The sequence below is a fragment of the Oncorhynchus gorbuscha genome, linkage group LG14, assembly GCF_021184085.1.
Source record: "Oncorhynchus gorbuscha isolate QuinsamMale2020 ecotype Even-year linkage group LG14, OgorEven_v1.0, whole genome shotgun sequence".
NCBI classification, from domain to species: Eukaryota; Metazoa; Chordata; class Actinopteri; order Salmoniformes; family Salmonidae; genus Oncorhynchus; species Oncorhynchus gorbuscha.
Window position 1 is genome coordinate 28977945 of NC_060186.1, and position 144179 is coordinate 29122123.

At 43.7% G+C, this 144179-nt stretch overlaps 2 protein-coding genes and 1 long non-coding RNA gene across 4 annotated transcripts; 2 read left to right on the top strand and 1 right to left on the bottom strand.

Annotated features, from left to right (window-relative positions):
* The first annotated feature begins 6886 nt into the window (after window positions 1–6886).
* On the top strand, window positions 6887–47738 carry acadvl (acyl-CoA dehydrogenase very long chain). Its single transcript, XM_046297713.1, has 20 exons — window positions 6887–7185; window positions 7278–7347; window positions 10325–10399; window positions 10625–10697; window positions 10799–10863; window positions 15992–16126; window positions 18605–18749; window positions 19071–19200; window positions 20395–20520; window positions 21543–21741; window positions 21895–21999; window positions 23406–23492; window positions 26386–26448; window positions 28096–28197; window positions 28451–28548; window positions 30081–30153; window positions 30267–30339; window positions 31913–31985; window positions 40604–40679; window positions 45721–47738. The coding sequence occupies exons 1-20, from the start codon at window positions 7115–7117 to the stop codon at window positions 45856–45858; spliced, it is 1977 nt and encodes a 658-aa protein (XP_046153669.1). The 5' UTR covers window positions 6887–7114; the 3' UTR covers window positions 45859–47738.
* A 3437-nt stretch (window positions 47739–51175) lies between these two features.
* Window positions 51176–115953, bottom strand: LOC123994755 (integrin alpha-X-like). Of its 2 annotated transcripts, none has more exons than XM_046297716.1 (30): window positions 115831–115953; window positions 115518–115650; window positions 110047–110141; window positions 109619–109674; window positions 109110–109224; window positions 108774–108904; window positions 108331–108476; window positions 107709–107862; window positions 107316–107448; window positions 106989–107062; window positions 106602–106731; window positions 99247–99395; window positions 98930–99079; window positions 95370–95570; window positions 78638–78774; window positions 68801–68961; window positions 68073–68230; window positions 64974–65102; window positions 64321–64388; window positions 64100–64232; window positions 61196–61309; window positions 61038–61117; window positions 60795–60881; window positions 60643–60703; window positions 60432–60533; window positions 60049–60120; window positions 59822–59929; window positions 53647–53745; window positions 53228–53338; window positions 51176–52979 (listed from the first exon to the last, which is right to left on the bottom strand). In XM_046297716.1, exons 1-30 carry the CDS (start codon window positions 115883–115885, stop codon window positions 52848–52850), a joined length of 3474 nt encoding a protein of 1157 aa, XP_046153672.1. In that variant the 5' UTR covers window positions 115886–115953; the 3' UTR covers window positions 51176–52847. The 2 variants fall into 2 exon arrangements, with proteins under 2 accessions (XP_046153672.1, XP_046153671.1); XM_046297715.1 differs by having other exon boundaries at window positions 51176–52982.
* Window positions 115954–123082: 7129 nt separating this feature from the next.
* On the top strand, window positions 123083–136945 carry LOC123995910. Its single transcript, XR_006831905.1, has 3 exons — window positions 123083–123215; window positions 134273–134541; window positions 134718–136945. It is a non-coding gene; the product is annotated as an uncharacterized LOC123995910 (long non-coding RNA).
* Window positions 136946–144179: the final 7234 nt, after the last annotated feature.

A 144179-nucleotide genomic window follows, 5' to 3' on the forward strand; every position in this document is an offset into this window, starting at 1 on the left:
AGTTTTACTTGTATTTAAGAGCAATTGGATGCCACGGTAGGAGAGTGGTATGGCATTGAAGCTCGCCTGGAGGGTTGTTAACACAGTGTCCAAAGAAGGGCCAGAAGAATACAGAATGGTGTTGTCTGCGTAAAGGTGGATCAGAGACTCACCAGCAGCAAGAGCAACATCGTTGATGTATACAGAGAAGAGAGTCGGTTGTTGTGGCAGAATCAGAATTCTTTAGGTAACATTGATAAATAAGATGTTTTATCTATTTTCATAACTATGCTTATGTGGGAAAAAGTTATTTGGGCCCCAGAGAGGGGAGAGGTCAGGCTTGTCTTCTTATGGGAATGTGTCTGTAACTATTACATGTCCCCTCTGAGGTTGCCCTTATCTTGATTTAGTATATGGCCTAGGTGGCTCACTGTCTTTTCTGATCTTGTAGAGGAGGGGGTGTATTTGAGATGGGAGTATCTAGAATTGACAATTGATATATGCCATTTGATGAGGTAATGTTTTGGTCCTAAGTGGTACCAAGAATGAGATAGGAACTTCGTTTAGGAGACCAAACTGAACGATAATTTATAGCTAATGCTGTCTGGCTATGGGATACTCCTCTCTCAAGTAAAGACTTCCTTTGTAATGTTCCTAAGATCTGTTATTTGTCATGAGTTGAGAGGGGTGTGTCTTGGCTATGAATGATACTAAGAATTGTTTTGTAAGCACTCTCAGATAATTAATTTATAGACACTGAATTGATCTGAGAGTCACAGGGCTATGGTGAAGCTCATATAATTAAATATGAACTTTATGATATAGCTCTGACTTGTGTGTGGTTTGCTCTCTCATGATTTGGTAATACAGGAAATTTCTACGACACGGTCCAAGCATTGAACCCTGTGGCACCCCCATAGAGACTGCCAGAGGCCCGGACAACAGACCCTCCGATTTGACACACTGAACTCTATCAGAGAAGTAGTTGGTGGAATAGGCGAGGCAATCATTTGAGAAACCAAGGCTGTCGAGTCTGCCAATGAGGATGTGGTGATTGACAGAGTCGAAAGCCTTGGCCAGGTCAATGAATACGGCTGCACAGTATTGTTTCTTATCGATGGCGGTTAAGATATCGTTTAGGACCTTGAGCATGGCTGAGGTGCACCCATGACCAGCTCTGAAACCAGATTGCATAGCGGAGAAGGTATGGTGGGATTCGAAATAGTCGGTAATCTGTTTGTTGACTTGGCTTTCGAAGACCTTAGAAAGACAGGGTAGGATAGATATAGGTCTGTAGCAATTTGGGTCAAGAGTGTCCCCCTCCTTTGAAGAGGGGGATGACCGTAGCTGCTTTCCAATCTTTGGGAATCTCAGACGACACGAGAGAGTTTGAACAGGCTAGTAATAGGGGTGGCAACAATTTCGGCAGATAATTTTAGAAAGAAAGGGTCCAGATTGAATTATTTACGGTCCATTGAGGTATTTAAAACAGTATTATAATCTCCCACCATAACAATAGAGTCTTGTATTGCTTGTAGGGTCGATAAATTATTATATGTATTTTCAGAGAAGCGTGGACCATCATTATTTGGACCGTATAGATTAATGAGCCAAATCTGTTATAGTCCAACAACATACTTAAAATAATCCATCTACTTGGATCTGTTAGGACAATTTGCACATTAGAAGCAAAATGATTGTTTATGAATATCATCACCCCTTTTGAGTTTCGTTGCCATTGGGATAAGTATATTTCACCCCCCCCCCCAGTCCTTTTTCCACACAACTTCAGATGTATTTTTTTGTGAACTTGTTCTAATAGCCTTTTTGGTAAAGTTCTCCATGTTTGTTGTCAAGGAAGCTAATTTGTTTTTATACAGGATGTACCGCCCCCACCTACTATCACCAAATCATGTCAATACAGAGCTATGTGGAGCCCTCCACATTGTTACAAAATCTGGGAGGCTCATGGCATCACCATACTGAGCTCGATTTGGCCTTCGCAAGCCTCGGAGGCTCTGCAATTGTCACACCCTCCACACAGAGCCTCTGGACCACATGTTCGGAACAAGCATCAATACACTTTAATCCTGCTGTAGAATTCATTCCAGCCAGCAAGAAGGTCAAAAGATTTAGTGACTAAAATGAACCAGTCACTCAGAAAAAAAAGAATAATGACTCTTGAGTCAGTAAAATGAGTGGTTCAAAAAGAACGAATCGTTCGCAATATGCACATCACTATTGTTCACACGCGTATCTTTGGGCAGATACGTGTTGGACTTTAGCTATACGTGCTAAAGTCCAACTTCAAAACATAAATGAGAAAAAAAAACTGTAACAATATGCAGATCAAAAACATGAAAACAACCCATTTATCATGTTCTGTGTTGTCAGGAAGCCACGACTATTAATTGGTCAAAACGTAGAGTATGGCTTGAACCAGAACCGATAATTAAAAACACAATATTTTAATAATCAAATGATTGATTATTCAAATGATTGGTTATTCAATTTCTCATTATGTAATGTTTCCTTAGACAAAAATAAAATAGTTTGATTTCAGATTCAAATAAAATAAAAGAGACAGGACTCTTTACTCGAGTTGTATCTTGTCATGTAATAGGAAATATGAATTCGATAAAAACTACAACTATTTTTCATCCACATTGCCACGCTTCATAAATACTGCACCCTCATCTTCAAAACTCCTAGTTATACAATCATGTAACTTAGAAATTCGCTGGAAAGAAACTTGACAATTATTTATTGTTTTGGTGAATAGTCATGACTGGTTCAGTTTATCTGTCCTGTGGTAAAAACAATGATTATATTGCTGCTTACACCTTGATTACACCAACAGAATATTGGTAAATCAGAAGTATGGAATGCGGTATTAGCCTTGCAGAAATTGTTGTTGCACACAATTGTGCAACAACAACAACTTCCGGCGCCGACTGAGATGGCCGCCTCGCTTCGCGTTCCTAGGAAACTATGCAGTTTTTTGTTTTTTAGGTGTTATTTCTTACATTAGTACCCCAGGTCATCTTAGGTTTCATTACATACAGTCGAGAAGAACTACTGAATATAAGATCAGCGTCAACTCACCATCAGTACGACCAAGAATATGTTTTCCGCGACGCGGATCCTGTGTTCTGCCTTACAAACAGGACAACGGAATGGATCGCATGCAGCGACCCAAAAAAACGACTCCGAAAAAGAGGGAAACGAGGCGGTGTTCTGGTCAGACTCCGAAAAAGGGCACATCGCGCACCACTTCCCAGCATTCTTCTTGCCAATGTCCAGTCTCTTGACAACAAGGTTGACGAAATCCGAGCATGGGTGGCATTCCAGAGGGACATCAGAGACTGCAACGTTCTCTGCTTCACGGAAACATGGCTTACTGGGAAGACGCTATCCGATGCGGTGCAGCCAACGGGTTTCTCCACGCATCGCGCCGACAGAAACAAACATCTCTCTGGTAAGAAGAGTGGCGGGGGCGTATGCCTCATGACTAACGGGACATGGTGTGATGAAGGAAACATACATGAACTCAAATCCTTCTGTTCACCTGATTTAGAATTCCTCACAATCAAATGTAGACCGCATTATCTTCCAAGATAATTCTCTTCGATTATAATCACAGCCGTATATATCCCCCCCCAAGCAGACACATCGATGGCTCTGAACGAACTTTATTTAACTCTTTGCAAACTGGAAACCATTTATCCGGAGGCTGCATTCATTGTAGCTGGGGATTTTAACAAAGCTAATCTGAAAACAAGACTCCCTAAATTTTATCAGCATATCGATTGTGCAACCAGGGGTGGTAAAACCTTGGATCATTGTTACTCTAACTTCCGCGACGCATATAAGGCCCTGCCCCGCCCCCCTTTCGGGAAAGCTGACCACGACTCCATTTTGCTGATCCCTGCCTACAGGCAGAAGCTAAAACAAGAGGCTCCCACGCTGAGGTCTGTCCAACGCTGGTCAGACCAAGCTGACTCTACACTCCAAGACTGCTTCCATCACGTGGACTGGGACATGTTTCATATTGCGTCAGATGAAAGTATTGACGAATACGCTGATTCGGTGTGCGAGTTCATTAGAACGTGAGTCGAAGATGTCGTTCCCATAGCAACGATAAAAACATTCCCAAACCAGAAACCGTGGATTGATGGCAGCATTCGCGTGAAACTGAAAGCGCGAACCACTGCTTTTAATCAGGGCAAGGTGTCTGGTAACATGTCCGAATATAAACAATGCAGCTATTCCCCCCGCAAGGCTATTAAACAAGCTAAGCGTCAGTACAGAGACAAAGTGGAATCTCAATTCAATGGCTCAGACACAAGAGGCATGTGGCAGGGTCTACAGTCAATCACGGACTACAAGAAGAAACCCAGCCCAGTCACGGACCAGGATGTCTTGCTCCCAGGCAGACTAAATAACTTTTTTGCCCGCTTTGAGGACAATACAGTGCCACTGACACGGCCTGCAACGAAAACATGCGGTCTCTCCTTCACTGCAGCCGAGATGAGTAAGACATTTAAACGTGTTAACCCTCGCAAGGCTGCAGGCCCAGACGGCATCACCAGCCGCGCCCTCAGAGCATGCGCAGACCAGCTGGCCGGTGTGTTTACGGACATATTCAATCAATCCCTATACCAGTCTGCTGTTCCCACATGCTTCAAGAGGGCCACCATTGTTCCTGTTCCCAAGAAAGCTAAGGTAACTGAGCTAAACGACTACCGCCCGTAGCACTCACTTCCGTCATCATGAAGTGCTTTGAGAGACTAGTCAAGGACCATATCACCTCCACCCTACCTGACACCCTAGACCCACTCCAATTTGCTTACCGCCCAAATAGGTCCACAGACGATGCAATCTCAACCACACTGCACACTTCCCTAACCCACCTGGACAAGAGGAATACCTATGTGAGAATGCTGTTCATCGACTACAGCTTGGCATTCAACACCATAGTACCCTCCAAGCTCGTCATCAAGCTCGAGACCCTGGGTCTCGACCCCGCCCTGTGCAACTGGGTACTGGAATTCCTGACGGGCCGCCCCCAGGTGGTGAGGGTAGGCAACAACATCTCCTCCCCGCTGATCCTCAACACGGGGGCCCCACAAGGGTGCGTTCTGAGCCCTCTCCTGTACTCCCTGTTCACCCACGACTGCATGGCCACGCACGCCTCCAACTCAATCATCAAGTTTGCGGACGACACAACAGTGGTAGGCTTGATTACCAACAACGACGAGATGGCCTACAGGGAGGAGGTGAGGGCCCTCGGAGTGTGGTGTCAGGAAAATAACCTCACACTCAACGTCAACAAAACTAAGGAGATGATTGTGGACTTCAGGAAACAGCAGAGGGAACACCCCCCTATCCACATAGATGGAACAGTAGTGGAGAGGGTAGCAAGTTTTAAGTTCCTCGGCATACACATCACAGACAAACTGAATTGGTCCACTCACACTGACAGCGTCGTGAAGAAGGCGCAGCAGCGCCTCTTCAACCTCAGGAGGCTGAAGAAATTTGGCTTGTCACCAAAAGCACTCACAAACATCTACAGATGCACAATCGAGAGCATCCTGGCGGGCTGTATCACCGCCTGGTATGGCAACTGCTCCGCCCTCAACCGTAAGGCTCTCCAGAGGGTAGTGAGGACTGCACAACGCATCACCGGGGGAAAACTACCTGCCCTCCAGGACACCTACACCACCCGATGTTACAGGAAGGCCATAAAGATCATCAAGGACATCAACCACCCGAACCACTGCCTGTTCACCCCGCTATCATCCAGAAGGCGAGGTCAGTACAGGTGCATCAAAGCTGGGACCGAGAGACTGAAAAACAGCTTCTATCTCAAGGCCATCAGACTGTTAAACAGCCACCACTAACATTGAGTGGCTGCTGCCAACACACTGTCATTGACACTGACCCAACTCCAGCCACTTTAATAATGGGAATTGATGGGAAATGATGTAAATATATCACTAGCCACTTTAAACAATGCTACCTTATATAATGTTACTTACCCTACATTATTCATCTCATATGCATATGTATATACTGTACTCTACATCATCGACTGCATCCTTATGTAATACATGTATCACTAGCCACTTTAACTATGCCACTTTGTTTACTTTGTCTACACACTCATCTCATATGTATATACTGTACTCGATACCATCTACTGTATGCTGCTCTGTACCATCACTCATTCATATATCCTTATGTACATATTCCTTATCCCCTTACACTGTGTATAAGACAGTAGTTTTGGAATTGTTAGTTAGATTACTTGTTGGTTATCACTGCATTGTCGGAACTAGAAGCACAAGCATTTCGCTACACTCGCATTAACATCTGCTAACCATGTGTATGTGACAAATTAAATTTGATTTGATTTGTTGTTGCACACTTTTGTTGCACACATATTCAGATGATGCTGTGTACCATTTTGCGCAAAACACTGTCGGCGTGATCAAGGCGTTAATCTGGATGCAAATTCAGTTTTGAGTTCCACAGGAGTCATTTGCGTACCTGGACGTTTCTGACTGGTCTTGGAACTAATGACAACTGGATGGGATATGTAGTGATTTTGCCAACACAGCCTATGCCCCTTAACCTTTTTTAAACTATCGCATTTGTCGATTTAAATCGGAATGTATTAGTATAATGAGTAATCCAGGAATGGAACAAGCTAATTGGCTCGAGAAAAGTAGATAAAATAGACTCTACAGAGCTACAATGAATTGCTAAATTACCTCTGGACAGGAAGAGTCTACGGAGCTCCTCCTCCACCTCGTCACTCTATGCAGCCTACACTTCCGTATTTCCGCTGTGTCCTGTGCATAGATTCCAAGAATCTAGACAAGTCTTCCGTATGCGCTGTCTAGACCCTGTCAGACAGGCAGCTGGTGTGTCTAGAATACTCTTTCTATGCTCTGGCCATTTTCTTCAGTGTATTTTTTTCTAGGTTACACAACGGCAGCAGCCTACTTGAATAAGTCACAGATTTTGACTCAGAAGGACAAATTCGTCCATTTGGAGCGCTGATTCGGGACACAAGATCAAACAGATCTCTTTAACCTAATTCTATAGATAGTTAAGGCGGTCGTTCAATATGCTTTTGGGCAAAGTGAGTTTGACTCCTGCTTTGTGCACAGCACTTCGTATCTCCCCTGCCTTTTCCGGGTAAGTAAATACATTCTCACTGACAAAACAGCTTTAAAACGATGTATTTATATACATTCAATCTTTTTCAATTCGTATTTGTATTCGTGTAGGATTCAGAAGCAGATCGGAGCAGCAGCCACGCAGAATGCCCGCCTCTATGCTTCTTCTCAGGCCGCGGAGGTAGGCAGTGCGCTGTCATAAAACACAACACTCACAGCCACGCACTCGTTTTCCTGCTAAAATTGAACACATTGTATCAATGATCAAACATTGTAACAGTGATTATTCTAAACAGGGGCGTTTATGTTGCCATCTTGACAGCTCATGGGTTATGTGTTCAGGTGTTGAAACAAACCATGCTGCGTCATAATGTTGTATTAATAAAATGTTATCCAAATGAGATAAGCGTAACTGATAAAAGGATGACATTGCTTCCAGCGGAGGTAACCTATATGGACCTACCATATCCATTAGGATATGTAATAGCATCGAGAAGTGGGGGAAAGTTCACCGTGGACTCACGTGACTAAAATCTAGGTTATAGGTGGCGCTGAGTTCTATTTCAATTCAATGATAGACAGGGGACAGCAGGACATGTGTCTGACCAATGACCATGTCAATAGAGTACCACAGTATGAGTCATAATAACCATAAAACCTAGTGGTCAAACAGGGAAATGGTTCCAATTGTTTTTCCACCATACATTTTTTCCCATAGGGGATTGTAGAAACACTTAAAATAAGGGCTGTTGATTGTAGGCTTACCCTGGCGTGACGTTATGATAACCATGTAAATCTCTCTCAGACAACGTGATTTTTAAAAAATCAATATATGTGCCTGTATTCACCTCCCAAAAATGAAACGCTAATTAGCTGCTAATGTGGCTATCGTAAAGGATATTTTCTCCAAACTATTTGAGGGAGTGCGCACATGTGACTATTCTGTGTTGAGTGTTAACAAAGAATCAGGTACTCCAATATGCTTCATTTAGAGTTATGTAACTTTAGTTGTCATACATATGCTGGGCTATATGCTTTTGATTTTTAATGCATTGTAAGGCTGCATGATGAGAGTAATGAGGATTTGAAAAAATTCACATCAAAGGCATGAGCTCTACTTTTTTTGTTGTGCAGGCTGTACACACTTCATCAGTCCCTCATTCACAATTTGACAAGCACTTGATAATGCCTCAAATTTCCCAGCTGCATCATCTATATGTGTGGCTGTAATGACCCCTAAAAAAATCCATACCTTTTACGGTTAGTGGCCATTGTGCCCTTGGGCTGAAAAAAAAAAATTATAATTCCCTTCTCCTGGCTGCGTGCCAAAGCACCTGTCATTCACATGGTTCTCTGTCACACGATTGGGTCTTTCGCACATGCTAAGCGTGTGAATACTGACATATCGGGGGACGGCAACTGCACATGTCCTAATCCCATTCCGAGGTGCATATTGAAAGAACTGTCCACATTTACTTTTCGTCAGCCAACAAGATGAGTAGGCCTAACGAACAGCAAAAGCCCTAGCCTATGTCAATCTACTATCCCCATAGTACAAAGGTCAACTATTCTATTCTGTGTGAGAAATAAATATTCCAAACATAGTCTGGGACAGTTGTTGGGATGTGATAGATCCCAAATGAATACCAATTCTAACATCAGAAAACATATTTTACGCAATGTGGCTGACACAACATCAGAACGCTTAGCTTAAAAAGTTGACCAGCTATTAAGCTATTTCTACACATTATAAGCACAGCATTGCGCACACGGCGATAGGCTCGAAGTGTGAATGTCCCATTAGCTTGAAAACAGCATTATCAAAAGTGACCCAATTGCGATTATGCATGTAATGCTTTTATTATAAAGGTGCATTCTTATGGTGAAAATAATCTTCCCCTAACTTGAAACTCACGCTCTGGGTAGGTATGCCAGTTAGACTCGACACCCATTGTAAAGCGGATTAATGTGCTTAATTTTAAGAAGTTATTCGGCCACTTGAGTTGTGATACAAACCTTATCAAAACATATAGGACTATGGGCTGGGCTATGTGAGGTGTGCGACTATGATTTGTAAAAGTTGCAAAAATAAGTCATTGGACTGTTTTTGCCTTAAGCTGGGCGTCATTCACAAGTGATGGGCTATTGTTGCCATAGATATCCGGCATTTACAAAATATCACTGGTAGACCAGATGGTGGCGCTATAACAAGTGATTGAAAATGCATACATGAAAAGGTCACGCCCCTCACCCCGTTTGATCTAAAGTCATGAAATTCGGTACATATGGTGCTTTCACTTCAACTGGGGGGGGGAAGAGGTCAAATCATGATGTCAGTGATCTCCAGGTCGGAAAGTCAGAGCTCTAGAAAGAGGCCCAAGTTTCCCACTTGGAATTTTGAGTTGGATGACCGTTCAAAAAAAATCCCAGTTGGAGTTAATTATTTTTCTTCTCCAGAGTTCCCAGTTGTCTTGAATGCGACAATAGGTCCCTCTCCTCACAAGGAACACATTTTCCTCATGGACCCATGATGGATTTTCTGCCATTAACAATTCTGTGATAAACACTTAAAGCTATGAGTTGTGCTAACCCACTCGACATCCCAGACACAACTGGCTGATTTTGACAACTTGGGTGAATGATGTGTCTTACCATAGATATCTGTAATTTACAAAATTACACTGATGGGCCCAAGGGTGGTACTATAGTTATCAACTGAAAGTCTGAACTTGTATCAAGCATATGTCCCATTTTGAGCTTAAATTGTTGTCACTAATTGGACCCAAGACACCCCGGGGCGCGGCATCATTCGTGGGGGACATGTTTAATGTTGCCTTGGTTTTTAAATGAACACTCAGATTCTTAAGAGTAATATATTGTTTCTTTCATATTCAATCCTTGTGTATAGGAGCAGGGTCTCCTACTGTAGCTTTCACAAACCCCTTTGCGATTGTTACCCATTTCCCCTGTCTAAAGTACTGTACCACTCCATTCAATTATCCTGATCCTACCTATCAATAATCCATCGGAAATTCACTTCTTTCAGTCCCTATCTCTCTAACATATTGTAACCATAGAACTAGAATGATATTATATTTCTATGGTTGTAATCTCTTCTCTCTGTATGACATTGCTTGTTTGTGTTTGTCTCTCTACAGGCAGTACTGGACAAGCAGGCTGTTGGCACCACCACGGCAACCAAGGCAGCCACTGCCAAGAAGGCACAGAGCGTGGTATGTGTTCTTAGATCAGCCAACCTCCCTATAGAGTACTGCTTCACTGAGGTTGTCCATACTGGATGTGGCTACTGTTTGGGTCTCCATGTTTTAAAGTTCAAGATCAACAATTATGACTGAGCTGCGCTTAGATCCCTCTGAAAGGAAGTACAGTATGCATTTCCTGCTTTGTTTGTGTGACAGTTGATGATATATCAACATGACCCCATGTATCTCTTGTAGGAGTCCCAGTCTTTCGCCGTCAACATGTTCAAGGGCCAGATCAACCCCTCGCAGGTCTTTCCCTTCCCCTCAGGTGAATGGACTAGTCATGTATTGTTATGCAGCCACTTAGCGATGATGTATAGGAGACATGTTGGAACATCTAACGGTTGTGGGCTTTTTGCTGTTTTCCAGTGATGAACGAGGAGCAGACCCAGTTCCTCCAGGAGTTAGTCCCACCCGTTTCCAAATTCTTTGAAGTGAGTTTCAATTCACCTTTTTCTTGTTTTTGTGACCAAATATTTATTTTATTTTACAAATAGTAAACCACAACACATATTTCCTCTTAAGTTATTCAAGCTAAATTTCTTTACTGCCACTAGATTTGTCATCAGGGTCACATTCATTAGGGAGCACCGTAGCAAAATGTTTCTTATTTGACAAGTTCAGATAGTTTTGATTATCTGTTATATTATTGTCTGTATTGGACCGTAATTCCTCCATTTCAATACTACTGAACATGGCCCAGGTTGTAACTGACCTCTGTCTCTCGGGCTGGCTCGTGGGTGCTATAGAATATATATATATATATATACAAAAGAAATAAGGGAACACTTAAACAACACAATGTAACCCCAAGTCAATCACACTTCTGTGACATCAAACTGTCCACTTAGGAAGCAACACTGATTGACAATACATTTCACATGCTGTTGTGCAAATAGAATAGACAACAGATGGAAATTATAGGCACTTAGCAAGACACCCCCAATAAAGGAGTGATTCTGCAGGTGGGGACCACAGACCACTTCTCAGTTCCTATGCTTCCTGGCTGATGTTTTGGTCACTTTTGAATGCTGGCGGTGCTTTCACTCTAGTGGTAGCATGAGACGGAGTCTACAACCCACACAAGTGGCTCAGGTAGTGCAGCTCATGCAGGATGGCACATCAATGCGAGCTGTGGCAAGAAGGTTTGCTGTGTCTGTCATCGTAGTGTCCAGAGCATGGAGGCGCTACCAGGAGACAGGCCAGTACATCAGGAGACATTTACATTTAAGTCATTTAGCAGACGCTCTTATCCAGAGCGACTTACAAATTGGTGCATTCACCTTATGACATCCAGTGGAACAGTCACTTTACAATAGTGCATCTAAATCTTAAAGGGGGGGGGTGAGAGGGATTACTTATCCTATCCTAGGTATTCCTTAAAGAGGTGGGGTTTCAGGTGTCTCCGGAAGGTGGTGATTGACTCCGCTGTCCTGGCGTCGTGAGGGAGTTTGTTCCACCATTGGGGGGCCAGAGCAGCGAACAGTTTTGACTGGGCTGAGCGGGAGCTGTACTTCCTCAGTGGTAGGGAGGCGAGCAGGCCAGAGGTGGATGAACGCAGTGCCCTTGTTTGGGTGTAGGGCCTGATCAGAGCCTGGAGGTACTGAGGTGCCGTTCCCCTCACAGCTCCGTAGGCAAGCATCATGGTCTTGTAGCGGATGCGAGCTTCAACTGGAAGCCAGTGGAGAGAACGGAGGAGCAGGGTGACGTGAGAGAACTTGGGAAGGTTGAACACCAGACGGGCTGCGGCGTTCTGGATGAGTTGAAGGGGTTTAATGGCACAGGCAGGGAGCCCAGCCAACAGCGAGTTGCAGTAATCCAGACGGGAGATGACAAGTGCCTGGATTAGGACCGGCGCCGCTTCCTGTGTGAGGCAGGGTCGTACTCTGCGGATGTTGTAGAGCATGAACCTACAGGAACGGGCCACCGCCTTGATGTTGGTTGAGAACGACAGGGCGTTGTCCAAGATCACGCCAAGGTTCTTAGCGCTCTGGGAGGAGGACACAATTGAGTTGTCAGCCGTGATAGCGAGATCATGGAACGGGCAGTCCTTCCCCGGGAGGAAGAGCAGCTCCGTCTTGCCGAGGTTCAGCTTGAGGTGGTGATCCGTCATCCACACTGATATGTCTGCCAGACATGCAGAGATGCGATTCGCCACCTGGTCATCAGAAGGGGGAAAGGAGAAGATTAGTTGTGTGTCGTCTGCATAGCAATGATAGGAGAGACCATGTGAGGTTATGACAGAGCCAAGTGACTTGGTGTATAGCAAGAATAGGAGAGGGCCTAGAACAGAGCCCTGGGAGACACCAGTGGTGAGAGCGCGTGGTGAGGAGACAGATTCTCGCCACGCCACCTGGTAGGAGCGACCTGTCAGGTAGGACGCAATCCAAGCGTGGGCCGCGCCGGAGATGCCCAACTCGGAGAGGAGGATCTGATGGTTCACAGTATCGAAGGCAGCCGATAGATCTAGAAGGATGAGAGCAGAGGAGAGAGAGTTAGCTTTAGCAGTGCGGAGCGCCTCCGTGATACAGAGGAGAGCAGTCTCAGTTGAATGACTAGTCTTGAAACCTGACTGATTTGGATCAAGAAGGTCATTCAGAGAGAGATAGCGGGAGAGCTGGCCAAGGACGGCACGTTCAAGAGTTTGAGAGAAAAGAAAGAAGGGATACTGGTCTGTAATTGTTGACATCGGAGGGATCGAGTGTAGGTTTTTTCAGAAGGGGTGCAACTCTCGCTCTCTTGAAGACGGAAGGGACGTAGCCAGCGGTCAGGGATGAGTTGATGAGCGGGGTGAGGTAAGGGAGAAGGTCTCCGGAAATGGTCTGGAGAAGAGAGGAGGGGATAGGGTCAAGCGGGCAGGTTGTTGGGCGGCCGGCCGTCACAAGACGCAAGATTTCATCTGGAGAGAGAGGGGAGAAAGAGGTCAGAGCACAGGGTTGGGCAGTGTGAGCAGAACCAGCGGTGTCGTTTGACTTAGCAAACGAGGATCGGATGTCGTCAACCTTTTCAAAATGGTTGACGAAGTCATCTGCAGAGAGGGAGGAGGGGGGGGGAGGGGGAGGAGGATTCAGGAGGGACGAGAAGGTGGCAAAGAGCTTCCTAGGGTTAGAGGCAGATGCTTGGAATTTAGCGTGGTAGAAAGTGGCTTTAGCAGCAGAGACAGAGGAGGAAAATGTAGAAAAGAGGGAGTGAAAGGATGCCAGGTCCGCAGGGAGGCGAGTTGTCCTCCATTTCCGCTCGGCTGCCCGGAGCCCTGTTCTGTGAGCTCGCAATGAGTCATCGAGCCACGGAGCGGGAGGGGAGGACCGAGCCGGCCTGGAGGATAGGGGACAAAGAGAGTCAAAGGATGCAGAGAGGGAGGAGAGGAGGGTTGAGGAGGCAGAATCAGGAGATAGGTTGGAGAAGGTTTGAGCGGAGGGAAGAGATGATAGGATGGAAGAGGAGAGAGTAGCGGGGGAGAGAGAGCGAAGGTTGGGACGGCGCGATACCATCCGAGTAGGGGCAGTGTGGGAGGTGTTGGATGAGAGCGAGAGGGAAAAGGATACAAGGTAGTGGTCGGAGACTTGGAGGGGAGTTGCAATGAGGTTAGTGGAAGAACAGCATCTAGTAAAGATGAGGTCGAGCGTATTGCCTGCCTTGTGAGTAGGGGGGGAAGGTGAGAGGGTGAGGTCAAAAGAGGAGAGGAGTGGAAAGAAGGAGGCAGAGAGGAATGAGTCAAAGGTAGACTTGGGGAGGTTAAAGTCGCCCAGAACTGTGAGAGGTGAGCCGTCCTCAGGAAAGGAGCTTATCAAGGCATCAAGCTCATTGATGAACTCTCCGAGGGAATCTGGAGGGCGATAAATGATAAGGATGTTAAGCTTGAAAGGGCTGGTAACTGTGACAGCATGGAATTCAAAGGAGGCGATAGACAGATGGGTAAGGGGAGAAAGAGAGAATGACCACTTGGGAGAGATGAGGATCCCGGTGCCACCACCCCGCTGACCAGAAGCTCTCGGGGTGTGCGAGAACACGTGGGCGGACGAAGAGAGAGCAGTAGGAGTAGCAGTGTTGTCTGGTGATCCATGTTTCCGTCAGTGCCAAGAAGTCGAGGGACTGGAGGGAGGCATAGGCTGAGATGAACTCTGCCTTGTTGACCGCAGATTGGCAGTTCCAGAGGCTACCGGAGACCTGGAACTCCACGTGGGTCGTGCGCGCTGGGACCACCAGATTAGGGTGGCCGCGGCCACGCGGTGTGGAGCGTTTGTATGGTCTGTGCAGAGAGGAGAGAACAGGGATAAACAGACACATAGTTGACAGGCTACAGAAGAGGCTACGCTAATGCAAAGGAGATTGGAATGACAAGTGGACTACACATCTCGAATGTTCAGAAAGTTAAGCTAAGTAGCAAGAATCTTATTGACTAAAATGATTAAAACGATACAGTACTGCTGAAGTAGGCTAGCTAGCAGTGGGTGCGTTGTTGACACTACACTAATCAAGTCGTTCCGTTGAGTGTAATAGTTTCTGCAGTGCTGCTATTCGGGGGCTAGCTGGCTAGCTAGTAGTGTTGTTTACGTTACGTTGCGTTAAAAGAACGACAATATCTGGCTAGCTAACCTAGAAAATCGCTCTAGACTACACAGTTATCTTTGATACAAAGACGGCTATGTAGCTAGCTATGTAGCTAGCTACGATCAAACAAATCAAACCGTTGTACTGTAATGAAATGAAATGAAAATGTGATACTACCTGTGAATGCGACTGGGTTGTTGAGTTCTATTCAGAAGACGTTGGCTAGCTGTTGGCTAGCTAGCAGAGTCTCCTACGTTAAGGACGACAAATAGCTGGCTAGCTAACCTCGGTAAATTAAGATAATCACTCTAAGACTACACACTCTAAACCTAAACAACACAATTATCTTGGATACGAAGATACGAAGACCGCAAAGACAGCTATGTAGCTAGCTAACACTACACTAATCAAGTCGTTCAGTTGAGTGTAATAGTTTCTCCAGTAATAGTTTCTCCAGTGCAGCTAATCAGTGGACGTTAGCTAGCTGGCTAGTGAAGACTACGTTAGGACGGCGAAATACGATAATTACGCAATTATCTTTGATACAAAGACGGCTATGTAGCTAGTTGAGAAGAAATTGCTAAGATTAGACAAGTCAAACCGTTGTGCTATAATGAAATATAATGAAATGTAATGAAAAAGTTATACTACCTGCGGGAGCGAAGTGCCGATGCGACCACTCGCTCCAACCCGGAAGTATAGTGTAGACGTGGAGGAAGCCGTAGGAGGGCAAAGAGGAGCAAAGAGGAGCACTGCCAGAGCCCTGCAAAATGACCTCAAGCAGGCCACAAATGTGCACGTGTGTGCTCAAACGGTCAGACTCCATGAGGGTGGTATGAGGGCCCGACGTCCACAGGTGGAGGTTGTGCTTACAGCCCAACACCGTGCAGGACGTTTGGCATTTGCCAGAGAACACCAAGATTGGCAAATTCGCCACTGGCGCCCGGTGCTCTTCACAGATGAAAGTGTAGGTAAACTTCTGACTTCAACTGTATATATGGTATGCTGTAGGAGGTGAATGACCCAGCAAAGAATGACTCCCTGGAGAAGGTGGAGGACAGCACCATGGAAAGCCTGAAAGAGATGGGGGCCTTTGGTCTGCAGGTCCCCCAGGACCTTGGGGGCGTGGGCCTTACCAACACACAGGTGAGAACATACACCTTTTATCTCTATACACACACAGTCTTGTACAACTAACCTTGTGGGGACACACAATTCTCCAAAATTATATTTTCCCTAACACATACCCTAGTTTCTAACACTAAACCCCATTGAAATAGCATTTGACCTTGTGGGGATAACAAAATGTCCCTATTTGGTCAAATTTTTGTTTGTTTACTATTGTTGTGGGGAATTCTGATTCCCAACAAGCATAGTTAAAAACACACACTTACCTGGGGGGGGGGGGGGTAACCCATAGGGACGCAGACAGACACACACACACACACATACCTTAAGAGCAATACCCCAACCAGGACGCAGGTAAGCAGGGATACCCTTTTACCTCTATACAGCAACAACACAGTCTATTCGGAGTACTGTACCAACACATAATACACAGGTCAGCAGAAATACCAGCACACGTGTGCAATCATGCATATACAGTGCCTTTGGAAAGTATTCAGACCCCTTGATTTCCCCCCCCCCCCACCTTTTGTTATGTTACAGCCTTATTCTAAAATGGATTAGATAAATATTTTAATCCTCAGCAATCTACACACAATACCCCTTTAATGACAAATCGAAAACAGGGTTTTAGAAAATTTTTGCTGAATTTTTAAATATAAAAAACAAACACCTTATTTCCGTAAGTATTCAGACCTTTTGCTTTGAGTCTCGAAATGAAGCTTAGGGTCATCCTGTGTCCATGGATCATCCTTGAGATCTTTCTACAACCTGATAAATTCAATTGATTGGACATGATTTGGAAAGGCACACGTATGTCTATATAGGGTCCCATAGTTGCACGTCAGAGCAAAATCCAATTGTGTCGATGCACCGATCTGGGAAAGGGTACCAAAACATGTCTTCAGCATTGAAGGTCCCCAAAAACACAGTGGCCTCCATAATTCTTAAGTGGAAGAGGTTTGGAACCACCAAGATTCTCCATAGAGCTGGCCGTCAGGCCAAACTGAGGAAGCGAAAGACCTTGGTCAGGGAGGTGACCACGAACTCGATGGTCACTCTGACAGAGCTCTGGAGTTCCTCTGAGAACCTTCCAGAAGGACAACCATCTCTGCACCACTCTCAGGTGCCTTTGTGGTACAGTGGCCAGATGGAAGCCCCTCCTCAGTAAAAGGCACGACAGCCCGATTGGAGTTTGTCAAAAGGCACCTGAAGGCTCTCAGACCATGAGAAACAAGATTCTCTGGTCTGATGAAACCAAGATTGAACTCTTTCTGACCTGAATGCCAAGCGTCACGTCTGGAGGAAACCTCGCACCATCCTTACGGTGAGGCATGGTGGTGGCAGCATCTTGCTGTGGGCATGTTTTTCAGTGGCAGGGACTGGGAGACGAGTCAAGATTGAGGTAAAGATGAAAGGAACAAAGTACAGAGAGATCCTTTATGAAAACCTGCTCCAGAGCGCTCAGGACAGACTGGGGCAAAGTTTCACCTTTCAACAGGACAACAACCCTATTTATTTATTTAACTTCATTTAACTAGGCATTTTTGAAAAACTAACCTTTTTATTTAACTAGGCAAGTCAGTTAAGAACAAATTGTTATTTCCAATGACTGCCTAGGAACAGTGGGTTAACTGCCTGTTCAGGGGCAGAACGACAGATTTGTACCTTGTCAGCTCGGGGGTTTGAACTTGTTACTAGTCCAACGCTCTAACCACTAGGCTACCCTACCGCCCCAACCCTAAGCACACAGGCAAGACGACGCAAGAGTGGCTCCAGGACAAGTCTCTGGATGTCCTTGAGTGACCTAGCCTGAACTTGAACCCGATCGAACATCTCTTGACCTGAAAATAGCTGTACAGCAATGCTCCCCGTCCAACATGACCGAGCTTGAGAGGATTGGCAGAGACGAATGGGAGAAACTCCCCAAATACAGGTGTGCCAAGCTTGTAGCGTCATACCCAAGAAGACTCGAGGCTGTAATTGCTGCTAAAGGTTCTTCAACAAAGTACTGAGTAAATGGTCTGAATACTTATGTCAATGTGATATTTACTTTAAAAAATATATACATTTGTACACATTTCTAAAAACCTGTATTTGCTTTTTCATTATTGGGTATTGTGTGTAGATTGCTGAGGGGGGGGGGATACAAAATAAATATATATATTTGAATAAAATGTGTAACATCTTTCTGGAGGCACTGCAAGGTGTTGGTGGCGTAGCTGCTGTTTGTGAAGGATGATACCATAAAGTTCAAGCCATGTCTTAGACCACTGGATAAAGAATGATGTGCCTGTGGTAGAATATCCATGTCGAAACAAGTCAGCATGAAACTGAGCTATGTATGTTGCTCTTGATAAGGATGGCAGCAAAATAACCTTCAAGACTCAGCTGTTTTTTTTGTAACCTTTGTGTCCTCTGACAATAGTACACCAGACCGTTAGAGTACTGTGTAAATTAAGTACACTAATGTTTTAACCTCCTTTTTTTATTGAACAGTATGCCAGGCTGGTGGAGATCGTTGGCCAGCACGACCTGGGGGTTGGCATCACTCTGGGTGCCCACCAGTCCATCGGTTTCAAGGGCATCCTGCTGGTTGGTAGTCCCGCCCAGAAGGAGAAATACCTGCCCAAGCTGGCCACAGGTGAGAGAGCGAGGCGGCAGGTAGCCTAGTGGTCAAATCCCCGAGCTGACGAGGTACAAATCTGTCCTCCTGCCCCTGACAAGGCAGTTAACCCACTGTTCCCCAGTAGGCCGTCATTGAAAATAACATTTTGTTCTTAACAGACTTTCCTAGTTAAATAAAGGTAAAATAAAGAGGCTTTGTTGTTGCTCTCTCTTACAGTCATTTTATTTGGTTCTGCCTATGTATTGTTATGCCTAGACTGTAATTCTACATATAAGGCATTTCAAATCTGTTGGCCTGAATTCTCTTTTTCTTCCTCTTCTTTCCTCTTTTATCTAGGTGAGACCCTGGCGGCTTTCTGTCTGACTGAACCCGCCAGTGGCTCTGACGCTGCGTCCATAAAGACCCTCGCTACCCTCTCTCCCTGTGGAAAACACTACATCCTCAATGGAGGCAAGATCTGGATCAGGTACTGCAGGACCACCAACATTGTGCTATCATTTAGTATGGCGCAAACACTGTGTGGTTTATGTCCTGTACACAGTCATAGCGTTATTGGAAGTTTACATACACAGCCAAATACATTTAAACTCAGTTTTCACAATTCATAACATTTAATTCTAGTAAAAATCCCCTGTCTTAGGTCCGTTAGATCACCACTTTATTTTACAAATGTGAAATGTCAGAATAACAGTAGAAAATGTATTTCAGCTTTTATTTCTTTCATCACATTCCCAGTGGCTCAGAAGTTTACATACACTCAATTAGTATTTGGTAGCATTGCCTTTTAACTTTGGTCAAATATTTCGGGTAGCCTTCCACAAGCTTCCCGCAATAAGTTGGGTGAATTTTGGCCCATTCCTCCTGACAGAGCTGGTGTAACTGAATCAGGTTTGTAGGCCTCCTTGCTCGCACACGCCTTTTCAGTTCATCCCACAAATGCTCTATGGGATTGAGGTCAGGGCTTTGATGGCCACTCCAATACCTTGACTTTGTTGTCCTTAAGCCATTTTGCCACAACTTTGGAAGTATGTTTGGGGTCATTGAACTGTACATGCTGAATTGCAGTCTACAGACAAAAAAAAAGGAAACGTGATAGTAGTTAGATGGGATAAAATGGAGTCATGTAGTCTCTTGTCAGCTTTGGGTGATAGGAGGATAGGAGGTTTTGTAAGGCATTCTCGCTTTATAACAGTTGCTCTTTGCATGACATCGACTGAAAGCTATGGTCCCTTGTTGATTTCACCTGTTAAATCAGTTTAGATGAAGGCGAGAAAAGATCAAGACCTGAGACGATTGAGACATGGATTGTGTATGTGTGCCATTCAGAGGGTGAATGGGCAAGATAACATATTTAAGTGCGTTAGAACGGGTATGGTAGTAGGTGCCAGGCGCACCAGTTTGAGTGTGTAAAGAACGGCAACACTGCTGGGGGTTTTTATGCTCCACAGTTTTCCAAAAGACATCCAGCCAACGACTGTAGAAGCATTAGAACATCGGGCCGTCATCTCTGTGGAATGCTTTCGAAACCTTGTGGAGCCCATGCCCTGACGAATTAAGGCTGTTCTGAGGGAGGGGGGGGGTCCTAATATAGAGTTGTGGTTGTATACAGTATTGCTGTTGTTTTCTTTGATTTATCCTGACTCTGTGTCTGTGTTGTCAGTAATGGTGGTCTGGCTGAGATCTTCACAGTGTTTGCCAAGATGCCCATGATGGATGAGAAGACAGGACAAATGAAAGACAAAATCACAGCCTTTATTGTGGAGAGGAGCTTCGGAGGAGTGACACAGTGAGTGGTGGATGGGTGAAAGGATGGAGAGCGGATGGGTGATGGAGAAAGGGTGGGATTGGAAGAGGGAGGTCTGAAATGGGGGATTTTATGTAAGAGTATGTACTGTATGTTTCTTGTTAGAAGCTTCACATGATTGTCTCTGTTTTCCCAGTCTCTATATTTGCTGTCTGTCCATAGTCTTGTTTTTAGTGAATATTTTAAGACGTTTTTGTCCTGAAGATGCACATCCACATTTTAAAGAAGTTGCAGACTAAAAGACAAAACAAAAACGTTTTAATTTCTGGCTTTAAGCAACCACTTTTCGTATACACCCCCATTTTTCAATTACGATCTTGTCTCATCACTGCAACTCCCCAACGGGCTCGGGAGAGGCCAAGGTCGAGTCATGTGTCCTCCGAAACATGACCTGCCAAACCGAGCTCCTTAACTCCCATCCGCTTAACCCGGAAGCCAGGTGCACCAATGTGTCAGAGGAAACACCCGCCTCGAGGAGTCGCAAGAGCACGATGAGCCAAGTAAAGCCACCCGGGCCAAACCTTCCCCTAACCCGGACAATGCTGGGTCAATTGTGCGCTGCCCTATGAGACTCCAGGTCATGGCCGATTTGTGACACAGCCCGGGATCGATCCCGGGTCTGTAGTGACGCCACTGCGATGCAGTGCCTTAGACCGCTGCTCCACTCTGGAGGCCCTAAACAAACACTCTTATCCAGGTGACATATTGTCAATGCATTAATCTAAGGTAGATAAGACACAACAACGTGACGACGTGTATCGTTAACATTTCCTTACCTTCTACCTCCTCCAGCGGTCCCCCTGGATGTGTATCGTTGACATTTCCTTACCTTCTACCTCCTCCAGCGGTCCCCCTGGACGTGTGTCGTTGACATTTCCTTACCTTCTACCTCCTCCAGCGGTCCCCCTGGACGTGTGTCGTTGACATTTCCTTACCTTCTACCTCCTCCAGCGGTCCCCCTGGACGTGTATCGTTGACATTTCCTTACCTTCTACCTCCTCCAGCGGTCCCCCTGAGAAGAAGATGGGCATTAAGGCGTCCAACACGGCGGAGGTGTACTTTGAGAACGTCCCGGTACCCATTGAGAATGTCCTGGGAGAGGTAGGTGGCGGCTTCAAGGTGGCCATGGCCATCCTCAACAACGGGCGCTTCGGCATGGCCGCCGCCCTCTCCGGCACCATGAAGGGAGTCATCACCCAGGCTGTGAGTAACGCTGTGTGGGACTATCCAAATAAAGTGTTACCTCCTATTTGCCCTTCAGTTGAGTCTGTCTAGTCTCATTGAAGCTCTGTTACTGTGTTGGTTTTAGCACTTCTTGACCTCTCATACTGACACCTGACCTGTCTCTTTGCCCAGGTGGACCATGCAGCCAACAGGGTCCAGTTTGGCAGTAAGATCCACACCTATGGAGCTATCCAGGAGAAGTTGGCACGCATGACAATGCTGCAATATGTCACTGAGGTACACAGGCTATCTATTGATTGATTGATCAATTTATATCTTGCTCTTCCACACACTCAATGCTCTTTTACATAGTATGAGGAGAAACTCCCCTCAGCCACCACCATGTGTAGCACCCTATGGCAGCCATTTTACTTCAGAACGCTCACCACACTTCAGATGACATGGTATCAGTGGAGGCTGCTGAGGGGGTGATGGCTCATAATATTGGCTGGAACGGACCAAGTTGAATGGCATCAAATACCTGGAGACCATGTGTTTGATGTATTTGAAACCATTCCACCTATTCCGCTCCAGCCTTTACCACGAGCCCATCCTCCCCAATTAAGGCGCCACCTGTGCATTGTCTGCTTACAGCCACTGGCAGAAAGATGGAAGCAATCGCATAATGCACATCATAATCCATTACTCAATCAACCAAATGTGTTTATAGAACATCATCAGATGTCACAAAGTGCTGTACAGAAATCCAGCCTAAAACCCCAAACGGCAAGCAATGCAGATGTAAAAGCACGGTGGCTTGGAAAAACTCCCTAGGAAGGCAGGAATCTAGAGGGTAACCAGACTCTGAGATGTGGCCAGTTCTCTTCTGACTGTGCCCGGTAGAGATTATAACAGAACATGGCCATTAAGGCCAGATTGTTCTTCAAGATTCAAGAGTGAGCATACTTAAGATCACACAGGACACCAGATAGGACAGGCTGAGCCTAGCACAGCCCCCACACCACCAGCGGAAGATCAACAGACCACCAACTTACACAGGGCTGAGGATAGCCCACGAAGACCCCCCCCCTCGGCACGAGCCCGAGGGGGTGCAAAACAGGACAAGGTCACGTCACTGACTCAACCCACTCAAGTCGAGTATAGCGAAAAAAGCCTGGCAAGACGTGATTGCACCCCTCCTAGGGTCAGCATGGAAGAGCACTAGCAAGCCAGTGACTCAGCCCACATAATAGGGTCAGAGGTCACACTACATTCAATCACAGGACCTACTACAGAGATGAGTTCAGTAAAGATCGGCAAACCATTCCATAAAAAATGTTGTTCTATAGGAGAAAGCCCTGCCTCCAGCTGTTTACTTAGAAATTCTAGGAACAATGAGGCCTGATTCTTGTGACCGTACATGTAGGTACAGTACCAGTCAAAAGTTTGGACACCTACTCATTCAAGGGTTTTTCTTTCTTTTTACAATTTTCTACATTGTAAAATAATAGTGAAGACATCACAACCATGAAATAACAAATATGGAATCATGTAGTAACCAAGAAAGTGTTAAACAAATCAAAAATCTATTTTATATATTTGAGATTCTTTAGAGTAGCCTCCCTTTGCCTTGATGACGGGGAGCTTATTTTGGTATCCTGTTGGGATTGTCATGTCCTCTTATCCCCTCCCCTTTCTTTCAGTCCATGGCCTACATGATCAGTGGGAACATGGACAGTGGATCCAAGGACTACCACATTGAAGCGGCCATCAGCAAAATCTTTGCCTCTGTGAGTACAGCACTGTCTGGGTTTAATCCTATCCTCTTTTAAGCATTTCACAACTATTACTTTAATTGTGTAAATATTCCATAAGATACATTGCAAAATTAATGCACTTTGTTAAACTTCAGGACACACGATGTATATTTGAATCCATCAGAAAATGTATTGATTGATCCAGCATAGACTGTAAATACTAAAATACGATTAGTGTGTTTTCTGACTGTAAGACAAGTTGCCTGCTCAGAATGCAACCCACTTTGAAAGGCTTGACTTCACAAAAGCCCATTGAGATGTGCACGATTCAAGACTGGTGCGCTTCACACTAGAGGTGTCCAAAAAGTTAGATCCGTTCTGGATCCTTGGCTTTCCCACCCGGCCAGATATACATAAATACATTTTTTTTAAACAGAACTGTTCTGAATGGACCTGAGGGCAGTCGCACCTAAAAAGGCCCGTGGATAAACGGATCCAAACAGACCCGTGCCGGTTCGGATCTGAGAGACCCATTCAGATTCGAGAGTAGAAAGAGGGTGAGGGAAAGAAACCTCCTCAATAAACAAGCGATATTGGCCAAATGATCCACAGTTGCGTGTCCTTAACTATCTTTAACAAATCAAAATCGTTATGTAGCACACTCAAATTTATAGCATATTGTTTTATTGGTTTTTACTTTCCTAAAACAATGGTTCAGCTGTCTGAGATTAGAGTGCTGAATGCAACAGGGCATTTTATGCCTATAGGTCTAGTTGTCCACTGTATGATATGAATATTTACAATCTAAATCTAAAGGAAGAGAAGTTTAGGCCTAGATATACCAGCGCCATGTTCCCAACACTGACATTCATTTCTTTCTAGGGAAAGGGGGATACCTAGTCAGCTGTACAACTGAATGGGGAACAGTGGGTTAATTGCCTTGCTCAGGGGAAGAACGACAAATGTTTACCTTGTCAGCTCGGGGATTTGATCCAGTAACCTGTCTGCTACTTGTCAGGTGTTCAGAAGGAGGCTAATCTGCATATTTTCAATCGGCTTTTAAAAAAATAAAGATGTGCATTATATTGTTAGATTAATGGAGTTACTCTGTTGGGCCTAAAACATTCCTCCTCGCCTCACTGTCGGAGAGTTAGTTGGAACGCTGTTGGGCCTAAAACATTCTTCCTCCCCTCACTGTCGGAGAGTTAGTTGGAACGCTGTTGGGCCTAAAACATTCTTCCTCGCCTCACTGTCGGAGAGTTAGTTGGAACGCTGTTGGGCCTAAAACATTTTTCCTCGCCTCACTGTCGGAGAGTTAGTTGGAACGCTGTTGGGCCTAAAACATTCTTCCTCGCCTCACTGTCGGAGAGTTAGTTGGAACGCTGTTGGGCCTAAAACATTTTTCCTCGCCTCACTGTCGGAGAGTTAGTTGGAACTCTGTTGGGCCTAAAACATTCTTCCTCGCCTCACTGTCGGAGAGCTAGTGAGGAAGAAACCTTCAAAGGTTTCTTCACTTTATTAGGTTGATATCAAGTCTACAAGTCAGTTAAATGTTTATAAGGAAAATAGGAACAGGTTATTACATTGCGTAATTAAGTTTTGCAATCTCACCTTAGGTTTTTCCCTTTCCATGGTTTGAGTGAGAGTAACCCAATAGGCCTACCGGTAATTCTATTAGATTGTGGCAAACACAACATTAACTTAATTTGGCCAATGAAAATGGCTCAAAAGAACTCAACAAATGTCAGCAATTGCTAAGGCCATTTATTTTCCAACAGCCCTATTTTAACCCATCTCTAACTAAATATAGCACACAATTAAAATGACAGTCCAAACTTAATTTAGCCAATTATAAATGTATCAACAAAATTCTACAAAACACTTTGCATATATAAAGAACTGGTTTTGATTCTTAAATACATCTATAATAGTCATGATTATAGCCTAATGATAAAACAAATGATAATAAATACGAAAAGAAATAAGTTCGAAAATTTGCATCAAGCCTGATTAGCGAGTAGCACACATTCTATTTGGCCGGGCCTACATTCTTCTTACCTTTGTCCTTTAAAACTTGTCCCCAAGGACATTCCCCTTATAGGCTACTTTTCACTATAATCTTCCTCCTCTAACTTGTATTTTACTTAAACTAAAAAGGCCTCCATCTTTGCTATCAACAGTAGCCAAGGCTACTTGCGCGCGCTCTCGCTCTCAGCAGGAACATGTGATGTGAGCAGCCGAAACCAGTTTCAGCTGGACATAAGCTATACGTTTTATTGTGTTGCTATTGGCTGACACCGATAACAGTTCTCATCCACTCGCATACATTCAATTAACTGAGCATGGTTCAGTCAGGCAGGTCCAGTCGTCAAATCCATTTTATTTGCACATACCTGATACTCATGGCAATTATATCAAACTGACCCAGATCCGAGACAAAAAGTCAGAATTTAGGACTCGTACCCGCTCGGGTCCAGGGTCGGATATCGGATCTGTCAGACCCGTGCCTCTACTTCACGCTGCTACAACTCGCACGCTGCAGGACCGCAACAGCAGAGAAGTTTAGCTTCACGGTTGTTGCGGAAATTGACCTGCTACTACTGTTTACTTTGTGCATCTATTCTAGGTCATCTCACTCAGTCGACCTTTAAACCCAACCTAACTTGTGGCTTGCCCCATCACCTTATGCACTACTGCCCCACAGTGGCAGGAAGTGACATCCCCAAAAACACACAAACTATACCACACATAAATAACTCCTAGCCTCTCACGCATTTGGCTATTTTCTGTCCTTAACACTCAAACTGAAACTAAATAATATATAAAAATGAAATAGAAATGTTTTTTTTTAAAGCGAAATAATCTTAACTAATAGAAATGAAAATCAAATGTAAAACTATAATAACCTTGTCTCTCTCTCGTGTAGGAGGCTGCCTGGGAAGTGACTGATGAGTGTATCCAGGTCATGGGAGGAATGGGCTTCATGAAGGTGAGTCTGCATCACTGGATTGTTGGGAGGGGTTATGTGTGTGTCGTACATAGAAATATAGTGCTTTATACAGGCGTGAAAATTGATAGAATTTCTTACCGGTATGCAAATGCACAAAACCTTTTTTTATGGGCCTAATAGAATGACATATAGAATTCCTATTAATTCAATAGGATCTCTTTGGACCTGGAAGAAAAGATTTGTTACTTTTTTTTATACAGTATTTTTTTTTTTTAAATGGTCATTTCACAATTTCCACCCAGATTAAGAGATGATTAAAAAACAGTGCACACTTACACACACCTGCATACGTGTGTGTGTGTATATATATCTCCTCCTCCCCACCACTCTCCCCACCACTCTCACCCTGTTTCCGTCATTGTATCTCTCAATACATACATTTTAAACGAACATACAGTCAGAAATTAAACACAAAAGCTCAGTTTAAAGAAAGACGTTAGGTCCAACACATGGAACATACAGTGTAATTCTGAAACAAATAGACCACCACCACCACCATTGTAAGAAAATCCTTGCAGTGTAATAGCTGATAAATCAGGTTCTAGATCATACGGTGAATGCACCAATTTGTAAGTCGCTCCTAATAAGAGCGTCTGCTAAATGACTTAAATGTAAATTTAAATATGGCCCCCATACTTTGTAGAACTGATCTGTTTTACAATGTGTTTGGGTGCCTGTATCAGTTTTACATATAAGACACTGAGGAGAAGAGGAAGTGGGGCTAAAAGCATGTCTGTGATCTGGGGATATATGCAATTTGTGTATTATTCTGAACCGGATTGCTCTAGTACGATTGCATAGAGATGCTAAAACAATATCTCCAAATGTTCTCCCACACTTGTTTCACCCTCTGTGTTGACAGTAGAAAAGGACCTTAAAGCATCATAAAACAAACCTAAGACATTTTCCTTTGTGGGGAAAAAAAGCATTCATTCAATGACGGACACATCAGGGTTGTCAATTAAGGTGGTGCTCTTCAAAATATGTCTTACTTGTAGAAAGAGGAAGAAGTCCTGCTTTGGGGGTTTGTATTTCTCAACCAAATGACAATAAAATCAGCAAATAAAGAATTTAGTCTGCCTGTGCCCTTATTAAGTCAAAAGTTAAAACCAGCATCCAGCAATCCCAGACCAAAATCTGGGCTGTTAAGAATTGGGAAAAGAGCAGAGGTTAGTTTGGACCTTCCCAAAAAACATTGAACTGATCTCCTCCATGCTTTGAATGTTAAGAGGAATGGGGTTATTGCAGTGATCCTTTACAGACTTTGAAGCTTCTGAAAAAGAAAAGCTCCTGTAAGGAGTATTTAGAAAAAGAAGTCTCAATGTCTAACCAAATAGAGCAGTCATTGTTTGCGACCCAGATAAAGCCTGCAATGACCTTTTTTTAATGTGTCATAAAGTTGATGGATCTCTCGCATAAGAGGACGAAACAGAAAAAAAATATTTAAAACTGCAGTTCCTCACAATAAAATGACGGCTCTTAATAAGGATTGTTTAAGAAGACCAATTGAACCCAGAGTCTCTGGTGGCACAGCTGGCGCTGCAGTACAGCGCCCTTAACCACTGTGCCACCCGGGAGGCCCTGAAGACTGACATCTTATGGCTGTTTCCTGTGGTCTGTATCCAGGGCTCTGGTGTGGAGAGGGTGATGAGGGATCTTAGAATCTTCAGGATCTTTGAGGGAACCAACGACATTCTCAGACTGTTTGTGGCTCTCAACGGATTCCAGGTATGTCACCTATTGTCTGAACAGGTATGTCACCTATTTTGTCTGAACGATCATACTGTCTTTGTTTTATAAGTAGAAATAGAATTACAAGAATGGCAATCCCCATTCAAGTCACTGTCACATGATGGGTGGGCCGGAGGCCATATTCAATCTACCCAATATATGTCCCTGTTGTAGTAATTCTATTCCTATGGCGTTTTCAATGTCGGTGTGCGATATGGAGAGTGAATGGTATTGATTTTCCTGTTTCCAGGATGCAGGGAAGCACCTGAAGTCTCTACAGAAGGCTCTGAAGAACCCTCTGGGCAACGCTGGGCTGCTGGCTGGAGAGATCACCAAGAGGGCCAAGAGGTCAGTGTGTAACACGCTGTTTACAAGAAGCCCACTTGTCAACACACTAGGGCTGACCCCATTTAGTCGACTAGTCGATAGTTTGGTCGACCGAGATCTCTTTAGTCGAGCAGTAACAAAAAAACAAATACCAAAAAATCTCATGTTGTACAAGACACCCGTCTGATTTGAGCTGAGTGGACTGATCCATTGTGGAGGCCGTGGGGATGGCTCAGTCCATTACGTGCTGCTGAAATTGTATATGGATATATTACATAAGAACGATGGTGTAACACTAATAAAAAGGATATTTGAAAACATGCACTTTCTTCCACGTTGGATAGTCGTCGCTGTCTGCGGTTCTGAAACACATCAGTGCGCTGTTGAATCGGTGCCTTTTCCTAGACCATGTTGCTATGTGAATACTAGCAACGGTAACCAGCATATGGGTGTTAAGAACAATATGCGGGGGCAGCAGAATGAGATGACAAGACAGCCCTTGACTTATTGTCTAAGAAAAGTGAGGAGAGAGGAGACCCCAACATAATTAGGTCTATAATCAACAGTCTAACTGTTAATGTGCCTGGATTTATAAATCATATACATGTTTATATACAGTGGGGCAAAAAAGTATTTCCACCATAATTTGCAAATAAATTCATAAAAAATCCTACAATGTGGTTTTCTGGATTTTTTTTCTCATTTTGTCTGTCATAGTTGAAGTGTACCTATGATGAAAATTACAGGCCTCTCTCATCTTTTTAAGTGGGAGAACTTGCACAATTGGTGGCTGACTAAATACTTTTTTGCCCCACTGTATATATATATATATATCTATCTACAGCAATAAGACAGATCCTGCTTCTGTTGCCTGTTTGAGTGTTTGAGGAAGGGGAACTACTACTTCAAGGTCTCAGAGCGAGTGACGTCAACGATCGAAACGCTATTAGCGTGCACCACCACTAACTAGCTAGCCATTTCACATCGGTTACACAAGCTGTAGGCTACACCTCGGTAAGCACGGACCGACACCTTTTGGTCTGTCATTTTTTGGGGGGTCTACTAGTCCTGTCTGAATCATCCTCTGGAATAACAGACGTTCTGGGGTAATAATTACATGACCAGCGTTCTCCAGTAATACTAGTCCCGTCTGAATCATCCTCTGGAATAACGGACGTTCTGGGGTAATAATTACATGACCAGCGTTCTCCAGTAATACTAGTCCCGTCTGAATCATCCTCTGGAATAACGGACGTTCTGGGGTAATAATTACATGACCAGTGTTCTCCAGTAATACTAGTCCCGTCTGAATCATCCTCTGGAATAACAGACATTCTGGGGTAATAATTTCATCAAATCAAATCATTTTATTTGTCACATACACATGGTTAGCAGATGTTAGTGCGAGTGTAGCGAAATGCTTGTGCTTCTAGTTCCGACAACTCTTGGTCGACCAATTAAAAAAAAATATATATATATATATATATATATATAATTTTTTTTTACATTTTCTTGGACCCTCCCTAACCATCTGTCTCTTTCTTGTTATCCAGGACGGCAGGTCTGAGCACTGGGCTCACTCTACAGGGATCAGTCCATCCGGAGTTGTCTCACAGTGGAAGTCTGGTGAGAGAGATTCAAAGCTTGCATTGACCTCCGTGGCTGTATGTATCCATCCATGCCATAATGTCACCGTAAGTCTAAGACTCCCAGTTGATTGACGTCCCTATTTCTTCCAGGCTGTTAAAGCTATCGAGCACTTTGGAGTCACTGTTGAGGATATGCTGCTCAAACACGGCAAGAACATCCTCCGTGAGTATTTATAATACACTGTCAACCTACCTAAGAAGAACTAAATGTGTGAACCTGATTTTAAGGATACCCAACTAGCACATTTGGATCCTTGAAAGTTGTGGGAACGTAGGTTTTTGTTTCCCCATTGGTTCTGGGAACGAAGCCATACATTTCCTGACACTAGTAAAACAAAATGTTTTTTAAAAGCTCTGAGAACGGAAGCGAAGATTTTCAACTGTTCTGGGAACATACATTTTTAAGTTGCTGGGAGATTATGAGAACCAGAATGAAGGTAGCATGTCAAGTTTTTTAAAATATATTTGTATCTTATTTTACTGATACAAAGCTGTACATTTGTCTATTCAAACAGACCCCATAACAAGTGAGAGGATAGAGAAAGGTTTTGTTGAAGCTCAAAATGGAATATATGTTTTTAAATAATTCTTAGAACATTATTTGAGCGTTACTAACATTTTCTTGTTTTTGTTATGGGAAGTTTTCTGAATGTTCTGAGAAGTTTGAGTTTAAAATGAAACATGAGGAAACCTGCAGATAACGGTGGTGGAAATTCTACCTTTTTATCTAATAATGAGGATCAATCAATAATCAATCATGGTGTTACTTTTATTAAAAAAGGTATTATAATGAGGCTGGTCACACCACCCACACAGGTGAAATGGAGTGCGAGCCCCCTGTACAAAGAGTACAGGATCATTTATTTAGTCAAGCTACCCAATGCGAGCATTTGCAGTGTGTGTGTGGAGACAACTGGGTGAAAAGGTTACCTCAGTCTGTCGCAACTGAATGAGGACAATATGGCCAGAATGACAGGAAGTCACTCCAGACATACTACCTCGAACAGTAGCTCAACGGTTCCCCCAAGCTGGGCAAGCAAGTGCCTTTGACTGTCGGCCCAGATGATGTATGGTCGTACTGGTCACACACACAAACTATGAATCTTTCGCCCAGAAACAGGCTCCAAACCGAACAATAGCTCTATCACTGGTGTGCAGAATTGAACACTTTTAATTTAACACTGCTCTGTCTTCAGTTAAGCTAAGAGGAACCAGTGAGTTTCTGTCAGCTCTTGACTTGAGCGCCCAGATATCATGGTCATTCTACACACACAGAAGTTAAAACAGGCCTCTTATTAATGCACACACACACTTCTCTTATCAAGTTATTTTCTTTGACAATCTCAAGCCCAATGTCTAGGCGTAAAGACGGATATTTCATTACACAAGCATTAGTAAGGTTTAACTTCAAAATGCCCTCGCAGAACATTATGCAGAAGTACTCAATTCCCACAGAAGAACGTTTTCTTAATAAACATTCTCTGAATGCTCTGAGAACATGCCTTTTTTTAAATGGAGCCATGAGTAAACCTGTAGAAAACGTTATGCTGCTACCCGGGTATCCTGCACCATACCCAGAACGTTGTGGGAAGGTTGTATGTAAAATAACCATAGGACAACACGCTCTCACCAAGCTCTAAGAAACATATGGTTCTCAGAACGTTATGTGCTAGCTGGGTAGTGTTTTAATGGCCAATATGGTTGTATTGTAATGTTATTTCTCCTCTCCATTGCAGATGAGCAGTTTGTGCTGAAGAGAGTGGCAGACAGTGCCATTGACCTGTATGCTATGGTTGTTGTCCTGTCCAGGTAATACGGATCCTTACTAAACAGGTTTTATTTGTAGAAATGCTGTATTAGAAGCTGTATGTTGTCTGGTGTTCTACTGTATGGCATGTTCTTTTGGTTTTGTGACCTCAACGCTGCTCTGTGGTCCACTCTTACCCAATGGGTCGTTCCACTTCAAAAAGCACAAGAAAGAGGATTTTCCACACCCACCATCTCAGATTTCTCTGAAATAACTTGTTGTTAGAAACAAATGGGATTGGCATTCCTGCATCATTATTCTGTTGAAATGTAGTCGGATCGCTGAGAAATTTAACGGAAAATTCCACCCCAAAAATCTATATTTTGTTATTTGTTTCATTAGTCCCGAAATGTTTTGCATGTCATCCATCAAGATCTGCAGCATCATACCAGCTGAATTTCTGTATTTTTGAAAGGTATAGATCTTTATCGCTGACATGCAAAACGTTTTGGGACGACATCAACAATTGACTAATGAAATAAATACCAAAATATAGTTTTGTTGTGGAATTTTCCTTTAGGCTGTTTAAGTGCTTCCAAATCGGCCGTTTTTTAATTTATAGGAATCCTATAATATTCGGTAAATATAGTACCTAACATCCGATTTGGACAGCTTTTTTTCTAACAATGAGTTAGACAAGGAATCGCGCCACACCCCTGCTAATCCCACCCCAACAATGAGTATGTAGTATCAGTTCTCTGTGTCTGATATGTAGTATGGAGCTGTGGCTCAAGAGTATTGTTTCTTCATCCTATGTAATGTTTTCTCAGTGAATTTATTTTTCTGTTCAGAGAAATTAGTCATCAAATTTTATTTGTCACATTTGCCGAATTTCAATGAAATATTTGCTAATGAGCCCTTCCAAACTATGCAGAGTAAAAATTAAAAAAAATAGTAACGAGGAATAAAATGCACAATAATGGAGCTATATACAGGGAGTACCAGATCGATGTGGAGCTATATACAGGGAGTACCAGATCGATGTGGAGCTATATACAGGGAGTACCAGATCGATGTGGAGCTATATACAGGGAGTACCAGATCGATGTGGAGCTATATACAGGGAGTACCAGATCGATGTGGAGCTATATACAGGGAGTACCAGATCGATGTGGAGCTATATACAGGGAGTACCAGATCGATGTGGAGCTATATACAGGGAGTACCAGATCGATGTGGAGCTATATACAGGGAGTACCAGATCGATGTGGAGCTATATACAGGGAGTACCAGATCGATGTGGAGCTATATACAGGGAGTACCAGATCGATGTGGAGCTATATACAGGGAGTACCAAACCAATGTATATACAAGGTATATACAGTGCCTTGCGAAAGTGTTCGGCCCCCTTGAACTTGTAAAACTGTATTTTTTTGTGGGACACAATCATGACGTGGAACGACATTTATTGGATATTTCAAACTTTTTTAACAAATCAAAAACTGAAATGTGGGCATGCAAAATTATTCAGCCCCTTTACTTTCAGTGCAGCAAACTCTCCAGAAGTTCAGTGAGGATCTCTGAATGATCCAATGTTGACCTAAATGACTAATGATGATCAATACAATCCACCTGTGTGTAATCAAGTCTCCGTATAAATGCACCTGCACTGTGATAGTCTCAGAGGACCGTTAAAAGCGCAGAGAGCATCATGAAGAACAAGGAACACACCAGGCAGGTCCGAGATACTGTTGTGAAGAAGTTTAAAGCCGGATTTGGATACAAAAAGATTTCCCAAGCTTTAAACATCCCAAGGAGCACTGTGCAAGCGATAATATTGAAATGGAAGGAGTATCAGACCACTGCAAATCTACCAAGACCTGGCTGTCCCTCTAAACTCTCAGCTCATACAAGGAGAAGACTGATCAGAGATGCAGCCAAGAGGCCCATGATCACTCTGGATGAACTGCAGAGATCTACAGCTGAGGTGGGAGACTCTGTCCATAGGACAACAATCAGTCGTATATTGCACAAATCTGGCCTTTATGGAAGAGTGGCAAGAAGAAAGCCATTTCTTAAAGATATCCATAAAAAGTGTAATTTAAAGTTTGCCACAAGCCACCTGGGAGACACACCAAACATGTGGAGGAAGGTGCTCTGGTCAGATGAAACCAAAATTGAACTTTTTGGCAACAATGCAAATGTTATGTATATGTTATGTTATAGGTCCTAATCCAGGCACTTGTCATCTCCCGTCTGGATTACTGCAACTCGCTGTTGGCTGGGCTCCCTGCCTGTGCCATTAAACCCCTACAACTCATCCAGAACGCCGCAGCCCGTCTAGTGTTCAACCTTCCCAAGTTCTCTCACGTCACCCCGCTCCTCCGCTCTCTCCACTGGCTTCCAGTTGAAGCTCGCATCCGCTACAAGACCATGGTGCTTGCCTACGGAGCTGTGAGGGGAACGGCACCTCAGTACCTCCAGGCTCTGATCAGGCCCTACACCCAAATAAGGGCACTGCGTTCATCCACCTCTGGCCTGCTCGCCTCCCTACCACTGAGGAAGTACAGTTCCCGCTCAGCTCAGTCAAAACTGTTCGCTGCTCTGGCTCCCCAATGGTGGAACAAACTCCCTCACGACGCCAGGACAGCGGAGTCAATCACCACCTTCCGGAGACACCTGAAACCCCACCTCTTTAAGGAATACCTAGGATAGGATAAAGTAATCCTTCTCACCCCCCTCCCCCCTTAAAATATTTAGATGCACTATTGTAAAGTGGTTGTTCCACTGGATGTCATAAGGTGAATGCACCAATTTGTAAGTCGCTCTGGATAAGAGCGTCTGCTAAATGACTTAAATGTAAATGTTATGTTTGGCGTAAAAGCAACACAGCTCATCACCCTGAACACACCATCCCCACTGTCAAACATGGTGGTGGCAGCATCATGGTTTGGGCCTGCCTTTCTTCAGCAGGGACAGGGAAGATGGTTAAAATTGATGGGAAGATGGATGGAGCCAAATACAGGACCATTCTGGAAGAGAACCTGATGGAGTCTGCAAAAGACCTGAGCCTGGGACGGAGATTTGTCTTCCAACAAGACAATGATCCAAAACATAAAGCAAAATCTACAATGGAATGGTTCAAAAATAAACATATCCAGGTGTTAGAATGGCCAAGTCAAAGTCCAGACCTGAATCCAATCGAGAATCTGTGGAAAGAACTGAAAACTGCTGTTCACAAATGCTCTCCATCCAACCTCACTGAGCTCGAGCTGTTTTGCAAGGAGGAATGGGAAAAAATGTCAGTCTCTCGATGTGCAAAACTGATAGAGACATACCCCAAGCGACTTACAGCTGTAATCGCAGCAAAAGGTGGCGCTACAAAGTATTAACTTAAGGGGGCTGAATAATTTTGCACGCCCAATTTTTCAGTTTTTGATTTGTTAAAAAAGTTTGAAATATCCAATAAATGTTGTTCCAATTCATGATTGTGTCCCACTTGTTGTTGATTCTTCACAAAAAAAGACAGTTTTATATCTTTGTTTGAAGCCTGAAATGTGGCGGTCGCAAAGTTCAAGGGGGCCGACTACTTTCGCAAGGCACTGTATATACCTTTCTTCGCATATCTTTTTATATATTTTCTTTTCCAAAAACTGAACTTCAAAACATACTCCTGCAACCCGCCTCACCAATTAAAAAAGAAAGTATTATTTACCTCATCTGAAATCCAGGAGCTAGCCATTTACACCTGGATCTTGCAGCTAGCTAACTGTTGACTTACGTCGATCCCGGAGCAAATATCAATTATTCCGGAGCTAGCCAGTTGAAGAGATCCATCAGCCACTCCTGGGCTACAATCACCTATCCGGACTTGTTTTACTGCCGATGTGGAGCCCCACCGGGCCTTCACGACTGGACTACAGACGTTATCTGCCGAGGGAGTTATCCAACTGGCCCCTTCGTCGCAATGTTACCTGAACGCCCATCTGCGACCCGCTAATCGTTAGCTGTCTTATCGGCTGCTATCTGAATAGGTCTTATCGGACAATTTTTCTTGGGTCACTATATCTATTTTGCCAATTGGATTGATCCCCTCTACCACACGGGACCCCACTAATCTACCGACGGAAATGCACGAGGTGGCTAAAAATAGACCTCCATCCTATGCTAGCTTGCTACCGATGGCCCGGCTAGCTGTCTGAATCGACATGACCCCAACCAACCTCACTACTCACTGGACCCTATGATGACTCGACTAAGCATGCCTCTCCTTAATGTCAATATGCCTGGTCCATTGCTGTTCTGGTTAGTGTTCATTGGCTTATTTCACTGTAGAGCCTCTAGCCCTGCTCACTAGACCTTATCCAACCTTTCAGTTCCACCACCCACACATGTGATGATCTCACCTGGTTTCAATGATGTTTCCAGAGACAATTTCTCATCACTCAATACCTAGGTTTACCTCCACTGTATTCACATCCTACCATACCTTTGTCTGTACATTATACCTTGAAGCTATTTTATCGCCCCCAGAAACATCCTTTTACTCTCAGTTCTAGACGACAAATCTCATAGCTTTTAGCCATACCCTTATCCTACTCCTCCTCTGTTCCTCTGGCGATGTAGAGGTGAATCCAGGCCCTGCAGTGCCTAGCTCCACTCCTATTCCCCAGGTGCTCTCTATTGATGACTTCTGTAACCGTAATAGCCTTGGTTTCATTCATGTCAACATTAGAAGCCTCCTCCCTAAGTTTGTTTTATTCACTGCTTTAGCACACTCTGCCAACCTGGATTTTCTAGCCGTGTCTGAATCTTGGCTTAGGGAGACCACCAACAATTCTCAAATTTTCATCCCAAACTACAACATTTTCAGACAAGATGGGCAACGACCAAAGGGGGCGGTGTTGCAATCTACTGCAAAGATAGCCTGCAGAGGTCTGTCCTACTATCCAGGTCTGTACCCAAACAATTTGAACTTCTACTTTTAAAAATCCACCTCTCTAAAAATAAGTCTCATCGTTGCCACCTGCTATAGACCACCCTCTGCCCCCAGCTGTGCTCTGGACGCCATATGTGAACTGATTGCCCCCCATCGATCTTCAGAGCTCGTGCTGCTAGGCGACCTAAACTGGAACATGCTTAAACACCCCAGCCATCCTACAATCTAAGCTTGATGCCCTCAATCTCACACAAATTATCAATGAACCTACCAGGTACCACCCCAAAGCCGTAAACACGGGCACCCTCATAGATATCATCCTAACCCACTTGCCCTCTAAATACACTGGGCTAGACAATCTGGACCTTTCTAAAATGATCTGCTGAAATTGTTGCCACCCCTATTACTAGCCTGTTCAACCCCACTTTCGTCTGAGATTCGCAAAGATTGGAAAGCAGCTGCGGTCATCCCCCTCTTCAAAGGGGACACACACTCCTGACCCAAACTGCTACAGACTTATATCTATCCTACCCTGCCTTTCTAAGGTCTTCCAAAAGCCAAGTCAACAAACAGATTACCAACCATTTCGAATCCCACCATACCTTCTCCGGGTGCACCTCAGCCACGCTCAAGGTCCTAAACGATATCTTAACCGCCATCGATAAGAGACAATACTGTGCGGCCGTATTCATTGACCTGGCCAGGGCTTTTGACTCACCACATCCTCATCGGCAGACTCGACAGCCTTGGTTTCTCAAATGATTGCCTCGCCTGGTTCACCAACTCAGAGGGTCTGTTGTCCGGGCCTCTGGCAGTCTCTATGGGGGTGCCACAGGGTTCAATTCTTGGACCGACTCTTCTCTGTATACATCAATGATGTCGCTCTTGCTGCTGGTGATTCTCTGATCCACCTCTACGCAGACGACACCATTCTGTATACTTCTGGCCCTTCTTTGGACACTGTTAACAACCCTCCAGGCGAGCTTCAATGCCATACAACTCTCCTTCTGTGGCCTCCAATTGCTTTTGAATACAAGTAAAACTAAATGCATGCTCTTCAACTGATCGCTGCCTGCATCTGCCCGCCTGTCCAACATCACGACTCTGGATGTCTCTGAATAAGTGGACAACTACAAATACCTAGGTGTCTGAAAGTTTAGTCTAACATCTCCAATCCAAAGTTAAATCTAGAATTGGCTTCCTATTTCGCAACAAAGCATCCTTCACTCATGCTGCCAAACATACCCTTGTAAAACTGACCATCCTACCGATCCTCGACTTCGGCGACGTCATTTACAAAATAGCCTCCATACCATACTCAATAATTTGGATGCAGTCTATCACAGTGCCATCCATTTTGTCACCAAAGCCCCATATACTACCCACACTGCGACCCGTACTGTAACGGTTTCGACCCGTACTGTAACGGCTGGCCCTCGCTTCATACTCGTCGCCAAACCCACCTACTCCATGTCATCTACAAGACCCTGCTAGGTAAAGTCACCCCTTATCTCAGCTCGCTGGTCACCATAGCATCACCCACCTGTAGCACGCGCTCCAGCAGGTATATCTCTCTGGTCACCTCCAAAACCAATTTTTCCTTTGGCCACCTCTCCTTCTAGTTCTCTGCTGCCAATGACTGGAATTACAAAAATCTCAAACTGGAAACACTTATCTCCCTCACTAGCTTTAGGCACCAGCTGTCAGAGTAGCTCACAGATTACTGCACCTGTACATAGCCCATCTATAATTTAGCCCAAACAACTACCTCTTTCCCTACTGTATTTATTTATTTTGCTCCTTTGCACCCCATTATTTATATCTATACTTTGCACATTCTTCCACTGCAAATCAACCATTCCAGTGTTTTACTTATTGTATTTACTTCGCCTTTTGCCTTTACCTCTCTTATCTCACCTCACTTGCTCACATTGTATATAGACTTATTTTTCTACTGTATTATTGACTGTATGTTTGTTGTACTCAATGTGTAACTCTGTTGTTGTATGTGTCAAACTGCTTTGCTTTATCTTGGCCATGTTGCAATTGTAAATGAGAACTTGTTCTCAGGTTGCCTACCTGGTTAAATAAAGGTGAAAATGTTAAAATATTCAGCCACAAGGGCATTATTGAGGTCGGGCACTGATGTTGGGCGATTAGGCCTGGCTAATCGCCCAGTCAGTGTTCCAATACATTCCAAAGGTGTTCGATTGGGTTGAGGTCAACACTATGTAGGCCTGTCAAGTTCTTCCATGCCGATCTCGACAAAACAAATTTTCTTTATGGACCTCGCTTGGGCACGGGGGCATTGTCATGCTGAAATAGGAAAGAGCCTTCCCCAAACTGTTGCCACAAAGTTAGAAGCACAAAGGTCTAGAATGTCATTAATTGTATTATGTAGCGTTAAGATTTCCTTTCACTCTAAGGGGCCAAGCCATAAACCATGAGGAACAGCCCCAGACCGTTATTCCTCCACCAAACTTTACAGTTGGCACTATGTATTGGGGCAGGTTGCGTTCTCCTGGCATCCGCCAAACCCAGATTCGCACTGCCAGATGGTGAAGCATGATTCATGACTCCAGAGAAAGTGTTTCCGCTGCTCCAGAGTCCAATGGCGGCGAGCTTTACACCACTCCAGTCTACACTTGTCATTGCGCATAGTGATCTTAAGTCTTGTGTGCAGCTGCTCGTGAAGCTCCCGACGAACAGTTCTTGTGCTGATGTTGCTTCCAGAGGAAGTTTGGAACTCTGTAGTGATTTTTACGAGCTACACGCTTCAGCACTCAGTGGTCTGTTCTGTGAGCTTGTGTGGCCTACCACTTCACGGCTGAGCCGTTGTTGCTCCTTGACATTTCCACTTCACAATAACAGCACTTACAGTTGGACGGGGACAGCACTAGCAGGGCAGAAATTTGAGAAACTGACTTGTTGGAAAGTCAGAAATGTGGAAAAAGTGAAGGGGTCTGAATACTTTTTGAATGCGCTGCATAGTGTATGACAGCGACCCATGCTTTGGTTTTGTTGGAAACTATTTCAAATTATAGCTTTTTAGCATTTGTGGTACAAATCCAATGCGAGTCAATGGTACATATATTAGCAGTTACGATTCGTGTTCAAATCCTCCTAAAGTAACTAAATTATGCTACTTAGATGATTTGTATATGAAGCGGGAAATGCTAATATAAACCATTGACTTGTATTGGATTTGTGCCACAAACAGTGGCCAGGAAAACATCACCAGCTTGGGTTGCTGTCATACCTTGTCCATAGACTAAGGAAACCAATATGTTGTTTTGTAATTTGAGTAAACTATCCCGTTAACATTGAGGGGGGGAACAGAACCATCTAGATGTCAGAACCTGGATCAGGATGTAGGATGGGAATTAAACCTAAACTTCAATGACAGATTTCTCCGAACAGGATAAAAAACAAACATAAAATTCCCCGAAAATGCATTACTTAGGATGACTAAACAATACATTATATGAATCCTATAAATTAAAATGGGCAATTTGGATTGAATCAATTAGCTTAGATTCTCAGAAATGTTGTTGCAGGAATGCTAATCTATTCTGTTTTCTAACTACAGAAACTATTTCAGAACAATATGAGATGGTGGGTTTGGAACGACCCCAGTAGAAATATAGGTTGACATTTGTGTAACATGCTATATTCTGTGAAAAAAAGATGAATGAAAGCTTGAATTGGAATGATATCTCCCTCTCTCCTTCTCTCTTTCAGGGCTTCCCGCTCTCTGAGCCAGGGTCATGCCTCTGCCCAGCATGAGAAGATCCTGTGTGAAACCTGGTGTATCGAGGCAAGTGTCTCTCTCTCACACACACGCATACACACAGCTCAGGAAAAAATTAAGAGACCACTGCAAAATGATCCATTTCTCTAGTTTTACTATTTATAGTGTTTGGATAAAGTGAACATTTTTGTTTTATTCTATAAACTGACAACATTTCTCTCAAATTCCAAATAGAAATATTGTCATTTAGAGCATTTATTTGCAGAAAATTACAACTGGTTAAAATAACAAAAAAGATTCAGTGTCGTCAGACCTCGGATAATGCAAAGAAAACCATTTAATATTCATTTTTAAACAATACAATACTAATGTTTTAACTTAGGAAGAGTTCAGAAATTTATATTTGGTGGAATAACCCTGATTTTCAATCAGTTTTCATGTGTCTTGACACGCTCTCCACCAGTCTTTCAAATTGATGTTGGGTGACTTTAGGCCACACAAATTCAAGCAGCTCTGCCTGTGACCATCCATCTTCCTCTTGATCACATTCCAGAGGTTTTCAATGGGGTTCAGGTCTGGAGATTGGGCTCGCCATGACAGGGTCTTGATCTGGTGGTCCTCCATCCACACCATGATTGACCTGGCTGTGTGGCATGGAGCATTGTCCTGTTGGAAAAACCAATCCTCAGAGTTGGGGGACATTGGCAGAGCAGAAGGAAGCAAAGATAAATCTGCCCAATTCCAGCCTTGCTGAAGCACCCCCAGATCATCATCGATCCTCCAGCAAATGTCACATTGAGTGCGAGACCTGGAGAGGCCTACAAGCCAGAGTGTCTCGCTCCCACTGCAACATTTGGTGGAGGAGGGGTGCAGAGGACAAGTACATGAGTGCCTAGTTTGAGAAACATACGCCTCACAAGTCCTCAACTGGCAGCTTCATTGAATAGTACTGGCAAAACACATACCAGTCTCAATGTCAACAGTGAAGAGGCGACTCCGGGATGTTGGCCTTCTAGGCAGAGTTGCAAAGAAAAAGCCATTTCGCAGACTGGCCAATAAAAATAAAAGATTAAGATGGGCAAAACAACACACACTGGACAGAGGAACTCTGCCTAGAGGCCAGCGTCCCGAAGTCGCCTCTTCACTGTTGACGTTGAGACTGGTGTTTTGCGGGTACTGTTTAATGAAGCTGCCAGTTGAGGACTTGTGAGGCATCTGTTTCTCAAACTAGACTGTCTAATGTACGTGTCCTCTTGCTCAGTTGTGCACTGGGGCCTCCCACTCCTATTTCTATTCTGGTTAGAACCAGTTTAAGCTGTTCTGTGAAGGGAGTAGCACACAGCGTTGTTCGAGAACTTCAGTTTCTTGGCAATTTCTCACATGGAATAGCCTTCATTTCTCAGAACAAGAATGGACTGAGTTTCTGGCCATCTTAAGCCTGTAAACGAACCCACAAATGCTGATGCTCCAGATACTCAACTAGTCTAAAGGCCAGTTGTATTGCTTCTTAAATAAGAACAACAGTTTTCAGCTGTAAACATAATTGCAAAAGGGTTTTCTAATGATAAACTCTTATTAGCTAACACAATGTGCCATTGGAACACAGGAGTGATGGTTGCTGATAATGTGTGCCTATGTATATATTCCATAAAAAAATCAGCTGTTTCCAGCTACAATAGTCATTTGCAACATTAACAATGTCTACACTGTATTTCTGATCAATTTTGTTATTTTAATGGACACATCTTGTTTTTAAAGAAAAGCAAACAAAGACATTTAAGCGACCCCAAACTTTTGAGGTTTTATATATATATGAGCACACACACAGTGTCAAGAAAAAGTATGTGATCCCTTTGGAAATACCTGGATTTCTGCATAAATTGGTCATCAAATTTGATCTGATCTTCATCTAGGTCACAACAGTAGACACGCAGTCTGCTAAAACTATTAACACACAAATGATTGTATTTTTCTTGTCTATATTGAATACATAATTTAAACATTCACAGTGTAGGTTGGAAAAAGTATGTGAACCCCTAGGCTAATGACTTCTCCAAAAGCTAATTGGAGTCCGGAGTCAGCTAACCTGTAGTCCAGTCAATGAGACGAGATTGGGGATGTTTGTTAGAGCTGCCTTGCCGTATTAAAAAAAACTCACACAATTTGAGTTTGCTATTCACAAGAAGCATTGCCTGATGTGAACCATACATTGAACAAAAGAGATCTCAGAAGTCTTAAGATTAAGAATTGTTGACTGGAAAGGGTTACAGAGTATCTCTAAAAACCTTGATGTTCATCAGTCCACAGAAAGACAAATTGTCTATAAATGGAGAAAGTTCAGCACTGTTGCTGCTCTCCCTAGGAGTGGCCTTCCTGCAAAGATGACTGCAAGAGCACAACGCAGAACGCTCAATGAGGTTAAGAAGAATCCTAGTGTCAGCTAAAGACTTACTGGAAATCTCTGGAACATGCTAACATCTCTTGACGAGTCTACGATATGTAAAACACGAAACAAGAATAGTGTTCATGGGAAGACACCACAGTAGAAGCCACTGCTGTCCAAAAATAACATTTGCTGCACATCTGAAGTTTGCAAAAGTGCACCTGGATGTTCCACAGCGCTACTGGCAAAATATTCTGTGGACAGATGAAACTACAGTTGAGTTGTTTGGAAGGAACACAACACTGTGTTTAGGAAAAAAAAGGCACAGCGCACCAAAATTAAAACATCCCAACTGTAAAGTATGGTGGAGGGAGCATCATGGTTTGGGGCTGCCTCAGGGCCTGGACCGCTTGCTATCATCGACGGAAAAATGAATTCCCAAGTTTATCAAGACATTTTGCTGGAGAATATTGGCTATCTGTCCGCGAATTGCAGCTCAACAGAAGTTGGATGACTCAACAGCACAACGACCCAGAACACAGAAGTAAATCAACAACAGAATGGCTTCAACAGAGGACAATATGCCTTCTGGGGTGACCCAGTCATTGTCCTGACCTCAACCCGATTTGAGATGTGGCATGACCTTGAGAGCTGTTCACACCAGACTTCCCAAGAATATTGCTGAACTGAAACAGTTTTGTAAAGAGGAATGGTCAAAAATTCCTCCTGACCGTTGTGCAGGTCTGATCCGCAACTACATTAAACGTTTGGTTGAGGTTATTGCTGCCAAAGGAGGATCAACCAGTTATTAAATCCAAGGGTTCACACACTTTTCCCACCCTGAACTGTGAATGTTTACACGGTGTGTTCAATGAAAACTTAATAATCGTGTGTTTATTAGTTTAAGCAGACTGTTTGTCTTTTGTTATGACCTAGATGACGATCAAATTTGCATCCTGTAGCTCTAACTCCAAAAAGATCTGGGACACTGATGTCCATGGAGAATAAATGCACCTCCTCCCAGCTGCCCACTGCACTGAGGCTAGGAAACACTGTCACCGATAAATCCACAATATTTGAGAATTTCAACAAGCATTTCGCTATGGCTGGCCATGCTTTCCTCCTGGCTACCCCAGCCAACAGGGTCTCAACCCCTTGCCCAAGCCTCCCAAGCTTTTCCTTCACCCAAATCCAGATAGCAGATGTTCTGAAAGAGCTGTCAGTCTCTATGGTGGTACCACAGGTTTCAGTTCTCAGGCCAGTTCTCAGTCTTTTCTCTGTATATATCAATGATGTCGCTCTTGCTGTAGGTGATTCCTACGCAGACAACACCATTCTGTATACATCTGGCCCTTCTTTGGACACTGTGTTTAACAATCCTCCAAACAAGCTTCAATGCCATACAACACTCCTTCCGTGGCCTTCAACTGCTCTTAAACGCTAGTAAAACTAAATGCATGCTTTTCAACCGATCGCTGCCCTCACCTGCCCGCCTGACTAGCATCACTACTCTGGAAGGTTCTGACTTAGAATATGTGGACAACTGTAAATGCTCTAGACTTGCATTAAACATCTACAATCCCAAATTAAATCTAGAATCGGCTTCCTAATTCGCAACAAAGCCTCCTTCACTCACGCTGCCAAACATATCCTCGTAAAACTGACTCTCCTACCTATCCTCGACTTCAGCAACGTCATTTACAAAATAGCCTCCAACACTCTACTCTGCAAACTGGATGCAGTCGATCAGTGCCATCCGTTTTGTCACCAAAGCCCCATATTCCATCCACCACTGCGATCTGTATGCTCTCGTCGGCTGGCACTCGCTACATATTTGTCGCCAAACCTACTGGCTCCAGGTCCTCAATAAGTCTTTACTAGGTAAAGCGGCGCCATATCTCAGCTCACTGGTCACCATAACACCCACCCGTAGCACGTGCTCTAGCAGCCCATTAACAGAGCACCTATCTCATTCACTAACTATTTAAGCATAATCTATTGGAGCAGCTTACCGGCCGCTGCAGCTATACACAGCCAATCTGTAAATAGCCCATCCAACTACCTCATCCCCATATTGTTTTTATTTACTTCTTTTGCACACCAGTATTTCTACTTGCACATCTATCACTCCCGTGTTAATGCTAAATTGTAATTACTTCGCCACCATTAGCCTATTTATTGCCGTACCTCCTTACTCCATTTGCACACTGTATACAGATTTTTCTATTGTTTTTAACCGTTTAACTGTTTTTGTTGCACTGCTTTGCTTTATCTTGGCCATGTCACAGTTGTAAATGAGAATTTGTTCTCAACTGGCCTACCTGGTTAAATAAAGAAAATATTATCAATTTGTTTTAACCTTTTTAACTAGGCAAGTCAGTTAAGATCAAATTCTTGTTTTCAATGAAGGCCTACCGGGGAACAATGGGTTCCCGGTTGGCCTATTTAATGCCACCATTGGCCTATGGTAACTGCCTTGTTCATGGGCAGAACAACATATTTATACCTTGTCAGCTCGGGGATTCGATCTTGCAACCTTTCGTTTACTAGTCCTACGCTCTAACCACTAGGCTACTTGCCGCCCCTATGACCAATGTATGCGGAAATCAGGTATTTCCAAAGGGTTCACACATTTTTTCTTGACACTATATTGTGTGTGTGTGTGTGTGTGTGTGTGCACTGTACATACAAGTCTCATCTCTGCTCTCCTCCCTCCACCACCAGGCCTATGACAGGATCATGAAGAACGTCAAGGACCTGAAGTCTAGTTCCACCACCCAGGTCTTTAAGAACATGAAGGCCATATCTGCTGCCATAGTGGAGAATGGAGGCATCGTTGCTCCTCACCCTCTGGGTTTCTAAACCAACTCATAGAACATTTATAACACTGACAAACATACTACTCCATGAGAGGGAGGTCCTTTTCACACTACTGAATCAATCCAAGCTGTACAGTACTGGCTGAAACCACGCTAGAAAGGAAAATGTGAAACCAAAATCTGAGCCAGTACGGTTTGGGTTGGCACGATAATGTGAAAAGGGTGAGAATGGGCTCTTCTATGGGAGAATCTCCACTGCATACTTCTCATGTCCTTGCCTCTTTCTCAAAACCCATTGGAGGAGAAGGTCAGAGAAGGTAACTTTGGGTTTCTTGAAGGAGGTGAGGAGAGAGGATGCAAGTAGTATGCAATTGAGATTCTCCCATTGTCTCAAAGACCCACTGCAGAAAAAAAACGTAATTCTTCAAGCCTCAACGTCACAATGCATCACAAGCCAAGCGGATCAACTACATGGTTCTGACTGTTGATTTACTGAATGTAAAGTCTGTTTTACTTTTACTATATTTATGGCCTTTTTAAATAATATGTTCTGTAGTCTTTATCTGTCCAGGATCTCATTTGGAACTAACCATATATGTATGGTGGTATTTTATCAAATGACTAACATGTGGGGAGAGACCAAGTTACTTTGTTGGTTTTTGTATGAAGTTGAGATTTGGTTCTGGATGGCTGAGACTGTTTGGGACAATTCTGAGGAAGGACAGTTTGAGGAAGTATAGTGACATCAGCCTTGTATCTGGGATCTTTGAATGCATCATTGTGTTCATTGTGACTAAATTCTCTCTACCTGTTAATAACCTGATATGTACAGAGTTGTGTGTGCTGCACTCACAAATGGCCTCCATCTGAAATGGCATGCAAGGGAAAATAGGGTGCCATTTCAGAGTCACTCATGGTCTCTCCCCTACTAGTTATTTGTTGTATGTCCTTTGACAGTTGACATTTAATATTATGGTGAGGTGTCACATTCCGTGCAATCAACCATCTGCCCTTCTGTTTTCAAATCAAATTGTATTGGTCACATACACATGGTTAGATGTTAATGTGAGTGTAGTGAAATGCTTCTAGTTCTGACCATGCAGTAATATCTAACAAGTAATCTAAAATTTCACACACAAGTGTAAAGGAATGAAGAATATGTACATATAAATATATGGATGGCCAAACAGCATGATACAGTATATGAGATGAGTAATGTAGGGTATGAAAACTTATAAAGTGGCATTTTTTTAAAGTGACTAGTGATACATTACTTCCAATTGTTTAATTATTAAAGTGGCTAGAGATGAGTCAGTATGCTGGCAGCAGCCACTCAATGTTATGGTGGCTGTTTAACAGTCTGATGGCCTTGAGATAGAAGCTGTTTTTCAGTCTCTTGGTCCCAGCTTTGATGCACCTGTACTGACCTCGCCTTCTGGATGATAGCGGGATGAACAGGCAGTGGCTCGGGTGGTTGTTGTCCTTGGTGATCTTTTTTTTTCACCACTTCACTCCTTTGTGTACGGTGATCATTTGTTCCCTAATGTTTTACGTATTCTACATTTGTCTTCATATGACAAGGATTGGAAAGGATTATACTCAGAGTTTGAGTGCGTGTAACTCACGGTTTTACATAAGTAATTTTGGGGACAGCCTGTTTGTGAAAGTCTATTTTGACGAGCCGGCAGGAATAGTGGTGCAGCACACTCAACCACCAAACAACTCTAGTGCCTGATATTCCAATTGCCTTTGCCAGGGGTTGCAGGTCTATTTCTAAAATGTATTTAATGGTCGTACCGGTATGTCGTGTTGCTGAATATGTACCGTAATCAATAAAGATTGGCTTGTGGCTACTTCTTCAATCATGTTACTGTCAAAATGAATGTAGCATTGATGATAATAAAGGAAGAACTTGTTTCGTCATATTGTTTTATATTTTCATTACATACTGTAAGATGAATTTTAGGACTTCTAACAAATAAATGGATGAAAGGAATTGTACAGTATATGAAAGACATTGTATCATAAAAAGTATAACTTAATATTGTCCACGAAAGGAATGCCTCTGCTTCAGTTCTGTGAAGCTCGCTACTCTGATGGCTGTGGCTCTTCACAAAGGATTTCAGATAGGTGCTTATCTGTGATTAACGAGGTCTGAGGAGAGTTACACCAGAGGGGTTCAGCAGCTTTGGGCTGCGTTCCGATTCTCTACCCTTCTCCAGAAGTGTGCACGTTTTCACTCCCCTCATGCATTGGATTTGGTCAAGCATGGCTGGAGGCGGTGGCAATTTTATCATGTAAATGTTGGTGGGGCAAACAAACATTTTTTATATTTAATTGCATGCCAGCAAAGCCACTCCACAATACATTAATTGCACTATAACTGAGAAACGGTGCCTACATACAGCTGTCCCAACAGCATAGCTTTCTTTTCAGCATCATGGAGTGAATCCTTACCACTGCTACACCTGGCTATCAGCAGAGCCTTGTCTTGCAGCAAAACAGTTCATACAGCCTCATATACTGCCTTTAAAAAAACATAGCTGATATGGCTGACTTGCTGAAACAAATGTGGTTTCTACTGACAATTGAGCCGTACAAACTACTCAAGACATTCTTGAGCGAGCTAGTACGGATGTAGTCAAAACTATTTGTTCAGCACTTTTGAAATGTATAGTGACAGAATTAATGGGATGTTCTTGCAGTATTCTCCCAGTACACCAAGTCAGAACCTTAAGACAAATAAAGGGGGCATATAAACAGAAAATGAAAGTTCTCACAATATTCTATGATTACATTTCTCTAAACATGTTATAGGCTACATGTGCACCATCAAGTCAGAACAGTAGTTAAGTTATGAGGGATATTACAATTTATTGGACTCACCTTGTGCTGTGCTCCCTTGAGCAGGAAGGTGGCGCGGCAGTCCTTGTGGGCTCTAGAAAAATCTCAACTTGGAATTCCGCGTTGGACGATTTATCAAAATGATTTTCCTTATTTTCCCAGTCGGAGCTAGTTTTATCGGAGTTCCCAGTTGTCTTGAACTCACTGGAGTCGTAGATTTCCGAGTTTCCAGGTGTTTTGAACGTGGCAGAAGTCATGCTGGGTTGACAGCATAGCCAATGTATTAAAACCTTTCTGCCCCATGGCGTTACCCCCTTTTTCGTGATATCCAATTGGTAATTAGGATATTGTCTCTTCACTGCAACTCCCTTACGGACTAGACTAAGGTTGAGAGTCAAGCCACACTGCTTTTTGACACACTGCTCGGGTTAACCCGGAAGCCAGCTGTAATAACGTGTCGGAGGAAACACTGTCGAAGTGACAACTGAAGTCAGCTTTCAGGTTCCTTTGCCGCCACAAGGACTTGCTAGAGCACGATGAGACAAGGACATCCCGGCTGGCCAAACCGTCCCCTAACCTGGACGACGCTGGGCCAATTGTGCACTGCCTCATGGGTCTCTCGGTCACAGCCGGCTGTAACACAGCCTGGGATCAAACCAGGGGCTGCAGTGGCGCATTTATGGCCGATGAGCACCGATACGTTTTATCTAAATTTCTCTTCATATTGTCAAGGATCAAAAAGATTTGCCTTTAGATTGACGACGATGACTGCTTGTCTAGCTTGATTGCTATGATTTTGAAAGTATTTTCTTTATGTAACAAGGCAAGTCAGTTAAGAACAAATTCTTATTTACAATGGCCAAACCATAACCCGGAACGACGCTGGGCCAATTGTGCATCGCCCAATGGGACTCCCAATCACAGCTGGTTGTGATACACCCTGGAAATGAACCAGGGTCTGTAGTAACGCCTCTAGCACTGAGAGTGCCTTAAACCGTTGCACCACTCAGGAGCCCAATGTATGATGTTGACATGATCAGTCCAATCAAAGCTACGGTAGACATAACGGTATTTTACGTAATTTTTAACTGTGGCCAATGACCTTGAGCCTTCTTGGATGGGCACTTCTAATGTAACTCTATGGCAGCACGTAAGGGGCTTGAATTTTCGAGCTCTACCGTAGATTTTGCGGTGACGTAGTTTCTCCATGAGTGACAGAACACTGAACCAATCACAGCGCAACTAGAGAATATTACGCTCCATATTTTCCGCTGGCTGCCCGACCACTACAGAAAGCATTGAGCTAAGCTGAAATAAAGCAAAAAAGAGACCATGTTTGTATGCAGCTTTATTAACTCAATATTATTTTTATTTGACATTGTTTGCAAACTGATCTGTGACACATATTAATGCCAAAATAACATGCAAAACAGGCAAAAAACAGGTTTCCACCATATTCCTCATACCAATCCATTCATTTTAAATATGAGTGCACACTTCGAGATGTATGAGTGTGAGTGCACACTTCGGGAGAGAATCATAATGACAGAGGTATCAGAAAGGCTAAGGTGGCTGGGTGGGTCAGCCCAGAATACGGCTAAAGCAGTGGAGGCTCCTCAGAGGAGGAAGGGGAGGACCATCCTCCTCAGTGAATTTGATAAAATATTTAAAAATGTATCCTTTAGATAAAACTATGCTACATATAACCACGTCACCAAATAATTGATAAAAACACTATTTTGCAAAGAAGGTCTACAGTAACCAGAATAGCACTCTATAGAGTAGAACCATGGTGTAGCCGGAGGACAGCTAGCTTCCGTCTTACTCTGGGTACATTGACTTCAATACAAAACCTAAGAGGCTCATGGTTCTCAACCCCGTTCCAGTAATTATGAAAACTTCCAGAGGACGTCCAGCAGCCTGCCAGAGCTCTTGCAGCATGAACTGACATGTTATCCACCCAATCAAAGGATCCGATAGTTAATATAGTACTGAAAGCATAAGCTACAGCTAGCTAGCACTGCAGTGCATACAATGTGGTGAGTAGTTGACTCAAAGAGAGAGAAAGACCATAGTTGACCAGATTTTAAGAAATGTATATCTTCCAAAATGAAGGAGAAGCAAAATAGAAAGAGAGATGATCCCCCCCCAAAAAATTAACTTTCGGGCCTCCCGCGGGGCGCAGTGGTGAAGGGCGCTGTACTGCAGCGCCAGCTGTGCCACCAGAGACTCTGGGTTCGCGCCCAGGCTCGAACCCATGTAGGGAAATCCTTGTCACATCGCGCACCAGCGACTCCAGTGGCGAGCTGGGCGCAGTGCGTGCTAACCAAGGTTGCCAGGTGTTTCCTCCGACACATTGGTGCGGCGGGCTTCCGGGTTGGATGGCGCTGTGTTAAGAAGCAGTGCGGCTTGGTTGGGTTGTGTATCGGAATACGCATGACTTTCAACCTTCTCTCCTGAGCCCGTACGGGAGTTGTAGCGATGAGACAAGATAGTAGCTACTAAACAATTGGATACCACGACAAAGGGCTAAAAAATAAATAAATAAAATTCACTTTCAGTTTCACTTACTTAGCTAGCAAATGCAGCTAGCTAGTTTAGCCTACTGAAACATCCTGCTCAGAGGGATGCTATGTTAGCTAGAGCCTCTACAGGATCGCCCCCCGTGCCAGTTGAGCTAACATGAGCTAATGTGATTAGCATGACATTGTAAGTAACAAGAACCTTTCCCAGGACATAGACATGTTTTATATGGGTAGAAAGCTTAAATTCTTGTTAATTTACAATAGCTGTTACAGTGAAATAATACCATGCTATTGTTTGAGGAGAGAGCACAGTTATGAATTTGAAAATGTATCAATAAACCAATTAGGCACATTTGGGCAGACTTGATACAACATTTTGAACAGTAATGCATTGGATCAGTGTAAAACTGATTAAAAATATTGTTTTATATATATATTTTTAAACACATTTTCTTTCTTTGTATTATTCTTTAGCAGATGTGTTATATTCTCCTACATTAATTTCACATTTCCACAAATTTCAAAGTGTTTCCTTTCAAATGGTATTAAAAATATGCATATCCTTGCTTCAGGTTCTGAGCTACAGGCCGTTAGATTTGGGTATGTCATTTTAGGCGAAAATTGGGAAAAAAGGGTCTGAGCCTTAAGAGGCTAATTAGCTGGCTATGACTTTCCAACACAACACCTGAACTCTTCCAAGTCAAGGTAAGCTTATGGTATTACTAATTTATTGCCACCAAGGCCCACCGGTGTAATGGCTTATGGCCTCCTGAGCGGCGCAGTGGTCTAAGGCACTGCATTACAGTGCTAGAGGCATCACTACAGACCCAGGTTCAATCCCGGGCTGTATCGGGAGTATTGGTCGCGATTGGGTTAGGGGAGGAGTTGGCCGGGGGGGCTTTACAAGTAGGCTGTCATTGTAAATAAGAATTTGTTCTTTAGTGACTTGCCTAGTTAAATAAAAGGTTCAATTTAAAAAAATGACTGACTGTACACTAACGTTACTGCATGATTGTAGCGGGTTTACTAACACGTTAGTTCTATTAGCTATAGGCTGTGTGTAGCGGTTTGGCTTGGAAAGCTATTTTCATCTGGTCACATACAGTTGATGTGCATTGGAGCCCACAAGTGAAGGGAAGAGGTGAGAGGAGGAGAGTACATGGATGCGAGAAGGAATACAACGTGGCTGCTATGAAAGTGAACTGTGTTTACGCGTGATCAGGGGTGTATTCATTCCGTCGATTCTGTTGAAACACGTTTCATAAACGGAACAAAACGGGGATAAAAATACTTGAATTTGTCCATTAGAAACTTTTGTTTGCAAATGTTGGACTAATGACTACACCTTGTATCAGCTAGATGAAAGCAAGAGTGTGTAAGGTGTCACTGTCTGTCCACATGTCAGTCTGTCACTTCAAATGTGTCTCTTGAGCTGTGTGCACCTACGTTGTAAACTTTCATTCATAGGCTAGGTTGTAGAACCCTCATGATGTGTACAGGGAAATTCTAGTATCATGTGGTAGACTAAACCTATCTAATGTTACATTGGACTGGGTGAATGGAATATGAATTACTGTCATCCAATATGCTGTAATAGAAATAAGGCCATGCGCATGAAGAAAATCTTCCTCCCTCAACTTAAACGGCACTGACCGCCACTGGGCTACAGGGTGTTCTCCCCCAGTGAGGTAATATCAGCGGTCAGACCATGGTCATCATCAGGGGCTGCAGTCCGACCAGGAACAGATGGACTATAATCAACACCAGAGGCAATTCTTCTGCTCTTGAAAAAACCCTTCTGAGAAAAAAGAAATAGTCTTTAGTCAATAAATATTTATATGGTTGTATGATGTATACATAATGTTGTTCGTACAGACAGACATCATTGGAGAGGGAATAGGGTGTCACCTCCCACTCCCTCCTCCCCACTCCAGAACCACTGAACCAGACAGGGTTAGGATTGTGGTTACGGTTGGGGTTGAACTGGGATGCGGGCATGAGGCTAGGGTTATGTTAGGATTTAGGGTTAGAGGAGTGTCTCACCTTGTAGAGAAACCCAGAGATTATCATCAGTAGCAACAGTGAAAACACAACACTGATAGAAGCAATGAGAGCAGTGTGGGATTCAGGAGTTGTCTCCAGAATGGACAGAATCTAGAAGAGTGAGTGGAAGAAATGAGAAAGATCATTGTCATGAAGCACATTAGAAATAATGTGCTCAAATTGAAAATCATGAAACAAAATAATATTAATTTCTAATCAGCCTAATCGAGGTGTAGATTACATCTTACATTCCAATGTTTGAACTTGTAAACAAGACTGCATGGGATTCCTCTTAACGCGATTCCATGCAACCAATGGCAACGCGGTTCCAACCGCCAAAACAACCACTATGCAGATGTGGGCTAAAGAGGATCTGATGGAATAGAGCCCTTAGAGAGCATCTGAAATGATTGGCTCACCTTCACACTCTGAGAACCAACGGCAGGGTACTGGGAGTAGACACTCTGGTCGAAGGACAGCGACCCCCAACTGACCACCTCCACCTGCACCGCTGAACCCTGGGAAACAAACAACACTACTGAAACTGAACCACAACAACTCATAACGTGAATCTCGGCCTCGATTCAATCAGATGGAGCGCTAACCCGCGTTGGCATTTTGGCTGTGTTGGAGGTGGAACTGCGGTAGAAGCTGACAAATAGGTGAGCGGCTGCTCGTGTGTCACAAAGCACTCCCTTCCATATTAGCCCTACCATGTTAGAAGTTCAAAATGGCGATAGAAAGTATAGGGCTCGATTCAATCCGTATCGCCGAAGTTCATCGCTATAGCATGATAGGAATTTAAAGGCAATGATCCTGCGATAGCGGAGATCGCATTCATGGTAAATGCTGCATATGTTGGTGTAACAGTATAGCTTCCGTCCCTCTCCTCGCCCGAACCAGGGACCCTCTGCACACAGACAACAGTCACCCACGAAGCATCGTTACCCATCGCGCCACAAAAGCCACAGCCCTTGCAGAGCAAGGGGAACAACTACTTCAGGTCTCAGAGCGAATGACGTCACCTATTAGCGCGCACCACCGCTAACTAGCTAGCCATTTCATATCGGTTACATTGGCACAATCAGAAATTACCTTTAAAGGGAGTGTAGTAGCACCTATTTCTGAGACGCCCCAGAGCCAGGCTTTATTTGGAGGGGTGGATTGTGGATTTTGCTCAATGGGATTATAAATGTTTCTTGCAATGGCTAGCTATTCTCTTCCCCCGTTTCTGAATGAATGTGGCTATTTCTTTCTTGCTGGCAAAATAAGTGAGCAAGATTTTGTTTGTGTTCTGCCATATGTTGATAACATAGTTAGGTTTGTAACTGGTATGGGCCAGTAAATATACTAAACCCAGCCAGCTAGACAGTCATACATTTACATTACATTTAAGTCATTTAGCAGACGCTCTTATCCAGAGCGACTTACAAATTGGTGCATTCACCTTATGACATCCAGTGGAACAGCCACTTTACAATAGTGCATCTACATATTTTAAGGGGGGTGAGAAGGATTACTTTATCCTATCCTAGGTATTCCTTAAAGAGGTGGGGTTTCAGGTGTCTCCGGAAGGTGGTGATTGACTCCGCTGTCCTGGCGTCGTGAGGGAGTTTGTTCCACCATTGGGGAGCCAGAGCAGCGAACAGTTTTGACTGGGCTGAGCGGGAACTGTACTTCCTCAGTGGTAGGGAGGCGAGCAGGCCAGAGGTGGATGAACGCAGTGCCCTTATTTGGGTGTAGGGCCTGATCAGAGCCTGGAGGTACTGAGGTGCCGTTCCCCTCACAGCTCCGTAGGCAAGCACCATGGTCTTGTAGCGGATGCGAGCTTCAACTGGAAGCCAGTGGAGAGAGCGGAGGAGCGGGGTGACGTGAGAGAACTTGGGAAGGTTGAACACCAGACGGGCTGTGGCGTTCTGGATGAGTTGTAGGGGTTTAATGGCACAGGCAGGGAGCCCAGCCAACAGCGAGTTGCAGTAATCCAGACGGGAGATGACAAGTGCCTGGATTAGGACCTGTGCCGCTTCCTGTGTGAGGCAGGGTCGTACTCTGCGGATGTTGTAGAGCATGAACCTACAGGAACGGGCCACCGCCTTGATGTTAGTTGAGAACGACAGGGTGTTGTCCAGGATCACGCCAAGGTTCTTAGCGCTCTGGGAGGAGGACACAATGGAGTTGTCAACCGTGATGGCGAGATCATGGAACGGGCAGTCCTTCCCCGGGAGGAAGAGCAGCTCCGTCTTGCCGAAGTTCAGCTTGAGGTGGTGATCCGTCATCCACACTGATATGTCTGCCAGACATGCAGAGATGCGATTCGCCACCTGGTCATCAGAAGGGGGAAAGGAGAAGATTAATTGTGTGTCGTCTGCATAGCAATGATAGGAGAGACCATGTGAGGTTATGACAGAGCCAAGTGACTTGGTGTATAGCGAGAATAGGAGAGGGCCTAGAACAGAGCCCTGGGGGACACCAGTGGTGAGAGCGCATGGTGAGGAGACAGATTCTCGCCACGCCACCTGGTAGGAGCGACCTGTCAGGTAGGACGCAATCCAAGCGTGGGCCACGCCGGAGATGCCCAACTCGGAGAGGGTGGAGAGGAGGATCTGATGGTTCACAGTATCGAAGGCAGCCGATAGGTCTAGAAGGATGAGAGCAGAGGAGAGAGAGTTAGCTTTAGCGGTGCGGAGCGCCTCCGTGATACAGAGAAGAGCAGTCTCAGTTGAATGACTAGTCTTGAAACCTGACTGATTTGGATCGAGAAGGTCATTCTGAGAGAGATAGCGGGAGAGCTGACCAAGGACGGCACGTTCAAGAGTTTTGGAGAGAAAAGAAAGAAGGGATACTGGTCTGTAGTTGTTGACATCGGAGGGATCGAGTGTAGGTTTTTTCAGAAGGGGTGCAACTCTCGCTCTCTTGAAGACGGAAGGGACGTAGCCAGCGGTCAGGGATAAGTTGATGAGCGAGGTGAGGTAAGGGAGAAGGTCTCCGGAAATGGTCTGGAGAAGAGAGGAGGGGATAGGGTCAAGCGGGCAGGTTGTTGGGCGGCCGGCCGTCACAAGACGCGAGATTTCATCTGGAGAGAGAGGGGAGAAAGAGGTCAGAGCACAGGGTAGGGCACTGTGAGCAGAACCAGCGGTGTCGTTTGACTTAGCAAACGAGGATCGGATGTCGTCGACCTTCTTTTCAAAATGGTTGACGAAGTCATCTGCAGAGAGGGAGGAGGGGGGAGGGGGAGGAGGATTCAGGAGGGAGGAGAAGGTGGCAAAGAGCTTCCTAGGGTTAGAGGCAGATGCTTGGAATTTAGAGTGGTAGAAAGTGGCTTTAGCAGCAGAGACAGAGGAGGAAAATGTAGAGAGGAGGGAGTGAAAGGATGCCAGGTCCGCAGGGAGGCGAGTTTTCCTCCATTTCCGCTCGGCTGCCCGGAGCCCTGTTCTGTGAGCTCGCAATGAGTCGTCAAGCCACGGAGCGGGAGGGGAGGACCGAGCCGGCCTGGAAGATAGGGGACATAGAGAGTCAAAGGATGCAGAAAGGGAGGAGAGGAGGGTTGAGGAGGCAGAATCAGGAGATAGGTTGGAGAAGGTTTTAGCAGAGGGAAGAGATGATAGGATGGAAGAGGAGAGAGTAGCGGGGGAGAGAGAGCGAAGGTTGGGACGGCGCGATACCATCCGAGTAGGGGCAGTGTGGGAAGTGTTGGATGAGAGCATAGATCATGAGGGTGTCAACATGTGAATATTGTAGAAAAATTCTCACAGCCGTTTTCCATGGTTGAAAAGTTTTAATGACTCCAACCTACAGTATATCACAAAAGTGAATAAACCCCTCACATTTTTGTCAATATTTGAGTATATCTTTTCATGTGACAACAATGAAGAAATTACACTTTGCTACAATGTAAAGTAGTGAGTGTACAGCTTGTATAACAGTATAAATTTGCTGTCCCTTCAAAATAACTCAACACACAGCCATTAATGTCTAAACCGCTGGCAACAAAAGTGAGTACACCTCTAAGTGAAAATGTCCAAATTGGGCCCAATTAGCCATTTTCCCTCCCCGGTGTCATATGACTCGTTAGTGTTACAAGGTCTCAGGTGTGAATGGGGAGCAGGTGTGTTAAATTTGGTGCCATCGCTCTCACACTCCCTCATACTGACTGGTCACTGGAAGTTCAACATGGCACCTCATGGCAAAGAACTCAAAGAAAAAAAAATTATTGCTCTACATAAAGACGGCCTGGGCTATAAGAAGATTGCCAAGACCCTGAAACAGACCATACAGCGGATCCACTCAGAACATACCTCGCCATGGTCGACCAAAGAAGTTGAGTGCACGTGCTCAGCGTCAGCCTGTCAGTGCTCAGACCATACGCCGTACACTGCATCAAATTGGTCTGCATGGCTGTCGTCCCAGAAGGAATCCTCTTCTAAAGATGATACACAAGAAAGCCTGCAAACAGTTTGCTGAAGACAAGCAGACTAAGGACATGGATTACTGGAACCATGTCATGTGGTCTGATGAGACCAAGATAAACTTATTTGGTTCAGATGGTGTCAAGCGTGTGTGGCGGCAACCAGGTGAGGAGTACAAAGACAAGTGTGTCTTGCCTACAGTCAAGCATGGTGGTGGGAGTGTCATGGTCTGGGGCTGCATGAGTGCTGCCGGCACTGGGGAGCTACAGTTCATTGAGGGAACCATGAATGGCAACTGTGACATACTGAAGCAGAGCATGATCCCCTCCCTTCGGAGACTGGGCCACAGGGCAGTATTCCAACATGATAACGACCCCAAACACACTTCAAAGACGACCACTGCCTTGCTAAAGAAGCTGAGGGTAAAGGTGATGGACTGGCCAAGCATGTCTCCAGACCTAAACCCTATTGAGCATCTGTGGGGCATCCTCAAACGGAAGGTGGAGGAGTGCAAGGTCTCTAACATCCACCAGCTCCGTGATGTCGTCATGGAGGAGTGGAAGAGGACTCCAGTGGCAACCTGTGAAGCTCTGGTGAACTCCATGCCCAAGAGGGTTAAGGCAGTGTTGGAAAATGATGGTGGCCATACAAAATATTGACACTTTGGGCCCAATTTTGACATTTTCACTTAGGGGTGTACTCACTTTTGTTGCCAGCGGTTTAGACATTAATGGCTGTGTGTTGAGTTATTTTGAGGAGACAGCAAATTTACAATGTTATACAAGCTGTACACTCACTACTTTACGTTGTAGCAGTGTTCTCACATGAAAATATATACTCAAATATTGACAAAAATGTGAGGGGTTTACTCACTTTTGTGATATACTGTAAGTGTATGTAATCTTCTGATTCAACTGTATGTGAGAATGCTGTTCATTGACTACAGCTCAGCATTCAACACCATAGTGCCCTCAAAGTTCATCACTAAGCTAAGGACCATGGGACTGAACACCTCCCTCTGCAAATGTATCCTGGACTTCCTGGTGGGCCGCACCCAGGTGGTAAGGGGCCCCTCGGGGGTGTGGGGCCCCTCGGGGGTGTGTACGTAGTCCCCTCCTGTAATCCCTGTTCACCCACGACGGCATTGCCAAACATGACTCCAACACCATCATTAAGTTTGCTGACGACACAGGGAGTATCCTGTGGACTACAGGTAAATGCAGGTCGAACAGGCCCTCATTAACATCAACTGGGCAGTAGTGGAGCGGGTCGAGAGTTTCAAGTTCCTTGGTGTCCACATCACCAATGATCTATCATGGTCCAAAAACACCAAGACAAAGGGCACGACAAAACCTTTTCCCCCTCAGGAGACTGAAATTATTTGGCATGGATCCCCAGATCCTCAAAAAGTTCTACAGCTGCACCATCGAGAACATCCTGACCGGTTGGCAACGGCTCTGCATCTGACCGTAAGGAGTTACAGAGGGTAGTGCAAACGGCCCAGTGCATCACTGGGGCCAAGCTTCTTGCCATCCAGGACCTATATAATAGGTGGTGTCAGAGGAAAGCCCATAAAATTGCCATAGTCATAGACTCTTTTCTCTGCTACCGCACGGGAAGCAGTACCGGAGTGCCAAGTCTTGGACCAAAAAGCTCCTTCAGAGCTTCTGTCCCCTAGCCATAAGACTTTGTTTTGTACACTGCTGCTTCTCGCTGTTTATTATCTATGAATAGTCACTTCACCCCTACCTACATGTACAAATGACCTCAAACCTATACCCCCGCACACTGACTCGGTACCGGTACGCCCTGTATATAGCCTTGTTATTGTTATTTTTTTACATTTTTTTTATTAACTTTAGTTTATTTGGTAAATATTTTCTTAACTCTTCTTGAACTGCACTGTTGGTTAAGGTCTTGTAAGTAAGCATTTCACGGTAAGGTCTATACTTGTTGAGTTCGGGGCATGTGACAAATAAAGTTTGCTTTGATTTGACACTGCCAAAACAACCGCTATGCGGGTGTCGTCTGACACGGATCTGATAGAATCTAGCCCCTCATCTGCTTGACATGGACCCATACCAGAGCAATCTATATATGGCTGCCTCATCTAGCCCATACAAAACATGTGCTTACATACATTATTCAGCAATATGAAACGTATGTATGAAGTTACGATTATCCTTACCTCTGAGTTTCTACTGATATTCCCAACAAACTTGAAGATGGTTGGCTGATTGTTGGATGACAGTCCTATGGTGCAGCCAACCAGATGACAGACGACCCCACTACAGTGCTGTGGACAGACCCAATCAGAAGAGTTAGAGTAGAAATGACTGTACTTGTAACGACAAGTGATTAGAGAAACACCCATGTTTCTATTGAGTTTATGTCTATTTTAGAGGTCTATCTCACCTGATAAAACAGAGTGTTTTTTTCCTGTTTAGAGAATACCTCCTTCCTCTCACACTTTCCTCTGCTGTTATCCTTTGGCACAAACACAGACATGCACACAAAAATAAGTACACGTATAATGCCGGAAGACATATGCAACTAACCAAATACCATATCCCGCCACTGGTACTTCATGCCGATTGACTGAGGGCAGTGCTGCTTGACTATTTTAGATGCTGTCAGATGACATGTGTCCGCTACAGACCGGGCACAAAACAAAAGTAAATGCTTCAAGTGAGTGAAACACGAAGGTACTATCTAAACTTGCCCAATAAGAAAAACCCATTTTCGCTGACAATGTCAAAAAGGTGTACCCTAATGAAAAGGACCCAGGCTGCACTCACTGTTTGAGGAAGAGACACATTCCACAGGTAACCAGAGTCCAACTCCACTGGAATCACAAATGTTACATTGACCGGTGCTGCCACATCTCCAAAATTCTCCACCTCAGAGATGGAGAGATATAACGTGTAATTGAAATACTAACAGATAGAGACAGACATGTATACAGAACCAGTAGGCAGCAGTACAATGTACAGTAGGATTTATTCCTACCATGTATATGTGCTCCAGAAGCTTGTTGTCTGGGAAAGTTATGTATTGGGAGGAGTCTCCCCTGAAATATAATAAGTAAAGATCATTTATCCTGCCTCAGTCACTATTGTCCTATTGATACTTTGTCTGAAGAGGAAATTGTATGCACCCACCCTTTCACAACAATATTGATAGGAAGTTTGACATCAACAGAGGCACTTGCATAGTTATCCTGAAGGGTGCCCTGTCCTTCATTATCACTGGAGGACAGAAGAATGAATACACGTTTACCATGACACAAATTATGATCTACAAATTCTGATTAGATAGATGAATGGAATAGAGTAAAATAGAAAATAATATCTTAATTCCCCCCCATCACTGGTTAAGTTCTATCCGTGGAAATGGTGACTCACCTAGTAACAAACACATTTAAAGCCAGTCTTTCTCTCAAACAGGTTGGCTCAAACACTGTGAATGACATCAACACGGTCACCTGGGGGAAGGGCAGAATCAGATCAAAATATTGTCTCTCTCAGTTTTACAAAAATTCAGAAGGCTTAATGATGTTTACCCGTGCCCCCTGTCTCAGGACGGAAGAGCTGAGAGGACACACTGTGTGTGTGATGTTTTCTAGTCCTGTGGTGTTGGACACACACCAAACAGCCACCTGGCCTGGTCCTGATGGCTATAACAGAATGAAATATTACCTGTGACATGATCAAAGCCAAACAAAACGAGCTGATAAAAGCAAACAGTTTATCATATCTCTATCCCTCCATCCTTCCCACCCCTGCAGACAAATAAATCCATCCCATCCTTTCATTCTTACCAACCCTGCTCACAACTAAATTCATCCCATTCTCTCATCCCTCCATCCTTCCCACCCCTTCTCACAACTAAATCCATCCTCTCATTCCTCCATCCTTCCCACTCCTGCTCACAACTAAATCCATCCCATCCTTTCATCCCTCCATCCTTACCTCCCCTGCTCACAACTTAATCCATCCCATCCCTTCAATCAATATATATATCTCTATAGTTCATTCTTTCATCCCTCCATCCTTCCCACCCCTGCTCACATTTAAATCCATCCCATCCTTTCATCCCTCCATCCTTTCCACCCCCGCTCACAACTAAATCCATCCCATCCCTCAATCCCTGCTCACAACTAAATCCATCCCATCCTTCCATCCTTCCCACTCCTGATCACAACTAAATCCATCCCATCCTTTCATCCCTCCATCCTTCCCACTCCTGCTCACAACTAAATCCATCCCATCCCTCCATCCCTCCATCCTTCCCACTCCTGCTCACAACTACATCCATCCCATCCTTTCATCCCTCCATCCTTACCACTCCTGCTCACAACTACATCCATCCCATCCTTTCATTCTTACCAACCCTGCTCACAACTAAATCCAACCCATCCATTCATCCCTTGATCCTTCCCACCTCTGCTCACAACTTAATCCATCCCATCCTTTCATTCCTCCTTCCTTCCCACCCCTGCACACAACTAAATCTATCCCATCCTGTCATTCTTACCAACCCTACTCACAACTAAATCCATCCTTTCATCTCTTCATCCTTCCCACCCCAGCTCACAACTAAAACCATTGCATCACTTCACACAATATATCTCTACCATTCATCCTCTCATCCCTCCATCCTTCCCACCCCTGCTCACAACTTAATCCATCCCATCCTTTCATCCATCCATCCTTACCAACCCTGCTCACAACTAAATCCATCCAATCCTTTCATTCTTACCAACCCTGCTCACAACTATATCCAACCCATCCATTCATCCCTTGATCCTTCCCACCTCTGCTCACAACTTAATCCATCCCATCCTTTTATTCTTACCAACCCTACTCACAACTAAATCCATCCCATCCTTTCATCCCTCCATCCTTACCACCCCTGCTCACAACTAAAACCATCGCATCACTTCACACAGTATATCTCTCTATCATTCATCCCTCCATCCTTCCCACCCCTGCTCACAACTAAATCCATCCCATCCTTTCATCCTTCCCACCCCTGCTCACAACTAAATCTATCCCATCCTTTCATCCCTCCATCATTCCCACCCCTGCTCACAACTAAATCCATCCTTTCATCCTTCCACCCCTGCTCACAACTTAATCCATCCCATCCTTTCATCCCGTCATCCTTCCCAACCCTGCTTATAACTAACAAAATCCCATCCTTTCATCCCTCCATCATTCCCACCCCTGCTCACAACTAAATCCATGGCATCCCTTCATACAGTATATCTCCACCGTTCATCCTTTCATCCCTCCATCCTTCCCACCCCTGCTCACAACTAAATCCATCCCACCATCCCCTCCATCCTTCCCACCCCTGCACACAACTAAATCCATCCCATCCTTTCATTCTCACCAACCCTGCTCACAACTAGATCCATCCCATCCTTTCATTCTTACCAACCCTGCTCACAACTAAATCCAACCCATCCATTCATCCCTTGATCCTTCCCACCTCTGCTCACAACTTAATCCATCCCATCCTTTTATTCCTCCTTCCTTCCCACCCCTGCACACAACTAAATCCATCCCATCCTGTCATTCTTACCAACCCTACTCACAACTAAATCCATCCCATCCTTTCATCCCTCCATCTTTACCACCCCTGCTCACAACATAATCCATCCTTTCATCTCTTCATCCTTCCCACCCCTGCTCACAACTAAATCCATCCCATCCTTTCATTCTCACCAACCCTGCTCACAACTAGATCCATCCCATCCTTTCATTCTTACCAACCCTGCTCACAACTAAATCCATCCCATCCATTCATCCCTCCATCCCACCCCTTCTCACAATTAAATCGATCCCATCCTTTCATCCCTCCATCCTTCCCACCACTGCTCACAACTAAAACCATCGCATTCCTTCATTCAATATATATCTCTATAGTTCATCCTTTCATCCTTCCCACCCATGCTCACAACTAAATCCATCCCATCCTTTCATCCCTCGATCCTTCTCACAAATAAATCCATCCCATCCTTTCATCCCTCCATCTTTCCCACCCCTGCTCACAACCAAAACCATCTTATCACTTCACACAGTATATCTCTCTATCGTTCATCCTTTCATCCTTCCAACCCCTGCTCACAACTTAATCCATCCCATCCTTTCATCCCTCCATCCTTCCCACCCCTGCTCACAACTAAATCCATCCCATCCTTTCATCCCTCCATCCTTCCCACCCCTGCTCATAACTAACAAAATCCCATCCTTTCATCCCTCCATCATTCCCACCGCTGCTCACAACTAAATCCATGGCATCCCTTCATACAGTATATCTCTCTATCGTTCATCCTTTCATCCCTCCATCCTTCCCACCCCTGCTCACAACTAAATCTCTCCATCACAACCCTTCATATATCTCTCTAGCCCTTCATCCTAAACCTGCCTCCATCCCTCCCGACAGTGGTGGGTCTTACCCGTTTGGTAGGAACGAAGGGTATGGAGGAGGGGTGGACCAGTGTCAGCTCAGCCTCAGAGGAATCCTCTCCACTGTTAGCCACCTCTACCTCTACTTCTACTGGGAAACCTTCGCTACACACCACCTCTGGACTGAAGGAGAGAGCGGGAGAGAGAGACCGTTTAAGAAACAGTTGAATTAATACAATGACGAATTGGACAAATATTTGACATATTTCACCTGGTGACGTTGACTGATAAGTCAGAGACACACACATGGTCCTCGCCACAAACCTTCTCCAGCAAGATCTGGAAGAAAAACATCAAACTGCTGCGAAAACATTTTTTTTTAAATGCATTTTATCTCACCTTTATTTAACCAGGTAGGCTAGTTGAGAACAAGTTCTCATTTACAACTGTGAACTGGCCAAGATAAAGCAAAGCAGTTCGACACATACAACAACACAGAAGTACACATGGAATAAACAAACATACAGTCAATAATACAGATGAAAAAGTCTATATACAGTGTGTGCAAATGAGGTAGGATAAGGGAGGTAAGGCCATGGTCATGGTGGCGAAGTAATTACAATATAGCAATTAAACACTGGAGTGATAGATGTGCAAAAGATTAATGTGCAAGTAAAGATACTGGGGTGCAAAGGAGCAAGATAAATAAATACAGTATGGGGATGAGGTAGGTACATAGCCCATCTGTAAACAGCCCATTTTATGTACAGGTGCAGTGATCTGTGAGCTGCTCTGACAGCTGGTGCTTAAAGTTAGTGAGGGAGATATGAGTCTCCAGCTTCAGTGATTTTTGCAGTTCATTCCTGTCATTGGCAGCAGAGAACTGGAAGGGAAGGCGGCCAAAGGAGGAATCAGAGCGCTCACCATGTGTGCAAAAGAGGTTGGGTTGTCTGGGCTCAGGACTGACTTCAGTCCTCCTGTCCCTGGTACCTCCAGGCCCTCCACAGCCATTTGAACAGACAGAGGCACCTCACGGTAGTCTGATATACACTCCTGGAGGACAGACCCAGAGAACACACCAAAACACTCCTCAAATAAACACCCCAAAAACACACTAAGCATTTACCAAGTGCAGACAGACTGGGAAAAGTGAGGTGTAAATGTGTAAATACAAACCCATACAAGTTGTACAAGCATTGTGTGGTGTCTCCACAATGGTCGTGCAGACAATCTCATAAAATAAATGTCTGTCGTATCTCACCCATTAAGTCAAATGCACTGAACATTTGCAGATACAATTGAGTTATTTAGCAGACGCGCTTATACAGAGCAATTAGGTTTAAGTGCCTTACTCTAGGGCTAAATGACAGATTTTTCACCTAGTCGACTCAGGGATTCGAGCCAGTGACTTTTCGGTTACTCGCCCAACGCTCCTTACCACTGTGCCAGCTGCTGCCTCTGCCCCCCTGTACAACCTGAGTGTGTATGGAGCCAACTACATACATGAAACATAATGTACACATATGCACCAAAAGGATGCACACAGGGACAAAACTCACATTAACATGCACTAATTTAAAATCAAATAAAAGGTTATTTGTCACATGCACCTTTATACAAGGGGTGTAGCCTTTACCGTGAAATGCTTACTTTTACAGTTTGGGGAAGGCCCTTTCCTGATTCAGCATGACATTGCCCCCGTGCACAAAGCGAGTTCCATACAGAAATTGTTTGTCCAGATCGCTGTGGAAGAACTTGACTGGCCTGCATAGAGCCCTGACCTCAACCCCATCGAAATCCTTTGGGATGAATTGGAACGCCGACTGTGAGCCAATCCAAATCGCCCAACATCAGTGACACACCTCACTAATGTTGTTGTGGCTGAATGAAAGCAAGTCCCCGCAGCAATGTTCCAACATCTAGTGGAAAGCCTTCCCAGAAGAGTGGAGGCTGTTATAGCAGCAAAGGGGGTGGGACAAACTCTATATTAATGCCCATGATTTTGGAATGAGATGTTCGACGAGTGTCCACATACTGTTGGTCATGTAGTGTATGTGTGTAGGTTTTGTATGGAGAGTGTCAGTGTAGTGTGTGTATATAGTGGGTATGTATAGTCTTGTGAGTGTTCATGGAGTCAGCGCAGATAGACGGAGTAACCATTACATTAACTACACTGAACAAAAATTATAAACGCAACATGTAAAGAGTTGGACCCATGTTTCATGATCTGATGATCTGATGATCTGATGATGATCTATGATCTTATTTCTTAGTTGTTGTTTTTTTACATCCCTGTTAGTGAGCATTTCTCCTTTGCCAAGATAACCGATCCACCTGACAGGTATGGCAGATCCAGAAGATGATTAAACAGCATGATCATTACACAGGTGCACCTTGTGCTGGGGACAATAAAAGGAAACTTTAAAATGTGCAGTTTTGTCACAACACAGTGCCACAGATAACTCAAGGTTTGAGGGAGCGTGAAATTGTCATACTGACTGCAGGAATGTCCACCAGAGCTGATGCCAGAGAATTTAATGTTAATTTACCATAAGCTGCCTTCAACGTTGTTTTAGAGAATTTGGCAGTACGTCCAAGTGGCCCCCCAACCGCAGACCACGTGAAACCACACCAGCCCAGGACCTCCTGGCTTCTTCACCTGCAGGATAGTTTGAGGGGGTGTGTGTGTAATACCACCCTTTTCTGGTGAAAAACACATTCTGATTGGCTGGGCCTGGCTCCCCAGTGGACCTTCCTCTGAGTATATCTTCCTCTGTAGCGCTTTGTGGTCAAGGGTTGTGCAAGATCCTGTTGCAGAGGGAGGTGTTCAGTCCCAAGATGCCCAGTTTAGTGATGAGCTTGGATGGGACTATGGTGTTGAACACTGAACTGTAGTCTATTTAACCTTTATTGAACTAGGCAAGTCAGTTAAGAACAAATTCTTATTTTCAATGACGGCCTAGGAACATTTAGTTAACTGCCTTGTTCACAGGCAGAACAACAGATTTTTACCTTGTCAGCTCGGGGATTCAATCTTGCCACCTTTCGGTTACAAGTCCAACACTCTAACCAGTAGGCTACCTGCCGCCATCTATGAACAGCATTTTCACATAGTTATTTCCCCTCTTGTCCATGTGTGAGAAGACAGCGTGAAGTGCAATTGAGATTGCTTCATCTGTGGATCTGTTGGGGCGGTATGCGAAACGGAGTGGGTCCAGGGTGTCTGGGATGATGGTATCAATGCGTGTCATCATAATTAAAGATGTGAGTGCTACAGGCTGTTAGTCATTAAGGGAGGTTACCTTGGAGTTCTTGGGACCAGGGACAATGGTGGTCAGCTTGAAACATGTTGGGATTACAGACTTGGACAAGGAGAAATGTAAAATGTCTGTGAAGGCAGTTGCCAGCAGGTCTGCACATGCTTTGAGAATACGCCCTAGTATTCCGTCTGTTCCGGTAGCCTTGCGAGCGTTGACTTATTAAAAAGGTTTTACTCACATCGGCCACAGAGAGCGAGATCACACAGTCACCCAGAACAACGGGGGCTTTCACGCAAGACTCAGTGTTGTATTCCCCAAAGCGAACGTAAAAGGCATTTAGCTCGTTTGGTAGCTCTGCATCGTTGGGCATTCAAAAAATGTATTTAACCTTTATTTAACATCTCACGGCTGGGTTTTCCTTTCTAATCCTTTATCGTCTGCAAGCCCTGCAAAAAAACAATGAGAATCGGAGCCAGTGTAATAGGTTTCCACCTTCGTCCTATATTGTCCCTTTGCATGTTTAATGTCTTGTTAGAGGTCGTAGCGGGCTTTCTTGTCTGTGTCCATGTCCCATTTCTTGTAAGTGGTAACTCTAGCCTTTAGCCCAGCTCGGATATTTCCTTGTAATCTATGGTTTTTGGTTTGGATACTTTCGTATAATCATAGTGGGGAAAACGTCGTCTATGCACTCATTGATGAAGCCTGTGACTAAGGTGGTCAATTTCTACACACACATAGAAAGTGGTGTGAAGCTACCACTGACCGGGATACTGAGGGAGAAGTTGTGGCAGGCAGTGCCTGTAACTGTTTCAACCCAGCTGGAGGATGTTGATCTGGGGTAGAAGAGCAGACGGGCTGGCCTGGTCCTGGTCTGATCCTCCAGTAGATCCACTGTCACAGACACTGATGCCTGGAGAGAAGCTAGGGCAGAGAAACATACCAGTTACAGCAGTGATATTCAAAGTCGGGTTCGCAGTGGGGTCTCAATATTTGAAAGAAAGTGGCTTTAATTGTCTTTTTTTATTTTACTTATTGGTATTCAATAAGGAACAATATACAACCTTATTGGAACGATTATTAGAAGAAAAACAAATAGTAAATGTATTTATAAATTTTTGATAAGAAAGATGAAAATCTGTAAAATAATTAATTTACAGATTTTAAAGTTGTCTCATTAGATTTGGAGTGGGGTGTGATTGTGAAAAAAAATGGAATCCCTGCTGAAAAAGTTTGAATACTACTGTGTTCCAAGATGGGTTATGTTACACAATGAAAATAAAGTTAAAGAAAACAAAGAGATACCATAAAATCTCCAAAGCATTATAAAAATGTGAAAGAAATGTAACAGGTGTTGTCGAACAACCTAAGAGCCAGTTTCCCGGACCCAGATTAATGGACAAACAAACCGAGCCAATATAACAAATTCCTCTCATTCCAGTAATACAACTCAAAGTAGAGTGTGTTATGTTGTAGTGTGGAGATAATCTGTACCCTGTATGTTTCCCACGTGGGCCTCAGTGACAGTGACACACAGAATGGCTGTGGTTACGGGAGTGTTCAGGGCCATGGGGACAGCACAGTGGAAGTAGTTCTGGGAGATCATGGGAGGGTCCATGGTGACAGACACCAACACACGCATTACTGGCTGGGACCTGGGGTGGACAAGAAGACACAACAGATCAAAGACTCTATTACTACTACTACTACTACAGAACAAATGTCTACTCTTTCCATTGAATTGTTATGTTCCCCTGCTCTAAACCATTTCAAATCAGGGGGTCCAAAACATTGAGAAACATTGGATCACCTTGTGTCTTTTAAACATGCTCCCTCCTCACAGTCTCCCCTTTCACCTATCTCCCGCTGTTTATACTCTGTCAATAAAGCATGAAAAAATACAGAAAGAGAGTGACTCTCCCATATGCCAAATTATAAAATGGGTTGTTTAGATCCTGGATGGTGATTGGTTTATATGCGGTGTCGTGTCTTTGGCATCATTAAACTGAAGATTAATCTTTATCAAATGACTCTCTGTAATTATTATTACGTGATTAAACTGATTAATCATGTAACTGTAATTAACTTGGAAGTCGGGGCACTGAGGAAAATATTCAGATTACAAAGTTATAATTTTCCTAATATAACTTTTCAGATATTTTCATATCTGATCAATAGTCTTCTGATTAATGAATTCTTCTTTACCTCACGTTAGTCTCATTCCAAACGTCGTAAATTGTTGGTTATCTGCACGAACCCAGTCTTCACGATGATTCATCCATACATCAATTGTTTTAAATAATTTATTTACTAACTAAGTAATTCACAGAAATGCATAAACAAACAGTAGATGGTTACAAGGAAATGATAAGAGTTTCCCTAGTGGGATTAACAGGCATCGTGGCTTGTTAGACAAAAGGGGAGTGGGGGTCAGCTGAGAAGTCACTACAGAGTTGATAATTATAACAATTGAAATGCTAATCCTTTGCACATGAACGCTCACTCATTCGGGAACAATTGCAATCAATATATATATTTACGCTCAATGTGTCGTCGGGGTCTCTGTTGAAAAGTTTGTTTCTGTTAGAGAGTGTCCATCCTCTCTATCTCTCTGTTGTGGTTAGAATGGATAGTTCAGAGTGACATTCATTCATGTCGTTATAGAATAGATGTTTCGGCGGTTGTCGGTCTTCGCGTTCAATGATACCGAATTCATAGCTGCAGACTAGTAATTAATATCAAAGACATGTTCATATTCTGTCGGTATCGATAGTCTATGAGTTTAACCACATGGTATGGTTAAAAGATTCAGCCATCTACTCAAACCTTGGCCCTCTCGTTATCGAGGTAAGCTGGTCTGCAACCTTTGTCCTCTCGTAATTAAGGGAAACATGGTCTGGTGATAGAAAACCCAGGTGGGGTTTTATTCGGAATATCGAAAAGGGCTATCTCATGACGCCCGGTCCTGTCTGTGCACATGGGGGCGTGCCAAGGACTAAGTGACATTTTTGGGGGAATTGGAGTTTCCTTCATTAAACAGTCCAAAATCACATTACACAATTTCACAAACAGTTACATCCTCACTCATTCATTTTATACAAGAATTAGATGTAAGCCTCATATCTGAGGCTATTAAACAGTGGGGCAAAAAAGTATTTAGTCAGCCACCAATTGTGCAAATTCTCCCACTTAAAAAGATGAGAAAGGCCTGTAATTTTCATCATAGGTACACTTCTACTATGACAGACAAAATTAGTTTTTTTCCCCAGAAAATCACATTGTAGCAATTTTAATGAATTTATTTGCAAATTATGTTGGAAAATAAGTATTGGTCACCTACAAACAAGCAAGATTTTCGGACTTGCCTAGTTAAATAAAGATAAAACAACATGCTCTTGTAGGCAGACATCATATTTTCTTAGCAACAATATAAGCTCAAGAAACTTGCCATGATTAACGGCCATGTTTTTCAAGTTATATGCAGCTTTGTGTCCTTGTCCTCTGTAGCTAAACTCACATTTACCAACTACATCAATCACACGTTCCATGACCTTCCTCCTCTTTCTGACCTGGTCTCGTTGAACTGACATTTGCTTATCACACAGAAGGGTACAGATGTCTGGGGATAGCTAGCTCTGGGGATAAAGGCTTCTGCACTTTCTCTATGGGTCTTGCTTCTCTCATGTTCCTGTACTCCCTGATGGGCATGTTTCCAGGCCTGCATGCCTCCTTTGACAAATGCACTATCACTGGTTGAAGGTTTTGCAAATGACAAAACATACTGAGCAGGACAAGGAGTAAGTTACTTGATAGTATGTCAGCCATTTTGAGTTTGTGCCATCTTTGGAGTGGAATACATTGGGAATGACTCAGGAGGGGTTTGTTTTGGGTGGTACTGAAAAAAATAAGTCAAAATCCTTGGACTGAGGATGGACAAAATAATCAAATGGATGTTCAGTGCTTTCGCTGTGCCTTTCTATTTTCCCTGTACTGGGCTCTGAACCTCACACCCTCTCTCTCTCCGCTCTCTGTCTCTCCGCTCTCTGTCTCTCCCGCTCTCTGTCTCTCCCGCTCTCTGTCTCTCCCGCTCTCTGTCTCTCCCGCTCTCTGTCTCTCCCTCTCTGTCTCTCCCTCTCTGTCTCTCCCTCTCTGTCTCTCCCTCTCTGTCTCTCTCTGCACATCTGGTTGCTCTGCAGAATGAGATCAACATTGTAAATAACCTAAATCTAAATGTAAACTTGTATTACTTGTGTGGTCATCGATTGTATGCCCCCCCCCCCGGTTACAGTCCTACTGATAATCTCATAAATAAAGAACATCTAAAATCATAGCCTCCGTGTTTAGGTTTGTGCTCTTCAGTTGTACCTGAAGGTTCCTGCTCGGAGTCTGACTCTGAACTGACCACCATCTCCAGTTCTGCAGGAGCACCTGAAGATCTAGTGCTGCCGCTGCTTCCTTCCTCCACCTTTACAAAGAAAATACTATTATCACACTCACTATCATTAGTGTATCAGTAGGCTACATTATTACAGCTCTGGAAAAATTAAGAGCGGTCTCTTCATTTGGAGTGGTCTGTTAATTTTTTCCCAGAGCTGTATATTATTGTAGTAACTTGTTATGTCGGTACTAATGGCGCTAATGATCTTTGTCATTTCCTGTGCTGTGTCACACAGGCTACGGTGTTACGTTCGTGGATGTATTATGGTAACGTTAATGTAGCTTGTTTCGCTGTACAATGTATGTGCATTTTACCTAGCTTATGAGTCATGAACGAATACTGTCAAGTCCATAGTCTAGGTTTACTATGTTTTACTAGTTGAAATATATTGCCTTCAATGTCATATTATGATCTCTATGTTGCACTCATTACTATGATATAATTCCTCCACGAAGACGTAAGACGTGCAAACTGTTTAGCCTCCCGGCCGTTGTGTCACTATTATTAGCTAGACACGCCATGCTGGGTGTCGTGTGTGTGTCAGTGTGTGTTTTAGCTAGTGGTTTTGACTGACCTGGTCCCTTACTGGCGAACATGTCGCTTATTTTGCAGCGTCTGTGGCAAGGGCCTTCCTCTTTTTTTATTCTCTCCCTCTCTGCTCCCCCTTTCCTTTTCTGACCGTCTGTCACACCCTGGCCATAGAGAGGCTTTTTATTCTCTATTTTGGTTAGGCCAGGGTGTGGCTAGGGTGGGCATTCTGTTCTTTTTTCTATGTTTTGTATTTCTATGTCTTGGTATGGTTCTCAATCAGGGACAACGAATGACAGCTGCCTCTGATTGAGAACCATACCAGGCCAAACACAGAAATCCCAAAACATAGAAAAAGGAACATAGACAACCCACCCAACTCACGCCCTGACCATACTAAAACAAAGACATAACAACAGAATTAAGGTCAGAATGTAACACCGTCCATTTCACCGTGCGACTTGTCTAAAATGTTATCCGTAGTGAAGCAGGTACACGGTTGCTATGTGTGTCATGGGGAGACCTGATGTCATTTTTGTCGTGGGGACACTGCTGTCCTGAGGTTGAAGAGGTGCTATTGCGCCTTCTTCACCACGCTGTCTGTGTGTTTTCCTTGTTTTAGTGTTGGTCAGGACGTGAGCTGGGTGGACATTCTATGTTGTGTGTCTAGTTTGTCTGTTTCTATGTATGGCCTGATATGGTTCTCAATCAGAGGCAGGTGTTAGTCATTGTCTCTGATTGGGAACCACATTTAAGTAGCTTGTTTTGTGTTGGGGTTTGTGGGTGGTTGTTTCCTGTCTTTGTGTTCTCTGCACCAGATAGGACTGTTTTGGGGTTTTGCCATGTTTGTATATGTGTAGTGTTCACGTTATCGTCTTTTATTAAACATGTTGAACACGAACTACGCTGCATTTTGGTCCTCCTCTCCTTCGACGGAAGAAAACTGTTACAAGTTTGTCCGTGAAGTGTATGACAAGGAACTCAAAACTTTCCACCTTCTCCACTACTGTCCCGTGGATGGGGGAATGATCCATCTGCTGTTTCCTGAAGACCACGATTATCTCTTTTGTTTTTTTGACGTTGAGTGAGAGGTTATTTTCCTGACACCACACTCCGAGGGCCATCACCTCCTCCCTGTACAAATTGGAGTGGGTCTAGGGTGTCAGGTAGGGTGGAGGTGATATGGTCCTTGACTAGTCTCTCAAAGCACTTCATGATGACAGAAGTCATTTAGTTCAGTTACCATGGCTTTCTTGGGAACACGAACAATGGTGGCGATCTTGAAGCATGTAGGCACAGCAGACTGGGATAAGGATTGATTGAATATGTCCGTAAACACACCAGTCAGCTGGTCTGCGCATGTTCTGAGGACACGGCTGGGGATGCCGCCTGGGCCGGCAGCCCTTCGAAGGTTAACACGTTTAAATGTTTTACTCATGTTAGCTCATGTTAGCCGCAGAGTTTTTGTAGTGGACCGTGTCAGTGGCAATGTAGTGTCCTCAAGTGAGCAAAGAATTTGTTTCGTCAGTCTGGGAGCAAGACGTCGATGTCCGCGACGGGGCTGGTTTTCTTTTTGTAATCCGTGATCGACTGTAGACCCTGCCACATACGTCTCGCGTTTGAGCCGTTGAATTGCGACCCCACTTTGTCTCTATACTGACGCTTTGATTGTTTGATTGCCTTGCGGAGGGAATGGCTACACTGTATGTATTCGGTCATGTTTCCGGTCACCTTGCCCCGGTTAAAAGCAGTGGTTCGCACTTTCAGTTTTGCACGAATGCTGCCATCAATCCACGGTTTCTGGTTGGGGAAGGTTAAGTCACAGTGGGTACAACCTCATGATGCACTTGCTAATAAACTCGTTCACCGAATCAGCGTATACATCAATGTTATTGTCTGACATTTCCCAGTCATATCCCAACATATCCCAGTCCACGTGATCGAAGCAATCTTGAAGCGTGGAATCTGATTGGTTAGACCAGCGTTGGATAGACCTGAGCACGGGTGTTTCCTGTTTTAGTTTCTGTCTATAGGCTGGGAGGAACAAAATGGACTCATGGTCAGATTTGCAGAAGGGAGGGCGGAGGAGAGCTTTGTATGCATCGCAGAAGTTATAGTAGCAATGGTCCAGAATGCTGCCAGCCTGTGTCACGCATTCAATATGCTGATTGAATTTAGGAAGCATTGTTCTCAGATTAGCTTTGTTAAAATAAATGCAGCCTCAGGATGTATGGTCTAAAGAAGGCCAGTTTTATTGCTTCTTGAATCAGCACAACAATATTTCAGCTGTGCTAACATAATTGCAAAAGAGTTTTCAAATTATCAATTAGCCTTTTAAAATAATAATATTTGATTCGCTAACACAACGTGCCATTGGAACACAGGAGTGATGGTTGCTGATAATGGGCTTCTGTACACCTATGTAGATATTCCATTAAAAATCAGCCTTTTCCAGCTACTAGATATTCCATAAAGAATCTGCCGTTTCCAGCTACAATAGTCATTTACAACATTAACAATATCTACATTGTATTTCTAATCTATTTGATGTTATTTATTTTAATGGACAAAAAAAATGTGCTTTTCTTTAAAAAACAAGGACATTTCTAAGTGACCCCAAACTTTTGAATGGTAGTGTACATTAATAAAAATGTATTCACCCTGGAAATAAGACTTCCCTCTGGGTAGAACCCAAAGATTGGACCAAGTCACTATTATTCGAGTCACAAGCAAGTCTCAAGTCATAAGGTCAGAGTCCCAAGTAGAACGGGTCGAGTCTCGAGTCCAAGTCGTGCATTAGAGCAAGTCAAGTTGAGTCAAGTTGCAAGTTTAAGTTAAAAAAAAAATCTATACATGCAATGACTTGTTCAACTACAAATCTGTCTATTTATTGAGGCTAAAAAAGGCAAGGCAGGTTGACATGCTCAGTGTAGATCTATTTACTGGTCTTGGTGATCCAATGGTGAAAGCCCCATTTCATACAAAAAATACAAGTATCAGGCTTTAACTTGTCCTATCTGAAAGGAAACAGGTAGATGCAAAGGCTGTACAGTATTGAACAATATCGAATCTGTCCAACATGAACTCAAACCGGTACTGTACATATAAGCACTTGGCCTCTCCCAGGACCATACAATTAACCAATTGGCAATTACAACCATGAGTTCTAAATGAGTTCTACAATGTAAAATACAATTTCCACATCCATTGTTACATTAGTAGATTTGTGTTTATCAGACAATGAATATTAATGATACGCTACATGAAAGTATGTGGACACCTGCTCGTCGAACATCTCATTCCAAAATCATGGGCATTAATATGAAGTTGGTACCCCCTTTGCTGCTATAACATCTTCCACTCTTCTGGGAAGGCTTTCCACTAGATGTTGGAACATTGCTGCGGGGACTTGCTTTCATTCAGTCACAAGAGCATTAGTGAGGTTGGGCACGGATTTTGGGCAATTAGGCCTGGCTCACAGTCAGTGTTCCAATTCATCCCAAAGGTGTTCGATGGGGTTGAAGTCAGGGCTCTGTACAGGCCAGTCAAGATCTTCCACACTGATCTCAACAAACCATTTACGTATGGACCTTGCTTTGTGTGTGGGGAATTGTCATGCTGAAATAGGAAAGGGCCTTCCCCAAACCGTTGCCATAAAGTTGGAAGCACAGAACTAAGGGGCCTAGCCCGAACCATGAAAAACTGACCATTATTCCTCCTCTACCAAACTTTACAGCTGGCACTATGCATTCAGACATGTAGCTTTTTCCTGGCATCCGCCAAACCCAGATTCGTCAGTCGGACTGCCAGATAGTGAAGCATGATTCATCACTCCAGAGAACGCGTTTCCACTGCTCCAGAGTCCAATGGCGGCAAGCTTACACCACTCCAGCCAATGCTTGGCATTGCACGTGGTGATCTTAGGCTTGTGTGCAGCTGCTCGGCCATGGAAACCTGTCATGCCTGCTCCCGCTCTTCCTCTCTGGTGCTTGAAGGCACCAGGCTGCCCTTCATTATGCACACCTGTCACCATCATTACGCACAGCAGCGCTCATTGGACTCACCCAGACTCCTTCCCTTTATTGATTACCCCATCTATAACGGTCTGCTCCCCCGCTTCTTCCCCGTGTCTGCATTAATGTCATTATGTGTTCATGTCCAGAATCTGTCCTGTTTCATGTCTGTTGCTAATTAAATGTTCACTCCCTGTACCTGCTTCTTGCCTACCAGCGTCGATCCTTACAGAATGCTGATAACACTAAAATAAGCATCAGGGAGTTTTGTTTTGGTTGGTGAAGTCGGGTCCGGGTGCAGTCGCCGAGGGAACCGGGGGTGCCTCAGCTAGCTCATCGGGCTTCCACACTTCAGCTGGCTCGAGAGTTCTTCTTGCCTCGGTGGGCTCAGAAGGTGCCCACCCCACGACATGCTTCAGCCGGCCCATCAGGCTCCCACGCCTCAGCCGGTTCGTCGGGCTCCGACGCCTCAGCGGGATCATCAGGCTTTCACGCCTGAGCCGGCTCGTCAGGCTCACATGCCTCTGCCTGTTCGCTGGGCTTCTATGCCCCAACCGGCTTGTCCAGCGTCCATGCCTCGCCCAAGTGGGACGCCGGGTGGAGTCATTGGACTCACCTGGACTCCTTCCTTTTGTTGATTACCGAGTCTATAACTGTCTGCTCCCCCGTTTGTTCCCTGTGTCTGCATTAACCTCTAGCGTCGAGCAATCCCGTATATGGGAGTGTAATTATAGCCTCAAGCTCATTACCATAACGCAACGTTAACTATTCATGAAAATCGCAAATGAAATGAAAGAAATATATTCACTCACAAGCTTAGCCTTTTGTTAACAACACTGTCATCTCAGATTTTCAAAATATGCTTTTCAACCATAGCTACACAAGCATTTGTGTAAGATTATTGATAGCTAGCATAGCATTAAGCCTAGCATTCAGCAGGCAACATTTTCACAAAAACAAGAAAAGCATTCAAATAAAATGATTTACCTTTGAAGAACTTCGGATGTTTTCAATGAGGAGACTCTCAGATAGCAAATGTTCATTTTTTCCAAAAATAATATTTGTGTAGGAGAAATCGCTCCGTTTTGTTCATCACGTTTGGCTAAGAAAGAAATCCGAAAATGCAGTCTCTACAACGCCAAACTTTTTACCAAATTAACTCCATAATATCGACAGAAACATGGCAAACGTTGTTTAGAATCAATCCTCAATGTGTTTTTCACATATCTATTCGATGATAAATCATTCGTAGCAGCTGTGTTTCTCCTCGAAGCAAACGAAAAATACACGCAGCTGGAGATTACGCAATAATTGCAACGGAGGACACCAAGCGGCCACCTGGTAGATGTAGTCTCTTAAGGTCAATCTTCCAATGATTTGCCTACAAATACGTCACAATGCTGTCGACACCTTGGGGGAACGACAGAAAGTCTAAGCTCATTCGTGATCCATACACAGCCATATAAGGAGACATTGGAACACAGCGCATTCAAAATCTGGGGCACTTCCTGTATGAAATTTTATCTTGGTTTCGCCTGTAGCATTAGTTCTGTGGCACTCACAGACAATATCTTTGCAGTTTTGGAAACGTCAGAGTGTTTTCTTTCCACAGCTGTCAATTATAAGCATAGTCGAGCATCTTTCCGTGACAAAATATCTTGTTTAAAACGGGAACGTTTTTTATCCATAAATTAAAAGAGCGCCCCCTATATCCAAGAAGTTAATGTCATTATGTGTTCATGTCCATACACTGTCCTGTCCTGTTTCATGTCCCTTGTTAAATAAATGTTCACTCCCTATACCTGCTTCTCGTCTACAAGCGTCAATCCTTAGAAACCCATTTCATGAAGCTCCCCGGCAAACAGTTCTTGTGCGTTGCTTCCAGAGGCAGTTTGGAACTCAGTAGTGACTGTTCCAACCGAGGACAAACAACTTTTACTCACTACGTGCTTCAGAAGTCCCGTTCTGTGAGCTTGTGTGGCCTACTACTTCACGGCTAAGCCATTGTAGCTCCTAGACGTTTCCACTTCGCAATAACAGAACTTACAATTGACCGGGGCAGCTCTAGCAGGGCAAAAAATTTGACGAACTGACTTGCTGGAAGTGTGACATTCTATGACAGTGTCACGTTGAAAGTGATGGAGCACTTCAGCAAGGCCATTCTACTGCCAATGTTTGTCTATGGAGATTTCATGGCTGTGTGCTAGATTTTATACACCTGTCAGCAACGGTGTGGCTGAAATAGCCAAATCCACTCATTTGAAGGGGTGTCCATATACTTTTGTATATATAGTGTATTTAAGAATACATTCCTTTGTCATCTTTTTTATTACTGAGTGTTTATGAACCTACCTCAGTATGAAAGCGGCTCCTTTAGCTCCCACCACCATATCAGCCAGTCCGTCTGAGTTCAGATCCCCAGCAGAGTGCACCGAAACCCCAAAGAACTGCAGCCCTCTACCCACTCTCCCGCTCACTCCCTGGATCCTCTGGATGTAGGGAGAAAGTAAGGGTGGGGAGAGAGAGACAGAGTGAGAGAGATAGTGAGGCCCTCCTATCCAAACTATCCCCCCATTAGTTGGATGTATTTCTATCTGACAAACAAAAGTCAAATGTTTCGTCTGGGGGACACTCAGTCGGACTCTCTTTACTATAACATTGGGGTCCCACAAGGGTCAATATTAGGCCCCCTTCTGTTTACAATCTATATAAATGATCTCACACTTGCTTGCCCACATGTTAACATGCAGATGTATGCTTGCCTGCATTTAAATATCGACAAGACTGTTTGTATCTACTTCTAAGAAATCCATTGATTCTTCACAACGAGCTGTTCTTGTTAATGGGGAGAATCTGAAAGTTGTATCTAACTTCAGGTATCTTGGTGTCATTTTGGACTCCAACTTGACATTTAAGAAACATGTGAAGAAGGTGGTTAAACACGGTTAAGATTGGATTATCCAACTTTAGGTTGATCAGACCTTTCCTTCCTCTGGAGGCCCTGCCTCCTGCATGCTGGGATCTTCTCACATCTGAGATATTGTCTCACAAGCTGGTCACAAGTAGGAGCTACTATTCTGAAACCAATTGAATCACTCTGCAAACACTTAAGATTTTTTATAACAAACCAAACAGTTACCACCATTGTCATATAATTTACAAACATAATTTATTTAGTCTGGATAGCTTTAAGCATTATGTAGATACAAGCCTCGTCTAAGATCCTGCATGGTCTTGCCCCTCCACCACTATGTCGGCATATCATTCTCAAGGAAAGCCTCTCCAGGATAACAAGGGCAGTAAATAGAGGGGATTGTGTTGTCCCTTTTCCACACAGTAAAATCAGTCTTCTTAGTTAGAGCTACAAGTTACTGAAATGTCATGCCCATGGACTTGAGAAGCTGCACTGATTATTGTACTTTTTAAAAATTTAAATTGAAAACATGGCTCAAATCTATCCAAACCTGTACACATGAGTTATCTGTGGTTCCTCATAGGTAAGACAACAGTTGATGATAGTGTTGTCGTTAGAATTATATATTATTGGATGTAATGTATTTTGTATTGTTTTAGTGAGTATTTGTATAGTACCTGCCCAGGGACTAAGGGTGCAAATTAGCACATTTACATGGATGTTTATTATGAACTTATTATTATTATTATTAGTAACATTATTGTAATATTGATGTTGATTAATGTGCATTGACCCCTATAAATAAATAAATTGCAACGAAGATGCAATATTTTACAGGGATTTCTTAACACGCTAGTAATGTGAGATTACACGGAGCTCAAAGCTAAAATAGCCGTGGTTGCAATGAAAAGAACAGTGCAATAAACTAGTACACCAGCTGATCTGACACTGTTACGGTGTCAAGACGGCTTGATACTAGACAGTGGAAATGGCATGGAAAATGACCATTGTCTACGTTCACTACTCATGCCCCAATGAAGTAACCTGTCAGGAATAGCCAAATCAAATTAGGAAAAAGATAAATTGAAGAATTACATTTTACAACTGAAATAAAAGGATTCAACTGAAAATGTAGCCTGTCAATTACAATGATTTAGATTACACTTTTAAGTGCAGACAATTCCTTAGCCAAATTATAGCTAAATTATGCCTACATTAAGACTACTCTTATGCATAAATCAAGCTATTGAAGACCAATGTAAATATGGAATATGGAATGCAGCAACATGTGCGACTGTCTGCATCACCGCTTGGTATGGCAAATGCACCGACCAAAGCGCTACAGAGGGTATATCACCGGGGCTGAACTCCCTACCATCCTGGACCTCTATATCCGGTTGTGTGAGAGGAAGGCCCAAGAAATTGCCGAAGACTCCAGCCATAGACTGCTCACTCTACTATCGTTCAGCAAACGATACCGGAAAATCATCTTTCGGACCAAAAGGCTCTAAGAGAGCTTCTACCCCCAAGCCATAAGACTGTGAGAATGGCGGAGGACAATTGGTTATATAGATGGTATATTTAATTTGTATATAATGTTTCTGCCATCATTTCTTAAGTATGAAAATAGCTTCTGGACATCAGAACAGCGATTACTCACCTCAAACCAGACGAGGATTTGTTCTAATGAATCAAACATGAAGGATACACTGCTTCTCCCAGACCTGGCCCAAATCCCCATCATTCGTATGAAGAGGAGACGCCAATACAGAGGTCGAAGAGCAGGATGCCTTGCGAGACTGCGTCGGCGAGTGGATAATCTGCCTTTACCCTTCGTTCTACTGCCGAACGCACTTGAAAATAAACTGGATGAGCTCCGTTCAAGACTATCCTATTAACGGGAAGTCAAAAACTGTAATATCCTATGTAATAAAAAAAAGCTAATAATTCATAAAAGTCATGTTAACTGGCTGGTATTGTCTCATAGAACAAAACATAAAAGATCTCATAAGCCTGTGTTAACCTCCGGCCTTATTTTCTTTCCCCATAGGAATGGCTGAATGAACCAGAGGTATCTCATTTACGGTTTTTAGGACTACAAGCTGGCTAGCTCTATACATTTGTAGGTCGGTTTAAATTCTATAATGCTGTTACATAAGTCTATCAACTTTCTATAATTGAAAGAGAGAGTCTGTTAGTGAATTATCACTGATCAATGATTTGGAGGAAACCAAACCACGGTCGTTCTTCTCTCAGCATGTCACATTTTCTCCCCTTTGGTAAGCTACTGTTTAGGCCTATACTACTGTAAATAAGAGTCTGACACCTGGAATATAAAGCAATCCTCTATATTATCAGCTATTCTGTTTGAGAATTTTCTAGACAAATCTCTATAGCAATAAAGTGCAGAATATGTCTAAACGGATGCAAAAAGGCACATAGCTAAGTGCAGTCAGGCTATCCGGAAGGTCAAAGTTAGTTACTTTAAGGAGCAGTTCTCTCTCTGTGGGTCTAACCCCAAAAAGTTCTGGAAAATGGTTAAAGACCTGGAGAACAAACCCTCCTCCTCACAGCGTCCCATGTCCCTTAAAGTTGATGATGTGGTTGTTACTGACAAGAAGCACATGGCTGAGCTCTTTAATCACCATTAAGTCCGGATTCCTATTTGACTCAGCCATGCCTCCTTGCCCGTCCAACATTTCCTCATTTCCCACCCCTCCTAATGCGACTATCCCGATGATTCTCCCTCTTTTTCCCCTGCCCTGAAACAAAGTTTCTCCCTGCAGTCAGTCACTGAGTCCGAGATATTGTGCTGCTTTTTTTATTGACTTGGCCAGAGGTTTTAATACGGTAGACCATTCCATTCTTGTGGGCCAGCTAAGGAGTATTGTTGTCTCTGAGGGCTCTTTGGCCTGGTTTGCTAACTACCTGTCTCAAAGAGTGCAGTGTATAAAGTCAAAAAATCTTCTGTCTCAGCCACTGCCTGTCAGTCTTATACTCAGCTGGCCTATTCCCAAATGTGGTGTTAAATGCTCTACAACAAAGCTTTCTTAGTGTCCAACAAGCTTTCTCTACCCTTAACCTTGTTCTGAACATCTCCAAAACAAAGGTCATGTGGTTTGGTAAGAAGAATGCCCCTCTCCCCACAGGTGTGATTACTACCTCTGAGGGTTTAGAGCTTGAGGTAGTCACCTCATACAAGTACTTGGGAGTATGGCTAGACTGTGCACTGTCCTTCTCTCAGCACATATCAAAGCTGCAGGCTAAAGTTAAATCTAGCTGCCAAACTAACCCTGATTCAGATGACCATCCTACCCATGCTAGATTACAGAGACATAATTTATAGATCGGCAGGTAAGGGTGCTCTCGAGCGGCTAGATGCTCTTTACCATTTGGCCATCAGATTTACCACCAATGCTCCTTATAGAACACATCACTGCACTCTATACTCCTCTGTAAACTGGTCATCTCTGTATACCCGTCGCAAGGCCCACTGGTTGATGCTTATTTATAAAACCCTCTTAGGCCTCACACCCCCCTATCTGAGATATCTACTGCAGCCCTCTCATCCTCCACATACAACACCCATCCTGCCAGTCACATTCTGTTAAAGGTCCCCAAAGCACACACAATGCTGGGTCGCTCCTTTTTTCACTTTGCTGCAGCTAGCGACTGGAACGAGCTGCAACAAACACTCAAACTGGACAGTTCTATCTCAATCTTGGACACGCTTACTGACAATTGTGGTTGCTTTGTGTGATGTATTGTTGTCTCTACCTTCTTGCCCTTTGTGCTGTTGTCTGTGCCCAATAATGTTTGTACCATGTTGTGTTGCTCCCATGCTGTGTTGTCATGTGTTGCTACCTTGCTATGTTGTTGTCTTAGATCTCTATGTAGTGTTGTGTTGTCTTGTCTTTCTTGTCTTGATGTGTGTTTTTTCCTATATTTAAATGTAAAACCTACACTCGATCCCTCCGATGTCAACAACTACAGACCAGTATCCCTTCTTTCTTTTCTCTCCAAAACTCTTGAACGTGCCGTCCTTGGCCAGCTCTCCCGCTATCTCTCTCTGAATGACCTTCTTGATCCAAATCAGTCAGGTTTCAAGACTAGTCATTCAACTGAGACTGCTCTTCTCTGTATCACGGAGGCGCTCAGCACTGCTAAAGCTAACTCTCTCTCCTCTGCTCTCATCCTTCTAGACCTATCGGCTGCCTTCGATACTGTGAACCATCAGATCCTCCTCTCCACCCTCTCCGAGTTGGGCATCTCTGGCGCGGCCCACGCTTGGATTGCGTCCTACCTGACAGGTCGCTCCTACCAGGTGGCGTGGCGAGAATCTGTCTCCTCACCACGCGCTCTCACCACTGGTGTCACCCAGGGCTCTGTTCTAGGCCCTCTCCTATTCTCGCTATACACCAAGTCACTTGGCTCTGTCATAACCTCACATGGTCTCTCCTATCATTGCTATGCAGATGACACACAATTAATCTTCTCCTTTCCCCCTTCTGATGACCAGGTGGAGAATCGCATCTCTGCATGTCTGGCAGACATATCAGTGTGGATGACGGATCACCACCTCAAGCTGAACCTCGGCAAGACGGAGCTGCTCTTCCTCCCGGGGAAGGACTGCCTGTTCCATGATCTCGCCATCACGGTTGACAACTCCATTGTGTCCTCCTCCCAGAGCGCTAAGAACCTTGGCGTGATCCTAGACAACACCCTGTCGTTCTCAACTAACATCAAGGCGGTGGCCCGTTCCTGTAGGTTCATGCTCTACAACATCCGCAGAGTACGACCCTGCCTCACACAGGAAGCGGCACAGGTCCTAATCCAGGCACTTGTCATCTCCCGTCTGGATTACTGCAACTCGCTGTTGGCTGGGCTCCCTGCCTGTGCCATTAAACCCCTACAACTCATCCAGAACGCCGCAGCCCGTCTGGTGTTCAACCTTCCCAAGTTCTCTCACGTCACCCCGCTCCTCCGCTCTCTCCACTGGCTTCCAGTTGAAGCTCGCATCCGCTACAAGACCATGGTGCTTGCCTACGGAGCTGTGAGGGGAACGGCACCTCAGTACCTCCAGGCTCTGATCAGGCCCTACACCCAAACAAGGGCACTGCGTTCATCCACCTCTGGCCTGCTCGCCTACCTACCACTGAGGAAGTACAGTTCCCGCTCAGCCCAGTCTAAACTGCTCGCTGCTCTGGCCCCCCCAATGGTGGAACAAACTCCCTCACGACGCCAGGACAGCGGAGTCAATCACCACCTTCCGGAGACACCTGAAACCCCACCTCTTTAAGGAATACCTAGGATAGGATAAGTAATCCTTCTCACCCCCCCCCCCCTTTAAGATTTGATGCACTATTGTAAAGTGACTGTTCTACTGGATGTCATAAGGTGAATGCACCAATTTGTAAGTCGCTCTGGATAAGAGCGTCTGCTAAATGACTTAAATGTAAATGTAATGTAAATTTATATTTTTAATCCCAGCCCGTCCCCCCCAGAAGGCCTTTTGCCTTTTGGTAGGCAGTCATTGTAAATAAGAATTTGTTATTAACTGACTTGCCTAGTTAAATAAACAATAATGTACAATACGAAGAATGACTAGGCAACTTTAAGTACACACACCCAGATACTTTTTTAAGGATAGAGATCCTCTGAATCGTTGGATAACAAAAATATGTTGTAATGACAGTATAAACTATTGACTTTATAAAAATGTGCTGTTTTCTGTCGATTTATAAACGGGTGAGCTGACAACGTCACGAAAACGATACACACGCTTCAATGTGGCAGAAGTCGGTGGGCTGGTTTAAGTGGTGAAGCGAAAGCAGAGGAGTGAAGTCGGGGGAGGTGCATCTGTAACAGCCAGAAGTCAGACACTAATGTGGTTTTACAACAGCAAGGCTCAGATCAACATGGCAGTGTTGCCATTATTTATAAAAGTTTGTCTTTACAATGTTGAAATGAACATATCTCTAACCATCATTTCACACAGTCACAAAAAATGTGTGTACATTTTACAATCAATGAGAGACCCTCAAGTATCACATTAATTTGTATATATCCATCATATTAACTGAAGCAAAGTTGGTTCCTGTTAAAGTCATGTCTTTGGTTGGTAAAAAACCCACCTAATGATTTCTTGACGATAGAGCCTCCCACAATGCAGGCGATGGCTGTAGAATGAAGTTGGTAAAGAGTAACTGCAGGAACTGGCAGTCGACTGCAAAACACTTTTGATCACATGATTTTTGTAAAGCTCATGCACTCGACATGTAGACGCAAGTAGAACAATTTATATCCCCATAATGCAACACACTTTGAAAGGTGGTGACCAAAGAAGGTCGGACAATTGGGAGTCTAATCCTGGAATTGGAAACTTGACAAAAGTGATCCGCTCGAATGCGCCCTGTGTTTTTTTGTGATTTTGGATGGCCAGATAGGTAGCAACAATGGCAAGAAGCTTCCATGTGGGAAATCGTTTCAATTAATTTTTATCTTGTTCTTGATACCCATGTATGCCATCGTGAGAGGCATTGGGCATAGGTGTGGCTGAATGCAACACCATGGACAGAGCCACCCACCTCAGCACAATAGACAGGTGCGCTCACTTCAGTGCCATGGACAGCGGCACTAGGTGCAGCACTGTGGAAGGCTGCACTACCTTTAGCACCAGACCAGCCAAAGAAGGCATCACAGCTCTGCTCACCCAAACACCTGTGCAGGATTACTAATCAGCACACCCGACTGGCCGGTGTTGCCTGGAGTTTGTTTGAGGGGAGCCATCTCCTGCCTCTCCTCCCCCGTCTGATAGCGGAGTTGCAGTTGCACAGCAAGAGGAGCATGGCAATCAATGATCGTCGTATGTCACGAACCGTGGAAGCCGAAGACAGTGGCCTCCCACAAAGCAGTCTACACTCCCAACGTGAGGCCTGGACCGGATGCAAACAAGAATAGTTTCGCCACACTGTAGCCTGATCTTCCTGCACCTTTGTTGCTGGGGGTACTTCTGTCTGCGACCGCTGTGCCTACTCCTTCCCCTACGATTTCGATGTCAGCAACCTTCCTTCCCTGCTCTGGATCGAACAGGGCTTCTCCATCTGTCGGAGGCCTGCACCAGGAGCCGGGAGCTCAAGTTATCCTGCCTCTCGCCCATCCTTAAAGGGTTCTCCGAATCCTGTGGAGCGTGGGAGTGAGCGGATTTCCTCATCTTTCTCGCCAGCCGTGATTTTGGGCAGCTCCATGGTAAGAAATGTGACTGTTCCTGGTGCAAAAACAATGTCCTATCCGACAGCTCGAGTTACTAAGCTATTACTAAGCTGCTCCCGAATGTACTTCGCCCGGATATGAACATTGATTCTATCGTAATCCATGTGGGTTTCAATTAAATTATGAAGGGCAGCTCTGAACAGTTTAACCTCTCTGCGCACGGAACCCGCTAGCGGGCTGAAATTCCACAACATACGGTGATCGCTACACAAATAGTCATATTAAACATTCATGAAAATACAAGTGTCTCACATGTATCGAAAGCTTAGAATCTTGCCAACTGTGCTGTCAGATTTTTAAAAGGATTTCCTGCGAAAGAATACAATGCGATTATCTGAGCCATAGAACCCCATAAAAAAATAAATTTTAACTAGCACAGGCGTAATATAATCACAAACTGCATTAAAATAAATGGTTTACCTTTGACGATCTTTGTCTGTTTGCAATTTCATTGTTACACAATGAATGATCTTTTGTTTGATAAAATCCATTTTTATAGCCTAACACGAAACATTTTGTGAACCGCTTGTGTCGTGAATTCCGTCTCATTCCATTTTCGATGACACATTCCAGGTAGATAACCCACACAGAACGTGACTTTTCCAGTCATGTTTGGTTTCACTGCAATCAACTGGTTTGTTTGTAAAACAATCAAACCTGATGGGCCATTTCGCGGGACGTATTGACTGAAAGAAACTGATTTGAAGACAACAAGTCATGACATCATTGTGCACCAATGATTTGCCCGCTGTTTCGTTGATTGACTGTCCTTTAACCCAATGACAACTGATCGTCTTGAAATCTAGCTGGGTAGATAGCCAATGAGCTGAGCTAAATGGCAATACGCCATGTTTATGTGTTGCAAGACCAACCCATGTAGTAAGCTTCAGCGTAAAGTGAGTCATATGCTATTGAAGATTCATACCGGAAGGAGCTACGCACATTACACACTGCATTGTTTGGGGAACGCACAGATTCAGCTGTTTATATATCATTCATTATGGCGACTATATCAGGGAAAGCTAAATCTAAGTCTAGATATACAGATGTACACACAATTTTAGAATAAATTGATTGGGAAGGTGAGACAGGTGGTTGTATGACGCTTCATTTAGCGATTGTGGAGGAATATTTTTTGAACGGGAGAGGACATCGTTTTGGACTGGTAAGTTCTTATCATGCTAATGCCCTTGTTTGAAATTAATCCAAATATTATGTGATTTTTATTGTTTTTATTTAGAAGCAATTATATAAACATGTAATGTCATGAAATGTGAGATGCGTGTCTGCCGCCCCACCCCAACCCACATGAAATAGCCTATTTGAGGCTGTTGAGGAGAGGGTAGGACCACATCAATGGCCAAAGTGAAATGGAGACAGTAGATACAGCTGGTCTGTTGTAATATAATAAAGACAGTAGATCTCGCTGGTCTGTCATAATATAATAGAGACAGTAGATCTAGCTGAAATGTCATATAAAAGAGACGGTAGATCTAGCAGGTTATACCGTAATTGCTGGACTATTAAGCGCACCTGAATATAAACCGCACCCACTGAATTATAAAAAAATATGTATTTTGTACATAAATAAGCCGCATATGTCTATAAGCCGCAGGTGCCTACCGGTACATTGAAACAAATTAACTATACACAGCCTTTAAACGAAACACGGATTGTAACAAAATTAAATAGGCTTTAACGAAACACGGCTTGTAACAAAAATTAAACAGTAGCCTATCAAGAAAGTCATTGGTCACTAGCTTCCTCCTCCTGTGCACTGAAACCACTGAAGTCATCTCCTTCGGTGTCGGAGTTGAATAGCCTCAGAATTGCTTCATCCGATGTTGGATCGCTGCCCTCTTCAACACGCAGCAGTCCAGCCTTTCGAAACCCGTTGATGAAAGTGGATTTTTTGACAATGCTCCACGCAGTCAGCAGCTCTATTTCCTTTTCAGCCAGATCGATCACCTTCAACATGAAAGCTGCATCATATGCATTTCTCCGTGTCTTTGCCATGATGAGGGTTACAAAATGACTACCGTAATCAGAATGATGGGAAGTTTGAGCTCGCTCGATTTACATCACATTATGTGACGGTGCTCAGTTTTTTGGCGGCATGAATCTTGTGAAAGCGGGAAAAATCCATAAATTAGCTGCGTCATTGTATAAACCGCGAGGTTCAACGCGTGGGGAAAAAGTAGCAGCTTATAGTCCGGAAATTACGGTAATAATATATTCAACCTAATATATTCAACCTTCAACTTTCTATACATCTGTTTATTATACCTGTTGATACAGGGCTCATATTTGAAACTATTCTAACTGAACATTTTCTTTCACAGTGACACTGACTGACTCCGAATGGGAGGCTTATCCGGTGTGAATTTAAGTATGCTCGCTCTTTCTCTCTCTCGGAGGACCTGAGCCCTAGGACCATGCATCAGGACTACCTGGCATTATGACTCCTTGCTGTCCCCAGTCCACCTGGCCTTGCCGCTGTTCCAGTTTCAACTGTTCTGCCTATGGAACCCTAAACTGTTCAGTCTGAGAGTCTTCCAAATATTGAAAATGTGTAAATAGTTACCCATGTTATTTTGTAAATGTATATATATTTTTTCCCATATTTTTTTTAATACATTTTTTTCCCATTCTTTTTTTATTTCAATTTTTTTCTCAATTTCTTTGGGGGGGGTTTTAGAATACCATTTTGGTATTTTGTATATAGTTATTTGTTTCAAAATGTATACCTTCACCAATTTGGCCACTTGGGTACATTTGGGCTACTTGTGTGGGACACCTGGGTGACTTCATGATAAATGTCATGTAAGCACACTCATTTTGGAAGTTATCATTCTGAAACTTTGTACAAGTACTGTTGCCCTCTTATATTTTTCACTGAAATTGTCCCCATCATCCTATCTGAATGTTTGTTTTATCTTGTTCATTTTAAAGATGATATAAAAATTTAAGAAACGTATGGTTTTATCTAAACCAGATCTATTGTGTTATATTTTCCGACATTCAATTCACATGTACACAAACTTCAGAGTGTTTTCTGTCAAATGGTACCAAGAATATGCATATCCTTGGTTCTGTGCTTGAGCTACAGGCTGTTAGATTTGGGTAGGTCTTCAGGCGGAAATTGCACAAAGTAGGGGGGAAGCGGTAAGAGGTTAAACTGGATTTCAAAGTGCTGATTGACTCTCTGCCAGACAAGGACAAAAGACCCAGCTTATCTAGCCTTGTGTCCTCTCAGAATCGTGGCATTGGACGGTTTAGCAGGATTCGTTCTCTTCACAACTGGCTACGTGATTATTGCAGCTCAATGGGTGTAACTTTTGTTGACAATTTCGATACCTTTTGAAAGCAAAACACGTTTTATAAGGAGGATGGGATCTACCCAAGTCATTTGGGTTCCTGGATCCGTTCGCAGGATTTATAAGGCTGCGTTGAGACAATGACTTATGAATAACCCAAGCCCAGCTGAGTTAATCCCTATCATTGTGTCGCTGAGTCAAAATGCTTTAGCAAATGTACCTTATACCAGGGGCATTGGTAGACACAATGTAAGCAACCTAATTTATGTCCCTCTTACTGCCCTCAATGCCTCTGCTGATCCTATCGCTATTGTACGCAGCAATCATGTGCCTTTGAACCAGATTTGTGACCCGTTTCAGGAAACTAGGTGTATGTCGAGGGTCACTACCTCACAGGAGAGACGTTTGAATGTAAACTCTAGCAAAATGCATATTTTTGGCAGAAATGCCTTCTTGAACATGTGAACTTTCATGTGCCTTAATAACAAACTTGTATGCCATATGCAAATACAATTGATAAATTATGAGCCTAGTTGGTTTATCCAAAGAAAAAGCCAGCAACCCTCCCGCTAGCCATGATTGGCTGAGATAATGAGTGGGCTGGACATGCCGAGAGATGAGTTCGAAATGGTCTGCCATATAGCACGCTTCTGTCTATTTGAGCTGGTCAGTACCTCTAGGTACTGCTCTTTTTAAAATGCATTGTGTATCAAAACTGCTGTTAGCTAACCAACCAGGTTCAAGGTTAGCTAGCTACCTGCAGATGCATGCAGGGTAGTAACATGAGTTGTGATTATGGTTCATTGTTTAGCTAGCTGGCTTGCTAGCTAACATTGTGTGTATGACCTTATTATTCGTATCTCAAAGCTATTTTCTTAGCTACCTATAGCCTAATGTTAGCTAGCTAACATTGAACCTGGTTGGTTAGCTACCTGGTTGGTTAGATTCATGCAGGGTAGTAACGTCATGAGTGGTGATTATGGTTAATTGTTTACGTAGCTAGCTACATATCTTAACAAAAGGCTCTGCAATTCAGTAAATTCAGTCTGGCCAGAGCACTCTTGCCAGAGAGCGCAGAATAACGGATGATTTACAAACACCAAACACCTGTTGAATATGGCCATTGTCAGTAAACTCATCGGCCAGAGGGTCCGGTGTGAACTCAGAAAGCGAAAAGCTCTGAATTTACGAACGGACAATCTGACAGCACAGTTGTTCACCAACGCTTTGGATAACATAACAACCTAACCAGCTCTGCTAGGGCAAGTAATACTCAGTGAGCTGTTCTCTCTCACTTAGATGTCTGGAAGTCGCAAGTTAGCTTGGGTGCTTGACTGCTGCGGTTAGTAGCTTGGGTGCCCACTTTCTCTCTCTATCCCCGGACCTTTGCTCGACTACATCATACGCATACATCGCTGACTTTATTTTTGATAAGTGGTTGAACTATTTGATTAGTGACTTTTAATGACTGTTTTAACAAACATGATGCTGTTGTTCATTTTGCTGGTGTCTACCCTTGGCTTCTACAATGTTGGCGATACATTTAGAGCCCGTTGCACTGTGAATGAGAAAATATATGATTGTTTCTCCCTCGAGTATTGTGAGAAACCCCACGCTTGCTCCGCAAATGCACATGAGAACTATGCACATTTCTCCCCAACAATATGGGAGAGATCGGACTCTTGCGCTTACATGTCAGGGCTGTTCTCTTGGTACTTAACCATGTCTCTGGACTTTACACATCTCCTTAAATATGTGGCATTAAAGACTGGTGACTATGGATTCTCGTCCAAGTGCTGTCTGTAACTCCAAATGTTCTAACCCTCGATCTAGACTTGCCGTTATCTTGCTGCTTCTTTTGTCTGGAAATGTCCAGTCTAATCCAGGTCCAGACATTCTTACCCCTGCCGAATTAAGTAGTCAGAGTGGCCTGAAGTTTTTGCATATGAATGTAAGAAGTCTTCTGACGAATCTTGGTTTTGTGAATATATGGATAAAAACTACCGACCCTGATGTATTTATGCTTTCTAAAACCTGGCTTAAAAAATATATTACAGACAAAAATAGTCATAAATGGTTACAATGTTTTTCATATAGATCGTACATCTAAGGGTGTTGCTGTATATGTAAAAGACAAGTTCTCGGTGGTCGTTCTTTGAACCTAAACCTTGGCTCATCTTTAAATATTGTTGTATCTTGTTGTTATAGACCTCCATCTGCTACTGTTGGCTCTCTGGATTGTATTTTCAAATTGTTATCACAGAATGTCAATTCTGAGTTTGTCCTGATGGGTGATCTGAATCAGGACTGGCTAACATCTAGCTCTGATCAACTTAAAATTCTGTGCAATACCTACAATCTCACTCAGATTGTCAACAGTGTAACTAGGTTGAATATAAAATATCCTCTGAAATCCTCTGATTGATTTGATCTTAACCAATACTCCTCATCGTTTTAATGCTTCTGATATTTTTGCAAATGACATAAGTGATCACTGTGCTATTGCCTGTACTGTCAAAGATACTGGAGCCCTTAGTAGGCAGCTAAAGACCTACTTCCAAGAAAACAACATCTTAAATGGAATGCAATCAGGTTTTAGGTCTGGCCACAGTACTGTTTCAGCAACATTGAAGGTTTTAAATGTGCTCTGTGCTCTTAATAAGAAGTTACATTGTGCGTCTGTTTTTATTGATTTGTTGAAGGCTTTTGACACCGTGGACCATGCTGTGTTAGTGCAAAGGTTCAAATGTTGTGGAATTACTGGTCATGCTCTAGATTAGTTTATAAATTACCTATCAAATCGTACACTGTGTAATGGCGGATGGTTGTAAATCTGAGTCCATAGAGGTATGCTCAGGTGTTCCGCAAGGTTCTAGTTTGGGCCCACTGTTGTTAATTTTGCATATCAACAACATTGGGGGTCTTATTGAAACAGCGGATGTGTAACAATCTTCATCTTCATCGGATGAGGAGTAGGAAGGATCGGACCAAAACGCAGCTTGGTAAGTGTCCATGATTAATTATTATCACAGAATACGAAAATACAAAATAACAAAGTGAATGTAAGAAATAAAAATCGAAACATCTTGAAAGGTGAAAACACAAAACAGGAAACTACCCACAAACACCAGGTGGGAAAATGCTACCTAAGTATGGTTCTCAATCAGAGACAACGATAGACAGATGGCTCTGAGGGCGAACCATACCAGGCCCAACACATAGAAAAACAACAGAATGCTCACGCCCCGACCAAACAAAAATAGAGACATATAAAAAGGAACTAAGGTCAGGGCGTGGCAGGAGGTTCATTTTTATGCCGATGATACTGTTCTTTATTCAAGTGGTAGTAGTTTATCTTTAGCTTTTGAAAATTCCCAAAGGGCATTTAACATCATACAACATAATCTGTATGATTCAAAAATGATTCTAAATTCGGGTAAAACAAAATGCATGTTAATTTCAAATGCCAGGCATGTTACAAATCATGTCATTGCTACATTGGCTGGACATACTATAGAGCAAGTTAAAGTGTGTGGGTTGATGATAAGCTGAACTTCATTGTGCATGTAGAGAACGTGATAAGGAAGCTCAAGATGAAAATAGGATTTCATTACCGGCATAAGGCTTGGTTTTCTTTTGAGGCCAGGAAGGAGCTGGTATGATGTACATTATTGTCGGTTTTAGATTTTAGTGATGTTATATATATGCAGGCCTCAGCCACTACCCCGAGAGCACTTGATTCAGTGTATCATGCAGCCCTCAGGTTCATTACAAATCAGAAACGTCTAACACATCATTGTGATGTCTACAGCGCTGGTGGCTAGTCGTCATTGACCTTGCGTAGGCAACACTGGTATACACTGATTTATAAAATTCAATTCAAAAAGCATTTCTCTACGGCTGGCCATGGTTTCCACGTGGCTACCCCTACCCCGGTCAACTGCCCGGCACCCTCCACAGTAACCCGCCAAAGCCCCCACTATTTCTCCTTTACCCAAATCCAGATAGCTAATGTTCTAAAAGAGCTGCAAAATCTGGACCCCTACAAATCAGCCGGGCTAGACAATCTGGACCCTCTCTTTCTAAAATTATCTGCCGAAATTGATGCAGCCCCGATTACTAGCCTGTTCAACCTCTCTTTCATATCGTCTGAGATTCACAAAGATTGGAAAGCAGCCGTGGTCATTCCCCTTTTCAAAGGGGGTGACACTCTAGACCCAAACTGCTACAGACCTATATCTATCCTACCCTGCCTTTCTAAGGTCTTCGAAAGCCAAGTTAACAAACATATTACCGACCATTTCAAATCCCACCGTACCTTCTCCGCTATGCAATCTGGTTTCAGAGCTGGTCATGGATGCACCTCAGCCACGTTCAAGTTCCTAAACGACATAACCGCCATTGATAAGAGACACAGCCGTATTCTTCGACCTGGCCAAGGCTTTCGACTCTGTCAATCACCACATTCTTATTGGCAGACTCGACAGCCTTGGTTTCTCAAATTATTGCCTCGCCTGGTTTACCAACTCCTTCTCTGATAGAGTTCAGTGTGTCAAATCGGAGGGCCTGTTGTCGGGACCTCTGGCAGTCTTTATGGGGGTGCCATAGGGTTCAATCCTTGGGCTCACTCTTCTCTGTAGACATCAATGATGTTGCTCTTGCTGCTGGTGATTCTCTGGTACACCTATACGCAGACGACACCATTCTGTATACTTCTGGCCCCTCTTTGGACACTGTGTTAACTAACCTCCAGACGAGATTCAATGCCATACAACTCTCCTTCCGTGGCCTCCAACTACTCTTAAATACTTATTTTCCACCATCATTTGCAAATATATTCATAAAAAATCCTACAATGTGATTTTCTGGATTTTTTTCTCATTTTGTCTGTCATAGTTGAAGTGTACCTATGATGAAAATTACAGGCCTCATCTTTTTAAGTGGGAGATCTTGCACAATTGCTGGCTGACTAAATACTTTTTTGCCCCACTGTATACAGCACAGTCGGTTGGTGGCACCTTAATTGGGGAGGATAGGCTCGTGGTAATGGCTGGAGTGGAATGGTATCAAATACAACATGGTTTCCTTGTATTTTATTACCATATGTAGACTCAAAGTGATCTTTTTTTAAATTGAACTATGCAGGCCAGTTAAGAACAAATTCTTATTTTCAATGATGGCCTAGGAACAGTGGGTTAACTGCCTTGTTCAGGGGCAGAATGACAGATATTTACCTTGTTAGCTTGGGGATTCGATCTTGCAACCTTTCGGTTACTAGTCCAACGCTCTAACCACTAGGATACCTGCCGCCTCAATCAATTAGTGACCTATAGTGGTTGCAATTGAGATCAGCTGTGCAGGTGATTTTAGAGTGCATTGCTGGTATAACGAGAGATCAGCTGGTGATAACCTAGTGGCCATCGATGGTTGCAATTGTCTCTATGTGTTATGGGGGATGCAGTGCTTAGAACAGAATAAAAGTCAGGTTGAGACAAAAAACCATTTACAAAATACATACAAGCTTTCAGCTTATTTCAGAATATTTAGACAGAAACAAGAGGGCTGTCTATTTAGTACTGACCTGACTGTATTTGGCCTGGACGCCCCAAGGGCATCCCAGGAAGATGTAAACACTCCCATGTCCTCTGTCCTCCAGTGGGGCTCCTACAGCCAGCTCCGGAAACCCGTCCCCATTCAGGTCTGGACAGGGGGACAGAGATGTCCCAAACTGACCATGGACGTTCCCCTGGACTCCACGCAGGGTAAGGGAGCAGTTGGGTGCCTAGAATGGAATCAAATCGAATTCAGGTAGGCATCCACACACCAGCAAACGAAGGAGGTAGGATGGGTGATCAATAACTGTAATCCAGTGATACGGCTTACACAAAAATGGCCCAAATTGATTGAATTGGCAGCAGTAGGGTGGCTGAGCGGGTATAAAACAATTTGATACAGTTTCTCGTAGTTTAACTATGACCAAAAAACTGATATACAGTGCATTCAGAAAGTATTGACTTTTCCCACATTTTGTTACGTTACAGCCTTATTCTAAAATATATATATTTTTCTAAATTCCCTCATCAATCTACACACAATACCCCTAATGACAAAACTAAAATCGTTTTTTTAGAAATCTAGGCAGATTTATACAAAAAAAAGCGGAAATATCACATTTACATAAGTATTTAAAGACCCTTTACCGAGTACTTCGTTGAAGCACCTTTTGGCAGCGATGACAGCTTCGAGTCTTCTTGGGTATAACGCTACAAGCTTGGATTTGATGGGGAGCACCGCTACACAGCTATTTTCAGGTCTGTCCAGAGATGTTTGATCGGGTTCAAGTCTAGCTGGGCCACTCAAGGAAATTCAAAGACTTCTCTCGAAGCCAGTCCTGATTTGTCTCCTCACCACGCGCTCTCACCACTGGTGTCCCCCAGGGCTCTGTTCTAGGCCCTCTCCTATTCTCGCTATACACCAAGTCACTTGGCTCTGTCATAACCTCACATGGTCTCTCCGATCATTGCTATGCAGACGACACGCAACTAATCTTCTCCTTTCGCCCTTCTGATGACCAGGTGGCGAATCGCATCTCTGCATGTCTGGCAGACATATCAGTGTGGATGACGGATCACCACCTCAAGCTGAACCTCGGCAAGACGGAGCTGCTCTTCCTCCCGGGGAAGGACTGCCCGTTCCATGATCTCGCCATCACGGTTGACAACTCCATTGTGTCCTCCTCCCAGAGCGCTAAGAACCTTGGTGTGATCCTGGACAACACCCTGTCGTTCTCAACCAACATCAAGGCGGTGGCCCGTTCCTGTTGGTTCATGCTCTACAACATCCGCAGAGTACGACCCTGCCTCACAAAGGAAGCGGCGCAGGTCCTAATCCAGGCACTTGTCATCTCCCGTCTGGATTACTGCAACTCGCTGTTGGCTGGGCTCCCTGCCTGTGCCATTAAACCCCTTCAACTCATCCAGAACACCGCAGCCCGTCTGGTGTTCAACCTTCCCAAGTTCTCTCACGTCACCCCGCTCCTCCGTTCTCTCCACTGGCTTCCAGTTGAAGCTCGCATCCGCTACAAGACCATGGTGCTTGCCTACGGAGCTGTGAGGGGAACGGCACCTCAGTACCTCCAGGCTCTGATCAGGCCCTACACCCAAACAAGGGCACTGCGTTCATCCACCTCTGGCCTGCTCGCCTCCCTACCACTGAGGAAGTACAGCTCCCGCTCAGCCCAGTCAAAACTGTTCGCTGCTCTGGCCCCCCAATGGTGGAACAAACTCCCTCACGACGCCAGGACAGCGGAGTCAATCACCACCTTCCGGAGACACCTGAAACCCCACCTCTTTAAGGAATACCTAGGATAGGATAAGTATTCCCCCCTTTAAGATTTAGATGCACTATTGTAAAGTGACTGTTCCACTGGATGTCATAAGGTGAATGCACCAATTTGTAAGTCGCTCTGGATAAGAGCGTCTGCTAAATGACTTAAATGTAAATGTAATATCTAAGCTGTGTGCTTAGGGCCGTTGTCCTGTTGGAAGGTGAACCTTCTGAGGTCGTGAGCACTCTGAAACAGGTTTTCATCAAGGATCTCTCTGTACTTTGCTCCGTTCATCTTTCTCTCGATCGTGACTAGTCAGCACTTTGTGAAGTGCGGCAGAGATGATTGTCCTTCAGAAGGTTCTCCCATCTCCACAAAGGAACTCGGTCAATGACCATCGGGTTCTTGGTCACCTCCCTGACCAAGTCCCTTCTCCCCCTGATTTGCTCAGTTTGGCCAGGCAGCCAGCTCTAGGAAGTGTCTTCGTGGTTCTAAACTTTTTTTCCATTTAAGAATGATGGGAGGCCACTGTGTTCTTGGGGACCTTCAATGCTGCAGAAACATTTTGGTACCCATCCCCTGGTCTGTGCCTCGACACAATCCTCTCAGAGCTCTACGGGAAATTCCTTCAACATCCTGGCTTGGATTTTGCTCTGACATGCACTGTCAACTGTGGGTCCTTTTTATATAGACAGGTGTGTACCTTTCCAAATCATGTCCAATCAATTCAATTTACCATAGGTGGACTCCAAGTTGTAGAAACATCAAGGATGATCAATGGAAACAGGATGCACCTGAGCTCAATTTCGAGTCTCACAGCAAAGGTTCTGTTTTTTAGGCTGTAACGTTTTGTGGCAAAGAAGGGGGGTCGAGTGATAAGTGGCAGATATGTGAGAGCAGAACGAATAAACGGGCTCTGCCCGATCACTAAAATGGTCGCCCCTGTCAGAACTACAGATCACAAAATGGCCGACCGCCAAAACTACAAGTCCCAGAAGCAAGGGGAACCCTCAGATGGTGGAGCCGACCCACAGATAAAGGGTCAAGAAAAACCAGGAGGAAAGAGAGAGAGTGCTGGAAGGATCTATGAACAATAAAGAAAGAGACTATAGAGATTGGCTGGATTTACCGTGTATGAGCTGGATTGTTTTGGATTTACCTGTTGGCCTTTGGACCTACCGAGAACCCGATTCGTGTACCGAACCCTGCTATCCTTAACCTCGCCTACGGCCTGGGTGGACCAGGACGGAGAAACAAACACACAGGTACTGTCCTGTTTGAAAGAACTCTCATTCTTGGGTGATTTGGTGACAGTTTACCACTTAGTTTGTGACAAACGCTCCTAACCTTGAAGAGGTTTGCCACAGTTTTAAAAAAATGGAAAAAAGTGAAAGGGTACTTTCTGAATACTTTCCGATTGCACTGTATCTTCAAGTATTTCATGCGTGCATGAAGCAACAATTACACATGTGCCATGCACACACATGTACACACACAGGAAGCAGTAACGGCAATTGTGGAATGTGGTCTGCGTCAGTTTGAAATTTGTGTCTGAAATTCTGTAGTATTTGACTCTTGTCAGCTGTATATAAACACAGCAGTGTTGGTTGGAGTCATTCAGACGAAAGTAGTCAACTTGAATCAACCAGTTATGAATTGATAATGCACATTTTCAGTTTATGAATTATTTCAATTAATCTACTACTGAATTGGTTGGTTTAGTATGATATTGACCGAAACATAGATATGCAATACAGTGTTCTATTTAATTCCGCCCTTCATGTATGTATGGGGTGTTATGTAGCCACTCTTACTCCAGTCTCCAGGGTACAGACGTGGACCTCTCCCCCAACACCCTGGGCGTGATACCAAGGAGCCCCAACAACCAGCAGCTCAGCACGGCCCTCCCCTGGCCCAGCATGGCTCTCTAACACACACAGTTCTGCCCCGAAGTAGGAACCAAGCTAGGGAGAGAGAGAGAAAAGAGAGAAACAGTGGAAGGAAACATTATTAGGTAAAGAGCAACATGGCAATGACAACTTTGCATTCTGGTTGCCTTCTCAGTGTCTTCTGATTTCCCCATAGGCTCTGGTGAATAGGGCATAGGGTGCCTCTCTGCCCTCTTTCTCACCTGAGACCCAAGTATCCTGTGGGTGACAGTCCACTCCTGTTGGAGAGGATCCCTCTGGAAGACCAGGACCAGCCCAGTGTGGTTGAACCTGGGAGCTCCAGCAAAATATATACTGCCATTCACTGTCTCTGCCACTGCCACTGAATAGCCTGTACAGACACATGCAGCATTTGAGTTCAAGTTTTAAAAGTTTATTTGCCATTTGCAGGTATTTAAAGTAATGCCATCGGAAAGTGTTCAAAACCCCTGACTTTTCCCACACTTTGTTACATTACACCCTTATTCTAAAATGGATTTAATAACTTTTTCCTCAATCAATACACACAATACCCCATAATGATGAAGTGAAAACAGGTTTTTAGAAATGTTTGCAAATGTATAACAAATTTAAAACAGAAAAAGAAATACTCAGACCCTTTGCTGTGAGACTCAAAAATGAGCTCAGGTGCATCCTGTTTCCATTGATCATCCTTGAGATGTTTCTACAACTTGATTGGAGTCCACCTGTGATAAATTTAATTGATTGGACATGATTTGGAAAGGCACACACCTGTCTATATAAGGTCTGACCGTTGACAGTGCATGTCAGAGCAAAAACCAAGCCAGGAGGTTGAAGGAATTGTCCGTAGAGCTCAGAGACAACATTGTGTCAAGACACAGATCTGGGGAAGTGTACCAATGAATGTCTGTAGCATTGAAGGTCCCCAAGAACACAGTGGCCTCCATCATTCTTAAATTAAACAAGTTTAGAACCATCAAGACTCTTCCTAGAGCTGGCCACCTAGCCAGTAATCGGGGGAGAAGGGCCTTGGTCATTGAGGTGACCAAGAACCAAATGGTCAAAGACAGAGCTCTAGAGTTCCTCTGTGGAGATGGGACAACCTTCCAGAAAGACAACCATCTCTGCAGCACTCCACCAATCAGGCCTTTTTGGTAGAGTGGCCAGACGGAAGCCACTCCTTAGTAAAAGGCACATGACAGCCCGCTTGGAATATGACAAAAGTCACCTAAAAGACTCAGACCATGAGAAACAAGATTCTCGTCTGATGAAACCAAGATGGAACTCTTTGGCCTGAATGGCAAGTGTCACGCCTGGAGGAAACCTGGCACCATCCCTACGGTGAAGCATGGTGGTGGCAGCATCATGCTGTGGGGATTGTTCTTCAGCGGCAGGGACTTGACAACTAGTCAGGATCGAGGCAAAAATGAATGGAGCAAAGTACAGAGAGATCCTTGATGAAAACCTGCTCCAGAGCGCTCAGGATGGCAAAGTGAACCTTTACCCCAGTCTAACAGGAGAACGACCCGAAGCACACAGCCAAGACAACGCATTAGTGGCTTCGGGACAAGTCTCTGAATGTCCTTAAGTGGCCCAGCCAGAGCCCGGACATCAACCCGATAGAACATCTCTGGAGAGATCTGATAATAGCTGTGAAGCAACGCTCCCCATCCAACCTGACAAATCTACAGAGTGGAATTGGAGAAACTCCCCAAATACAGGTGTGCCAACCTTGCAGCGTCATTCCCAATTAGACTCTATGCTGTAATCGCTACCAAAGGTGCTTCAACAAAGTACTGTGAAAAAGGTCTGAATACTTATGTAAATGGAAGTTTTATATTTTTAATACATTAGAAAAAAAGTCATTATGGGGTCTTGTGTGTAGACGGATGGGGGGAAATGATTTAATCCATTTTAGAATAAGGCTGAAATTTAACAAAATGTGGAAAATTCAAGGGGTCTTAATACTTCCTGAATGCACCGTACATTTTCATTCTTTGTTGGAGCTCCCTCACGTAAGACAGTACATACACACAGACAGTAAATGATCAGAAAAATCAATCAGAAAACAAAAACAGTTCAGTTATATGTGCTAAAAGTATGATAAACAGCTCAGGTTGCATGGTTTATCGCACTGGGATATAAGCTGTTCTTGAAACTGGTTGTGGAAGTTTTGATGCACTTGTACCTCTGCCCAGTTGGTAACTGATAAAATGGCGCCGAAGAGGATGGCTGACATTTTACATGCCTGTAATCAATTGTGCTATTTCCTTTGTTTTGTTGCTTTGTTTGTAAAAAAAATTGTAAAACTTATTGTGTACATAATGTTGCTGCTACCGTCTCTTATGACCCAAAATAACTTCTGGACATCAAAACTGGGATCACTCACCACGGACTGGAAGTAGCTATTTCCTTTAACGAGTCTGACGAGAAAGATATTCTACTCTCCCGAGAACAGGCCCAGATCCCTGTCATTTGCGTGAAGAAAAGACGGAGGAAAAGACTACGAAGATCAGGCTGCCTTTTGAGAATCCGTAGGCGAGTGAGTAAACACCCATTTCCATCAATTCTACTTGCTAACATGCAATCATTGGACATTTTGTTTAGGCGCCTTACGATTATCCTAACAACGGAACATTAAGAACTGTAATATCCTCTGTTTCACAGAGTCGTGGCTGAACGACACGGACAATATAGAGCTGGAGGGATTTTCAATGCACCGGCAGAACAGAGAAGCGACGTCTGGTAAGATGAGCGGTAGGGGTGTGTGTCTTTTGTCAATAACAGCTCGTGCACAATGTCTAATATTAAATAAATCTTGAGGTATTGCTCGCCTGAGGTAGAGTACCTTATGATAAGCTGTTGACCACCCTATCTACCAAGAGAGTTCTCATCTATATTATTCGTAGCCGTCTATTTACCACCACAGACCAATGCTGGCCGCACTAAACCAACTCTAAGGCCATAAGAAAACGTGAAAATACTCACCCAGAAGCAGTGCTCCTAGTGGCCAGGGACTTTAATGCAGGAAAACTTAAATCAGTTTTAACAAATTTCTACCAGCATTACACATGCAACCAGAGGGGGAAAAAACTCTAGACCACCTTTTCTCCACACACACAGATGCATACAAAGCCCTCCCCCACCTTCCATTTGGCAAATCTATCCATAATTATATCCTCCTGATTCCAAGCAAAAACTAAAGCAGGATGCACCAGTGACTCGGTCAATACGAAAGTGGTCAGATGGCACGGATGCTACACTACAGGACTGTTTTGCTAGCACAGACTGGAATATGTTCCGGGATTCATAATAATAATATAATATATTATTATTATAATATATATGCCATTTAGCAGACGCTTTTATCCAAAGCGACTTACAGTCATGTGTGCATACATTCTACGATAACAACATTAGACCATTAGACCATAACAACATTAGACCATAACAACATTAGACCATTAGACCATAACAGCATTAGACCATTAGATCATAACAACATTAGATCATAACAACATTAGACCATTAGACCATAACAACATTAGACCATAACAACATTAGACCATAACAACATTAGACCATTAGATCATAACAACATTAGACCATTAGACCATAACAACATTAGACAATTAGATCATAACAACATTAGATCGTAACAACATTAGATCATAACAGCATTAGACCATTAGATCATAACAGCATTAGACCATTAGACCATAACAACATTAGACCATAACAACATTAGACCATAACAACATTAGACCATAACAACATTAGACCATAACAACATTAGACCATAACAACATTAGATCATAACAACATTAGACCATTAGACCATAACAACATTAGATCATAACAACATTAGACCATAACAACATTAGACCATAACAACATTAGACCATAACAACATTAGACCATTAGACCATAACACCATTAGACCATTAGACCATAACACCATTAGACCATTAGACCATAACAACATTAGACCATTAGATCATAACAACATTAGACCATAACAACATTAGACCATTAGACCATAACAACATTAGAACATAACAACATTAGACCATAACAACATTAGACCATTAGACCATAACAACATTAGACCATTAGACCATAACAACATTAGACCATTAGACCATAACAACATTAGACCATTAGACCATAACAACATTAGACCATTAGATCATAACAACATTAGACCATAACAACATTAGACCATTAGACCATAACAACATTAGACCAATTAGATTCATCCAATGGCATTGAGGAGTATAACATCCTCGGTCATTGGCTTCATCAATAATTGCATTGACGACATCGTCCCCACAGTGACCGTACGTACATATCCCAACCAGAAGCCATGGATTACAGGCAACATCCACATCGAGCTAAAGGCTAGAGCTTCCGCTTTCAAGGATCGGACGCTGATAATCCGGACGGCGATAAGAAATCCCGCTATGCCCTCAGATGAACCATCAAACAAGCAAAGCGTCAATAGTTCGTTGGTTGTGGCAGGGCTCAAACTATTATGGACTACAAAGGGAAACCCAGACGCGAGCTGCCCAGTGACGTGAACTTAATGCTACCAGACGAGCTAAATTTTATGCTCGCTTTGAGGCAAGCAACACTGAAGCATGCATGACAGCACCAGCTGTTCGATTGACTGTGTGATAACGCTTTCAATAGCCAATGTGAACAAGACCTTTAAACAGGTCAACATTCACAAAGCCGCGGGGCCAGATGGATTCCCAGGATGTGTACTCAAAGCATTCTGCGGACCAACTGGCAAGTGCCTTCACTGACATTTTCAACCTCACCCTGACTGAGTCTAATACCTACATGTTTCAAACAGACCACCATAGTCCATGTGCGAAGGAAGCGAAGGTAACCTGCCCAAATGACTACCAACCCGTAGCACTCAGGTCGGTAGCCATGAAGTGCTTTGAAGGGCTTGTCATGGCTCACATCAACAGCATCCTCCCAGATACCCTAGACCCTCTCCAATTCGCATACCGCCCCAACAGATGACGCAATCTCAATTTCACTCCACACTGCCCTTACCCACCCAGACAAAAGGAACACGTATGTGAGAATGCTGTTCATTGACTACAGCTCAGTGTTCAACACCATAGTGCCCACAAAGCTTGGACGAGATGGTTAAAACAGTCTCCCAGCTCCACGTCATATTGGACGAGATGGTTAAAACAGTCCCCCAGCTCCCCGTCATATTGGACGAGATGGTTAAAACAGTCCCCCAGCTCCCCGTCATATTGGACGAGATGGTTAAAACAGTCCCCCAGCTCCCCGTCATATTGGACGAGATGGTTAAAACAGTCCCCCAGCTCCCCGTCATATTGGACGAGATGGTTAAAACAGTCCCCCAGCTCCCCGTCATATTGGACGAGATGGTTAAAACAGTCCCCCAGCTCCCCGTCATATTGGACGAGATGGTTAAAACAGTCCCCCAGCTCCCCGTCATATTGGACGAGATGGTTAAAACAGTCCCCCAGCTCCCCGTCATATTGGACGAGATGGTTAAAACAGTCCCCCAGCTCCCCGTCATATTGGACGAGATGACGAGATGGTTAAAACAGTCCCCCAGCTCCCCGTCATATTGGACGAGATGGCTTTCCCCCTTCTGATGACCAGGTGGCGAATCGCATCTCTGCATGTCTGGCAGACATATCAGTGTGGATGACGGATCACCACCTCAAGCTGAACTTCGGCAAGACGGAGCTGCTCTTCCTCCCGGGGAAGGACTGCCCGTTCCATGATCTCGCCATCATGGTTGACAACTCCATTGTGTCCTCCTCCCAGAGCGCTAAGAACCTTGGCGTGATCCTGGACAATACCCTGTCGTTCTCAACTAACATCAAGGCGGTGGCCCGTTCCTGTAGGTTCATGCTCTACAACATCCGCAGAGTACGACCCTGCCTCACACAGGAAGCGGCGCAGGTCCTAATCCAGGCACTTGTCATCTCCCGTCTGGATTACTGCAACTCGCTGTTGGCTGGGCTCCCTGCCTGTGCCATTAAACCCCTACAACTCATCCAGAATGCCGCAGCCCGTCTAGTATTCAACCTTCCCAAGTTCTCTCACGTCACCCCGCTCCTCCGCTCTCTCCACTGGCTTCCAGTTGAAGCTCGCATCCGCTACAAGACCATGGTGCTTGCCTACGGAGCTGTGAGGGGAACGGCACCTCAGTACCTCCAGGCTCTGATCAGGCCCTACACCCAAATAAGGGCACTGCGTTCATCCACCTCTGGCCTGCTCGCCTCCCTACCACTGAGGAAGTACAGTTCCCGCTCAGCCCAGTCAAAACTGTTCGCTGCTCTGGCTCCCCAATGGTGGAACAAACTCCCTCACGACGCCAGGACAGCGGAGTCAATCACCACCTTCCGGAGACACCTGAAACCCCACCTCTTTAAGGAATACCTAGGATAGGATAAAGTAATCCTTCTCACCCCACCCCCCTTAAAATATTTAGATGCACTATTGTAAAGTGGCTGTTCCACTGGATGTCATAAGGTAAATGCACCAATTTGTAAGTCGCTCTGGATAAGAGCGTCTGCTAAATGACTTAAATGTAAATGTAATGTTAAAACAGTCCCCCAGCTCCCCGTCATATTGGACGAGATGGTTAAAACCGTCCCCCAGCTCCACGTCATATTGGACGAGATGGTTAAACCAGTCCCCCAGCCCCACGTCATCTTGGACGAGATGGTTAAAACAGTCCCCCAGCTTCTTGAAATCCATAATCATTTTCTTTGCATTTAGCTCAAGGTTGTTTCACTACACCACGCTGTTAGACACTTCTTGTCTATATGCTGTTTCGTCACTGCTCGTGATAAGCCCTATGATGGAAATATCATCTGCAAACTTTCTGATCTGATTGCTGTCACTTTGGGCAACACAATCAGAGGTGAGTAAAGAGTACATCAGAGTACATCAGAGTACAGTAGAGCACTGTGCCCACGCATCTGTGAACAGTTACAATAGGCACCACATAAACAGGCTATCATTCCATAATCTCCACTGACAGAGCTATTCACAAACCATCCAGAACCAACACTGATCAGAACATGAAAAAAGTGCCTATGGAAATAGTGGTACAAATTACAGTTTCATAAAAACAAATGTCTCTGTCCCACACCAACACAAACTTGAGATGAGTTATGAGCAATAATTTTGAGTGGTGATACATTAGTAGGTTCTCTATCTGGTGTCAGTTTCTAAAAATATCCAGTATATCTGTATAATAAGTTGCTGAAATATGTCATATTTGTAGTGAATGATACCTCATGTCTCCTCACCACATGCTTCTCCTTCTCCTTACACTGCACTTTTGCTCAGTAGTGGTGGGAGATTGTATACATACAGTACATAGTTCTGTGGGCATAGTTCTGCATGTCTTTTTGACAATAAAGGCATACACTCCTCTCACGATTATCTGTTGTCTAAGTGGCGGTATTATGTAGACTTGATAAAATTGGTGATATTGGTATACTGTATTTGGTGATGTCTTTGTAAAAGCTTGAGTAGTGTATTTCCCTTAGTCCTTCATTCTCACCCAGATAGGAGTTCTGCATGTCAGTCTCCAGTGCAGAGGCATTGATGAACGTGGCATTCACCCCTCTGGCTGCCTCCACAATGCCCCCAGACCATGAGTATGACCCTACTGCCCCAAACAGAGACACACCCTTCACAGGAGAGAGAAAAGTACTTCATGTGTTACTTTACTTGACCATATATTACTTTTAAACTGTAATGTGATATAAATATTTCATGGAAGTAAGTACAAATGCTCTTTTAAGGAGGAACTCTCCAGACCCTGCCGAAAGGGGAAGCATTACATTGGTTAAACATGACGTTAACATTGAAAGGATATTCTGGAATAATCAATAACAATAATATTGCCCTTCAGTAGACACTTTCTAGACAGAGATCAGTCACTAACCCCAGAGAGAGTGGTACTAAAGCCTCCCTGGGACAGTTCCTGTTCAAATGAACTGGAGTTGGTGGAGTTAGTTCCTGAACATGCAAACAAAGAGAATAATCAACAAACCAACATACCAGTTTCCTAGACACAAAGCATTTTCAAATTGTGATTATCCGCGGTTCTATTTCCACTGTTAGAATTCACATATTACAAACTTCCAAATTAGGTGTACATGTAAAAGGGACACATTCCTTATCCAATGTTTAAATTAAGATATAGTAACTACTGTAGTTATCATTTCAATGGATAGGTTGTGTTTAAAAAGAAATCCCAATCCTTTTGTACCTTCAATTGCAAAGATCTTCTCCCTAAGCTCATTCTGAATGGATTTCAGAGCATCAAAACTGTTGGTCTCAAATACAAAGTTTGGGAAAGACGCAATCTGCTCAAGCTCTTGTCTAGAGAATTGCTTCCCAACCTGGGACGGGGAAGGGAGAGAGAGCAAAAAAGAGAGATGGCACTTAAAATTAAGAGCAATCTAACACTTAACAGCCATATCATCTTAACAGAAGTGCCAGAGACAAATCCTAGAATAAAGAGAGATCAGCGGAACACCGTATTCGCAACACAGTGCATTACTTTTGACCCTATGGGCTCTAGTCAAAAGTAGTGCACTATATAGGGAATAGGGTGACATTTTGTATGTAGCTCATAAGTAAAAGGTTTATATGAAATCACCCCAATGGCAAATCTGATGACGTGCTTCATCTCGGCCAATGGTATGACAGAGTTAAAGGTCTCTTTAGGGTCGTTAGATTTGCCGTCTGTTATCACAACCAACAGCTTCCTGGAATGTTTCCTCATCCCCCGTTCTTCTGTCATCATCTCTTCTCTGAGGACGGGGACAGAACAGGACAGAGTAGAGACAGTGTAGAAGAGGGAGGGGAGTGAGATGGGGACTTTTAGAGTACTTTAGCGTAGACTGATTCAATTAGTGACCATCCTGGCAATCGTGAGCGGCACAAATATAAAAAGCCTGTCTCAAAGAGGCCAGTTAGACATTACTCTGCTTTTGTGCTGGTAGTGTCTCCCTGTTGCAACTTGCAATAAACCGGATTGATTATTGATTGACTTTCCCAACGACTGCTCCCCCTTTTGGTAGGACGTTACTGTAAATAAGAATGTGTTCTTAATTGACTTGCCTAGTTGAATTTAAGGATAAATACAAATGGGATAATACAGTTTTATTAATCGTTCATATGATGGGGTGTATGACAATCACAGAACATAGCGGATGGCTGATGGGGTGTATGTCACTCACAGAACATAGCGGATGGCTGATGGGGTGTATGTCACTCACAGAACATAGCGGATGGCTGATGGGGTGTATGTCGCCTCCTGGAAATGGTCCACGGATCGCATCAGGTTGTCAGGGTTAGGGTCAGACACAAAGTCCTCAAAGTGGAAGACAGCATTGGTGTCTGTCGAATACTGAGCAACTGCCACCTGGGAGGAGTGGACACACAATTATGGTTCCCATTGAGACCAATGTCCAAAGAGTCCATACTAGCATACTATTTAGAACAAAGCTAGTGTATTGGCCATGCATTCTACTATAAATGGCCATACTAGTGTGGATATTGGAACAGAGTCAATAGATACCAATAAGAAAGAGGGTGGTATTTTAAGGAAGAACTCTCCAGACCCTGCCGAAAGGGGAAGCATTACATTGGTTAAACATGAGCGGTAGTTCTGCGTGACAGAGTGGACAGAGATGGGCACAGAGAAGGCCCATACACCCACCTGTGCACGGGGGGCAGTGAACATCCGAATAATGTTCTTGATGAAGTCGATCATGGTGACAAAGTCTCTGGTTATGATACTCTGAGATCCGTCAAACAGAATCACTGCATCCAAGCCAAACTCACGGCACTCTGCAGCACAGAACTGATTGATTGATTGGTTGGTTGATAGATTGGATACATAAAGCACTATCACAGAAAGAAACATCTTGTCCTGTGTAATGCAAACATGTTAGTTTTTGATGTCAGTTACAGTTATCTCACAACCTGAAGTAGACATTGATCATTTACTCAATTGAATACAGACCACGTCATCCTCTAAAACAAATAGTATAACCTTGAAAGGCAGGCTTCAGTGTTTGCGAGACCGTAAGCTGTGGCCCCAGCTCAACACAAAGTCCTTGGAGGTAGTTTAGAGTATCACAGCTATGGATCTGACGTGGTCCACACACCTAGCTCAGCGAAATGGAGAAAGAGAGAGGAGACTTTACAACAATGTCCTCTCAGGAATGGCTGAACTCAAACAAAGAATACATAGAGATCAGTGGAAGCAACCACATGGTGAATCGAGTGAGTGAATTAGCATTACTCAGTTCATGTGTCAGGTCATAGGTCATAGCTCACAATGTATCTGAGTCAGGTCATACTGTGGGTCACAATGTATTGACTGGAAATGGCACAAGAGGGTAAGCACATAGCACAGGATGTTTGTGAAGAGCAGCTAGTTCCTGATTATAATTGCAGAGGGGAAGGGAAATTGAAAGGGCCCATTTTTTAAAGCCCAAATTCAAAAGGTCAGAAATGAAATAGTGCTCCGGCTCAGTGAGTCAAGGATGAGCAACTCACCATAGCTCTGTCAGCATTACAAGCTAGTGACAATCCTACTGAAACTCCTGGCTCCACTAAAATGAAACAAAATAAGTGAATATAGACGGATTTAACATACGAACATAAAAAAAAGTATCAAAAATAATTTTGCACCAATTTGTCAATACAAGCCTACGAAAAGCTGAACCTCAGCTTGACATAAAACATTCCCACAAATCATGCATGAGGCAAAATGACAACACACAACACAAAATGACAACACACACACACTCCCACAAGATGTGAGACTAACCAGTGAAGCAATTGTGTGAAAAGAGGAAATGTATACAGGACTTGAGAATTACTATAACTGAACAAAAACACAACCGCAAAGCTTTATAGAGAGAGAGAGAGAACTCTGATTCTTAGGGGCCACACAAACTGGTTATAGTGCACATGCATCTTACCTTGTACAGGTAGAGCTTTACAAGTGCCACTGTCGTAAGAACATCTGTAAACCACTCCTGTCCCATTGTCTTGAAAAGGAGCGGTGACCAACACACTACAGAGAGGCGAGAGGATGGAGAGAAGAGGAGAAACACAGAAGGGATGCAGAGAGAGGAGAGGTTAATTGGTTATGTTTTAAATGCTCATGAAAGTGTGTTATGTGTAACATTTCCTGTTTTCAAAATATACTCCGCCTCCGTGGTCTCATAGATTGTCTGGATTGTAGGATTTTAGAGCATAAATTATAACAGCACAAAGTAAATGTGCGTCTGTTAAGTCAGAACTTCTGGGTCTGCTGAGCAATACACTAGCTAGAACCTTCTCATCGTGTATCTGGTAGGACAAAAAAGCATGGCCAATTTTGTTTCCCCCCATTCTGTTAGTCAGGTTCTACTGTTGGTGACAGGGCGACATGTTTTGTGGACTAAAACAGCATGAAACCAGGTGTATCACAAAGCATTATGAAATGAATTAACCAGCTACAGTCATTTTGAGAAACATTGAGAAATTGTTTGGCTGATTTTTTTATTTATTTTTTTAACCAGTTATCTACCTTTGATAAGCAGCTAGCTAGCTATGGCTCACTGGTAGCTTGCTAGTTAGTTAGCTTCCAATTTCAAGTTGTAACGGCGTTCGTCTGTTGAATGAAGAGAGTCGGACCGAAATGCAGCGTGTTGGTTACTCATGCCTTTAATGAATGAAAATGCGGTACATGAAATAACTGAATCTACATACAAAAACAACAGAACGGACCGTGAAACTAATTACAGCCTATCTGGTGACTACAACACAGAGATAGGTACAAACACCCACAAAATACAAAGCGAACTCAGGCTACCTAAATACTGTTCCCAATCCGAGACAACGAGAATCACCTGACTCCAATTGAGAACCGCCTCAGGCAGCCAAGCCTAACTAGACACACCCCTAATCATACACAATCCCAATGCTAATAAAACCCAAATACGAAACACAACATATAAACCCATGTCACACCCTGGCCTACCCAAACATATAACAAAAACACAAAATACAATGACCAAGGCGTGACACAAGTCTTTCGAAACCAGTATCTGTCTAACTGAAAAATATGAAGTTATTTCATAATGAAAGTCTTGTGACACTATGATAGCTGTCTATCCCCAGTTAGATAATGTGTTTTCACTTATTGCATCAGCATGTTTGTTTTGATCTCCCTGGTTTCCACTAGTTACCACAGCCACAATGTCAAAATTGGGTATATCGTACAAATTCCTGAAAACAAAAATGTACGTTTTGGTCTTAATTTAAGGTTAGGGTTAGGCATTAGATTAGCAGTGTTGTTAATATTAGGGTTAAGCTTAGGGTTAGGTTGAAAATCAATCACATTTGTGACCAGATTCAGGAAACTAGGCGTATGTCGCAAGTCACGACTTCACAGTAGAGCCAATTGAACTTAAAACATTTTTTTTTAAATGAAAATGCGTTTTTTTTTTGCAGAAATGCCTTGTGTGAACTTTCATGTGCCTTAATAACAAACTTGTATGCCATCTGTAAATATGAATACAATTGTTAAATTATGAGCCTTTTTGGTTAAGCCTCAGAATTTCTTTTTTTTTTAAAGAAACTTGGCAAGTCAGTTAAGAACAAATTCTTATTTTCAATGACGGCCTAGGAACAGTGGGTTAACTGCCTGTTCAGGGGCAGAACGACAGATTTCGTACCTTGTCAGCTCGGGGATTTGAACTTGCAACCTTTCGGTTACTAGTCCAATGCTCTAACCACTAGGCGACCCTGATATTTGGTTCTGTCGTCTATTGCTTGTTTAGCAACTAAGTCGACACGTGCGTAAGTATGGGGAAAAACAGACGGGGTTGGCTTAGATTGTTGAAATCCAGCCCAGTCACGGACCAGGATGTCTTGCTCCCAGGCAGACTAAATAACTTTTTTGCCCGCTTTGAGGACAATACAGTGCCACTGACACGGCCTGCAACGGAAACATGCAGTCTCTCCTTCACTGCAGCCGAGGTGAGTAAGACATTTAAACGTGTTAACCCTCGCAAGGCTGCAGGCCCAGACGGCATCCCCAGCCGCGCCCTCAGAGCATGCGCAGACCAGCTGGCCGGTGTGTTTACGGACATATTCAATCAATCCCTATACCAGTCTGCTGTTCCCACATGCTTCAAGAGGGCCACCATTGTTCCTGTTCCCAAGAAAGCTAAGGTAACTGAGCTAAACGACTACCGCCCCGTAGCACTCACTTCCGTCATCATGAAGTGCTTTGAGAGACTAGTCAAGGACCATATCACCTCCACCCTACCTGACACCCTAGACCCACTCCAATTTGCTTACCGCCCAAATAGGTCCACAGACGATGCAATCTCAACCACACTGCACACTGCCCTAACCCACCTGGACAAGAGGAATACCTATGTGAGAATGCTGTTCATCGACTACAGCTCGGCATTCAACACCATAGTACCCTCCAAGCTCGTCATCAAGCTCGAGACCCTGGGTCTCGACCCCGCCCTGTGCAACTGGGTACTGGACTTCCTGACGGGGCGCCCCCAGGTGGTGAGGGTAGGCAACAACATCTCCTCCCCGCTGATCCTCAACACGGGGGCCCCAGAAGGGTGTGTTCTGAGCCCTCTCCTGTACTCCCTGTTCACCCACGACTGCGTGGCCACGCACGCCTCCAACTCAATCATCAAGTTTGCGGACGACACAACAGTGGTAGGCTTGATTACCAACAACGACGAGACGGCCTACAGGGAGGAGGTGAGGGCCCTCGGAGTGTGGTGTCAGGAAAATAACCTCACACTCAACGTCACCAAAACTAAGGAGATGATTGTGGACTTCAGGAAACAGCAGAGGGAACACCCCCCTATCCACATCGATGGAACAGTAGTGGAGAGGGTAGCTAGTTTTAAGTTCCTCGGCATACACATCACAGACAAACTGAATTGGTCCACTCACACTGACAGCGTCGTGAAGAAGGCGCAGCAGCGCCTATTCAACCTCAGGAGGCTGAAGAAATTTGGCTTGTCACCAAAAGCACTCACAAACTTCTACAGTGCACAATCGAGAGCATCCTGGCGGGCTGTATCACCGCCTGGTACGGCAACTGCTCCGCCCTCAACCGTAAGGCTCTCCAGAGGGTAGTGAGGACTGCACAACGCATCACCGGGGGCAAACTACATGCCCTCCAGGACACCTACACCACCCGTTGTTACAGGAAGGCCATAAAGATCATCAAGGACATCAACCACCCGAACCACTGCCTGTTAACCTCGCTATCATCCAGAAGGCGAGGTCAGTACAGGTGCATCAAAGCTGGGACCGAGAGACTGAAAAACAGCTTCTATCTCAAGGCCATCAGACTGTTAAACAGCCACCACTAACATTGAGTGGCTGCTGCCAACACACTGTCATTGACACTGACCCAACTCCAGCCATTTTAATAATGGGAATTGATGGGAAATGATGTAAATATATCACTAGCCACTTTAAACAATGCTACCTTATATAATGTTACTTACCCTACATTATTAATCTCATATGCATATGTATATACTGTACTCTATATCATCGACTGCATCCTTATGTAACACATGTATCACTAGCCACTTTAACTATGCCACTTTGTTTACTTTGTCTACACACTCATCTCATATGTATATACTGTACTCGATACCATCTACTGTATGCTGCTCTGTACCATCACTCATTCATATATCCTTATGTACATGTTCCTTATCCCCTTACACTGTGTATAAGACAGTAGTTTTGGAATTGTTAGTTAGATTACTTGTTGGTTATCACTGCATTGTCGGAACTAGAAGCACAAGCATTTCGCTACACTCGCATTAACATCTGCTAACCATGTGTATGTGACAAATAAAATTTGATTTGATTTGACAACATGTAAGCTATATTTAATCTCCAATGTTTATTGAAAATATAAATACATTTGCACAATGAGCACTTGTTTCCTGTCAAATACATCTTTACAGTTGTTGGTTAGCTAGAGTTTTAGCCATATTATCATGAACATAAAATCAGTCAAAACACCTGAAAACAAGATGAAACGAGACACTTACAATTCCCCACATGGCAGTTTCTTCTCATTCTTGCTAGCAATCTGGCCATCCAGAATCACAATGACACACTGACTTCTGCCCCATTGAAGCGCCATGGGGGCTTTCAATCTTCAATAGCTCTTACAAAGTGTGCCATGACTATGCAGGGAATTTCAACCACAGATTAAACAAACAAAAAGCAGGGAGGTTTTCCAATGCCTCGTAAAGAAGAGCATCTATTTATAGATGGGTAAAAAAAGCATGGTGAAGTTATTCATTACACTTTGGATGGTGTATTAATACACCTAGTCACTACAAAGACACAGGCGTCCTTAACTCAGTTGCCGGAGAGGAAGGAAACCGCTCAGTGATTTCAACATGAGGCCAATGGTGACTTTAAAACGGTTACAGAGTTTAATGGCTGTGACAGGAGAAAACTGAGGATGGATCAACAACATTGTGATTACTCACAATAATAACCTAAATGACAGTGAAAAGGAGGAAGCCTGTACAGAATAAAAAATATTCCAAAACATGCATCCTGTTTGCAATAAGGCACTAATGTAAAACTGCAAAAAATGTGTCAGAGAAATTAACTTAGTCCTAAATACAAAGCGTTATGTTTGGGGTTAATCCAACACAGCACATCACTGAGTACCACTCTTCATATTTTAAAGCATGGTGGTGGCTGCATCATGTTATCGGTGTGCTTGTCATTGGCAAGGACTAGGGAGTTAAGGATAATAAGAAACGGAATAGAGCTAAGCACAGGCAAAACAAATCCTAGAAGAAAATGTGGGTGAGTATGCTTTTCAACAGACAGTGGGAGACAAATTCACCTTTCTACAGGACAATAACCTAAAGCACAAGGTCAAATATACACTGGAGTTGCTTTTTTTAAACTACGCAACAGTGCTTTAACTGCCTTGTTCAGGAGCAGAACAACAGATTTTTACCTTGTCAGCTCGGGGATTCATTCTAGCAACCTTTCCGTTACCAGCCCAACGCTCTAACCACTAGGCTACCTGCCACCCCAAAATTACATTGAGTGTTCCTAAGTGGCCTAGTTACAGTTTTGATTTGAAAACGGCTTGAAAACCTATGGTAATAATTGAAAATGGCTGTCTAGCAATGATCAATAACCAACCTGACAGAGCTTGTAGAATTTTTAAAATAATAATGTGCAAATATTGTAAACATTCCAGGTGTGCAAAGCTCTTAGAGACTTACTCGGAGAGACTCAGAGCTGTAGTCGCAACATGGATTCTATAACACAGTGAAATGGTCCACCCACACAGACACGTTATGATGATTAACATCCAATTGTGAGATCTGAACCCAGTGGTTTGACTGTTTAATGATTAGTAACTTGCCTGCTGCCTCCTTGCGCCGGTCCAAATTGACAGACACGATAACCGAAATGGGACCCTGCTGCCTCCGAGTCCGAGACACTTAATGTTCTGGGATAGCGAATGTCGAAGCTGAACCCCACTGTCAACGGTGCGACTGCAACAACAACACAAAATGAACAAACACATTTTAAATTATACATATTTTCTTTGTACAAAAGCGTCTACAGCAAGTCTGATAGTCAATTCATCAGGCAGGCCAGGTGAAACTCTTAACTATAACTCTACTATAAATATATTCTACTAATACAATGTAGATTTGGCTATATAACCTTACATTGCAAAAGTCCCAGTAAACACAAAAACTGGATGTGCTCCAGTTGCTTGTCCATGTCGACTGAAGTCCGCGCTACAGTCCTCGCATAGTGGTGAACGCAGAGAAGATGAGGAGAGCACCGGCTCGAAGAATATCATGTGGTGAAACCTTTCACCATAATGAAGGAGTGAGTCGGTCGGTAAATGCGCCTTTTTTTTTGACAGGGACGTTCTAAAAGGATTTACAACGGTCTGTGACCGCCACCCGGTGGTGAGAGCTGACTGGTGCAGGAGAGACTGGGGAGAGATGGGGGGGGGGGGGGGGGCGTGAGTTTGTTCTATGGAGGGGAGTGGTGCACAAAAATCAAATCAAATCAAATGTATTTGTCACATACACATGGTTAGCAGATGTTGATGATGCGAGTGTAGCAAAATGCTTGTGCTTCTAGTTCCGACAATGCAGTAATAACCAACGAGTAATCGAACCTAACAATTCCAAAACTACTACCTTATACACACAAGTGTAAAGGGATAAAGAATATGTATATAAAGATATATGAATGAGTGATGGTACAGAACGGCATAGGCAAGATGCAGTAGATGGTATCGAGTACAGTATATACATATGAGATGAGTAATGTAGGTTATGTAAACAAAGTGGCATAGTTTAAAGTGGCTAGTGATACATGTATTATCAGTATATAACATATACATATGAGAAGAGTAATGTAGGGTATGTAAACCTTATATTAAGTAGCATTGTTTAAAGTGGCTAGTGATATATTTTACATTTCCCATCAATTCCCATTATTAAAGTGGCTGGAGTTGAGTCAGTGTTTTGGCAGAAGCCCCTCGATGTTAGTGGTGGCTGTTTAACAGTCTGATGGCCTTGAGATAGAAGCTGTTTTTCAGTCTCTCGGTCCCTGCTTTGATGCACCTGTACTGACCTCGCGTTCTGGATGACAGCAGGGTGAACAGGCAGTGGCTCGGGTGGTTGTTGTCCTTGATGATCTTTATGGCCTTCCTCTGACATCGGGTGGTGTAGGTGTCCTGGAGGGCAGGTAGTTTGCCCCCAGTGATGCGTTATGCAGACCTCACTACCCTCTGGAGAGCTTTACGGTTGTGGGTGGAGCAGTTGCCATATCAGGCGGTGATACAGCCGGACAGGATGCTCTCCATTGTGCATCTGTAGAAGTTTGTGAGTGCTTTTTTCAGCCTCCTGAGGTTGAAGAGGCGCTGCTGCGCCTTCTTCACAACGCTGTCTGTGTGGGTGGACCATTTCAGTTTGTCCGTGATGTGTACGCCGAGGAACTTACCTTACTACCCTCTCCACTACTGTTCCATCGATGTGGATAGGGGTTGCTCCCTCTGCTGTTTCCTGAAGTCCACAATCATCTCCTTTGTTTTGTTGACATTGAGTGTGAGGTTATTTTCCTGTCACCACACTCCTCCTCCCGGTAGGCCGTCTTGTCGTTGTTGGTAATCAAGTCTACCACTGTAGTGTCGTCCGCAAACTTGATGATTGAGTTGGAGGCGTGCATGGCCACGCAGTCGTGGGTGAACAGGGAGTACAGGAGAGGGCTCAGAATGCACCCCTGTGGGGCCCCAGTGTTGAGGATCATGCAGGGTGGAGATGTTGTTACCTACCCAGGGTCTCGAGCTTGATGACGAGTTTGGAGGGTACTATGGTGTTAAATGCTGAGCTGTAGTCGATGAACAGCAATTCTCACATAGGCATTCCTCTTGTCCAGATGGGTTAGGGCAGTGTGCAGTGTGGTTGAGATTGCGTCGTCTGTGGACCTATTTGGGCGGTAAGCAAATTGGAGTGGGTCTAGGGTGTCAGGTAGGGTGGAGGTGATATGGTCCTTGACTAGTCTCTCAAAGCACTTCATGATGACGGAAGTGAGTGCTACGGGGCAGTAGTCGTTTAGCTCCGTTACCTTAGCTTTCTTGGGAACAGGGACAATGGTGGCCCTCTTGAAGCATGTGGGAACAGCACACTGGGATAATGATTGATTGAATATGTCCGTAAACACACCAGCCAGCTGGTCTGCGCATGCTCTGAGGACGCGGTTGGGGATGCCGTCTGGGCCTGCAGCCTTGTGAGGGTTAACACGTTTAAATGTTTTACTCACATCGGCTGCAGTGAAGGAGAGTCTGCAGGTTTTGGTTGCGGGCTGTGTCAGTGGCACTGTATTGTCCTCAAAGCGGGCAAAAAAAGTTATTTAGTCTGCCTGGGAGCAAGACATCCTGGTCCGTGACGGGGCTGGTTTTCTTTATGTAATCCGTGATAGACTGTAGACCCTGCCACATACCTCTTGTGTCTGAGCCATTGAATTGCGACTCTACTTTGTCTCTATACTGTCGCTTAGCTTGTTTGATTGCCTTGTGGAGGGAATAGCTACACTGTTTGTACTCGGTCATGTTTCCAGTCACCTTGCCCTGGTTAAAAGCAGTGGTTCGCGCATAGCTCCAGCTCTGGGTCTACTCTAAAGCACTTATCATGTAAAAGGGGCCATCCAATGTGATTAGATGGATTGATCAATTGATTGGTTGGTAGGCTTGTTTGTTGGTTGGTTGGTTGGTTGGTTGGTTGGTTGGTTGGTTGGTTGACTGATTGATTGATTGGTCAGTGGTGCACAGCTCCCGTCCTCAAGTGCAACAGTGTGACTTTACCTTTTGTGCACTAGAGGGCGTTGTCTCATTTTCTTGAAATAAATAGCTGATGCCAGGACTGGAGGACATCCCTGCTTGCAGAAATTTGTAGTATATTTTATTTTATATTGTTGTTGTTGTGATATGAAAATAAATGATAACAACTAGAGTTCACTAGCTGTCTTAGCGTGAGAAAGACTACAACATGCTGGGAAAGTTTTGCTGGATATACTATTTCCATACTTCATGAGCACAAGTAAAAACTGAAGTGAAATCATATTTTGCTTCCCATCTTACAAAATAGTGTTTATTCTCAAATAATTTTATCCTCGGTCTCCAGTCCTATCCAGTTGGGTCCTGTAGCGTCCATTATTCAAGTTTCAGTTTCAAGTTTCAAGTAGTATTAGTCTTGTTTAAAATATATATATATATATTTAACATTTATTTAACTATGTACGGGATACACATGGTATACAATTCCCAACGAAATGCTTACTTGCAAGTTCCTTCTCAACCTCATATTGTAACTGTCAGTGGAGAGACGCAGTCAAAGGTTGCCAGGTATCAAATCTATTGTCCCTGTTAATCTCCTGTGTAACAAACCAAACAGGCTACAGTTAGTAACTACTCAAACAACCCACACTACCCCCCCCCCTTCTCTCTCTTCCCTCCTCCTTCCCCATTTTCTCTGTGTAACAAAACAGAGTGTAAAACACACATTTGTGCGCTGGCATGTTTGAGCACATCGTTGTGCCTGAGTCACTGTGGACAGCGAATCCAGCCAACGTCACTGGTGATGACCTCACACACACTCTGACACCCACCATGTCATTATGTTAAACGGTGAAAAATGCAGTTTGACTGGTCATGGAAAACTCTGAGTCACTTGATTGAACTCCTTGTCTTTGTGCCCTCCAATAACCATTTGTATCAGTATTAGCTATATGAGGTGGGAAGCTGGAAGGTCACAGAAGTTGTGAAGAGGTTTGTCAAGATAGGGAGATTTGAGTTGAGAGAGAGGAAAAGTGAGAGGGAGGGTATACGATCCTGCCAGGTCACAGGCTTGGGGACAGAGATAACAGGGGGTACAACAGTGTCTGTGTGAGGCATTTGGCCCAGCAGAATCAGCATGAGAGAGAGAAAATGAAAGATGGCTTGAAAGAAGAATGGGGGGAAGAGAAAGTGAAAAGGAAAGATTTTAAAGAGTGAAATGGATGGATTGAGAAAGACAGAACGGCAGAGAAAGCGAGAGAAAGAGATGGATAAAACGGGCAAGATGATAGAGACAAAGAGATGGATAAAACGGGCAAGATGATAGAGAGAAAGAGATGGATAAAACGGGCAAGATGATAGAGAAAAGAGATGGATAAAACGGGCAAGATGATAGAGAGAAAGAGATGGATAAAACGGGCAAGATGATAGAGAGAAAGAGATGGATAAAACGGGCAAGATGATAGAGAGAAAGAGATGGATAAAACGGGCAAGATGATAGAGAGAAAGAGATGGATAAAACGGGCAAGATGATAGAGAGAAAGAGATGGATAAAACGGGCAAGATGATAGAGAGAAAGAGATGGATAAAACGGACAAGATGATAGAGAGAAAGAGATGGATAAAACGGGCAAGATGATAGAGAGAAAGAGATGGATAAAACGGGCAAGATGATAGAGAGAAAGGGAGAGTGAAATAGATGTTGAGAGAGCAAGAAAGAGTTTGAAAGAGAGCGAGTCGAGTCAGGTCATGTGGATGTGGAGACAGTGTGGACCTAGCCTGTCTCTCTGGTTCTCCTGTTGACTGGCTCTGTCTGAGGTAGGGCGGGCCATCACACAGGACCCATTGTAGAGGCCTATAATCTCTATCCTCCAGGTTCTGTTCATGTACCTTGTTCAGGTCCCCTCAGATGACCCCTATCGAGGAGGGAGAGGCTACAGAGACACTCTGGCTTTGTCAAGTCCTGTATCATTGTATGTATATTGTACCAACATCTTAAGTGGACTAACCGGTGCCCCCGCACATTGACTCTGTACCGGTACCCCCTGTATATAGCCTCATTACTAACCGGTGCCTCCGCACATTGACGCTGTACCGGTAGCCCCTGTATATAGCCTCATTACTAACCTATATCACTGCACTTTGACTCTGTACCGGTACCCCCTGTATATAGCCTCATTACTAACCGGTGCCCCCGCACATTGACGCTGTGCCGGTACCCCCTGTATATAGCCTCATTACTAACCGGTACCCCCGGTATATAGCCTCATTACTAACCTATACCACTGCACATTGAAGCTGTACCGGTACCCCCTGTATATAGCCTCATTACTAACCGGTACCCCCGGTATATAGCCTCATTACTAACCTATACCACTGCACATTGAAGCTGTACCGGTACCCCCTGTATATAGCCTCATTACTAACCGGTACCCCTGGTATATAGCCTCATTACTAACCTATACCACTGCACATTGAAGCTGTACCGGTACCTCCTGTATATAGCCTCATTACTAACCGGTACCCCCTGTATATAGCCTCATTACTAACCTATACCACTGCACATTGAGGCTGTACCGGTACCCCCTGTATATAGCCTCATTACTAACCGGTACCCCCGGTATATAGCCTCATTACTAACCGGTACCCCCGGTATATAGCCTCATTACTAACCTATACCACTGCACATTGAAGCTGTACCGGTACCCCCTGTATATAGCCTCATTACTAACCGGTACCCCCGGTATATAGCCTCATTACTAACCTATACCACTGCACATTGAAGCTGTACCGGTACCCCCTGTATATAGCCTCATTACTAACCGGTACCCCCGGTATATAGCCTCATTACTAACCTATACCACTGCACATTGACGCTGTGCCGGTACCCCCTGTATATAGCCTCATTACTAACCGGTACCCCCGGTATATAGCCTCATTACTAACCTATACCACTGCACATTGAAGCTGTACCGGTACCCCCTGTATATAGCCTCATTACTAACCGGTACCCCCGGTATATAGCCTCATTACTAACCTATACCACTGCACATTGAAGCTGTACCGGTACCCCCTGTATATAGCCTCATTACTAACCGGTACCCCTGGTATATAGCCTCATTACTAACCTATACCACTGCACATTGAAGCTGTACCGGTACCTCCTGTATATAGCCTCATTACTAACCGGTACCCCCTGTATATAGCCTCATTACTAACCTATACCACTGCACATTGAGGCTGTACCGGTACCCCCTGTATATAGCCTCATTACTAACCGGTACCCCCGGTATATAGCCTCATTACTAACTGGTACCCCCGGTATATAGCCTCATTACTAACCTATACCACTGCACATTGAAGCTGTACCGGTACCCCCTGTATATAGCCTCATTACTAACCGGTACCCCCGGTATATAGCCTCATTACTAACCTATACCACTGCACATTGAAGCTGTACCGGTACCCCCTGTATATAGCCTCATTACTAACCGGTACCCCCTGTATATAGCCTCATTACTAACCTATACCACTGCACATTGAAGCTGTACCGGTACCCCCGGTATATAGCCTCATTACTAACCTATACCACTGCACATTGAAGCTGTACCGGTACCCCCTGTATATAGCCTCATTACTAACCTATACCACTGCACATTGAAGCTGTACCGGTACCTCCGGTAAATAGCCTCATTACTAACCTATACCACTGCACATTGAAGCTGTACCGGTACCCCCTGTATATAGCCTCATTACTAACCTATACCACTGCACATTGAAGCTGTACCGGTACCCCCGGTATATAGCCTCATTACTAACCTATACCACTGCACATTAAAGCTGTACCGGTACCCCCGGTATATAGCCTCATTACTAACCTATACCACTGCACATTGAAGCTGTACCGGTACCCCCGGTATATAGCCTCATTACTAACCTATACCACTGCACATTGAAGCTGTACCGGTACCCCCTGTTAACAGCCTCATTACTAACCTATACCACTGCACATTGAAGCTGTACCGGTACCCCCTGTATATAGCCTCGTACCTATTATTTTACTGCTGCTCCATTTTTTACTCAACACTTATTTTTCTTAAAACGGCATGGTTGGTTAAGGGCTTGTAAGTAAGCATTTCACTTTAAGGTCTACACCTGTTGTAATTAGCGCATGTGACAAATCCAATTTTATTTAACTTGAGACGGACCGCCCACCATCCACAAATCTGGTCACTTTGCTAAGACACAAGTCTAAATGTTTCTAAAAACTGGCTGTTATGTTTCAGGTGCACAAAGTAGATGTCCTAACCATCTTGCCAAAACTATAGTTTGTTAACAAGGAATTTGTGGAGTGGTTGAATAACAAGTTTTAATGACTCAAACCTTAGTGCGTGTAAACTTCCGACTTCAACTGTTTGTCCATTGTGTTGGTGTCAAATAGATCAAATCAGGGTGTGGTGTGTGAAATAAATTACGTTAGTTTGACAGGTAGCATGAGCTGTGTGTGTTTGTGTTTGCCTGTGTGTCCGTTTGTCTGTGTGTGCATGTGCAAATGTGTTTGTGTATGCATGCGTGTGTGTGTGTGTGTCTAACACAGTATTTTGCGCACGTGTGTGTGTGTGTGTGTGGCAAGCCTCCATGTTGGTGCCACGTCTATCCAAGGCTGTCGTCCTGGAGATGATGATATAACAGCACGAAGACATTAAAAGAGACGTGCCTGGGCAGAGCTAAACACCCTAGCTATCAGGTCAAGTTATATAAGGTATGCTACTAGGAAAATGTCTGTGGAAAACTATACTAGGTACCATGTAGGTACTAGGCACATTGCTATGGAAAGCTACAGGCGATAAGCATTGCTGCAATAGGCTACACTACCGGTATGCTACTGTAGGTACATTGCTATGTAAAGCTACAGGTAGTAGGGATTGGGGGTTGAGGTATACTGAAATTATAGGTATCAGAGATTGAGGAACTAGTTAGGTATATGCTGTACTACCATGGACACGTACTGTACATGGTACAGTTATTCTGAATGGCAAAGGCCAGGAAAGAGTGGATCCTCAGCCAAAGGTGTCATCAGCCATCAGCACCAGGTGTGTCACGCACCCATTATTTTAAAGAGGGCAGGAAATACGTGAGGATGGTCTGGAGGGGGGCTGTCCCCACTCAGGAATTCTGAGAATGTAGCATTTTTCTAACACCTGAAGCAGCTTTTTCCTGTAATCTAGAGCCATAATAATTATGCCTAATTCTGTGCGTAGGTTATCTAAGCACACCTGTTCAATTGGAATTTTAATGAATGATGTACATTGATGCTTTAAGAACTTTTATGCATAAGGAGTTTAGTACAACTGCCACACTGGCATATAATATCATAACCCAAGAATTACAGCAATTATAGTCATTTCTGAAGTCCAGCAGGCATGCCAGCTAAAATAGCTTAGACAAAATAATCCAACTTGGTTGATAGCCTGAAATGGAATGATTGCAATATTTCTGTTTTATTTTTCATCAAGAAGGGTTAGGGTTATCAATAGGCTGATCTAAATCATTTACAAACATACCTCCTGCGAGTCCTGCCCATCACCGTTAACTAAAATAATTTACAAACATACCTCCTGCGAGTCCTGCCCATCACCGTTAACTAAAATAATTTACAAACATACCTCCTGCGAGTCCTGCCCATCACCGTTAACTAAAATAATTTACAAACATACCTCCTGCGAGTCCTGCCCATCACCGTTAACTAAAATAATTTACAAACATACCTCCTGCGAGTCCTGCCCATCACCGTTAACTAAAATAATTTACAAACATACCTCCTGCGAGTCCTGCCCATCACCGTTAACTAAAATAATTTACAAACATACCTCCTGCGAGTCCTGCCCATCACCGTTAACTAAAATAATTTACAAACATACCTCCTGCGAATCCTGCGCATCACCATCAGCTAAAATCATTTACAAACATACCTCCTGCGAGTCCTGCCCATCACCTTCAGCTAAAATCATTTACAAACATACCTCCTGCGAGTCCTGCCCATCACCTTCAGCTAAAATCATTTACAAACATACCTCCTGCGAGTCCTGCCCCTCACCGTCAGCTAAAATCATTTACAAACAGTCCTCCTGCTCCTCCTGCCCACTAACATACCTCCTGCGAGTCCTGCCCATCACCTTCAGCTAAAATAATTTGGAAACATACCTTTTGCGAGTCCTGCCCATCACCGTCAGCTAAAATCATTGCTGTGTGTGTCACTCAACACTTTCTCTCCTCCTCCAATGATGATTCTGTTTTCGTGCGCTAGTGTCCTGCCTAGCATATCTTTACTCAATGATGGACCTTGAAAGAGTATTTATTTGATTGTGAGTTGCTTAACAGTGACATGGCGGCAGGAAGCCTAGCGGTTAGTGAGGCGAGCCAGCAACCGGAGGGTTGCCAGTTTGAATCCCGGGTCCGACAGGAAAAATCTGTTGAAGTGAACTGGTAACCAGAGGGTTGCAGGGTCAAATCCTAGATGCCATTACCTGCCATTGTGCCCTTGAGCAAGGCACGTATAACCCCCCGTAACAACAGCTCCCCAGGCACCCAGTGTGGCAGCCCTCTGCACATCTTCCAAGCCTGTATACGTACAGTGGCTTCTGAAAGTATTTAGACCCCAGCCTTATTCTAAAGTTACAGCCTTATTCTAAAATGGATTAAATCAATACAAATACTCAGTAATCTACACACAATACCCCGATAATGACAAAGTGAAAACAGGTTTTTAGAATTTTTTTGCAAATGTATTCAAAACATAAATAACTTATTTACATAAGTATTCAGACCCGTTGCTATGAGACTCGAAATTGAGCTCAGGTGCATCCTGTTTCCATTGATCATCCTTGAGATGTTTCTACAACTTGTGTGGAGCCCACCTGTGGTAAATTCAACTGATTGGACATGATTTGGAAGGGCACACACCTGTCTATATAAGGTCCCACAGTTGACAGTGCATGTCAGAGCAAAAACCAAGGTTGAAGGAATTGTCCGTAGAGCTCCGAGACAGGATTGTGTGGAGGCACAGATCTGTGGAAGGGTACCAAAAAATGTCTGCAGCATTGAAGGTCCCCAAGAACCCAGTGACCTCCATCATTCTTAAATGGAAGACGTTTGGAACCACCAAGACTCTTCCTAGAGCTGGCCGCCAAACTGAGCAATCGGGGGAGAAAGGTCTTTGACAGGGGGCGGACCAAGAACACGATGGTCACTCTAACAGAGCTCTAGAGGTGTGGAGATGGGAGAACCTCCCAGAATGACAACAATTTCATGTCTGGAGGAAACCTGGCACCATCCCTACGTTGAGGTATGGTGGTGGCAGCATCATGCTGTGGGGGTGCTTTTCAACGGCAGGGACTGGGAGATTAGTCAGGATCAATGCAGAGATGAGCAAAGTACAGAGAGATCCTTGATGAAAATCTGCTCCAAGGTGCTCAGGACCTCAGACTGGGGCGAAGGTACACTTTCCAACAAGACAACGACCCTAAGCACACAGCCAAGACAACGCAGGAGTCGATTCGGGACAGGTCTCTGAATGTCCTTGAGTGGCCCAGCCAGAACCCGGACTTGAACCCAATCAAACATATTTGGAGAGACCTGAAAATACCTGTGCAGCAACGCTCCCCATCCAACCGGACAGAGCTTGAGAGGATCTACAGAGAGGAATGGGAGGAACACCCCGAATACAGGTGTGCCAAGCTTGTAGTGTCATAACCAAGGAGACTTGAGGCTGTAATTGCTGCCAAAGGTGCTTCAACAAAGTACTGAGTAAAGGGTCCGAATACTTATGTAAATGTGATGTTTAAAAAATAAAACAAATTCTCAAAACCTGTTTTTACTTTGTCATTATGGGGAAATGTGTGTAGATTGATGAGGACAAAAAACTTTTGTAATACATTTTAAAACAAGGCTGTAACCTAACAAAATGTGGAAAAAGTCAAGGGGTCTGAATACTTTTTGAAAGCACTGCATGTGTATGTATGCGTGTCCTTTGGACGGTTTGGGTTAAAAGCCTTGTGTGCAGTTTACCAATAAAGTGATCTTATCTCTTAATGTGTGAATAATATAAACTCTGATTCATACTATCCTGAATACACATGATAATCAATTGGCTATTGTCCACAATAAGCCCATTGTATATAGTTAATTGTATAGTAGGGTAGGGCCATTGAATGGACTTATTGAAACTATGTGTTAAAGGTCCTGCCTTGTAATAATTACACCATGGCTTTGTGACTGAACACCCAGGTATAACTGCTTTGTCTTTTTCATTGTTGATGATGAGTTACAACATAATGCCTCCGTTGTGTAACACACTGTAAGAAGTCAACTTTATATGTTCCTCAAACAATATTGATTCAGTTTGAATTCTTATACGAATGCAGCTTGCCCATCTCCTCCAGTACTCTTTAATCCTTAAATCAATATTTGCACGGCACCTTGTTTCCTTGTTCGAATTAAAAAGAACTTTTTTTCTCACATGTGCGCTGAGGGCATGTACCAGCAGTCTTACGTCAGTAAGGGGCCAATTAAACCTTCTTTTTTTTTCAACCGCCAGGTTACCATGGGAGCCAGAATAACATGTTGCACATCAATGTCAACACACGTTGTGCTGAGTGAATGGGGAAAAAAACATAATGTAAGAGAGGAACAGAGAAGAGAAGATACATAAGTTTACATACACTTAGGTTGGTGTCATTAAAACTCATTTTTTAAACCACTCCGCAGATGTCTTATTACAAACTACAGTTTTGGCAAGTCGGTTTGGACAATAATTTTTCCAACAATTGTTTACAGACAGAATATTTCACTTATAATTCACTATATCACAATTTCAGTGGGTCAGAAGTTTACATACACTAAGTGCCTTTAAACAGCTTGGAAAATTCCAGAAAATGATGTCTTTAGAAGCTTGTATATAGCATGGCTTTAGAATCTTCTGATAAGCTAATTGACATAATTTGAGTCAATTGGACGTGTACCTGTGCATGTATTTCAAGGCCTACCTTCAAACTCAGTGCCTCTTTGCTTGACATCATGGGAAAATCAAAAGAAATCAGCCAAGACCTCAGAAATAAATTGTAGACCTCCACAAGTCTGGTTCATCCTTGGGAGCAATTTCCAAATGCCAGAAGGTACCACGTTCGTCTGTACAATCAATAGTACGCAAGTATAAACACCGTGGGACCGCGCAGCCGTCATACCGCTCAGGAAGGAGACACGTTCTGTCTCCTAGAGATGTACATACTTTGGTGCAAAAAGTGCAAATCGATCCCAGAACAACAGCAAAGGACCTTGTGAAGATGCTGGAGGAAACAGGTACAAAAGTATCTATATCAACATTAAAGCGAGTCCTATATCGACATAAGTCCGCTCAAGCAAGGAAGAAGCCATTGCTCCAATGGGGACAATGATCAAACTTTTTGGAGAAATGTCCCCTGCCTGATGAAACAAAAATATAACTGTTTGAACATAATGACCATCGTTATGTTTGGAGGAAAAAGGGAGAGGCTTGCAAGCCAAAGAACACCATCCCAACCGTGAAGCATGGGGTGGCAGAATCATGTTTTGGGGGGTGCTTTGCTGCAGGAGGAACTGGTGCACTTCACAAAATAGATGACATCATGAGGGACGAAAATTATGTGGCTATATTGAAGCAACATCTCAAGACATCAGTCAGGAAGTTAAAGCTTGGTCGCAAATGGGTCTCCGGGACCCCAAGCATACTTCCAAAGTTGTGGAGAAATGGCTTAAGGACAACAACGTCAAGGTATTGGAGGGGCCATCACAAAGCCCTGACCTCAATTCCATAGAATATGAAAAAGCGTGTGCGAGCAAGGAGGCCTAAAAACCTGACTCAGTTACACCAGGTCTGTCAGGAGGAATGGGTCAAAATCCACCCCAACTTATTGTGGGAAGCTTGTGGAAGGCTACATGAAATGTTTGACCCAAGTTAATTAAACAATTTCAAGACAATGCTACCAAATACTAATTGAGTGTATGTAAACTTATGACCCACTGGGAATGTTAAATAAATGATTAACTAACCTAAGCTTACTTGATCGTGTGCTAATGCAGAACACTCAGACAACATTAAGACTGTAGTACCCACCAAACCAAGGGTACTCTTCCAGGAAATATTGCAAGGTGTGTAACGTCTTTGAATCAGGTCACTGGAAGAAAAACTGTCCGAAGTCTGGGCCTAGATACAGTGAGGAGCACACACAAGCCACCAATGGAGCTGAGCCGTTAAACTAGAGGGCCCACATTTAGAGGGGGGATATGTGGGTAAAGAGAAACAAACCCTTGAGTGTGATGAAGATTTAGAATGATGATATGTGAACGCATGTAATGCAGCACCAGAAGGGGTTCGGGGCGCAGAATATACAAAGAGTAACGTTATTTGATGAACTGTCTTATGCACCCAGTCACTGTAAATAACCAGTTCCAATTGAAAGGGATGCTTGACTCCGGCTCCATGGCCTGTACTTTAAGCGAAGCAGCAGAACAAAGAATGCTTGCGGAAAATATTAGTCTAGAGAAGAAGCTACTATCAGAGCCAGTCATTCTCGTTCGCTCTCACTGCAGGTCAGAAGAGAAAGGGGAAGGTGAAGCCTGAGAATCAAGCTGGCAGATTCAGAAAGAACCTACTGACTGGACCTACTAATGACTGGACTATTCTTCACTTAACAGCCTTAAGGAGAAGTTGTTAAACTGTGCTGTTCATGGTCATCCGTGTTTCACAAAGACATTGATCCTGTCAATTGATGCCTCCCTGGACGTGTTGGGCGATGTACTGTATCAAATACCTGCTGGTGAAGATAGAGCACGTCCCATCGCTTTTGCCAGTAAAACATTGAGTGGCTTACAACAAAGATATCCTGCCCACAGACTTGAGTTTTTGGCTTTGAAATGGAGTGTGTGTGAAAAGTTTAGCCACTGTCTCAAGGGACATTCATTTACAGTTTGGACTGATAACAATCCCCTCACATACATAATGACAAAACCAAAACTCGACGCCTGCGAGCAACGATGGGTAGCAAATTGGTGCCCTACTCATTCGATCTGAAGCACATAGCAGGTACAAAGAACACTGTGGCTGATTCCTTCAGTAGGGACCCATTTGCCAAGTTATTTAGTCACAGGTTGATAAGTGAGAACTATGTCAGTCTGCTTGCTGAAGCCGATGCTATAGGAGAAGATGGGATTCAAGATGTGTTTCGCTTGAAGGTCCAGTCACATAGTGAAAAAACAAGCAGAGAATCTTTGGAAATCAGACAGCTGTCCTTTTAACCTGTGGCTCTGCAGTAGTGAAAGCGATCTGTGAGGTTTATGATCAGTGGGATGTAGCAACCGAAGCTCAAGTAGTACAGTTAGTGCAGTCTGTGCAACAACTCATATCTCCAGGCCATGACTCCCTTCCTGCGATCTCTTTTGAGGAGCTTCAATGGAATCAAGAACTTCATCCTACGATTTCTAAGGCTATCCTGTTTGTCAACCACAAAAGACATCCTTCAAGACGAGAGAGGGATCTATTTGATTCACAACCCTTGCACTTATTAAGCAGTGGGAAAGGCTCAGGATCCAAGATGGAGTAATTTACTGGGTGACAAAGGATCCCCTGAGCAAACAAAAGAGACATCAGTATGTGCTGCCCAAAAATATGAAGGAGAAAGCATTGAGTGGTGTGCATGACCTTGCTGGCCACCAAGGGCAAGCTAGAACTCTTCATTTGGCAAGGCCGCATTTCTTCTGGCCCAAGATGGAGCATGCTGTGAAGGAGTATGTAAGTGCTGTCGGAGATGCATCCTGGCTAAGTCTCCCGAGCCGTCTGCTCGAGCTCCCTTCGAAAGCATCAGAACCTTTGCGCCTATGGAGTTAGTATGTCTCGACTTTTGGATTGCTGAGGACAGCAAGCAATGCTCAGTGGATGTATTGGTTCTGACAGATCACTTCACCAAGTTAGCTCACGCCTTTCCATGCTCAAATCAAACGGCAAAGCAAGTTGCCAGAAAGATATGGGACGACGTATTTTGTGTTTATGGATTTGCTGAGCGGATCCACACGGATCAAGGGGCCAATTTTAAGAGTGAGCTAATCACAGAACTTCTCAAGCTGTCTGGTGTCGTCAAATCACACACAACTGCGTACCATCCCAATGGGAACAGGGGAACGGAAAGGTTCAATCGAACTCTGGGAATTATGCTTTGCTCACTCCCTCTAAAAGCTAAAGAGAAATGGCAGCAGCAGATACAAACTCTAACATTTGCCTACAATGATACTGTACATGAAAACACTGGCTATGCTCCATTCCAGCTCATGTTTGGTCATGTTCCGAGACTCCCTGTTGATGTAATATTCATGCAAGTTTAGAGGGATCCTGTGGTTGTTGACTATAGTAGCTATGTCAAAACACTGATGTTCCATCTCCATGAAACAGTGGGCATCGCTCAATGGCATACAGTTAAAGAACAACAGAAACAGGCCAAACATTATGACAGAAAAGTCAGAGGCACTCACCTGAACAAAGGAGACAAGGTGCTTCTCACTAACAAAGGAGAAAGGGGAAAAAGAAAACTTGCCAACAAGTAGGAAGCTAAGGTGTACACGGTCATTGGAAGAAACCTACATACACACATATACAGTGGGGAGAACAAGTATTTGATACACTGCCGATTTTGCAGGTTTTCCTACTTACAAAGCATGTAGAGGTCTGTAATTTTTATATCATAGGTACACTTCAACTGTGAGAGACGGAATCTAAAACAAAAATCCAGAAAATCACATTGTATGATTTTTAAGTATTGCATTTGAAGTATTTGCATTTTATTGCATGACATAAGTATTTGATACACCAGAAAAGCAGAACTTAATATTTGGTACAGAATCCTTTGTTTGCAGTTACAGAGATCATACGTTTCCTGTAGTTCTTGACCAGGTTTGCACACACTGCAGCAGGGATTTTGGTCCACAAACCTGCAAAATCAGCAGTGTATCAAATACTTGTTCACCCCACTGTATAAGCTGGTGGGTGATAAAGGAAACACCAAGATCGTACATCGGAACCTTCTTCTAGACATCAGCTTTCTGCCAGTAGAAACGCCTAAGGATGATTCAAGTGAATCTCAATCAGATGGAGCTGTGGATCCAGAGTATGAGGGTCAGTCAATGGACCTTTCAGGCTTTGATGAAGAGGAAAGCTCTGGAGATGTGACCAGTTCATGGATACTCAGTGGAGTAGATGACCCTGCAGGCCAGGAATCTTCGGAGAGACCGGAGACAGTCAGGGATGAGATGGAGCAAGATCAGTCAGCGTACAGCTGCAGGGACCATCCAAATCAAGACCGTCAAGCTCAGCTATCTCTCAATAATGAGACTGCTATTAGCATTCCTGACTATGACAGGGTAGCTGTAGTCCCTGACACAGAACCTTCAGGTATTCCTGACTCAGTTGCACCAACTGATTTAGCTAGTGACCAAGACTTACAAAGACCGGGTTCACGTGATTCGCAAGATGTGGTCAGAACGCGCACTGGCAGGGTAGTGAAATCTGTAAGTCGTCTTATTGAGACAATGGCTCAGAGATCATTCACTATGGAGGGCTTAGCCACCAAACTAGGAAATAAGTCCCAGTTTCTTCTAACTCTGTTTAAAAAAGGGTTTTTCTTTATTTCTTCTGTTGTTCTGAGGAATATTCATGGATATGTAAAGCCATCTAAGTGATGTGTAGAATGGTGTCAAGTGATGTGAGGATGAGTGTTGTATGATGTACTTGGTATAGTATTTGTCTAGGAGGTTCTCAGGCCTGATCAACCTTAGATTCCTCTGAATCTGCCCAGCAGATGGCTTGTATAGCAGAGACCAAAGATGAAATCTTGGTGTTCACTTGTGCCAGTAGTGAGTCAGTAGAGTTCGCAAATATTCACAAATTCACAAGAAAAGACAAGCAAAAGTTATATCGTCACTGATTTAGTGTTGCATTACTGTTTATAGGAATATACAGTGGGACAAAAAAGTATTGTCAGCCACCAATTGTGCAAGTTCTCCAACTTAAAAAGATGAGAGAGGCCTGTAATTTTCATCATAGGTACACGTCAACTATGACAGACAAAATGAGAAAAAAAATCCAGATAATCACATTGTAGGATTTTTAATGAATTTATTTGCAAATTATGGTGGAAAATAAATATTTGGTCAAAAACAAAAGTTTATCTCAATACTTTGTTATATACCCGTTGTTGGCAATGACAGAGGTCAAATGTTTTCTGTAAGTGTTCACAAGTTTTTCACACACTGTTGCTGGTATTTTGGCCCATTCCTCCATGCAGATCTCCTCTAGAGCAGTGATGTTTTGGGGCTGTTGCTGGGCAACACGGACTTTCAACTCCCTCCAAAGATTTTCTATGGGGTTGAGATCTGGAGACTGGCTAGGCCACTCCAGGACCTTGAAATACTTCTTACAATGCCACTCCTTCGTTGCCCGGGCAGTGTGTTTGGGATCATTGTCATGCTGAAAGACCCAGCCACGTTTCATCTTCAATGCCCTTGCTGATGGTAGGCTTTGTTACTTTGGTCCCAGCTCTCTGCAGGTCATTCACTAGGTCCCCCCATGTGGTTCTGGAATTTTTGCTCACCATTCTAGTGTTCATTTTGACCCCATGGGGTGAGATCTTGCGTGGAGCCCCAGATCGAGGGAGATTATCAGTGGTCTTCTATGTCTTCCATTTGCTAATAATTGCTCCCACAGCTGCTTACCTATTGCAGATTCAGTCTTCCCAGCCTGGTGCAGGTCTACAATTTTGTTTCTGGTGTCCTTTGACAGCTCTTTGGCCTTGGCCATAGTGGAGTTTGGAGTGTGACTGTTTGAGGTTGTGGACAGGTGTCTTTTATACTGATAACAAGTTCAAACAGTTGCCATTAATACAGGTAACGAGTGGAGGACAGAGGAGCCTCTTAAAGAAGAAGTTACACGTCTGTGAGAGCCAGAAATCCTGCTTGTTTGTAGGTGACCAAATACTTATTTTCCACCATAATTTGCAAATTAATTAATTAAAAATCCTACAAAGTGATTTTCTGGATTTTTCTTTTCTCATTTTGTCTGTCATAGTTGAAGTGTACCTATGATGAAAATGACAGGCCTCTCTTATCTTTTTAAGTGGTAGAACTTGCACAATTGGTGGCTGACTAAATACTTTTTTGCCCCACTGTATGTTTAATGTGAATGTGGATAATGTTCATATGCAACTTTGCAAGGCTAGCTCAACTATCGTTAGCTTTGTGGCGGGAGAGGGTCTCTTTTTCAGGTGCAGATATCGTGAGTTTTTTTTTCTCATGGGTTTTCTGCACTGTTTATCAGGCAAATATACTTGTATTGACTGCAGCAGTAACGTTTGCCTTGTATTTGTATTCCTTCCGTGCAGCTTTGTTGTGAAATGTGACGATTTTGTATTTCATGTTTAAAGTGCCTAGTTAGCTGTCGTTCATTTTGTTACTTGCCCGGGCATGTCAAAAATGGCGTTGTTGCTCCATTAGTATGCTTCAGGTATAATGGTAAGAAATATTTTGCACTTATTAGCAAATGATTAGTGTATTGGTGTACAACATTTATAAAATGTGATGTCTTTTGAAAATATGAACATGTACATTTTGTACAGTGTATTTTTTGTTGATACGCTTACTACTGAGTTTACTCAGAGCGCGATGAGGAGAGGCAAACACACTTGTATGGAGTCCAGACTGCAGCAGTAACTTTTGCCTTGTATTTGTATCCATTCCATGCAGCCATTAAGAGACAACCTGCTGAATTGTGTCCAGAGCCTCGTCTTCTACCTACACCTTCCCAGAACACAAAGTAGAAAGGTGCCGGTTCGCTTTTCTATGCTACTTTTTACAGATTTAACTAGCTACAGAAGCAGATGCAAACATGTCTTTCTACAAATTAGAAGAGCTTGAACTGCTCTTACTACTCAGGAGGAGAAATCAAAAAACAAGGGAGAAAATGAAATGTTCGTTCACTGAACACTACGAGAGGGCAGTGTGACCATATCCAGGTAAGAGATGCTAAATGCATGTGACTATACTGTGCATATGGTGTGAAAATTATAATAATTGTATGTCTCACATTAAAAGTGATCTAGCATCCCAGTAAGAGGATAAGGGCCTATGTACAAAGCCTATGTCCAAAGTTCCTGTTCAATACTAATAGAAACACTCATTTTATTCAAAGGTTCTTCTGGCCTTGATGTGCACAACAACCTCAAGGACTACTTCCTCACACCACCTGTTCCAGTGTCTTTCCATTATACTGCTATCACAGTGGCACCCTCCAGTAAATGTTCATGTTGGTGTGGTTTGGAAAATATGTTCCCTACCTCTGGGTGATGACTGTTTATATGTCATGTTGTGAGCTTGACACTTGGTTTTGCAGTTTTTCTTATTCACACTTAACATATCACAATAAAGGGTAAAGTGCCAATGTCAGTATGCATTGGTGGGGATATTTAAGACCAACCGAAAGCTAGTTTTAGTGGTAACATGGTTGGTTATGTTATGGATTTTGACAACGGAAGCACAGCCAACTTTTTTTATTCTAATTTAGTTAAATTTTCTTTAAAAAACCAAGCATAGCCTCCCCTCCTTTTAATAAAGGCATTTTGTTGTCCTGCCCAATGCATTCGCCAAGTAGTCAAGACTATCAATAAAGGGTTTGGCTTGTGAGACCGCTTTTAAATAAATCTTAATCACCAAAGCTTTAATCAAAGATCAAGTTTGGCAGCAGCAAAACAGTGAGAGAACATCCCCTTTTTTATCTATGTGGGCCCTCCATACTTAACTGGCAGACAATGACCTATTTTTTTTTTTCAACCCCAAGTATCATATAAACACACATACAGTAAGACATGGAAGAATGCATAAAATGGCAGGAAATTAGATTAAAACAGCAACAACAAAGAAACTGCCTCACGCAAAATGTGCAGAATTGCGGGAAATGAGCTTAAAATCTACAACATTTTCTCTCTGCCAACAAGAGGGGTGTGAACAGTTTGGGGTCGCATGGGTTGCGAGGTGGGGGTTTGTTACTATCCATCTAGACCTTTGCCTCCTCTGAAATGTGTGTGACCCGGACCTTCTCAAATAGTACTCGATTACCCCTGATGTAGGCTATTATATTATTTTTTGCCAGCTCCTGTTATTATATAACCTTCTTATTACCAGCTAGTTTGATTTGAATGATGCAGCAACAACACCTTGTCGGCTTTTCGGCCTCCTGCGCCGGTTCCTAGAGGGAAGTGGACTGCGTGATGCAGAGGCTCTCCTTGCAGGGGGATTTTTATCACTACCGCTGAGCTGTGGTGGTCTTACTAGCGCCTTTACAGTCGCCGAATCATCACCCAGGCGGGTGCTACGTTTCAGTCGTGGACGATCCAGCCTGATCTACGGAGGAGGTGGTGTGAACATCGAAGACGACGAGGTGCCGTGGCCGTCAGATGTCTTTCCCTGCCTGGCTGTACCATCAATGCTCCCTCCTCTCAAGATACTACCTCTCTGAACTGACTATTATCTTAAGCTGTGGAAGATCATCGCTCAATAACTGGCAGATCTTCCTACATTTCTTTTGTTAAAGTGTTTTCATGTTTTGTTTTTAAAGCAACTTTGAGACTCAACCTGTAATGAAAGGCACTGTATAAAATACTATTATGATTTTGGAAGTGTGTAAAAACTCCTCCATATAGGATATATGCCCATCGTGAGATAGATGAGATAATCCGGTGACACTCCTATTTTGAAACATGTAAGTTATTTTCCTGTAACAATTGCTTTTTTTCTATTTCCTTTGTTAAAAATGAGGCTACCCTTACCCTACCATAACAAAAGCTGGTTCAACAGCAATGCGTCTGGTGTATTTCTTATCCTGGTCATGCATTAGCCAAGTGACCTATACGTAAAATGTTTCTAAATTATACTCATAAAGCTTTTGCTGACGTGCTTTTGCATGATTCACAATTCACATGGGCCTACCTGCAGTGCATGCTCCTTCCGGCTTGTATCATTCCCATTTCCAAAGGGCACCTCTTGTCTGGTTACCAAAGATGAGCTCCTCCAAACATATTTGACTTATTCAGTCCTCTAATGCAGTATCAACGGTAGGCCTAGCCTGTATCTTGCTTCTTGAGAACGTACCTCACATATGCAATGCAATTTACGGGAGCATAGTATTTTTTTTATTTGAGGAGAAGTGCGATGAGTGACAAAGACCTATAGTCATTGAAGCTAATTACAACAATGTAAACATATTGAGCAAACACTGGGTGTTTTGTTTTTACTGTTGCTCTCACTCATTACTGTGGCCTATGCTATTTAACAAACTGTAGTATCAATCCACAATGAACTAGGACAGAATAGTCCATGCCTCCAGCCAAATTGTACTCGATGGCAATGCAAAGACCGTAAATAACCTACAGAACATGAGACAAATGCATGCAATATGAAGTCATATGGAACACCTTGATTGACCCGTGAGTGGCCAAGCCCTCTTCACAACTACAATTTGTTTATGTATCAAAACCCAGGCCTTTCGCGCCACTGTCAACTATTGCGCTCATAATAACGGTTGTGAAAATAGCAAAAATATAGACAATAAGGACAGACCCCGAAGACATTAACCTCATCTAAATAGCTCATGTACAAAGCGGCAACATTTGATTGAGTGACCGATTGAAGAACAGTCATATGTTCTGCCACCAGCACAAATAACCAGACAAAGACATTTGCCGACCTTTTGCAAAATATGCATTTTCTTCCCAGGTGATAATCACGAGAAGAAATATCATGAGAACAACATAGTACAATGTCAAATACAGGGTGCCAATAAGACGACTGTGCTCTGAGAAGTGTGATTAGAGGGGAAATAAGAGAGAAAACACAAAGCAAAAACAGTACATTACCCAATACCTAACATGTGAATGAGAGAATAGCAATGGCAAAAAAACATGCAACCCCTAGTAAATGACCCACCGATTTTTGGGGTGACATGGAGGGCTCTGTCTCACTCAAGAGAGGATGGAGCAGACACTGTACTGATCAATGACCTTGTGAAAGTACACGAGCGGATTTCACATGTTCTAACTAGGTCTACTAAACATAATATCAGAAACACACACACACATACACTGTACAAAAGGACAAGAGTATATACTGTATCTGGCACATAGGTGTCTGTCTGACAATGTTTCACGTAATCACAAAGCCAACCCAGTTGTCGGACAATCGGCAGCATCAGCACTCCTTGGCTCCTTCGCCTTTTTCAGATAGCGAACATGCCAGTTCCAAATGGTTCTCCATTTTTCTTTGCTATCAGTGTTCAAATTCTGTGATATCTCCCTCCAGCTGTTATCTTGTCCGGAATACAACGACATCAAGGATTAGAAGAGGTTGTGGTATCATCTCACCTCCTCGTACAGATGCTCCTCAAGGCTGGACAGAGATATAATTGTGCCTAGAAAATGTTGAACTGAAAGCACAAGAAAAGTAGAATAGCAAGTAGTAGCAAAGCAATTTTTCTAAATTTGCGTCATCTTCTAATGTTAAATAATACACATTGGCTGCTAAGTCAATTATATTATATGACTGTTTCCTCTTGTTTAAGTTTATTGTGATTGTAATAATGTTTGCTTTTGATGATAATTATTAGGTGAAGATCTTTAGCTACAATGGTATCTTCAACCTAGCATAGATTTTTTTTTACTATGCAGTGCAAGCTAGCTTGACTTGCTACCAAGTTGAGGAAAAAGTAACATATACTGAACAAAAATATAAATGCAGCATGTAAAGTGTTGGTCTCATGTTTCATGAGCTGAAATAAAAGATCCCAGACATTTTCCATATGGACAAAAAGCTAATTTCTCTGAAATTCTGTGCACAAATTTGAATACATCCCTGTTAGTGAGCATTTCTCCTTTGCCAAGATAATCCATCCACCTGACAGGTGTGGCACATCAAGAAGCTGATTAAACAGCATGATCATTACTTAGGTGCACCTTGTGCTGGGGACAATAAAAGGCCACTCTAAAATGTACAGTTTTGTCACACAACACAATGCCACCGACATGTCAAGTTTTGAGGGCACATGCAATTGGCATGCTGACTGCAGGAATGTCCATCAGAGCTGTTTCCAGAGAACTGAATGTTCATAAGTCCAACTGGTTTCACAACCGCAGACCTCGTGTAACCACGCCTTCTTCACCTGCGGGGGGAGAGCACACACCCGGACAGCTGACTTTAATAATGGGAATTCATGGGAATTGATGGGAAATTATGTAAAATGATGTAAAATATATCACTAGCCACTTTAAACAATGCTACCAAATATAATGTTTACATACCCTACATTATTCATCTCATATGTATACGTATATACTGTACTCTATATCATCTACTGCATCGTTATGTAATACATGTATCACTAGCCACTTTAACTATGCCACTTTGTTTACATACTCATCTCATATGTATATACTGTACTCGATACCATCTACTGTATCAAGCCTATGCCGCTCTGTACCATCACTCATTCATATATCTTTATGTACATATTCTTTATCCCCTTACACTTGTGTGTATAAGACAGTAGTTTTGGAATTGTTAGTTAGATTACTTGTTGGTTATTACTGCACTGTCGGAACTAGAAGCACAAGCATTTCGCTACACTCGCATTAACATCTGCTAACCATGTGTATGTGACAAATACAATTTGATTTGATTTGATTCTGATGAAACTGTGGAGTGTTTCTGTCTGTCATAAAGTCCTTTTGTGGGGGAAAAGAAATGTAATTCTGGTTGGTTGGGCTCCCCAGTGGCTGAGCCTGGCTGTAAGGGGTGCGTACTGGCGGTAGAGAAGTCAGACGCAGGAGAGCAAAAACTGTGTTTCCAACGGCGCAGTTTAACAATAAAAACCCACCGCAAACCAGAACAATCAATAAATGGGTACAGAACCCGATGCACACCAGACATAACACCGAACATCGCCCGAACAAGGAGAGGGACAGACTTCTGGGGAAGTCGTGACACTGGCTCTCCACTGGGTAGGCCTGGCTCTCCACTGGGTAGGCCTGGCTCTCCACTGGGTAGGTCTGGCTCTCCACTGGGTAGGGCTGGCTCTCCACTGGGTAAGACTGACTCTCTACTGGGTAGACCTGGCTCTCCACTGGGTTGACCTGGCTCTCCACTGGGTAGGCCTGACTCTCCACTGGGTAGGCCTGGCTCTCCACTGGGTTGGACTGGCTCTCCACTGGGTAGGCCTGGCTCTCCACTGGGTAGCACTGGCTCTCCAGTGGGTTGAGCTGGCTCTCCACTGGGTAGGCCTGGCTCTCCACTGGGTAGGACTGGCTCTCCAGTGGGTTGATCTGGCTCTCCACTGGGTAGGGCTGGCTCTCCACTGGGTAGGCCTGGCTCTCCACTGGGTAGGCCTGGCTCTCCAGTGGGTTGACCTGGCTCTCCACTGGGTTGGGCTGGCTCTCCACTGGGTAGGCCTGGCTCTCCGGTGGGTTGACCTGGCTCCCAAGTGGGTGGGCCAATCCCTTCCCAAGCCCACACATGGCCACGCCCAGTCATGTGAAAACCATAGATTAGGGCCTTATTTCAATTGACTGATTCCTTTATATGAACTGGAACTGAGTACAATTTTCAGTATATTTATCATGTCTTGAATGAAAAGTTCATATTTTGCAGTCTCCCAAAAGAAATGTGATTTCTGACAAGACAGGCTCTCCTCTATCTTGCATTACAAACACTACACTCTGTTCAGTAGCTGGGAAAGACTCTGTGAAGATGAAGTACGGCGGAATGAAATATGTCACGATGTAAACGGGGCATTACAAGGAGCCATTGGAGCGTTGCAATGCTATTTTTTTGTGACAAAAAACGACATAGCAACACTATGGTATGCTCCGTACCTTCTGTCTCAATAGTGTGTGGATTTACTTTAAGCCTGTGTGAGTGTTTGTTTGTGCATATGCGTGTGTGTTTGTGTACATGTGTATGTGCTCATGCGAGTTTGTGTGTGTGTGTTAGTTTGTGTGTGTGTGTATGTGTGTGTGTGTAATGTGTGTGTGTACATCTTTACAGGCCTCAGTACTTGTGTGTGTGTGTATGTCAGTAGCTCCCCGTGTGGAATTACATGGGCCCATTGTGTCCCTACAACACTCCCAGCCACAGATGGTGTGTTGCTGTTTCCACAGCCAAGTAGCAGGCTGTATAATGGGACCTGACTCTAGTGTAGTTTCCACAACCAGGTAGGCTTCTCGCTCTATTGCAACAGCCAAAGAACTTGATGTCTGGAAGATACTGTATCTGGCTCTATTGTAGTTTCCACAGCCAACTCCCTGGCTCCATTGTAGTTTCCACAGCCAAATCCCTAGCTCTATTGTAGTTTCCACAGCCAAATCGCTGGCTCTATTATAGTTTCCACAGGCAAATCCCTGGCTCAACTGTAGTTTCAACAGACAACTCCCTGGCTCTATTGTAGTTTCCACAGCCAACTCCCTGGTTCTATTGTAGTTTCCACAGCCAACTCCCTGGCTCTATTGTAGTTTCCACAGCAAACTCCCTGGCTCCATTGTAGTTTCCAAAGCCAAATCCCTAACTCTATTGTAGTTTCCACAGCCAAATCGCTGGCTCTATTATAGTTTCCACAGGCAAATCCCTGGCTCAACTGTAGTTTCAACAGACAACTCCCTGGCTCTATTGTAGTTTCCACAGCCAACTCCCTGGTTCTATTGTAGTTTCCACAGCCAACTCCCTGGCTCTACTGTAGTTTCCACAGCCAAATCCCTGGCTCTATTGTAGTTTCCACAGCCAACTCTTTGGCTCTATTGTAGTTGCCACAGCCAAACCCTGGCTCTATTGTAGTTTCCACAGCCAAACCCTGGCTCTATTGTAGTTTCCACAGCCAAATCCCTGACTCTATTGTAGTTTCCACAGCCAACTAACTAGCTCTATTGTATTTTCCACAGCCAAATCCCTGGCTCTATTGTAGTTTCCACAGCCAAATCCCTAGCTCTTTTGTAGTTTCCACAGCCAACTCCCTGGTTCTATTGTAGTTTCCACAGCCAACTCCCTGGCTCTACTGTAGTTTCCACAGCCAAATCCCTGGCTCTATTGTAGTTTCCACAGCCAACTCTTTGGCTCTATTGTAGTTGCCACAGCCAAACCCTGGCTCTATTGTAGTTTCCACAGCCAAACCCTGGCTCTATTGTAGTTTCCACAGCCAAATCCCTGACTCTATTGTAGTTTCCACAGCCAACTAACTAGCTCTATTGTATTTTCCACAGCCAAATCCCTGGCTCTATTGTAGTTTCCACAGCCAAATCCCTAGCTCTTTTGTAGTTTCCACAGCTGACTCCCTAGCTCTATTTTAGATTCCACAGCCAAATCCCTGGCTCTATTGTAGTCTCTCCACAGCCAAATCCCTGGCTCTATTGTAGTTTCCACAGCCAACTCCCTGGCTCTATTGTAGTTTCCACAGCCAAATTCATAGCTCTACTGTAGTTCCACAGCCAACTCCCTGGCTCTATTTTAGATTCCACAGCGACATCCTTGGCACTCATGTAGTTTCCACAGCCAGGTACGTTCCTGACTCTATTGCAGTGGCTTGCGCATAGTCAGGCCTTCTACTGAGATTAAGGATGAATGATTCCACAACAGGCACATTTGGGACAGCTAAGCTTTCTGAACCAAGCGTTTCCAAACCGTAATGGAAATGTTCAGGTAAAACAGACTGCAGCATTTCAAAACCTTTCAGAAACATTACACTTATCAAAAGAGCCACCGGCATGACTATGATTGATTAAGTTAGCTTTGATTGAAACCCTGGAGCCTGCAACACCTGATTGGGTAATATGGATCAGACCAAGGAAAGGTACATGAAGGTACAAGGAGTACGTGCCGCAGGACCCTATTGATCCCAGTCAAAACCACCCTCACACTCCGCTCTGCCCAATCTGCTTTACAGAGCAATCCACACACACTTCCAGTTATATAGTGCCTCTGGTCTGCCAGTCTTCCAACTCCTAAACTACAGTAGACACACAAAGCCTGGGGTCTTAAAGTCGTTTGGGAAACAGAAACTAAGAGACTGCCACATAGTAGAGAGTGTTTGATATGAACACTAATCTGTGAAGAAAGCCATCTGGTGTAGTGATGAGTAGCATCATGATCTTTGACATACAGTATCATCATTATCATGATCATTATCATTGCTCTGCATTTCAGGAGTGTGATTATATGATTATGATTAAGTTGTGGTGTGATTTGTGGAACCATCTTGTAGTGACAAGATTCACGTAAAAAAAAACATAAGATCGAAAACAATACAGGGATTTACCTATATATGTGCTTTTAGTACACCTTCAGGTCTCAAAGTATCAGTTTTCGAGAGACAGAAGGAGAGAGAGAGTGGGATTAACTCTGTATTGTTGTTGCGTGGCTGTGTAAACTCAAAACAAACCTCAGGCATAAGGATTCCCACACTCTTAGGGCTGAACAGGGTTTCTTTGTCTCCTTTCTCATCCTTTCTTCTTCAGTTGGGTCCTCTACCCTTCTACACCTCCCTCTGTTTCCTGGAGCAATTCAGAATTGTACCACCACCAGCAGAGAACAAACGCACACAGACATTATTCTTATTCTTTGAACCACACACGCACGCACACACGCACGCACGCACGCACACACTACACAAGGATCTTTCTGGAGGTTTTATTGACACGATAGTGACAGGAAGAGGGCTGATACAGACATTCTATTACAATACGTATCACTGTGTGTGTGTGTGTGTGTGTGTGTGTGTGTGTGTGTGTGTGTGTGTGTGTGTGTGTGTGTGTGTGTGTGTGTGTGTGTGTGTGTGTGTGTGTGTGTGTGTGTGTGTGTGTGTGTGTGTGTGTGTGTGTGTGTGTGTGTGTGTGTGTGTGTGTGTGTGTGTGTGTGTGTGTGTGTGAGAGAGAGAGAGAGAGAGAGAGAGGAAGGGAGGGAGAGAGATAGCTAAGATACACTGCAGATAACAACATAACAATACAATCAATACATTTGTTTAAAATGCAATGGTAAATATGTTTTACAGTGGTAAATATGAAAATAAAAGCTTCCAAATGAAACTAACACCCCCATCTCTCTGTCATGGTTTAAACCATTTATTTCTAGGTGGCTACACAAATTGTCTCTCTGTCCACGACGCTGTCCACTCAGTAGGGCTGAATTTTGGCCCCAGCTGAGCCCCTTTAAATGCATAGATTTTCATTTGTGCTTGCTCATTTTGTCCGTTTGTTTGCCATGTGCCCTTGATGAAATGATCCTTTATTCCAATGCATTAGATTTATCTGTTGATTTATCATTGTTTGCTCTTGTCAGTTAGCTGTTTAGAGGGCTCACTGCTCATTGCTTGCGGGTACTGGTATTCTGTAGCTCAGTTGGTAGAGCATGGTGCTTGTAACGCCAGGGTAGTGGGTTCGATCCCTGGGACCACCCATACGTAGAATGTATGCACACATGACTGTAAGTCGCTTTGGATAAAAGCGTCTGCTAAATGGCATATATATACATATATATAAGTAGACCATTGATTTAGTTTGATTATTTTCTATCAATATTTGTTTTCTTTCCTGGATCAGCTGATTATGGTCACCAATATCCCTAGACA

What these genes read in the sequence shown, in the direction of transcription:
- acadvl (XM_046297713.1), top strand. Translation starts at nt 7,115, where the DNA reads ATGCTTTTGGGCAAAGTGAGTTTGACTCCTGCTTTGTGCACAGCACTT. An exon ending in CTTCTTCTCAGGCCGCGGAG is followed by an intron (nt 7,348 to 10,324) that starts GTAGGCAGTGCG and finishes GTCTCTCTACAG; the next exon opens with GCAGTACTGGACAAGCAGGC. An exon ending in CCGTTTCCAAATTCTTTGAA is followed by an intron (nt 10,864 to 15,991) that starts GTGAGTTTCAAT and finishes GGTATGCTGTAG; the next exon opens with GAGGTGAATGACCCAGCAAA.
- LOC123994755 (XM_046297715.1), bottom strand. Translation starts at nt 115,885, where the DNA reads ATGGACAAGCAACTGGAGCACATCCAGTTTTTGTGTTTACTGGGACTT. An exon ending in TCTGTACCCTGGAGACTGGA is followed by an intron (nt 95,571 to 98,929) that starts GTAAGAGTGGCT and finishes ATTCCATTCTAG; the next exon opens with GCACCCAACTGCTCCCTTAC. An exon ending in ATATCAGTAGAAACTCAGAG is followed by an intron (nt 53,746 to 59,821) that starts GTAAGGATAATC and finishes TTTGTTTCCCAG; the next exon opens with GGTTCAGCGGTGCAGGTGGA.